Source organism: Labrus mixtus, chromosome 16 (genome assembly GCF_963584025.1).
Source record: "Labrus mixtus chromosome 16, fLabMix1.1, whole genome shotgun sequence".
Classification (NCBI taxonomy): domain Eukaryota; kingdom Metazoa; phylum Chordata; class Actinopteri; order Labriformes; family Labridae; genus Labrus; species Labrus mixtus.
In genome coordinates this window covers 7,972,369-8,094,700 of record NC_083627.1, presented here as the reverse complement: position 1 = coordinate 8,094,700, position 122,332 = coordinate 7,972,369, and the positions used below count along the sequence as shown (strand labels likewise).

Sequence of the window (122,332 nt, the reverse complement as noted above, 5' to 3'; positions counted from 1 at the left end):
ACAGGAGAAAGGATCTACCTAATGAAACGCTCTATGATTTGTACAGTTTGAACTGATTCTACAAACCTAGATGTTTTGCACACAACAATAAAAATATATAATATGCATGTGGTCAAAAATAAGAAAGAAAAGTCTGTAAATTAAGCAGCATCAGCGTAGATGAGATTTATTCTTTCCCAATTAAATTTTGCGCCGTGCAGCATTTAAATATTTACAGTACAGCAGATTATATAGCAAGCATAAACATGACTGGTTCCCACCAAACAGCTGTTTAAATCCGTACTTTACTGGCTGACTTTGTCCCTATAGGCTGAGCTACTGTCCAAGGGCCGACAGTTCTCTGTTTAGACTCTAACATTAGAGCTTCAGCAGAACGTAAACTAAAGCACGCGGTTGTAAATACTCCAATAAAGGAGTCCTTAACGTTCCCCCTGTCCTGCTTCAGACACAACTTTAGGTTCAAATGTGTAAATTTAGAAACGACAGGATCTTGCAGATTTCCTCTCCACTAACATGTTTACTCAAGTGTTTGTGTATTTCAGTCCCGGTCGGTCGTCCAGTCTTTGATCCCTCGCTCTCCTAAAGGGGTGGAAATGGACTTTGAAAGCTTTTGGGGGGGGGGGGGGGGGGGGGGGGGGGGGGGGGGGGGGGTGTTGTGGGTGTTGTTCAGGCTGATTGCATGAACAGTTAATCTGATGTCAGTGTGCCTGTGAAGGGTGTAAACGGTGTAAGAAGTGCTGTTGTCACAGCGGAGGACAGGATACGGTGATAAGGGAAGAGGGACCCCTCCCTGCCTGCCTCGGTTTCCTGAGAAGAGCCTGGATGTCTGCCACCAAAACCCCACCCCGAACCCAGCACCCCCACCCCAAACTCTGAACCACTGAGCAGAGAGATGATGGGAATTATTATTTTTTTTTTTTAAGAGTAGGCAGCTATTTTTTTTTTCAACTTCTACCAACTTCTGCAAAGTTTGTTGCTCCTTTCACTGACGTCATGCAAACAGGGACAGTTCCAGAAGATGAAGATGATGCTAAATGTAGAGTATTTTTTAATCTTTCGGAAAAAAATGGGGATTAAACGTCAATCTAGGGGTAAAAATTGGCCTCGGGTTTAGGTCATTTCTACTTCATATGTTCTTATTTTCCTATAAAACGTGTTTTATCTGTGCTCCATTCGTTGGCCTGTACAGTCATCCCTCTTACTCTGTATGTTTATGACTTCACATGACTCACTTGTGAGTAAGTTTATAGCTTCATATCTGCTGACCAGCTGTGTCATGACCCACGTGTTTGTTGTCAAGCTGGTTCTGATTCAGAAAGAGAGAGTCCGGAAATCTGGACTAATCCGGTTTCTCAAGCAGGATTGTGTTCTGGATTTACGTTTCTCGTCAGGAGTTTAAGAGAGCGGAGCTGTGACAGCGCCTGCAGACAAAAAAAGCAGGGCAACGCAACACCTCTTTTTGTGCAGAAGAAGGCAGCACGTTATCGTCATTTCACGATCAGCCTCCACATTTACAGAAGTCCTGTTTTTTCTGTCTGAAGCGGCACTTCAAAGAGATTCTATCAGTAATTAAACAGTATCAAACTCTCTCTGATGTCCTGCTATAATGACACAAAGAGCTGCCTGGAAATCAGCGGCAGAACAGACCGTAAAGGGCAAATCTTGTTTTCAGAGAGTCAAGGTCTCACGACATGATTTACCGTCCATATTTATCTTCTGTGTGTATTTTTAAAGACTCAACCAGGGCCGTTGTTGGGGAAGGTTTACATGGCAATAATGGATAAGTCAACAATAATATACCAAATTCAGCCACCTTAAAGGTAGAGGCATTAGCATTGTTTGTTGCAGCTTGTAAACACAACATTCAAACTACAAGCCCCTCCTCCTCCTCCTCCTCCTCCTGGGCTCACTGCAGCACCTAGTGTTTGCATGTACTGCGCGTACCTACACTGCAAGCTAACGCATGCTAGCACAAGCTAACCACTGGTGTTTGCCACCTGACTCTCCAACATCAAGCAGGCTAACGTCGCGGGTGAAAGCCAACACAATCCGTGTTTTGCCTCGCTGTGATTATGTTTGATCTTCTTTGCCGCTACGGCAATTATTAACTGTCATATTCGCTAGACAGCATCCAATCGCTGAGTTTAATCCACTCCTAAACTCAATTGCGCTGTCATTGGCTGGGGGAAACACGCCAGCTCCCCGCCGAGGAACGTCCCAAATCAACCAAAACATGAAAATCCAGTCAGAGGACATGTTCAAGTGCAGACACAGTCACCACCACACACATATGGAGGCCCAGAAGTGACGGTTGATCGACATTACTTTTGTATAAGTCTATATTCTATTTTTCAGGATAAAGCTATTTGACTGAATCTTTAAAATTGTAGTATTCACCTCAGTCTTAGTTTTTCTTCCTGCTTTTAATTCCTGCTTAAAGTGCATAATCTTACCTGACATTTAAAACATTATTCCCTGGCGTCCTCAGAGAGAGACCTGACAGGTTTTTTTTTTTTTTTTCAGATGAAGTTTTCAGAATTGTGTTCATTGTTGTTATTCAGCTCATTTAACTTCGCTCATGACAGCCATGACTAAGAGGTTAAAGAAGGAAACAGAATCATTTTATTTCTAGCCTGACACGAGCCCCCTCCGTCTGTTTGGTACCCTCTGTACACTTTTCCTTCCCTCCTCAATCCCCTTACACTCAACCTTACTCATGCACTCAGGATGATGATATTCTCTTTTATATACTTGAGTCTATTATATTTAAGTTAATTGACGGTAAGAGTACTGGTGCTTGAAAGCCTTTTTCATCTTTGACGTGATTTTTAACAGCCTGCAGGAGTTCATGAATAAACCTGAAATTAATACAAAGTCTTTGGTGTAAAAGTATGTTTTTCATGAGGAATCCTGGCACCAAAGAAGAAGAAAACAAGAACAGGCAGTATAAAACACAAGAGACACTTCTGGCAGAAGATTGTATTTTTTGCCTCAGAACATCTCTCTCAGGGTGAAACACTTCTTTTTTATTTTTATTTTATTTTAGAGCGAAGAGACTTGGAGAAGTTGGATGTACGCTCCTGCAGTCCAGGCTGCAAAGTGTCTTCATATGCTGGATTAAATAATTCAAACACACGTGCTTTAAATCACCCTGCACATTCTGTTTTTATTCTGTCTGTGCAGGCTGCTCGCCGCGGCCCTCGCCCTTGTTTTGCTAAACCTCGCTGTTCATTGAGGCGGAGACTAATTAGAAACAGCCCAATGAAATTCCAGCTGTCATTTCTACACTCATCCGTCCTCTTTCCAAAAGTGTTACGTAACCGGGGCCCGGTGCTCCAAACAGATGCTGGAGCTCGTTTCTGTCTTTGTCCCACTCATAGATCCGCCTCCCGTGTTTCCACCAATCCTTACATAAGCTTTGTTTATCCTCCGCCTGAATTTTTCAGCAGAAAACGACAGGTTGAAGAAGAAACACTCAGCTCCAAGTGCTGCTTAATGTTCCTCTTCCCTCCTAAAACGACGCTTCATCTCATGTCGCTGCCTGCAGCTGAAGTCTGCTCGGCAACAGAGCGGCGCTGCACGGTAACCAGGACAGATGTGCTATTTACTTCACTCTGAGATGACACACTTTTGAACTCACGGCTGACACACTGAGTGAAATTATTCATACACTGGATAGAGGATAAACGGCTGTATGTTGATGTGTGTTGTTGTGTGGAGGGGGGGGGCTAACAGCGGGCCCTCACTTGATGCTTCATTAACACCTCTGACTGACCTGCTGAGAGGGCCGGGAGATTAAATCCCCCTCGAGTCGGCTCCTGTTTAAACAGACTGATGTGTCCCCCGGCCCCTCTTTAAAGGAGGTGACAAATAAAACACACCTGGAGGAGCCCACACACACAACACACACAACACACACACACACACACACACACACTCGTGTTTGTTTGATGTGATCAGCTCTGACCCGTGACCTTTAGAACAAAGCACCCAGTTTGTTAAAAGGCTTAAATTCAAAGGTGAGACGTAACCTCTGATTAGGGCAGATCATCTTATCAGGAGTACTGAGGGTCACAGAGTTTAAAGATAACCTCATTATTTCTTCATTATTTCAATAAAAAACTCTTATGTAGATAACACACACTTAGTTCTGGTGTACTCCAAGCTGTCTGAACAGCTGCTCAGGTGACTCCATGCCAGAGAGGAGACAACAGTGATCTAAATCGTCTTGTCTGGAAAATTCCTGGAGTCAGTAGACCCTATTCAGACCGCCGTTTCAAGCCTCTGATTACATTAGCATTTTTGATGAGGCAGCACTTTTCAACCGGCACTCCAACCAGTTTATCATTAAAGTGCCGAGCTGACCGACGTCTCCTCTGGCTAATACATTATTGAAGTGCCTCATACAACACCACTTAAAAAATAGTTATAATCAGGGGTTGAAGTTGTACTATTGGAGTACATAACTTACATACTTACAAGTCACATTCATTCTATTCATCTTCATCATTCGTCAGTAAACCTGTTAAACCCCACTCAGTCAGTTTTAATTTTCCTCGCAGTAAAGTCAACTTTTGGAGGCTGATTTATGTTAAACTCGTCAGTCTCTGTGAGTCCCTCCAGAGGAAGCCCCTCTCCCCTGCTGTCAGAGTTTCTTCCTCTCCTGTAGGAGCTCCTCACTGATGTTCACGACCTCTGGGTGAGGAGAACAATGGATGGAGGGAGGGGTCGTTTCCTTTTGGAAAGAGTGAAGAGGACAACAGGAGGGCAGCGTAAAGTACAGAACGGCTTCTTTTACAGGATGGAATGATTCAACCTGGACTCACACAACGTGAGCTCAAAGATCAAGGTTTGTTTTTCTTCACCTGACTTTAGTTCTGCTGAAACTTCTTCCACACACTCATATCAATAGTTAGGACCAATCCTGACTTTAGCTGATAACAAGTTATCAGTGACTTATCCAGTCATGATTATAGACACTTTGTCACAGATTTGTCAGCCCTTGGTCTTTTAGGGCGCGGTCACACTGGTCATCTGTACCGTGCTGTACCCAAGCACGATTGCCTGCGGTCATACTGGCCAGGACTAACCTTGCTTAAGCACGATTACCTCTTGTACATAACGTCGTAATACAACACATGCACGCTTTATGTTTTAATGAAGCGTGCTCAGTTTACAAACAGGCAGACGAGAGAGAGAGAAAAAGAGAGGCGCAGTCGAGTCCGTGTCTGCACATCGGAGAACAACACAGAGAGCATGACAGCTAATTTACTGACTTTACAGCTTATTTTAAGCCATTTTAAGCAGACACAGCCATAAATAAATAAAAAAAAAAAAATAGACGCGCACATCGGAGAACAACAAAGAGAACATGACAGCTACTTTGTGGCTTATATTGTGTCATGTTAGTCAGATACAGCCATGAAACTCCGTATGAAGGCTGTCAGCGTTGTGTACCCGCGTGCTTGTGCTCGTGCATGAAGTGTACCGTGCCGAAGCACACCTCTCCAAAGTGTGCCAAAGCCAAGGAAGTGTACCGTGCCTGAGCACGATACGGAGCGGTCACACTGGTCAAACGACCTGGACTTTAGGGTTGAAGCGTGCTTGGGCACGGTACGGATAGCCAGTGTGACCGCGCCCTTAGTGGAAAAAGAAAAGAAGAGGCGGAGGAGACAAATAAGGAGAAACCACACTAATGGGTGAAAGCATGGAGACTACAGCGGCATGCTCAAGGGGCTTTCCTGAACCTGAGTCAAGAGCTGGAGAGAAATTAAACCTCCCAACAGCCAATCAGAGAGATTCCTCTCACCAACTGCATCGACAACAACCGATGCCGATTCAACATGTCCAATCAGCTGAAAAAAGGCAAAAAGAAGGATCGCTCACCGACGGTCCAGTTGGAATCGACGACCGAGCAGCCTGTGGTCTGAGATGAAGGGCGCCTAATATCAACAGTAGCACTTAGGTTTTAATGATTTTTTAAAAGGAGTTAAACACAGTCTGAAGCTACAAGTTGTTAGCTCTCAAAAGAGACCGTATCTGTTTAAGTTAGTCTAAAGGGTTCTAGAGCCTGGATATGTGGACAGGGTCTTTAAGGGGGTTTGAACAGCAAGCATATTTTTTCGGTCATCCTTATTAAATGTCTCAGATTGTGTGGATGTTCACTTTTAAAGCTGGACTGATTCATTCTTTGTGTGTTAACAGTGATTAAAATGATTCATGTGAAAATGGGATTCTAGTTGGAGACCAAACCAGACGTTTTAATTTAAAGTCGCCAATTCATCCAGTCGTTCATTTAGCAGATTTCTTCCTGTTTCTGTGTTCTGCAGAGGTCCTGACATCAGTCTGGGTTGAACCAGCTCGTTCATGTGAAGTCTCTACCGCAGGAAACAGATAAGAAAACACTGCGGACGCTGATAAGTCCGGAGACCTCTTTCTTCTGAAGTGTGTTCTTTTCTTTTTGCTGAACTGTGCCTCTGCGGTGACGTTCCCAGGACTCCGAGGCGGTTATGTAACGCAGGTTCAGGTTATGTACACAGAAGCCGATAGAAGAGGCCCAGTTATTGTCAGCTCTGTCATAACACGACTTCTTCAGCAGCAGATCCCCTCTCGGACATGCAACATCTCGATAGTTTTTATGACATGAGCACTTTTTCATGAGGGGGAATTCAGACAGGGACAGAGGCTTTACAATCAACAATCACTGGACGGGTTTTTATTAAGTACGCCTCACGTCTCCTCTCGTCTTGGCCAAAAAGTTGCACTTGAACACACCGCAAAGACTTCAGCCGGTGACCAACCACGACGTAAATTCTTCTCATGCGTGAGGGGAAATAACTCTCCATGCCAGCAGGGGGCGGTAGTCCGTTGTTATGATACAAGAGGACAATTTTCACACCGCTGTCGCTCACCACTCGTATTATAGGTAGCCTACTAATGGAGAATAACGTCTGATAAAAAGTAGAAAATGGCGCTGGTGTTGTCAGTCCTTGGTCTTTTAGTGGAAAAAGAAAAGAAGAGGCGGAGGAGACAAATAAGGAGAAACCGCACTAATGGGTGACAGCATGGATACTACAGCGACATGCTCAAGGGGCTTTCCTGAACCTGTGTCGAGAGCTGGAGACAAATGAAACCTCCCAACAGCCAATCAGAGAGATCCCTCTCACCGACGCCGATTCAATCGAAAAAAATGTCTGATAATGTTTTGCTTTGGTCACTTCCGTTTTTCTTCTTGAGCTCTGATTCGTTTAGCTGAACAGCCAATCAGAGTGATTTCTCTCACCAACCGCGCAGACGGACGCCGACTCAACATGTCGAATCGGCTGGAAAAAAGGCAGACGGGGGCCGGCGTGCAGCGACTGAGCTGGACACGCTGCTAAAAACCAGATCGACAATCGCTCACCTACGCTCCAACTGCGACCGACGGCCAACGATCTCCTCGGTGTGTCAGAGCCTTAATGACTGTTTATGCAGCATTTACTAAACCCTCCTCCTTCATTTCTACATCTTGTACTCTAACAGCCCGATCATGTTCTCCCACTGGGATCGTCATTTACACACGTGTACAAGATGCTCTGTTTAATTAGAACCTTATGTAACTCAGAAGGGCTTTAATGATCAGAATCACAGGAGGAATTCCCCGAGTTCAGACGAGACGCAGCAGAGAAGTTTATCAAAGTGATTCAGTAAACACAGGAGAACAGAGAACATCAAAGACTGAAATTAAACCGATAGAAATGTTTCACGTCGAACAGTGAACGCTGAAAATATAAAAGAAAAACTCTTTGAATGCCTCAAAATGTTCCTTTTACTTGATGCATTTTATTTCTACTGCAGCACAGAGCAACATATTCAAGTTTGAAAAAATACTGAAGTTTATTTATTTGTTTTAGTTTGAAAAGCTGCTCTGAAAGTTGCATCGAAAGCCTTTAAGTTTAATCACCTCATAAGATCTCAAACATATTTGTTTTGAAGTTGAGACATCTTTTTATGCTGCATTCAGGTGCTGCTCGGGTGGTCCAAGTTTCCGAGCTGGGAACTCGTTCTTCCGTGTTCATGTGATTTCAGTTTGGAAAGTCGGAATGTTGTATCAGCAGCGTTGATGCTACAGAGAAGATCTGTGGAAACTAACTGTTACAAGTTACATTTGAGCAACAAGTTGATGTGCAATACTCAGATTAATAAAAAGTGTGTTAACTTTGACAAACATATCAGGTGATGACGATTCTGACATCAAGTCGGGGAGTCAGGCACCTCAGAGTTGTTGTTCCGATGTTCCGACTTGAGCAGGTGTTCATGAGCATTTTTCAACTCAGAAACTTGTTTTTCCGATGTGTATGACACCACATGAATGCAGCATATACCCAAAGGCAGCTTGTCCTCTGAAGGCAGGCTTTGGGAGGAGAGGTGAAACGTCTTCAAAATCTTCAAACAGTCCAGTTTCCTGTTGGATCAAGCTTCTGATTTACCCTGACCCGAGTGACTGAGACCCTACACAGACATCTGCACACAACCCGTAAACTTCCCCAGGTCATGTTTCATTTCTACCCATATATTTAGTATTATTGTCCCTGACCCTTTACCCTGCTCCTCATGATCTCCTACCTTATCCCTCCCTGCCCTGATTGTGCTCACCTGTGTCTCGTTATCCCCTGATTGTCTGTGTATTTATTCCCTGTGTTTCCTCCCCAATGTTTCCAGTTTGCAGTGTGCTCCTTGTGCTGCCTCGTTCCAGCCTTTTCCTTCCAGTGAGCCTTCTAGTGTTTTTTGACCTTCCCTGCCTTCTTGTTTTTTTTTTATCTCTTGCCATGCAGATTTTGGATTTGTTTGCTGCTGTTTATGATCACCTGTGTACTGATCTGGACTGGATATTAAACTCTGAGCCTTTTATCTGTCTGCTTCTGTTACATCTTCCGAGATAAATATCATTCTCTCAAATTCATGTTCAACGTTCAGCTCCTTTAAACCTAAAACTATCTTTACTATAAATCATCCACAATCCATTAACGAGTCTGAAAACGGACTCAAAATTTGCAGAAACTGGGGCACTGGTGGCACAGTGGTTAGTGCGCGCGCCCCATGTATGGAGGCTTAAGTCCTCCAAGTACAAATCCAACCTGTGGCTCCTTTCCCGCACATCATTCCCCCACTCTCTCTCCCTGATTTCTGACTCTATCCACTTTCCTATCTCTACAATAAAGGCACAAAAAGCCCCCAAAAAATCAGAAACTGAGATTATAGATTGCACAATTTGCACACTTTTGTTTCCCATTTCACCGTCTCAACATCGTGCATAAATCTTTTCACATTTCTGCAATAACCTTATTGCCAATGTTGTCTCACTTCTACTTAGGATTTGTTATTTTTATTCTTTTTTGTTCTTCATTTCTCTTCGCCTCCTCTGAATTCCTCTGGCCTCCCACCAGGAGAGGTGCACCCTGACTTTTGTTCTAACACGCTCGTGAAGCTTTGACTCCCATCAAAAACTATAAATATGACCGTTATATAACTGTAAGACATTCAGCAGCTCATTGCTCATACTGAAAGAACGAGCGTGATAGCAGGGATGATGATTTAGCTCAGAGGGATCTGTGTCAGAGATGGGATCACCTTTAGATGTTAAAAATAACCTTTCCACTCACCACAAACTGGATAATGGCATAATGACTGTGTCTGAAACGAGCAGTCAAAGCTGCCTGTTGATGTGATCTGATGAACATTTTGTCCCGACTGTGTGATGATTGTGAGGGTTAAAAACACAGATTACAGCCTGACTGACATAAACACAGGCGTGTGTACACTCGGTTTAACAACATGAGGACAGAAAATCCTCTTAACAAGTTATTCAAAGAATGCACACTAAAATAATCTGCTGAACATTCGGCCCCAAAACATGTTCACAGATGCAAAAACAGAGCTATTTTTACCCACTGACCCCCGGAGCGTTGTCCTGTTCTGTGTGTGCTGTGTGTGCTGAATGTGCAGCTGAAGTCAGAGTCAGGATGACAGTTGAACCTCGTGGCCTAGGACAGAACTCTCTTCGGGTCTTTTTTTTGCAGTCATCTGCTCTCTGCTTCTCCTCCCTGAAGGCGCAGATTACACCTGGAATTCTACACGCGATATAGGTGATTTGACAGCTCAAATTACAGGTGTGAATGCACCCAAAAGGCAGAGCACATGAGACACATCCAAACATTTCTTGCACATGAGCTCCCTTTAGATCAGGGGCACCCGAAGTGCGGCCTGCGGGCCATTTGCGGCCCTTGAGGGGATTTTTCGCAGCCCGCAACTTCAATCGAAGAATCAGAAGAGGCCTCATTCAGATTGGCATATTTTTATTTTTTTATTTTTCATGTTAGCAAGGGCTGGATAATATTCCTAAAAAAATAAAAAAGGTTCAATGTGGCCGCGATTCTAACACGACAATTTTAGCCCGAAGTAAAAAAAAATTGGACACTACTGCTTTAGATAAATGTGTTTTTTGCAGCTTTTCACGTCGAGTCTTCAACCATACTTACATGCCTGAAAACTCATATTGCGTGACCATTCATATGCGTGTGCAATGTGCATGCAGGTGGTTACAGGGACACACAAAACATGACAAAGCCTCTCACCCAAAGCAATGAGGGACAGAAAATCAAAGTCTTTGTTGCTTCACAAAACTTCTTTCTTCAGAAATAAAAATTAATCTGAAGGTGAGTAACACTTATTTACTTTGTATGATCTCGTCAAGTGAGCCCTTGGTCCTAACACTGCATGGATTGGACGGACAGATTTACAGACATCCATCTTCCCTCAAGATCTGACCCAGCAGCTCCTCTGCCCAGCAACATTGTCCAGCTCCTCCTGGGGGATTTGGAGGTGTTGCCAGGCTAAATGGGATATGCTGTACAGTCCCCACAGCGAGCTCTGAGTCTACACTAGAGTCGCCGCCTAGTTGCCTGGAAAACCTCTGAAGGAATGCGGCCAGAAGTAATCTTAATGAGGACCTTGAACGGACCCCTTTTGATGTGAAAGGCAGCGGTTCAGGCCTGTGTCCACTAACGCAGATTTCTGCACTGGTAGCGCCCATTCTCAGCGTCATGAGCGCTAATACACCCTCAGCTTCAGTTATTTATTGTTGAGGTGCTCACAGGACTCTGAGTTGAAATAGTTTAACTTTTGGAACTCCATGCTCGTAAATATCACTTCCCCCTTATCGACCAATCGGATTCAAGACAGGCCAGAACTTCAGATATCAGAGGAGAAACTAAACTGATTTGTCTTTTCAAGGAAACAATTTAATCTGCTGAAACAGTGTGTAGAAATAAAGAATGGGAAAAGAGAACCATGTGTGAAGTTGTAGCAGGAAAATCTTTCTCTTGAATGATTTCTCCGGCTGTATCGAGGTGCTGAAGTGGTGAGACTTATTTTTAAACGTGTGTGTGTACAGTAATGTCCGTTCATATGTGGACGTCTGAGCAGTGGGTCAAAGTCTGGTCCAGTCTGAGTCGAGCTGAAATAGAAACTAGTGTGTGTCTGATTATGTGGGGGGGGGGGGGGGGCTTCTTGTATTTCCTGGTGGTATTTATATAAGAGCTGTTTTGAGTTCGACCGAGTGTCTTTTCTATATTTTGATTCTCCTTATCAGGCAGCTAACCCATAACAATCTTTTTTTAGCTCAAGGAAACGTAGGAACGCCACCTGATTGGCTGCTCAGAAAAGTCAACTAGTGCACAAGAAACTACCAGTGGTTCACAACATCAGAGCAATTTGCAACCTTTTATCAGAAATGTTCGGGAATGGAGTCAAGCGGCAATCACTGTTGTTAAAAAATAAAGCCAAAGCCTGCAGAAATAATCATGTTTACATTTTTGGTCTCTATAGCTCATTTCTCTGTTCATGACAAATACAATTTATATAGAGATGCATTTTTGAATCACACCTATTTAAACAATATCAAGAATTAAAGTCATAAATAATTAGGGGCGTGGTCTATTTGAGTGTCAGGTGTGAGCTGTCAGCTTTCTGCTTGGTGTCATCTCGGCTAATTGAGTCACTGAAGCCAACTTGTGGGTCTTGTTTGTGCAGTTGGGGGATTTAATCTTCAAAAATGACAAAAAAAAAAAATCTGTCTCTCCGTGTGGTTTATGGAATTACTTGACTTTTATTCATTGTTTATGATGGAAGCTTGATCCAAAGGCAGCTGGACTTAGTGGAAGATCTTGAAGATGTTTCACTTCTCATCTGAAAGGCTTCTCCAGTTCTTTTTTTTTTTTTTTTGGACATTTTTGCCTCCATTGGATAGGACAGCTAAAGAGAGACAGGGAGCGTTGGGAGGAGTTGACATGCAGCAAAGGGCTGAGGTCAGATTTGAACCCACAGCTGCTATGAAGAGGACTGTCAGGCCTTTGTACATGGGGCGCACAACATAACCGCTAGGCTATCCAGCACCCCAGCCTCTTCAGTTCTAAACTAACTTGAGCTAACAAAGCTAGAAATGTAAAGCTCTGTGGATCTTTACACAGGAGAGACGAGGTGTTATCAAATTGACTCATGAGTCAGTGTCGTGTTAAAAAGGGTTGGGAGATGCTGCCTAATCATAACATTTATTATACCACTAAATCTGGGTCATCATGTGACCCCTTTTGGAATGATCAAGACAGATTTCAGCCACCTGTTGCAGGGGCGTGTCCAGACTTTTTGGACAGGGGGAAGGACTTATGCAGGGGGGGGGGGGGCATAAAGTTTGTGTCTGCAAACCTGAAACTTCTAGCAGTCTGTTGTACCACAGCCAAATAGTTTATTTTAACCTAAGTCCCGCCTCTTACAAGGCAATAAGCCAATCATTTTTAAGGCTTTTGGGGTGGCACCTGGGATGGCCAATTAGATGTCGATGGGAGCCTGACCTGTTGTTATGGAGAATTATTTCATGTCATTCAGGTGCAGTATATACGTGCTGCTGTAGTTGGCCATTAAGACAAATACTTGACCTTGTGACATCATCTGTCTGCTTGGTTCTGCACTTTGGATTTGTTTCAGTATTCAGTTCGTGACAGGAAGACATTTCCATCAGCAGGCTAATTTAAGAAGTTGTGCTTGTCTCCTCAGCTATCTGCAGACCAACCACAGCGGATATAAACAGCAAACCCTCACTGTGACCTCATCCAAACACACTCTGTCAATATATCCCCCGTGAATGTCTCTAAGTTTAACACACTGTGTCAGACAAACTCCGTGACCACAGTTTCTCCTTCAATAATAATCTAATAATCTGTTGAGTTAAAAAAAAATCAGTAGAAGGTTTTCTTGTTTACCCTGAACCTCCACAGCCGCTCCTGAGGGACCTGAGCGGATGGACGCAGGAACATAATGGCCTGGCTGTTCACCAAAAATAAAAGAGTTTGAATGAAAGGAAAGAGGCTGTCGCAAAGACAGGAAACCAGTGAGTCTGGAGCGAACTCTGCAATGTTATGTCCTGGTATTTTACATAAACCCATGGAGACACTTGAACGTGATGTTTGTGTTTGTGTGTTTGATTGTTCTCCTTACAGTTTGTGTCTCTCAGGCACTGTGTCCAGATATCATGCAAATATACTGCAGAACAATGTACTGGCACATTATTATATAACATGAGAACAGTGTGTGACTGCATTTGATTTTATTACACTGTTTTGAATTTTAGAAAACAAACTTTCTCACTTCTTTTTTGGATTCCTTCTGGAGTCCAAAAAGAGAGACGTTGAGCCTCAGCTGTGCTGCCTTCACTAATAAACTTCACCCTGCTCATCTTCGAGGATTGCTTTTTTCTTATTTTTTTCTCAGTTTTTAAAAATGTTTTGTCTTCGTTTCCGCTTGGTCTTCGATTATGATCATTTTAACCTTTTTTTCTCGTCCTCCGACCTCACGTCTGGTGCGTTTTGAAGGTCCTGCACTCATTTTCTTATCCTGTTTTTGCAGGACTGTGAGGACGAGCTCAGAATGCTCCCAGTGGTTGTAAACACGCGGGGAAGAGGAAAGATGTTGCTGATGCTGTTTGGCGAGCTGTATTTTTTAAAAGTATTTTCTAAACAGAGGACATTCTGTCTTATACACACCGCCTCGCATGCCATGTTTGTTTACATCGATGTTGCTAAATTTAGTCCCTAACACCTCCACAGGTGGAGAAAGACAGCATGCTATATGATTGGTCGTTATACAAGATGTAGCCCAGCATGTTTCTGGACCAAGTCACGAGAAGAATTAATGACTCCTTAGTCCCCTAATCTGACACAGTGACCATCCTGACAGAGAAATATTGTGTAGTCTGAACATTAATAATGCATCAGCAGCTGTTTTCCTGTTCAGCCTGGGTGACATCGCCACACACAGCACAGCTCCACACAATCTCCGAGGGGGTTGGTTACACAACCAAACACAGCCACGGCCAAACCACCACTGCCTGGGGCTGACTGGAAAGTGTGTGTGAGTGTGTGTGTGTGTGTGTTTTAGGGGAAATGAGAGGCAGCAGGAGCATGCCAGCGTGCATGCCGCTGCAGCACTGGGGTAAGGAGAGGTGAGGAGAAACTCTGCAGAATCTAAAATCCTCTGCTGTCAAAACAAATAGTTGTTTCATGTTGTTGTCGGCTGACACAGCGCCGTCTCTAAGGGACCCTCCCAGTCTGAGATGCTGGTGAGAAGGCAGGACTAGATCTGCCCATGCTGAAGGTCAGGTAGAAGACAGCACCGGAGTATAAATCAGGTCAAAGCCTCCAGTCGCAGCCTGCAGGAGAGCGTGTGGTTAGAGGACGCAGCAGGCGGCAGGAGATGGGATTGGCGTCTCTCTGAGTGTGAAAACAAGCTCGAACATAAACCTGCAGCTCCTGAAACCGCGAACGAGGTCAAAACTCCTGTGCTTATAAAAAAAAAAGAAAATAGAAAAACGCTTGAGGTGTGTTCGAGTTTAATTTTAGTTTGAATGACATGTGAAGACCTTCATACATAACAACAGTTGTGTTTGTTTTAAAAGTAAGATGTCAGAGCTTGCTATAACTGTGTCCTTTCAGTTGGACTTTTGCCTTTTTTTTTAAGTCACAACGATCGCCAAGTGACTGAAATGTGCAGAAATAAGTCGGAGGAAAACTTCTCCTGTTATCTGGAGTTGTCAGGCTGTAGTTTGGGCAGATCTGTGCTGAGATGATATTCCTCATTCCTCTGATGCAGTGACAGGTGGGGTCGGGGTCTCTGATGGGGCGGGGGGGGGGGGGGGGGGGTGCAGAGACACAGTGCAGCGGGAGTGTTTGTTCCCCACTGTGTTCTCCTCCTCCTGCTATCCCGGGAGTCATCTCTGTTCAGCTGTTTCTCACCAGGTGAAGAGTAGAGGAAGCTCCACAATGCTGCTTAACCCCCCCCCCCAGCATAAATCCCCCAGGGGAGACACTACAAGTAGGTCAGATGTGTGTACATGCTCCACATGTTTAACACTGGAATATGAGAGGAGAAGAATGAGACAAATACAAACCATAAACTGTAAGAATAATACAAACAGGTACAGCCTCTGTTTTGTAGCCAGATGTTTTTCCTGTTTTAATGTTTTTATTTTTATTGAAGGAGAAGGCTCCTGTTGTGTTAGTGTGTCTTGCATGCCTGCGTCCATGAGGACTGAAAGTGCAGAATAGACTCAAAAGGCAGCCCAATATGGGATCATAAATATCAAATGTTTGACATTTATGATCCGAGATCTTGGAGGATGTGACTCGATCAGGAGCAGTAGAAAAATCGTATTGACACCGCACACTTGAGGGTTATTTGGACAATTAATTGGTAGCGACAAAAAATCCATTAAAACACAAAAGTCACAGTGACAACAACGAAAAGAGAAAGGCAGCGATAGACCAGCAACTCCCTCCTCCATGGGGGTAAAGTTATTGTTTTTGTAAATGGAGTATTGTGACTTTGAACTGAGCGATGTAACGTCTGTTTCTGGTTAAATTAAACGATCTTACTTCCTAAGTGTCTCATTTTTTGACTCATTTATAATATTTTACAGCATTTCATGAAGCTGTCTGTCCCAGATCTAAGCTTTGTGTCTGCGGGGCGCAGCAGCATGTGTGCTGCATCTCTGCAAACATTTCCTGTTAACTTATTATAGTAAAATCAAGCTGACAGTTTTTCTGGGTCGCCCTATTTTCCTCACTTGACTTTATTTCACTTAGATTTGAAGAGTTGCCTCCTCACTGAGCTTCACTCCACATTTCTTAGATTCTGCGATCACTTTGAAGGTCTCGGGCTGCCTGTGGGAAGAAGAGCAGCTGAGGACTGAACATGGATCTGGATCAGGATGGTGGGAGGCAACACGACGAGAGAGGAGAGACGGGGGGGGGGGGGAGAGATAGAATCTGGTACATATCTGGAAGAGTGAGAGAAGTTCTGATGTTTCTGCAGCAAAGGCAAATCGGAAAAAAAAGTGAATCAATATGAAATTCATCTTTTGAGCTTTGAGATCATGTTTGATCCTAAAACCTCGTCTGCATTTCTTCAACTTTTCTTATTTAAAGTCTTCTTCTTAGTCTTGCTACATGTTGTCTTTAATATTCTCTTCATGCAGCTTTGTGAAAACGTTTCCTGTGAGGTCTCCTTTAAGCAGTGGTTGGTTTTCTCCTAACATGTGTCTAAATATTTTAATTCTTCTTTTCTTTATTTGAAACTTTTTTGTCGCCTTGTTTGATTGTTTATCAGATGTTTAAACTAATAAAGTAAATCCCATTTTATGACACTCAACAAGTACATTTGGCTGATTTCTTTTTACTTATTATAAATATATTTTTTTTGTTTGTTTTTTTTACATCTTTTAAAAATATGTTTATCTGTCAGCTGAATGTGGCCATTTTCATACTTAGAACACATCCAGGGATTTCTCGCATACACAAAATTGCATGCTACGATTTCCTGTGATACTACACACTCCAGCTGACGTCACATTGAGTATGAAAGTATGCGGCCTCGGACACAGCGTCACATCGCTCCTCCACGTATGCTCACTGATTTTCTTGGAATCATCAGCTGTTCACATCACCTGCTCACATCTATCCAATAGAACGGCTCCACTCCCTCGTCGTCAGCCTATCAGTGAGTGAGCTTATATCATATTGCTGCTGTCTTTTTTCAAATATGCCGTTCTCCTTTCACTAGTTCATTCATGCCATCGTTACAAAGCGACCCTGCACCTCCCCTTCACCACCAAGCCTTCACAGTTTCATCACCTTCTTCCTCCCATCAGCCTCGAATCACAGCATCATCCATCGTCTGGTCAACCCCAGTCTTCACAGTTTAAGTAAGTAAGTCAAGTTTATTTATACAGCACCTTTCAAGAACAGACGTCACAAAGTGCTTCACAATAAAGGATTGATTAGAGGCGTTACAAACACAGTCACATCAAATCAAATACAGACGGATCAAACAGAGGCCGAACAGATGAGTCTTCAGCTGCTTTTTAAAAGTGTCCCCAGAGAGTTCACGGCTCACAGTTCCAAAAAGTAGGTGCCAAACCTCAAAGGCACAGTCTCTTATTGTCTTCAGCCTTGTGCGAGGAACAACCAGCAGACCCTGGTCAGAGGACCTCAGGGACCTGCTGGTGTTAAACAGCTTCTTCATCCCATCAGCCTCAGACGACATCATCAGCTAACACCTCGACCACCAGAGTCTGGACTCTACGGGGAGGGGGTAGATCTGGCTGCCGCTCAGGGCAGACATCTTTAATCACCCTGTCCCCCCTGTAGAGTTCAAGCCCCAAAGATTCTTTGGCAATCTTTCAATATCACATCAAATATTTATCTTTGATTCATTTAGTCTCTCCTGGTTTTTGCTGTGTATTTTCCTTAATTTGATACGGGTCAAATTTGACCCTACACGGAATTGAAGTGTTTGATACCTGTACAAGAGTGTGAAATTTAAAGAATAATTTGTCTCTGTGTATTAGGGGTCACTTTAAGAAAAGTTATAATAGGCTAAAATGATGACATATAGGGTGTTTTTGCTGCTGCCGAATTTAACCCGAACAGAATGTAAAGGCCCTGACACACCAAGCGGACGGCATAGAACTAGTGACGACTACCGCTCACCGACGGTCCAACTAGGACCGACGGCCAGCGATCTGCTTGGTGTGTCAGGGCCTTAAGGGTTAAATACCACAAACTGAGGATGGAGACATAAATGAGTTCACTCCATGCACATTAAGTGTCCACAATCTTCCACACCAAGAGAATCATTTCTGTGGTTTGCAGAGGTCTAAACTTCATCAGTTTCATCTGCCTGAGGTCTGAGAACGACCATCAGTGGGTCTTTAATCGTTTAGAAAACACATTCTGCTTTCAAAGTGTAAACTATGTAAACCGGAGGCAGCTGTGTTTATGGATCCGAGCGGAGATATGTTCTGTTCACAGCAGAGGACATTATCACAGTTGGCTGCAGTTGACCTGCTGGGAGCGAGGCCGGGTCAAAGGGCACGCTGCTGGTCTGAGGTCTTTGTAGAGTATGTTTGGCATCACTGTTATGTGACAAATATTCAGAAGATAAACACGACTGTGGTTTACATTCTCATACAAGGAGGGTTAAGCAGCAAGGGTAAACCATCCTACTGCCAAAACTACGCACTAGAGCTCCAAATGGGATTAATCCGCCACGGAAAATAGTCCCCAACAAACTCCTGTTTGAGGAATGTAAATGTGTTTTTGTCTTGTTGTTAAAGAGACGCCTGACCAGCTTGACTCTTCAAAGTGAGCAGGGTCCTCTTAATCAGGCCTTTTTATTGCAGATTATGTTTTATTTCAGACCTCCTCTGCAAGTCTATTTTTAAAACCTTACAATAGTTATTCAGAATTAGAAATACTTTTTTTATTAATCCTCGGGGGGGTATTCGGTTGTTACAGTTGCTCTTACACACGATATAGCAGTAGAAATGTGAATAAAATAAGGAATGTAAATAAGAGATAAAGCCCTGTACAAGACTTAGTGTTGGAGAAATACAGCTCGGGCAGAATTATGCATGAGACCAAACCCTCATCCTGAAGTAAATAATCCCATCCATACACACTCACGCGCAGATGAAACAGCGGGAGCAATTCTGGGTTAAGTGTCTTGCCCAAGGACACATCGGACAAGTGGCTGCAGGAGCTGGGGCTCGAACCCCCAACCTTCCGGTTAAGAGGCGACCAACTCTACCAACTGAGCCACCCCAAATTCATTTATTCAGCAAAAGTAAGAAAAAATAGAGTTTTAAGAATATTCATGATTTCATGTAATGCTATATTCTCTCAAACGCTGTCTGAACTGCTCCATCATTTTTCTTTTTACAGGTAAATTACATCCTTTTTGGAAACCCCGGCTCTTTTGTTTAAACGTCTTTCTGAGTCGACATGACTGAAGTTTTAAGTGGATGCTTTAGCTGGTGAAACAGGCTGTAATGGCAGGTAAGACGTAAGGTAAGAAACAGCTGTTACATCACTCTTTTCAAAGCGCACCACATTCCATTGACAGAACGACTATTTTTACTTTGCAGAAACCCAGAGCTGGTTGGTCTACAGCGGCCTTGATCAGTCACTTTGTTTGTCTGGTTTTGTAGCTTTGGTGTTTCGGATGGTTTACCCAGATCCTCCAAAATATTTGTTTGATGCCAAATATCAGAAAAACTCCCACATTCTGCAAGGTAGAATTCATGTTTTTGTTGATGGAGTCTGGCGTCTTTGAGGAGAGTGACGCAACATCTGTTTCTTGTAAAAAAAAAAAAAAAATCCATCTACCTCAAAAGCCTTTAGCAATCTCATGATTCAATTGCAGCCACACATGCGACACCGCTCGCATATTGTTGGGTACGACGCGCATGCACTCGTCATCAGTGTGCGTCAACCTGAACTGGGCTGCGGGCACCATGGCGGTCAGCAGAAGGCAAGCTCCTGCCATAGTGCGTCATGTGCATAGACAAAATAGAAAAAAAATGGAGGTATAGAAAGATGTTGACACAGAGGTGGTGGGGGGGATAGAGGCCAAATTGGGGTGCCAGTGTTGCAAAGAGAGCTTGAGATAATGGTTAGCTTTCAACAGCTGTGGTGCCTCTGTGGTTGCGCTAATTACGCTGCTGCATTTCTATTGGTTGTTTTAGTTGACATAGATCGTTGAAGCATTCACATTGTGAGATTCTGACACTGTCAGATATTTGTCACAGGGTATCTTTGGTAGCAAGATCGGTAGAGAGGTCATCTTTGATCCTCGCTAACAGTGCGATATAAGACCACCACTTTCGCAGCTAAGACCACAGATATAACCTCGATTGATCATCTTTCATCTGGGACTATACAGTCTGTACCGGGCTTTAAACAAAGGTGTGTATCTCTTTTAGAGGACAGATGGATGATGTGCATTTGCCTACTTTGCAGCTGCCTGCTGATGCAATCTCCTGGAGCAATTTGAAAGACCTTTTTTCATATGGATTCTAAGTTTTATTAAATAGTCCGAGGCTCAATGATAGCAGAATGTCCCTTTAAATATGCTGATGAACCCCTCAGAATTTCACAACATGCATCTGAATGCAGCGTTTGTGCTGACAGTGTGAGACAAACACATTCCTGAGAGAAACACTCACCTCCCGCAGGTTTTGGAAGTTCACACTGATTGTAAATCATCACATTTTTTTTGTACATTTGTGTCACTCTGAGCTGCACAGAGTCCACCATGTGTTTGGCCCTGAAAACACATCTGAATGTGGAAGTGTTGCAATGTCAGGGGAACGAGGAGTGAGTTTGTGGATGTGTGTTTTCCTGCGGCTTCTCGGGGAGGACAGAGTGTGATTATGCTTTCAGTAAGTGAAGACGTTTTATAGATGTATCTCGTCAAATTGCTCTGTGGTTGGTTTGACTGATTAAGGTTAGAAAAAAAGCCGCACTGTGCACTTGAAGATGTGATGGAAAGTATCACACACGAGCATCTTCTCAAAGGAGAGACATGTTACTGTATGTTGCAGATTTATAGTTTCTCTTTTTATCTGTACCACAGATCCACATTGGTTTCAGTAAAAGAAGAAGATGACACATTTTGAAATCGTCTGTCTCTGTCCTTGAACCTGTTGTTGTCTTCAGCCCACACACATCTCTCTGCAGCGCCGCTAAGATGATAATTCATACATTGTAGACTTCTGATTCCTGACTGGGAGCCAAACAGAGACGAGAGATGATACTCTTAATAAAGTGGTTTCAAAATATCACGGACTCAAACTACAAAAAATATTCTGCAGTGATGCCAAAACATTAAGAATCTCCAGCTATAATGTCAGTTTTATTTAAAGTGTAATTATTGTTTATTTTATCACAAAAAAAGAGCAAGTCATGAAACTTAAAGGGTTCTGGATTTGGGTAAGTGTTAAAACTCTGAAATAGATTTTGTATGAACAAAATCTACACAGTTAAGTTTTAAGAATTTGTAACATTTCTGCCTGTGTTCTGTGTGTCACGATCTTAGACTGTAACTATTAATGAACGAGGCCTGAGTGACGTCACCCATCTGTTAATGCAGGAGGCTCATCGGCATGCTGGGAATCCTGTCTCAGCCTAACTTTCAGTCAACCTACTGTAACGACAGGCTAACATTATGGCTCCACTGCTTCAGGAGAGGACGCTAGGGTGTGCATGTGACTTCCTGTGCTTCTGCAGCCAACCTCATGTGGACACTAGAGGAACTGCAGGATGTTGCACTTCCGCGTTGGCTTCGTTTTTCAACACCTGAGGTTGCCACTTGGTCATGATTTGTTCTTCTACAGTTTTGTATTTTGTTTATGTCAGTATAAGATTTGTTTTCCTGTTTTACGTCTTGTTCCTCCCTCGTGTTGCTTCATCCCTGTGTGTATTTTACTCTTCATAATCCTGGCTTAAGTTTTCAGTGTTTCCTGTTTTATTTTGTAGTTCTTGCCCCTGTGTATCATGTCTCGTGTTACCCTCTCTTTTTGATTACCTTCACCAGTTTCACCTGTGTCCAATCACTCCTAGTCTATTTAGTGTCCGTGTGCTTACTGTCCCCGGTCACTTCTTCATATGTTAGACCTTCTCCATGGCTCTTTGTGGATTTTTCTAAGCCCCAGTGTCTTTTTGTTTCTCCCCGTGTTTGGACTTTTACACTGGACCTTGTTATTTTTTGGCATTTGGACTTTGATATGCAAATTTTTTTTTTTTTTTTACTAGAACATTTCAGGCAGACTGCCCTTGACATCTTCCTGAGTTGTTCACACACACACACCTCAAACGAGGACCTATCCCTGTTGGACGGGTGGGGGTTGGGGTCTCAGGGGGCGTTGCATGATGGAAACAGAACATTGCGAGAGTAGCGGACGACTATACAAAGCTTTAATGAGAATGTTTGTGTTACGCACACTGAATTACGACAATGTGGCTTCCATAAGAAAGGTGTTTTTATTTACAGCATTCGTAACTGCAAACAGAATAGAAAGACAGTCTTGTATGAGAATCGGCATATAGTGCTGCTTTGCAGACTGTCTGATGCGATACAACTGTGCTTACTTCCTGCAATACACAGGGAACAGCTACAAATGACTGATTAAACAATATAACTTTGCTATCAGTCTCCAAACATAACAAACACTTGACCGCAAATATTAAATGTATAGTTTTGTCTTCACAAATAACTATTTCTGTGAACCAACAATGCATATGGTATCTTACAAACATTAAACCTGTGTACGAATCCTGCTTAACATAGCTAGCGCGCTTCACGTGTCAAAGGAGGCTACCGATGCTAGCGCTAGTTAGCTTTCCTGTTATTTGACATAAACAACATTTCTAACATGCAAACACATGTACTCAAACTAAATGTTTTTGCTGCTTGTGTACTTATCTCTCACCTGCAAACAGAACAGAAAGACAGTCTTGTATGAGAATCGGCATATAGTGCTGCTTTGCAGACAGTCTGATGCGATACAACTGTGCTTACGTCCTACAATACACAAGGAACAGCGCCAGTTGTTGACATATCAATGCTGCTACTGACACCTACTGGCCACAATGACTATTGCCCTGCAGGTACTTACAGCCTAAGCAGGTGAATCCCTCCTATTTTAAGTCACACAAATCATCTTAATGACATTTAACCAGAAAAATAATAGTTGGGGGCACCAATGTAATAATATAACTGATAACCAATAATCACAGGCATAGTCTTAGCTACTAAAATACCCAGGGTGCCACATTTGCCTCTGTGTTAATACCATGTGTAGTTTGACGCCATCACAATATCAACAAGAGTGCAGAAAAGAACATACTGGTGAAAGAAATAGTGAAGCCGTTTTGTTACATGCAGGGAGATTGAACCGTTCAAGTGCATACCACCTCTGATTGTGCACCGGTCGCAGGGAACAAATGTCTCCACCCCCTGCCTCTTGCTCACTGTGAATTTTCCTGAATATTACCAGTCCCGTTCTCACATCATTTCATCTCACATGCCGCTCACCCTCGAAAACTTCAGGAAGTGTAAAAGCAGCTTTCAGACGTAGGTGGTTTGCAGCATTCCTCTAAAAGCCGCAGACCTCAAGTGAGCAGCAAATATGTGCACCTTATGAAAACAAAGTGGAGAAAGTAGTATGTTCCATTTCCAAGGGAGAAGAGTCAAGTTAAGGCAGAACAGAGATGTTTTTTGTTTTGTTTTTTTGGGGCGGGGAACGCCATCACATGCTTTATGGTCCAACGAGCAAAACAGTAATCAGGGTTGATACTTGTGTCTGCTACCTCTGGGCTCAGACTGTCTGCTCTGCTCACCACTTACATAACTGTTTGTTTTACAGGCACACACACACACACACACACACACACACACACACACACACACACACACACACACACACTGGGATTCCTTCTCCCTAAAAGGCGATGAGTGCTCAGTGACAGATTTGAAATAACAGGCCTGAAGCTGCTGTCAGTGTCACACAGAAACTTGAGTAGCTTCTTTTTTCTCTCTTCACGGATAATTCGAGTTCATCCATTTCTTTTTTTATCAGCTGGATGATGTCAACACAAGAACTTTAAATGTCATTTTACTAACATATTTTTAAATGGCTCACAGCGTTTTCTAACCAGTGTACGTTAAATTGAACGTCGCTGTTTAAGTTTTTCTGCTAATTATTCCACTCAATACTGACAGTACCAAATATATACATCTAATACGATCAGGTTAAACTCTGCCAGGCTGACACGGTTCAAAAACAGTTCGCTCTCATTCAGACACCTGTCTGCTATCACCTGGACCCTTGGCTCAGCCCTAGTTTTTGCGGCGTGTCCAGCTCCGTCGCTACCCGTCAGCACCCGTCTTCCTTTTTTCGTCCGATTCTGGTGAGAGGGATCTCTCTGATTGGCCATTGGGAGGTTTCATTTATCTCCAGCTCTCGACACAGGTTCAGGAAAGCCCCTTGAGCATGCCGCTGTAGTATCCATGCTTTCACCCATTAGTGCGGTTTCTCCTTATTTGTCTCCTCCGCCTCTTCTTTTCTTTTTCCACTAAAAGACCAACGACTGACAACGCCAGCGTCATTTTCAACTTTTTATCAGACATTATTCTCCATTAGTAGACTACCTATAATACGAGTGGTTGGCGACAGCGGTGTGAAAATTGTCCTCTCGTATCATAACAACAGACTACCGCCGCCTGCTGGCATGGAGAGTTATTTCCTCTGACTGTAGAACGTACGTGGTGGTTGGCAGTCGGCTGTAGTCTTTGCGGTGTGTTCAAGTGCAACTTTTTGGCAGTGAGCAGCAGTAGTTCACCAGCACTGATGTAATTAACGCCTTACATTAATCATTGTCGTAGGAAGTCTAATCACAGAAACCTAATCTTATTAGTAATCTACTCTCATTAGATGTTTTTCTGTAACACATGTTTCTAGCTTCACTAATCCCATTACTGATCAAACTATTATCTTCTTACTGGTGTTACTTTGAAGGTGGAGTCAGGAGAAATGTTAGTCACAGTTTGTAAACACAACATTCAAACTGGGCCCCTCCTCCTGGGCTCATCGCCCCCCCCCCCCCCCCCCCGGCCCCCCAGCTCACACTTACTTCAGGATGAAGTGTGTACGTTTACTGCTTGTACCTACACTACATGCTACAGCACGCTAACACAAGCTAACCTCCGGTGTTTGTCACCTGCCCGTCCAACAGGAAGCAGACCAACTCCACGTCGGGGTTCAAGGTTCATCCTTGTTTTAGAACGAGCCCACTTCCCTCATATATGCCGGTTTTAATCGCGTCCAATAACTGAATTGCTATCCATTCCTGAACTCACCTGTGCGCTGTCATTGGCTGGAGGAAACACAGCAGCTCCCCGCCCAGAAACGTCCCAGGTCAACTAAAACAAACCAAAACAGTAAAATCCAGTCAGAGGACAGGGTCTCTGCAGACACAGTCACCACTACACATGTGAGGAGGCCCAGAGGGGACGATGGAGCAGCTTTTCTTTTGTAAAAGTCTATATTAGATTTTTTTAGGAAAAAGGTACTGACTCTATCTTTAAGTTATTAAATTCAATTTACACATTTGCAGAACAACAATAGCTCCATAGATTTACTCCATTACTGTAAATCTCTGTCTCTACTGTTTGTTTGAGAGCTGCAGCACATGAAGCATGCCGTGACCTGAGTGTTGCGATCTTTATAATACTCATATCCCTCTGTGGATGTTTTCAGAGCTGGCACCGAGTCTCTGATCCCGGTCGAGCCTCGAGGGGACGACAGATAATCAGAGAGCTGGCACGGAGTCCGACATGTGACCACAACAACCTACGACCAGATCCTCTGAAACTCATGTGATTCATTTCCTGTTTGGCAGCGCTGCATCTCGCTTGGCAGCCAATCCCAGCCTCACACGGACCCTACGCCTCTTCACAACTGTGAATGACGAGGAGGAAACGGTGGTCTCTGACCCCAGGAAGGACGAACACGTCAGGCCTCGGAGCAGGTGTAAAAAAACAACAGGCCTGGTACAGTAGGACTGGTTTTACACTCAGTACAGGCGGTCCAGTCTTTATTAGATCTTATCATGTTTAAGAGACTAACTTCATGATCCATCTTCTCACAGAGAAGCATCAGGTCAGAGGTCACCAGGTCAATGTTCCTTATGGTCTACCTTAAAGAGGTAGGATTCAGGTACTTTTAATCCTGGGCCAGATGTTTGTCAAATTTGTGATCACAACATGCAGATTTAACCCAAATTGTGTTATACACATTAACACAGGCAACCTAACTAATTCGAGGCAGCCGTAGGCCAGCAGCTCTCTTGTTCTGAGAGGAAAAATTACTGTTTTTGTCGAGGGAGTCTGGTGCATTTTAAGAGAGTGATGTAACAGCTGGTTAAAAAAAAAAGCGTCTTCCTCTTTAACAAAAAGAGTCTATCTCTGCGGGGATCATCTCTGTAATGTTGTCACACACTTAGAATAACAGCCTGAGCCTGTCACTGACAAAAACAAGAACTTGGAGTTTGATCCGTCGCAATTGCCCCAAAGGATTATTTTGCAGCTTCTGCTTTGAAGTTAAGGAAACCACTGAAGCAATTTCCGCGAACAATTTAAAAAAAAAGTGTTCAAATCTACCAGCGACTCCTTTTCAAGAAGCTCCAACTGCACTGAGGATTTAAAAATATTCAAAATGTAATGCTGATTGTGAAGACAATGGAAGAAAGCTTGTGTTTTAAGAAAGCAGTCTGACACTGTTTAAGAACAACTCTGAACAAGTTAATTTATACATCACCTTTTAGACACCAGGCAATTAAAGCGCCTCACACAGGAACAAAAAGCATTTCAAACATTTCAGAAAATATGTGTGAGTATAAGAAATACACAAGAATGCATACACGGACGTGCGCATGATCAAATGTGCAAGTACATGTACATACAAGCATACATGAAAATACATGAACATATGATTACAATATTTAAATGTTGTAAGAAAGCGTTGAAGGGTGAGGTAAAACAAATGCAGGTGAAAAGAAGATTTAGATAAAAAGAAGTTTAATGGGGCTGCTTGGTGGTACAGTCCTTCCTGGTTCAAACCCCCGTCAGACAGGCCCTCTCTGCATGTTCTCATCTTCAAAGTCTCCTCTTATTTAGTGTTCAGTAGCCGAGTATCACACTCAGTGTCCTTGTGTAATATGTTTTATTTGGTGCACTCAAAGTGTGAGGCGTCATCACTTGGTTTGAGGTTTGTTTGGGAGGAAAATGGAAGACGTGGGACTCGCCGTCAATGAAGCAGCCGGAGCCGCTTGGGGTTAATGCTGCATTCATGTGGTGTCGTACACATCGGAAAAAAACGAGATTCCAAGTTGTACCGCTAAAATGCACATGAACACCTGCACAAGTCGGAACAACAACTCGGAAAATAATTAGTTGCACGACTTCCCGACTTGACGTCAGAATCGTCATCAAATGGGCTGCAAAATATGTTTTGTATGTTAACATACTTTTTTATTAATTCACGTATTGCACATCAACTTTTTGCTCAAATATAACTTTTAACAGTCACATTCTTCGTAGCATCAACGCTGTTTTTTGCCGTTGTTGCAACATTCAGACTTTCCGAACTGAAATCACTTGAACACGCTAAAGTTGGAAGAACGACTTCCAAACTCGGAAATTTGGACCACCCGAGCAGCACATGAATGCAGCATATGTGTCTTGCCCAAGTTGACATCTGACATGTGGCTGCAGGAGATGGGGATCGAACCCCCCGACCTTCCTGTTGGGAGACTACCGAATCAACCAACTGAGCCACAGCCGCTTTAATACATAGTCATTGATTCAAAGAAGACAAAGCGGGCAAAGTGTCTCTTATAAAAGACATGGGAGTTTACTCAAGCCAGATTGTCGGTGTCTTTGTTCATTCCCTCACTTTGATTCTGTGACGTGGCTTTTCTAAGCATTGCAGCCTCAGGAGGGGACTGTATGGAGCTTCAGACTTCTCATCCAGTTGAACACACTTGAGCTTTATATTTAGCAGCAGCGTACAACATAAGAACAGTGACCCTGAGATGCAGAACAAAACAACTGTGGATAAGAGCAAAGAAGAGCTGAAGCTTACTGAAGCAGAAAACACACCACAAGGTCATAAAAACAACACAAACAACTCTCTCTCACTCTCCTGTCTCTAATTATCTCACAGCGATTGCTTTTTTTGTTTTTGTTGACTTTTAATTTGTTTCCTGCTTCAGGCATTTTGAGCAGATTTCTTTGTATAACGGTACAAAAACAGTGACACAGGGAAATAGGACACACCTTTTCTAAACATCATATGGGGCTTGTAAGGGGGAGAAAGGGGGGGTAAAGGGGGACGCTCTCTGGGGCCCAGTCACATGGGGAGGACGCATGGAGGTTAGCTAAGACAACATGATCCATCCTAATTTAAAGCAACAATGACCACATTTTATTTTACATCCAAACACTCACCATGACCTCCTAAAGCCAAAAAAAACAACACATTGTATTTATTGTAGCTGGAGTAAGATGTTACGACGTAAGCGAGCCCACAGGGAGCTAATGTTAGCCAGGAGGCTAGCGTTAACTCAACTGGCCAAATGTGCATGCGTTGATTTAAATCATGTCCTGGGAGGGCCCATTCACTGGGCTTTTCTGGGGTCAAGCCAAGTTCTGCGGGCGTGCCTGGTGACCTGCGTCTCCAGTGTGCGTTCGTGACATCACAAGCTCCGTCTTTTCATGCTTTGTAGAATCTGTTAGTGGGCAGAGGGCCGTCTATTAATTCCTTACAATCATCACCTTCTAAGTATAGTTCCTGTAGAAGCTAATTAGGTTACCTTTTACCTGATGTCATTAATTATTTTGAAAATGAAGAGGCTTCTAAATCCACTCTGAAATCAGATCTTGTCCCATTAATTCTTTCTTTCCTTTGTTTATTTATTTTTTGGCTTTATTTTACGTAGAGACAGGCTAGAGTCGGAAAAGAGAGAGAGAGAGAGAGAGAGAGAGAGAGAGAGAGAGAGAGAGAGAGAGCGAGTGGGGAATGATGTGCGGGAAAGAGGCCACAGGCCGGGCCGTCCCCTTCCAGGATAACAGCCGCTGTAAATGGGGTCAGCAAACTAACCACTAGGCCACCAGCGAAGAGCCGTCTGCCTGATGTTTAAAAAACCCATCACCAAAATCTTTGTTCAGTGTATGATGTAATCTAATTATTATTTCACTGTTACAACTGTTTGTCATTTTCCTCTCGGTACAGTATGTTTCGTTTTAACACCTTTTTTTTTATGGAACAAGTTGAAAGAGTCTGAGGAGGAAAGTGAAGACAGACTTGCAGCGATGTGACGGGAGGCGGTTTGCAGGTTGGGAGCAGATAAGAAATGCAAAGTGCAGAATGAAACCCAGATCAGATCAGAGGAGAGGAGAAAGCAGCCTCCTGCTTCCACTCAGCCCCCCTCGGCTCTGTCGATCTGTACTTTTCAAGGCTGTTTGACTCTTTTTTTTGTGTCACTGTACTCGTTCTGTAAATCTATTCTTAACACGTGGAAGAAGCATAGAAAGAGAGAGCAAACAGAGAGAGAGAAAAAGGGTGAAGGATTTAATCATCACATGTCAAAACAACGCAGACACTGCAGGTTCGGATGGAAACTTCTGTCAGATAATATTGTATATCCATAATCAGCATCCTTCATTTAACGTGGTTTGTTTGTGCCGAAGGTGACAATTTATCCCCCAAAGATGACTTTCAAATGTGAAAAGTTAGAACCTTTAACTCTGGATGTGTTCCTGAACAATCTAAGACTAAGACTAATAACGTCTAACCTAAAAACGATTGCAATGCCCTTTCTGTATTTATCTTAACATTGCATCCCCACTTAGTTGTTACCACGGTAACAACAATTCTTCCTGATTTCCAGACAAACGAAAAACAAGACAGAAAAACCCCACGATCAAAAATTCGACTGCTCCTCCTGGAAATATCCTGAGGTTTTCAGGAGATTTCTGCTAGTGTCATGAAAACAGATGGTGAAAACAATAGTTCACCTAATAGTATTTACTCCAGTTCAACATCGCCCTGAACGTGACAGTTCTCTGTAAAGCCTGGGATTTAGGCAGAGGTAACGTAAAGTACCCCATTAAGGCTCGTCTTGTGTCTGGTAATATTTGTGTATGTAAGCTGGGAGTGTAAGTACAGAAGTGTGTCAATAAACACTGCCTCGAGAGGGCCCATGGCCTAGCGGTTATGTCACGCGCCCCATGTATAAAGGCTACAGTCCTTGTCGCAGCTACGTGGGTTTGAATCCTTGGCCCTTTGCTGCATGTCGTCCCCTCACTCTCTCCTCCCAACATTTCCTGTCTCTCTTCAGCTGTCCAATCCAATAAAGGCAAAAGGGCTTTTTGTGGGTGCTGTGGCTTAGCTGGTCAAAACGCCTGTCTTATAACACAAGGTCCTGAGTTCAAATCCCAGCAGTGCCTGTTTAAATCTACCATGTAGCGTCTCCAGACTTCAGCCTAATGCACCCCTAATGAAACCATTATCACGACATGTTATCGTGATTATAAATCTCAGGTTTGTACCCCTTTGAAATTGAAAATGAACAGTGAGGTTGCAAACATTTGCCCATTTCCAAATACACTACGTTGTTAGCTGCAGCACTGTTCTTGGGTGTGAAAGAAATGCAGCAGTGAAAAAGTCTCTAATTTGTGTTTTGTTTACATTTTCTGAACCTGTTTGAACCCTCCGAAGGCCGCTTGTTTACCGTGTTTCTCTGCCAATAGAAGGTGTAGACTAAACCAACACTATCCGGGGTATCATGTCTATCAGAGCCTCAGTCCCACTGCCTCCACATGAGTGCTGATCCAGCTTGCATCAGGTTCCTCTGCGGCGCCTACATTTCCATCTCTTTCCTTTTCTTTCCCCGCTGCAGTCAAACATCTCTCCTGATGTGCCTCGGTCTCGACTGAAGCGTCGCCCCTTTGAGAATAGATCAAGTCATAAGCATGAATTCCCGGCACACGTGCAGAATCCGATACGGCCGACATCAAAGATAGAGGTGGTGTTTGCACGGAGGAGACGGAGGGCAGGATAAACGTATGGAAATCCCTGATGCTTATGTTTCCTCTTTAGACCCACTTGTGATGCCAATCACATCACCTTTTCTTTCAACCTGATGTGGAACTCCTGGAGTTACAATCTTGACTAACCTTGAGACACAGAGGGAAGGTGTGCTCATCTTAAGAGAGACTCGGGGATGAATTACATCAGTCAGGGGCCAACTATAGTCTCGACAGCTCGTGTTACCTGTAACTTCTTCCAAGGTAAAGATATTTGTAAAGCGCCTCTGAATGCATGCATCTGAAGGTTGGGTGAAAAAGGCTGGCCTTATTGATTCTCTTAAAGCACCTTCTTTTTAAGTCTCAATCATACAAATGGAGAAGAAGCCAAATACAGTCAGCCAGTCGCTCGTCAAGAATAATCATCTTTGTGCACTCGTTGCAATTGGACGGAAATATATTAACAAAAACAGAGACAGACAGAAGTTTAAGGTCCCCATGGATTCACAGATTAATGCACATGAAGCTCGGCTGTAAACATGTTTATTTATGCTGTAAAACGGCTTTTATGAATGGGTGTGTACGTGACTTCCTCTTCTTCTGCAGCCAGCCTCACGTGGACACTCGACGAACATGCAGGAAATTTACACTGCATCGGTTTCAGTGTTCAAGGCGGGCGGTTGCCGCTTGACTGGGAGTCATGTCAGTTGACATTTTCACAATCAGACAGGAGTCCGCCATTGTTGTTGGAGTCCACCTACTCGAGCATGCGGCTATTGTTTGGAAGCGTAATGCACATGTGTGAAATCTCGCTGCTTTGCGAGGAACTGCGCTACGATGAAGACGGTGTAGTTTTTCTAAAGTTTGCACTCTGAAACCCCTTCTCCAAACTTTGTGTTTTCAGTCACCCAAAGTTCAGTTGCAGCCAAAAGCAACAAACTGTTAAATCGTTGCCATGTCCACAGGGCCTTAAAGTTTCTACAATCCTGCTGCAGCTTCTATCCCTGAAGGAGAAACGCACCAGATTCATCTGACCTGTCCGGTGGTGACCTGATGTTTACCATCTCCCTCCTGTGTGTGATCTCTTCAGTCTCAGCCTTCATTCACCTCTCTATGAGCACAGAGTGAGTTTCCAGACTTCCCGCACATACTTGATATCCTGTTGTGATATTTCACACGTGTTCTCCATCAGTCAGGCGGGCTTCTGTAGAAATGGGAGGCTTAAGGAGGAGTAGACTCAGGTACAGAGGAGGGAGAGACACTAAAAGAACAGATAATCGCTCCCACATGCAGGCTGGCACAGAGCTGACTGATGCTCTGCCAGGGGAGGGAAAAAAAAAGAAAAGAGTTTGACGTTTGCTGGGAAAAACACAAAGATCACTTTCAGTAAGTCGGGTTCAAAGGTTACAGCTGTGGTGTGAAAACAGTGCGTTTGTGTGTAAGAGAAAGGAAAACAAACGACAAAAAAAAAGAGGTGAGGATGAGTCCTTTAAGGTCATCAACATGGCGGTGGAAACTGTGGAAACTAAACCGCATTACAGTATCTGTTGCTACTGGAAAGCCCATCACAAGTCCACAAAAGAAAAGAAAAACCCCAAGATCCTAGGAGTTACTTTGAGCATCACAATAGTTTTTTTTCTAAGGCTATTTATGCCTTAATTCTGAGAAACGTCAGTGGATAGAGTCAGAAATCAGGAGAGAGAGAGAGAGAGAGAGTGGGGAGTGACATGCAGGAAATGAGCCGCAGGTCGGATTCAAACCTGGACCGCCCGCCTGTGAGGACATCAGCCTCTGTACATGGGTGCACACCAACCACGAGGCTACCAGCGTTTTGTTGATCGGTTCTTTATACTCTTCAAATATTGTTTTTTTTTCGGTTTATTTTGAGGCTTTTTGTGCCTTTATGTAGCGATAGGAGAGTGGATAGAGTAGAAAACCCGGGAGAGAGAGAGTGGGGAAAGGAGCCACAGGTGGGACTCGAACCTGGGTCACCCACTTGGAGGACCATGGCCTCCATACATGGGGTGTGAACACTAACCACTGGGCTAGCAGCGCCCCATGTGAAATTTTTAAGGCCTATTACAATTGATATTGACTATGGGAATACCATCATCATTTTGTTCTATAGTTGTGTTTTATGTTTTCAGACATCAAATATTTAAAAAACACAACCTTGATCTCAAAATGACATAAAAAAAGTTTTCCTCACTTTGAGGCAGAATGTCTTCATCTAACCGTAAAACCTAAAGACCTGACATGTTGTACTTATTTTCCAAACTTCACAGCACACGTTTATTGTTCCCAGCCTGAACAGGAATTTGGGGTTGAAGCTCAAAGTATGAGAACACGGTATGTTTTAATTTCAAAGTGGACTTTAAGAAGTCATGCAACAGTAAATCCTCAGATGTGTCTCTCCTGTGAGCAGCGGCGCCTCGGGTCAGGTGAAGCTCTCAGACCTCTGCAGACGTTTCCGGTCCTCGGTACAGTCCTCACCTGAGGTGAAAGAAGCAGACAGCAGGATGAAGAGGGATAGGACGGGATGATCCCTCCGCTCTGTTTAAGGAAGCTCCTTTTATTTCCTGGTAATGAAAAGGCCGAACATAATGTCCCCTTTCACTGAGACACATAAAAGACGCACGAAGTGGACTGAACCTGAGGCTGCAGAGAGGAACGTCTTTGTGTGACCTGCAGAGGGAAAGTTATTGGGCTAGAAATGTGCGCTGGAGACGAGGATTAGAGCGGCCGCGGGCGGGGGCTTCATTTAATTCTCTCTGCTGAACAACAACAATCAGCTTTTATAACGCTTTAAAAAGAGACGGATGAAGAGAATAAAGTCCACAAGAAGAACAAGAAGCTCCCTGAGCGGTTATTCTAAGGAGGGAGGTGGAGCTTCAGTTTTCATTTAATATGACGATGTGCAGTGTTTGATACTCTACTGCACACCCTCATTCAGTGACTGATATAAAGTATTTAAAGGCACAGTACGTAGATTCCGCCGCCAGGGGGCTGCCAATGAATATCATTACAAAAAGATGATGTCGAGGCTAGCGGGGAATCATGGGAGTTCTCTCTGCTACTCCAATCCACCCATGAAAAAGGAGACGAACGGGGCGAAACCGACCTGAGGAAGAGAACATGTTTACAGACGTGCCAATGTATCCGAGTATAATCTACATGATGTTTTTATCACAGCAGCACATACGGCAACAGTACAGCAGCTTCCAGCAGCAAATCCCGCATCCTTATATGGAGCGGTCTTTGACGTAACATCCGCTGGTCCTGAGAACGTTTTTCCGACCGGCAACTGCAACTTTCCAATGGAACGCACCATATGGTCAGTAGTTGTGTTTGTGAGACGCAGGAACTGTGTTTAACTGTTTCATTCTAGTTGTAAACACTGGTAGATTTACTTCTGGGTGTTGTTTAGAAAGAATTCATTCACTGCTGTGATCATCTCTTTTAACGGGATGTCTGGGGAATGCGAGCCTCGAGGGTTTTTGTGCAGCTAGCACTCCTTTAAATCCCATCATAATTCAGTTGGAAGCAACAAACATTTGAATAAATAATTTGCTACAGTTTCCTCATTTCACCATCGATAGAACAAAATGACTTGGGGTGCATCTGAGATTAAAAGGGGTGCGGCTACAGCAATGAGGTAGGTGTTTTACGGGTCCATCATGTGGTCTCCGGTGAACAGACAGGTCATGGCACTGACCATCAGATCATGGATGTTTTAAACACGATCTGAGTCACTGTTGTCACTTGAAAGCCCTGATTACTTTATTTCTTTTGCATCCATTCAATTGAGGGTGCAGAAATTTAAAATGAGGGTGCAATGCATCCTTTTGCACCCTCATAGAACCGCGCCTGCTTCAGTTTTTGTACAAATAAAAAACATACTAACATGACAGATGTTACACATACACAGCATTCAAAATAAAAGGTACAGTGTGACTTTATGGTTTCTTTATATGCTGTTTTTTAACACGTTTAATACGTCACCTCGACTATCTGATGTGATTAGAAACAAAAGCTGCACTTGGTTTGTGAACTTTTGACTTTCCAGTTATTAAAGAATCTGACAGGAAGTAATGAATATTATTTTACCTGTGTATTATTGAGGCTACATTTGGTCGTGGTGCAGTTGAAATGAAGACATGTATTAATAATTATCTCGTGGGGTCTGAAGCCCCTCTCAGTATACTTTAATCCATTTCAACACAACTAACAACAACCTCAATAACAGAGATTAAATTTAATGTTTAACTTTATGACACTGTCAATCAAAACTGATCTTTAACGCAGAGGATTGAGGATCAGTTTGTTTTAAAGTCTTTACTGACACCTAGTGGTTAAACTCGGAACTGCTGGCAGCCAATAAAAAGCTTCTACATTGATATACTGTGCACGTTCATTTGCGCAGACCTAAATAAAATTAAGAGCTTAAATAAGTAATAATTAATTAATTATTGTTTTTTTGCATTAATTTGTACTTTATGCTTTTTTTTATTTTTTTTAAAATCTTTTTTGGGTGATTTTGCCTTCATTGGAAAGGACAGCTGAAGAGAGACAGGAAACATCAGGAGGAGAGCGTGGGGGATGACATGCAGCAAAGAGCAAAGATCGGATTCAAACCCACGACCACTGCGTTGAGGTATGCAGCCTCTGTACATGTGGTGCACGTCATAACCGCTAGGCTATTTGACACCCCTGTTATTAATACTTATCATTTGTTCCACTTTGGTCTGTATTGTTTATTTTTTTCTATTTTTAAGCCGACACTGTTCAGACTCTTTGTTGGGTGTTGGGAGAATGCAGAGTGTTTTTAGTGCACCAATCAATCCTGACACTAAATATGGTTCCTGATCCCTCATCAAAGTACGCTGAAGGGCTTTTTTTAGAAACTCCAGTGGATGAGACTGTTGCAGCAATCCGGTCTGGAGCTGATGAATGCAGGGTGAGGGTCTCAGCAGCTGAGAAGGAGAAGGAAAGACGGAGGCGTGCGATGTTTCTCAGATGGAAAAAGCCTGTTTTGGTTGGTGTGTTTGATGTGTTGGTTGAAGGAGAGGGTTTGATGGAAGATGACACTCATGACATATGATGACATTTATGAGTTTGGACAAACAGGTCTCTGGTTTCAGCAAATGTGTTTATGAAACAGTGAAATATATAATTCTGTTATCTTTTCACAGTCAAACGTCAAATGTTTATATCCTTTTTCTGATGTTCTAAGTTTCAAATGAAGCTGCTTTGATGTAATAAATGAATAAATCAGACCTTCTTGTAATATTAAGAGCTGTGAATACATTTAACAATCATTACACTTTGTCATCAAGAAAACATTTGAAGACAAATAACAAGATAACCAAGTATGTACTCAGGATTCTGTCTTTTTTCTATCTGTATTTTAAGTTATACCCCCCTTCAAACTTTAAATGTCAACCCTTATTGTAGTTTTTTTTCGCATTTCTCCTGTCAGGCCAGAGAAGTTAATGTGATGAAAAACCTTCCTCTCTCTCACCAGCAGGTGGAGCTGTTTATTCATATAAAAAATAATACCAAGTTCACATCTTCCCAACATCAACAGGTTTATTCATTTCTTGTTTTATTGATTTATCAGCAGAGTAATTGTGTCCTCCATCTGAAGTGAAGTCAAATACAGACGGTCATAAATCATTTTGGAGGGTATTGTCAATCAATTAATGATGTGAATCTGAGGAGATTTAGAAGTGGGTATACCCTATAATGGAGACTAAAAAAATAAGTAGGTATACTCCTTATACCCTACACTACACACTGGAGGAACTTTGTATTGCATCTACCACATTGCATTATGTTGTATCACATCGTATCATTAAATTCTATGTTATCTTATACATCGTGTATAATTGAATCAAATTGATCTTTTTGTATCGTGTTTTTTAAAATAAAAAATGATGACATTGTTATGGCATTTTATCATTTGTTATCGTATCGTATTGCATCATACTGTAACGTACTGTACATTACCATATCGTCTCTTATTGTATCATATCGTAACTAAAGTATCCTACATCATTAACCACATTTGGTCCATTTCCAGCTGCAGTATGAAAGCAGCCGCACAGTTGAACAGTAATCCTGAGAAGACACAGTCAAATACAGTTCCTCTTAAAGTTTCTAAAATGTGTTTTTACTCTCAGAGTGCTTCTACTTCATTCAGGCAGAACCCACATTTATATATTTTCTCTCCAACATTCAGAAATATTTTTTCCCATAGTTCATTCCTCTGCTGTCGATTCTCGTACCAAGAAAAACACAAAGCTTCAGAGAAGTGAAGCAGATGAAAACCCTGAATAGCTGAACGTCACAAAGTCAAGGCTCGTCTCTCCTGATGAAGAGCAGCGGTCCTTCCTGCAGTTTGTCACCGAGCTGCTGCAGCTGCCAGGATCACACCAGAGAGCGGGGCGAGTGTCTAAGAGAGTGTGTGTTTCTGTATGTGTGTGACAGTCTGGAAGTGTTTCAAGCACATTTTCTTGGCCGGTCCTTCAGTTTTCTCTCACAGAGGACGAGTGGAGGTGTGGTTTTAGGAGGGAGAGCAGCGCCTGAGGAGATGAAGACTGTGTCAAACAAATCCTTCACAATAAAATATCACAGCCAACAGTTCTCCTGTTTACTTCACCTCCACACTCAAGACTCAGCTGGATTTAAGTCTGCTAAAGACGGGAAATAAATCAGATTTATTGTCGTTTCTGCTCATATTTTAAACTAATACAAATCACAGTAAAGAATACATTGAAAGCTTTAACATCTTTAATATTTAAGTGTAGAAATTGATTCCCAGTGACAAGCCGTCATGGTATAGGCAAAGCAGAGTGAGTTTATTGCTTCACTCACACAAGACATTAAAACATCAAGACAAAGGGCAATAAAACACATTAAAAGAGGACATTTATAAATCATTAAGTAAACCTTAAAAATGAAAAAGAAGAAAAAATGTAAACTGCTAAAACAGAAGATCAAATATAAAAGGAGTAAGAGAAAAAGCTACAGTGAAGAGTCATACAGGGCTAGTTACAAAAACATATTTTAAAATAATAAAATGAATGTATTAAAATCGTTTAATGAAAGGCAGCTGTGAACAGGTGAGTCTTTAACCTCGATTTCAAAGAGCTGAGAGTTTCAGCAGACCTGCAGTTTTCTTGGAGTTTGGGCCTAGACCAGGGGTTACCAAACTATTTCTGCCGGGCCCCGCTTTGGGATGTGAAAATATTTTTAAGCCGACCCAGCCCTCACTATGAACATCAACATATGTCATCATGCACAAAGCGCTCTTTGCTGACAAATTCTCAAAATTTTTGTATTTATCTCAAATGTTGGCTGCAAAAAATACAGAATAACAGATCAGTGAGTGTCAACTAGTTAAAAACTAACTAGCAGCTTCTAAAGAGGAAGCAATTAAAAGTAAAACTTTAACATGAAACGTCCAATTTTAATTCATTTTATGCCTTGTGTTTACCAGGAAGTCCTCTTTCAAAATGTGCTATGCAGTGACAGTCCTGCCAGCTTTAATCGTTTGCATTGATTTCCTTAAATTATCTTATATTCTAATGAATTCCTCGTTTCATTGGCGTAATATTTTTAATACAAAATTTGAAATATCAGATCGTATGATCACAAAGGACAAAGTTACAAGGCATCACTTTAAAATTGTCGGACGAAAAACAGGGCATTTATTGCCAATTTATAAATTTAGCAGTTGGGGAGAGCGCATATTCTGCGCATGCGCACTTTGATATCGAAAAGCAGAACTCTTCTTTCAACGTAAACACGATATGAAAACATTAGCTTCCTTACCGTTTGTGCGCCATCGGATTTCAACATAGGCCTTTTATAGTCTGTGGATTTGAACGGCACAATGTAAACATTATAGACCCATTTCCCTGAAGCCAGCGCCCGCTGTCTGAAGCTAACTAAATCCGGTCGATGACATCCTGAAACGTATTTATTCAGTAGCCTTATAATTGATTTCAATGAGAAGAATTGTATTATATCAAGAGAGAAGACTGTCTCCGACTAAACCAATCTATCTACATAAACAAAGGGACAGAAAAACGTCCAGTGGATATGCTATGTTGCTATGCTAACGGTCCTGCAGGTGTTGTATCGCAAAGTGCTACCCATCGAGAGATGTGCCCACACCTGTATTCTCAACGAGCCACATTTTTAGGACGAACATGGCTACTGCGAGCTGAACAAGAACAACCCGTCCACAGATTTTAGATATGTATGAACAGTCATCATCACTCACCCAAAGTAGTCGGATAACGTTGGAAACCAAAGTAAACTGGAGTTGTGTGAGGTCGAACTTCTCTGTAACGTGTTGTTCACAAGGAGACATCGACGACGGATTTCATGAGAGTACATCTACAGACCGGTGAGCCAGTGAACTTTTTTAAACGTTAAGACTGAATTGTGTTGTTAATTTTTTGCTTCTTGGACGAAAAATGGGAAGATAATCGGTCGCCGTACCGTAGCCTATTTAGCCTAAATGAGAGGAGTATAAATAAAGGGACTCAAAATTTAGCCTTTTTTAATAAGGGATAAGAACTGGTTAAACTGTATTATATCCTTGTAGTACCAAATAGCGCCAGTGGGTGGTGCTGCTGCCGTGCTTTTAGTTCTCTGATAGACAAATGCTGCCATACAGAGCTCCCTGGAAATACCGTATTTCCCAGTTGTACCTTCGTAATGAAGACATAGATCCATTCAAGTGCTCTGGTCGGAAAAAAGAAGTAAGGTTTTTTCACCAAAAGCAACTAGCGTCGAGCTCCTTTGTGCTTCAGCGGCAAAATGCAGAACATAGAATGCACATCAGGTGTGTAGTTGATGTTATAATTCGATTTACAAGCTTGAATACAATTTAATTAGCTAATATGTGCTTAGCTAGCTAGCTAAGCAAATATCAATACTAAGCTGTATTGCTAAAATTAGGCTTATTAGCATATTGTGTGTGTTGTCCCTGTTCCTGTTGTTGTAATCATTGTACTCGCCTGACATGATTTGCTGTTAAAAAGAATAATAAATGCATACCAACCTTTGCAACTACTAAAACTAATCGATAGCTCTGCCTACAATGAAAACAAAATAACGAAATATATAGTTTTTGTACCTTTAAATTGTTTGCACTGTTGCCAAGCTTTCAACATTTTTTTATACACCACACAAACGTCACAACTCAGTTATATCAGAAATGTCCCAATTTTCCACTCGTTATCAGGACTTCGGAGGGCCGTTCATGTGCTCACAACTTGGAAATAAGGTAAATAAGATATTTCCGAGGGGCGCATGAAGGCAGCAAACGTTGTCACTCTCCATCAGCCATGTGTCTTGCGTGTAGGTAAGACTGTGAGAGGACTTCAGTGACCAGTTGGTGCAGGTTATGCCTGTATTTTCCTGCTCATGTATTGAATATAGCGCCGTGGAGACCTGGCATTGTAAGGTCGATGTTGAGTATTGTAGAATAAAAGAGCGGTGTGGAAATCCCCACTCTGTTGTCTGCCAACTGTCTGAGCTAACCCATTCCACTTACACAGAAAGAAAGCTCGTGAAGTTGAGTGTTATCTCACTGTTACATATCTGTGTGTGAATGATGCTGATGGACTCTTTTTTTTCCTTAAGGGAGCGAGCTGTGTGGCCTCTAGAGGCATTGTGGGATTGCAAGTCAATGTTTGACCGCCATATTTTTCTGTCTAAGTTCAAACTCCTCCTTTAGGGGGACAGATCTCGCCTCACACGTCATAAGTCATGAGTGGTTGTTTTCGTCATGTTTCATGTTGAGGTTTAATTCCCCCTTTGTAGAAAATAAACAGTTTGGAGTGATTGGATTGGATCAGCTGACATGTACTGCTGTCCTCCCTTTAGACACATGTGGGAAAAAGTCTGTGTAGCTCTACCAACAGTTACTGTATTTATGTAAAATGAACATCTTGCTGTATTGGAGAAGACATGAAACTAGAGACCATAAACTTGTTAGAAAATGTTTACTGAGGGAGAAGGCCAGTGGAGCCCCCTGCTGTTCATTGGAAACGGTTCAGGTCTAAGGCAGGTTACGCTCTACAAGTAAATTGGACCAATTTTGGGCCTGACACAGACTGTAAATATTAATGGACGAAGCCTGACGAATGGAGCTGTTTTTAAACAGTGTGTGTCAGTGATGACAATAACTAATCAGACTTATTTAGTTTTTTGTACCAGGCTGTAAACATGTTTATTTATGCTGTAAAAACTGGATTTTTTTGAATGTGGTATTTATGAGACTTCCGGTGTTCCCAGAGGGTCGCAGAGCACACACGGTGGACTGTCAACCAATGAAACGATATTAGCAAATTTTGGTCTCTACGACTTCACCCGTAGTTTTTTCTCTTGCTTTTCTCAACTTTAAGTAAAAAGAAGTCCACAAAATATCAGCACTTCTTCCTGCCCGTTGTCTGCCATGTTTGTCACGTTAAGTCATGTTAGACTGCAAAAGATTTCACAACATTCTCACATTTTCTACATCTGTAAAGATTCCAAAAACCTTTTTTCTTTAGGGGCAGGCTTACACATTTCTTCTCTTCATTTCAAACTGAAAAGCAGATTCACTTAATGTCACATTGACTCTGTGTATTTGGCACTTCTATTTAGCATTTTTTTTAACATATTTTCTAAGCTTATAAATGTAATTTTTTTTATTGTGACTGGGAATTTTACATTTTTGTACTAATATTTATGCAGTCGGTTCTTTTTAATCTATCTCCACCTGAACGTTTGATCATCAGGCCAGACAATTACGAGCTGAGAGACAAAAAGCTTGTGTTTGTGTCTGAGATGTGTGATGGGATTGAGATATAGGTTATTGTGATTCTTTCATTAAGTTATTTTTCAGATGTTTATTTTTTTTGTTTTGAAAGTGAAAACATTTTCCAGATCTGTGATAATGGGTTTGTGAACATAATTAACTGTAGATACGTTTGAAAAAGCACGGTCGAGAAGGGGTTAAACCAACTCAGAGCATCTGCACTCGTGACTGAAATGAAAATATTCCGGGTCGGAGCCTGTCAGGCCTCTGATGTACGATTTGTAACGGGATGTTTCCAAACCCTCCTGTCCGTACGGCTGCAGACACGCTCAGCAACACCCACCGCCTACAGAGAGGGACCCTCGCTGCTGCACATCTGGAGCACAGACCCTCAGAAACACACACATACAATCATGCTAACACACACACAGAACTTCAGTTATACAGTCACCTTCTACTATAAGATCCTCGTTACATCAGAAGGGCGTTGAAACTGTCGGTGCAGGCGGGATTTTGAGCAAGAATACGATTTAGGGATGAAGTTAAGATTGAAAATTGATGAAAACAAATCGAACCAGGGTTTGATTTCTTTGCAGCTACAGACACATTTCTTAGAGTCCATGTGGGTGTGAGAGGAGTACGTTGCAGAATCTGAGCTCCTTTGTGACCGGAAGTTACCGTGGAAACGAGCAGGAAGCCCCCATCATAACACCTCCAGCTCTCCCTTCTGCTCCAGAGAGAAATAAATCAACACGGACACACTCGACTCTCCATGACCACATCCTCTCAGCTTAATGGGCCCTCGCAGCAGGAGACGGTCCCCCCAACTCCACCGTAACTACTCCTGGAGAGCCGATGAGGGGAAACAACCAGAGGGTCTATGAGCACGTTGACAAGGGATCCATGGTGATATTCTGTTGCCATATAGTTGAAAAATTGCACCCACGAGGTAACCATTTACTGCAACAGTCAAATTCAAGCTGTGGTAAATTTGTGTCATATTCAGGGAGACACATTTTCATGCTCCAGGATTTGAAGGTTTATCTCTGAAATCAGCGTATTTATGAATTCAGAGTCTGCATAGAGGTATACACCTTTTGTTGGTGGACGCAATCTGGTGTGTGTGCCTGAAATGTCGAGCATAAACTCTGTTGTGAGTTAGAATATCTGGCTGTGGCTAAACTTATGCATAGCTGGTGCAACCCGGTGCTGGAGTTTTGTGCGTGTGTAAAAGTTCTACTGAATGAAATGATAAAGTGATCTTACTATATGATCAGACTTTAAGGAAACATGCTATGTTGAAGTGCTGGCTTCTCTGACAACAATGCAGCAGCCAGTATGTCCTCCTTCTAACTTTAGATTCTGGTCCTGAATGCTCTGGATTTGTTTGGACCAGAGAAGGTAGGCGGTTTTAAGGCACCCCCACCCGGCCGTTTTGGACGCCCCTCGGTTTGCCAGATATGAGAGCAGTTATCAGGTCAACAGGTGTTGCAGCGATGGAAGTGGGCAAGAGAACTGGTTCAGATAGAAGTGATTGTACCCGACCTAAAAAGCCTCTGCATGTTTCTAATAAGCTCCACGAGCAGAAACGTGCTCAAACTAGGATCAATATTGGAGATGCTTTTGAAAAATGGAGAGAGGTTAGAACGCAGAAAGGTTTACAGACCGATGCAGAGCTGGATAAACACTGAAGCTTAAGTGTCCACCACAAGGCAACCTGAGAGAGCATCGACTCTTGAGAGGAGGGGGCGGGGGGAGACAGCTCTCTACAATGTTTTGAATTAGGACTGCAGTACCCATTTTAAACACTAGGTGTTTGCAGCTTCATTGACTTAATCAAGATGAAAATATAAGAAAAGTTCTCCGAGGCATTAAGTCAGCAGTATTTAACGTCCCTCGCTGACCCAGAGTTAAACAGCCGTAAACACTCTGAGTCGACTGGTTCACACATGGCCAGAGCCCTGAGGGCATTACCTGAACGTTCTGCTCACTGAACTCACGTCCTCTCAGTAAAACCTGACACTTTTTTCCTGGAAAGAAAACCAGACGATTAAAGTTTTTAGATTTACAATTAAATGGTGATGATTTAAAACTTTCAGGAGAGTCGTACAGGGTCCAAAATGTAGACAAAAAGAAGAGAAACACAAGTTTAAGATTTCCACATACGGGTGAAATCCATCCATCAAACTGTGGGGTTGTTTACTATCAACCTTTAGGGTAAACATAAAGACGCTTGACTTCTGCATCAGTATGAGCGGTTAAGGGTCTTAACAAAGCGATTAGATTTGATCACCAAGAGCCCCGTTGTTTAAAAGTAATCCAACAGGATTAAAGCTGTCAAACAGGATAAAACCTTAAAATGGATTTAAAGAATAAAATGATTACGTAATCGGATAGGATCAAACAATCGTTTTGATCCAGATTAACCTTCCAGTTTGTGTTTAAACTTTTGAGTAGGATCAGGATTACTTTGATCTAAGAAGTCAGGATGATCCTGATCCCAGCAGAGGCTGAATTCAGTCTGGATTACAGGGAGAAATGCAAGAAAATAATTAAACTGCTCAATCAAAACAACATTTTTAGCAGATAGTTGATATTTTAAGATATGTTTTGAAATGGATTTTGCTCTATAACGCTGTTTTGCTTTAGTGACAAAATAGCTGAGGTACAAATTAGGGTTAATAGAATAGCAGCTGTGAATATCTTTTAGCTTGTGTGGATTTTGGCGCCCCCTGTGGACAAAGTATGTAGTGTGATGTCCCCTTTAAAGCACTGATAAACTGGATTTAGTATCCTTACAAATCAGTACCTGGATCAGGTTGATACCATTTTTTCTTTGAACAAATTAGATAAAAGTGAGCTGGGTATCGTGATCCTTTGGAGAAAAAAAAGTGATTTACCAAATCGATATCATTTGTAACCTTTTTAAACCTTTTGAATATTTGGATTGTGGTAATCCTTTACTCTGCTCTAAGTGATGTTGGATTAAAGCAAAGAGCTGTGTGTTGTTTAAATTGTGTGTAAAGCTGAAAACAAATACATTTGCCTATGCAATCATATACACAGTGTGTGTTATTCTAAAGATATTTAAGCAGCTTGGAAGCTTGTATGAGTTCTTGAAATGATTTAGAGAACCTCTTTATTGTTTCTTCTAATTTAAGAAAAATATTAAATGAATCTTTGCAACTGCAGAGTTTCAGTTCGTCACTGTGATATCCTAAAAGTCAGCTGCTTTTGCGCAGGAATGAAAACATTTATTCTCTTTATGATATTATTTGTGGCTGACATAAGCAGGCAGGTGGGTTTTTATTGGCTCAGCTCTTCACGGCAGTGATGACATCACGGGTTGGACTCAGCCAGACGCCATCAGCCTCATCGGGTAATTACTACAGGATGAGCTCTGCCATCACACCCAGCCAGGTGTTACATCACTGCAGACACACACACGCAACCTTAACCACAGTCCGAACCTCCTCATTCTCAGATCACATTATATTCATTTTGAGCATTTAAAGAGAAGCATAAAAGTGTTTAAGACGAGCATGTTCCAGCGCCGACTAATTATTCAAAACCTGAAGTCTGTCACAGTTTGGACGTTTCTCACCGCACATTTCCTGCAGCAGAGCGTTCTGTGGTTTACATTAAAGGCATGCTAATGTTAATGTACATGAAGCAGACTTACATTTGATGCATATAAGCATGAAATCATATCACCTCATACTCTAAAGTCTTTCAAAACTTTATTTCCCATATAGATTCTCTAGTTTCAGACTCCTGTCAGGTTTCAAACCTGGAGAGCAAACGAATGCTACGCGAGAATAATGATTAATTTAAAAACTCTAAAAATGGGGGTCTTTTTTAGTTAGTAACTTAAAGAGCCCATATTATGCCCTTTTTGGGGTTCGTATATTTAATCTATGTATCTACTTTTGTATGTTCACAATAGCTAAAGCCCGAAAAAAAGTGTCTGTTTTCATGTACTGTTCCTCCTTGCTCCCTCTACGCTCTGAGTCCGTCAGCTACACTCTGCTGAGCCCCCACTGTTAGACCCCACGTGGGCCAAGTCTGCTCTGATTGGTCTGCCGATCCGCTCTGTCGTTATTGGTCAGTTGCTCAGCACGCGTCTCGAAAATTTCAACATGAGCTGCTGGGCTTGCCACAACGAGCCAACGGGCTTAGATCAGTGATCTCACACTGACAATGACGTCGGACTGACATTTTTTTCTAGGGGGGCTAGAACCGAGCGTTACATGCGGCTAATGCTACAGCTAACAGGAGGACGTAGGAGAAGCCCTTTTTCCGCGGACTTTGAATTTTTGCACATAGATGTGCCTAAACATGCACAGGATACTTGGAAAACACACTAAAGAGCATATAAAACCAGAAAAAGCATAATATGGGACCTTTAAACTTATGGAGACAATCTCTGTGTTGTTTCGAAGGTTTCTCTTCTCCACCATTCTGCTGGGACTGAAATGATACAGTAATAATTCCAGGTATGTAGCATTTAATAATAATAAAATGACATCCAGTTTGGCCTCAACAGACAGGAAAGCATCGATATTAACCGCTAAAACTTCTAAAACGACCACAGGTATGATTCATATTAAGAATATCCTGCATGATACAAGTTCAGACGGTAACTCTGAACCAGCTCCTCGAGCCAAGAGACAAAGTAGAAAACCAGTTACAAACACCCACTTAAAGAAACAGTACACTCAACCTCTCTGTGCAACAAAAAGCCGCATTGTGTTCATGATATCAGACAGTTTAGACTCCCACCAGGTTCACTCGGGAGCGTTCACTTTCAGACCTCTTCTCCTCGTCCTTCCATTCAGGAAATGTCGGAAACTGGAGCTGTGGCATTAACACAGAGATTTATGAATGGATTTTTGGGCTCGTTGAATTTAAGATACCAAGAAACTGTTTGTTTTTTCGACTTTCTGCTGTATCCCATTGGCCTTGTTGCTGCTTTTAATGGACATGTGCAATTATCGTATGAATGAACTGTTCTTTTTACTGGAGCCCGACCGATATATCGGCCAGCTGATAATATCGGCCGATATGAGCATATCCAGTGACTATCAGTATCGGCTAATTTTATCACAGATATACGGCGATATTACTAGATATATATATATATATATATATATATATGTAGGTGGCAACTGGTTCCACAGTTTAGGAGCTTCAACTAAGAAGGCCCAGTCTCCCCTATGCTATCCGATGAAAAGTTTATCCAGTCTAATTTGATCTAATCTCAACATATAAATTACTAATGTTTCCAAAAATATTCAAATGTTTTTGGTGTTCTTCACCTCAAGGCAATAATTCAAATTGATTAATTTCCCAGCACTCGTCTAAATATGTAAAACGTCGACCTGGATTGAGGAGACGGATCGATGCTGTTTTAAATCCCTGGATTCTGACTGAGTTTCTGCACCCTGATTCAGACCACCCATCCATCTCTCTGCTGCAGCTCTGCCAGCCACAGATCCTCGCACTCACACACACACACACTCTCCCTCTCTCTCTCTCTATCTCACACACACAGAGCAGGTTATCTCGTCACCAGGCCACACACACCCCAGCCTGAGCTCTGTTTAAAGTCGTCAGTGATGCCAGCGTGTGTGATAATCAAAATAAAAGCTGAGTAGGTGCAGGATTTATGTGCATGTTGTAATTATTTCACTCCTCTGACAGGGTGTTTCAGTACCATGGGTTTCTGTGCCAAGTGAAATACACAGCGGAGCGCCTGCCAGCCCAACACAGCGGCCGCATGTGAGAGTATACGTGAAATATGTTTGCTGAGTGTTGTGTGAGTTGGCCGACTGAAGTGTTTTATGAGGCAGGAAAAGATCCCAACCTGCAGGGAGAGCATTGTCTTCAGTGGTTTATCATTTCTGTTACTGACGTGCTAACGACGTCTTTCCGCCATTAAATCCTGAGCTTCCATTAGGCCTGAATTCAGACTCAGGCTTTATTTTTCCAGCTCTTTTTATTATCACCGCTCCATCTCCATCTGTTGGGACTACTGGTTGGAAGTTTGGTAGCATTTTATTGAAGTCACATCCAGTTTTAAATCTTAGTTGTGTTGAAGTGGCATTGTTGTATTTTTTAAAGCAAGCGGCTAAATGACCAAAAGGTCCTGCAGCAGTGTAACAGGTTGTAATGGCTGCTACACAATCCCTGATAGATCAAAGTCTAGAGGAAGATGATTTTTTAAACCACAAACAGCTGTTACATCACTCTCTACAACCAGACTCCATTGAACTAAACTATAATTCTACCTCACAGATCATGGGGAGTTGCTGGTCTACTACTGCCTTGATTTATTAGTTTGTTCATTTTATTATGTATGACTTAAATACTGCGTTGTATCTAGAGAAGCACCGATCCACATTCTCCACATACAAACAGGAAGAAGCAACAACTGTGAGCTTTTCAAATTAAATCTGAAGTGTAAGAATTGTACTTTTGGATCATATAGAAGGAGCTGCTCCTTCTCGTCTGATCGTCGTCATGGAGACGATTTGTGGACACTTTACAGTTCAGTCTGAATGTCTTCAAAGCGAGACTGTGCGAGCTGAGAATGTTTGTTTGATCGGTGACGTGGATCTGCCAGTCAGTCCGATATCAGCGATGTAAATTATGTCAACATCGGACCCCGTACCGATTAAGAGTGGGGCTCTTCAAATCACTGACACTCGCTTTTCTCTCTTAACAGACGTTGTTAGGTTTTTTGTTTTTTTTTACAAAGTGGAGATAACGTTGCATAAATAAAACCGACATGCGTGATTGAAATGTGGTGCTTTGACTTGTGGGAAACTGAAATGCACAGAGCAGTGCGACGTGACATCTAACATTCACATGCTTTTAGAACGCATTGTGAGTCACCAACTCTTCAGCTTCAAACATCAGTGACTTAAAGTTTGAGTCATTTTAGATTAGATTCCCCTTCCTCTGCACATCCGGTGAGCGTTTTTTTCTCCTTACTCATCCTAATCGTTGACTTTTGTCCGATAATAAACAAACGCAGACAGTCGGAGCATGTAGGTGACAGACATGAAGGTTTCTCACTAATCATGCTTTCATGTGACCCTTCTGTAGTGGATTTGCAGTCTGCAGTTTAACTGGAATATCTGTCAGTCACGTCATCAATGAAGTGCGAGGGGTTTCTATATTTGGCACGTTGTAGTCTCTCAGGACGCCAAGTCAAACAGCAGCTTAGAGCTGGTCGGGACTGAGGACAAGCTTTCTCTGTCATCACAGTACTCGACACTTTCTCTGTCCAATGTTCCAACCCAACAATATATGATGTATGAAGGGGGGATTCCAGTGCTTTTGAAATGTCCCATTTTTAGATATTTAGGTATCCATTAACTAAAAGCTTTGGAGTTGCTCCAGTACTTTTCTTCAGCCATCAGCAGTGAAACGGGCTGTAATGACTCGCATCATTAGGGGGCTGATGACTGAAGTCCATCCTCTAAAAGTTCTTGATTTCACCGACAGGCTCTGTGTGTGTGACAACTGAAAGGATCTCCACACAGGTAGACCGAAGAGGAAGTTGTTTTTACACCACAAACATCTGTTACACCTCTCTCTCTTTAAAGCCACCAGACTCCAATTAGGTCTACCCCTGCCTTGATTGATTACTTTGTCTTTCTCAAAGTCTGTTACATATATCTGTGTGTTGTGTCTGAAGTTACCTCAAGGTCATGTATTATCCTCCTTTTTAACAATTGAAAAAACTTTTCTGCAAATTTTAGCTTTTGCTTTCACTTACCAAAACCGCACATTTATGTTTGCACAGTTCTTAATGGGTAGAAATAACCGTGTATTAATCTTGTGAAATGTTTCGAGGCTGTATGCTAGGCTAAAGAGATCCGGACTACGCCCCCTCTGTACTTGATCCTTCGGTACTCAAGTGAATCAGCATATTTCCTCAAACCCTAACTTTCATTATTGCATTATGCATTCTCCTTCCTAATTTTTCAGAGCGACCAAATTACTTTGTGAACTTGCTGTTCTTTGGCTCCGCCCTCTAAATTACGATGAGACCTGTAGGACTTAGATAGTTCGGTCTGATGCGGGCCTTCTTAACAATCCACAGGCGAGTCACACAGAGAGCAGCAAGCTTCATTTTTCTCACTGTGTCGTCCATGTCATCCTTACACCGCCCTCCTGACCCCCCCCCCACCCCCCTTTCCCGTGGCTGAGGTTGGTGTTGATGTTATTTCTCGCCCCCTCGGGTGCAGCTGCAGTGAAGTTTCCTGAACGTTTTGGTGCTTTTGTCTGCCCTCCAACCTGAGCAGGCAGGAACCTCACGTCTCAGAGAAGATTTATGAAACCCTCTCTGTTGGAGGTAAAGCTCGTGTGCAGCGGGAGAAATGTTTGTTCTTTAAATAAAAACACCCACAGAGAGCATCCATACACCGGTGTGTAGACCAGGACGTAGGTTAACCAGCAGTGCTGAGACCTGAGAGGAAGCTGCCCCACAGCTAGCAAGCAACAACGAATGGAGGTGTAGTTTCAGACACTACAGGTCGTGCAATGTGTGATGGTGGTGGCTGCACTCTCACTATTGATTGTATAATATTGCATTTATCATCATACCGGTATATTGGTCATAACGGTATACAGGACGCTGCCAGATTCTTAGATGAAAAAAATGTTCGTCCATACACCAAATTTAATGGTAAAATTAATGAGAAACAAAAAAAATGGAATATAATTTGCAAAAACAAGTGGAAGAAAAAAAACATCATATGTATTTACAATGAAATTCTCTATTTATTGACTGTAGTGGTTGATCAATTAAGAAGCTGTGAAATGCTAGAAATGTCTCTGATTACTAAAGTTTAGAGGTCACTTCGTTTACTTCTCGACCGGAGCAGAATGGCTGCTGTTTGAATCCTAATGGATAGCATGTCTCTTGATGTCTTTGGCACAGCTGTAGTCATAAAAGTGTCTTTAAAGCCTCGCTATGATCCCCTCATCCTAAAGTCCTGACCCTCTTTGTACTTTATTATCCTCTGTTGATCAGGGCTTTAGTACACACGCGTCACACTGAGAGTACAGCTTTGTATCTATCTCTCTTTAATCTCAGCTTTCTCTACCACCCATTTCTTCTTTGTTTAACTTCGGTCTCTGCACTGTATTCCTCTCCTCGTTTTGTGCCCAGCTCAACACATACCCGACCTCTTCTGAAAAGTGTTTTGGGGTAAAAAGAGAGGCAGCGATGAAAGACTGATTTAAACACGTGTCGGAGACAGCTGTTGGCACATGTGCTTCTTGCATACAGATCTATTTTCTGTTTGGTTTTTCAATATCAAAATCTGAAAGGAACAGTCTACGTTTATTTTACTATCAGCTCTGGCTCTTGACGATGGAGAACCAGCGGGGTGAGATGTTAACGTCTGGTTGGATTTGTATAAAACTTGTGGGAGATATTTTGAAGGCAAGATAAACGCAGACACGCAACGTAAGCACTCGGAGAACGGAGATTAGAAAGATGACATCTTGGAACTTTTGTTTAAATGCTTCAAGGAAAGACGTTGTTACATTTATTAGACTTCTTGTTTCTGTGTATAGAGCAGTCTTACGTTTTGGAAGGATAGCAGCAAATGTGCTAGTATTTTTCATGAACTGTCCATATTTTTAAAGCCTAATTTGCTTGCAAAAAAATGAGATTACTATATTTGTCACAGAATGTCAGAATCGTGCTGCTGCCTGTCTTGACTCCCCAGGACGCTGAAGGTCAGGATGAGGGTTTATCTGTCATCAACCTGCTCCCTCCTTCACCTCCCTCCTCTTCCTCCTCCAGCTTTATTTAGCCCCTGAGGAGCAGCCAGCTCCTCACCACAAGACTTTACCAAAAGCCTTTTATTTAGACTCTCTGTCTGCAGATCAACTTACTCTATGCCTTTTTCTTGAACGTTCAACGACTGAGATCCGCTCTGTTCGTTAGGTGCCATGCACCTTCACCATCAGAAGAAAGGGGAAAAAGGAGGAAATGTCCTCTTCCACACAGTCGGGGTTGTTTGTGGTTGTGAGGAACGACGGAGTGGAGCTTTAATGAAGGACTGCTGCGGCGTCGGGAGCCAGCGGTCGGAAAAAGCCGGCAGGGCAATGACAGCATGTGGCAGTGGGGCAGCGAGGAGACGGGATCAGCTGTGGTAAAACGTCCTGATGAGCGGAAAACAAAACTCTGGAAAAATGAACACACTGAGCTGAATAAAGGATGGAAGAGGGAAGACCCTGGAAATCCCCCGGAAAGCGAACAAAAAAAAAGAAAAAACAAAGAACAGCAAAGACACGTGCAGGAAAATGTGTCTGAGATGAGAGTTTTCTTTAAGAATGTCACAGTTCATTGAAATGATTCTCAGTTTACACTCAACTCAAGATGCTGCTTTTTAAACCATAAATACAGCTACCACTGAACCTTTTAAAACCAACCCTGATTCAAACAGCACATAGTTGTTTAAACAAACACAGCTTGTAGCATATTGATATGATAAAGTAAACAAACAGTGTGTTTGACTGACTCTAAAATATTCAACATGTTCACCTGCATTCTAAAAGTCCAGTTTTAGTCAGGCCATCACAATACATCAAATTTTTCTAACTACATGTGGCGTGCTGAGTGTCATAAGAAGTCCATATCAGAGTCCTGCATTCTCGAAAGTCCTCAGCTGGTGCAGTTGACTCACAGGAAGTCTGTTTAGTATAAAATGAGTCTTCGAGATGTCCAGGTGTAAAGGTACATCCTGAGTCCATGCAGCTGTTTCTTCTTGTACCACAAACAGTCCTCATGAACCTGCATGGGTCTGGCTCCAAATTTGCTGCAACTCTAAATGGGTAAAGCAGCTGTCAGTCAGGGTCCGCTGCCAGTTTATTGGAGAGTTTGTGGTTTCCTGAGTTTCGTCATTCAGTCTCATTCGGCCGCAATCTGCAGAATCTGAACAACTTCCTGCACGGGAAGATTCTTTGGCCCCGGATCGCTCTTTCCACTGTCACAGCGTGGTGTCAGACGCACAAAGGTTAGCAACACATTATTACACATTCACCAGGACTGAAGTAACACACATGTGGAAGACTTTTCAAGATCCAACATTCATTTTCTCTCCCATGAAGACACAATGAGATCCACAACCCTCCAGTGATGCTAATTATCTGAATAAACATGCAGCAGTTGTGGATTTTTCACAGATGGCCGTTTTTAATATTTCCCAGATGAACTTCATGGAAGAATCCCAAAGTGTCTGTACAAATCTGTGAGAAATCCAGTACAGACACATCCACGCTCACTGAGGAAAAACTGAGACTCTGATTTCAGCTTCAAGATTTGTTGAAGCATTCCCAAAGTTAGCGTGCAGCACCCATCAACACCCTGGCAGCGCTGTAAATCTCACTAAATCATTGAGTTGGAGAGCAGAGCAGACTCGGGGTGGACTGAGGGAAAGTCCTCGGCTGGCTCGGTGAATCTTGGCTCGTTGGACTGTGATGACAACAAGACTTCTTCCTGCTGGAGGAGATCTGCTCCCTCAGGGGTCAAGGTCCAAGCTTCACCAAGGATCAGGATTACACTGACCAGATACCTTGAGCATTTCATCCTCTGGTTAGGAAAAATACAAACCTGAATTCTCCTTTAGATGGAAATTAAACAGGAGCAGAACCCCTCTTGAACTTTTCTCACCAAGAGGATGGCCTGAAATCTTTATGCTTGCAGAAGAAAGGAGTTACCTTTTATTCAGGACCCTCAGGACTAAGTCAATGCTTCATATCCAGAAAAAACCCAGATGAGATTTATAGGAAGAAGCTGACGGATGCCTCCAACTGCCCCAGCTGCAGAAATGCGGACATTTCCGATTGATGGCAGAGCCTTCATATGGGTGTTGCCCCAAGAAGAACCCTGTTCTGGGCGCCAAATAAACTAGCGTTAGATCCCACACCCCATGTATTAATGCTATAGTTTCTCTTTGCAGTGGTCATGGGTTCAAATCTGACCTCGTCCCTTTGCCACGTCAGCCCCCATTTACAATTCCTGTCTCTTTGGCTTTCCTATCCAAAAAATGCAAAAAACAGACAAAAAGACTCTTCAATAATCGGCAATAACTAACGTGTTCAGTGTTCTGCTCTACGGTGGAGTTGTCTTCCATTTCAGATGAATGCAGACATAACACCCAATGACAAAAAGGACAAAAAGTCAAGAAGGGCATTGATTGCAAAGACACAGCAGAGAACAGGTTCATTAGAGGGACTACTTTGGAAACAGTTGTACTTGTTTAAAGCTTTGATTGTGAGTCAGTTCTGTATTATTCCCATCTGGGACAGAAGAAGCTTTTTCTTTGGCCAGATGAGACAAACCTCATGAATGAACATCCCTTATTCATTCCCTCTTTTTCCCGTGCGGGGAGCTGCTGTGTCGTGTACCGCCTCCATCAAACGGTGACACAAAGTACTGAAACACATGCACAGAGAGAAAACAGTGGGTACGACGAGCGACCACCAGGCAGCTCTGAGGGAACAGAAAGCCACAGAGCGACTGAAGGCCACTGAGTGAATCTGCAGCTGCTCATAGCCCAGACTTCACTGCATGGATTATAATGCACACTCACACACTGTAGACACACAGAAAAACACTCATCAATCAAGACAACATCTTCTCACAAGAGAGTATCCAGGAGAGGTTTAGTGATTCAAGGATTTCTGGACAAACTCAGGGTTAGTCGTTTGTAGCTTTTGTCTCTGAAAATGATGGAAGTATTCAGGGTAAAATGCTGGTAGTATTCAAAATCCTAAAAATGGAGCAAAAAGTTTCAGATTTCTTCAGCCTGCAGCAGTGAAACAAGCTGTGGTGAATGCAGTCAAAGTGTGACTGCGTTCTTCAAATTCCTGTTTCTGACACTGACAGGCTCACATTGATATTCTAAGTGTCTGATAACATTACAGAAAGGTTACTCAGACCTTTTGTAAAAAGGGGTAAATATTTGTATTTATTTGAGTTGACATCGCTGAAGATCAAAAGTTAGTCGCTAGTTAATGGCATTTTTAAAATGTAATTAGTTTGTATACAAAAACTTTCTTTTTTGTACCTTTTATTTAGCATCTTTTTACTTTCGGAAGCGAAGGCTTTTTCACTTCCTTTTTGGATCGAACCTGCTCTTATTTTGAAATAAAAAAGAACTCCCAGTAGTTCGAAGGGATCATCACTTATGGAAAGTTATTGAAGGTAATATAAGTTAAAACAGTCACATTATTATATTTTCTTTTTTTCTGATTTATTCAAACATTTTTTGCAAATGAAAGTTTGTCAACTTTAAATCAAGGTGAGAAGCAAATTAAGATGATAATAAAAACTCCATTTACATTATTTCATAATGTAAAAAATCACATGAGAAGGTTTGGATTGATAGAGGTTACAGCCTTTGACTGATAAATTATTGAAATTCAACAGAAGGAGTGCAGTCACTTCATTTCATTGTAGAAACATTTGGATGTTTAATTTGTTGTTGGAGAAGACATTAAAGGTCACAGTGCAAAAAGTCCTTTCTTCAATTTAAAGCATCTCTGGAATGATCTCTGAGTCACACTTTACAGTCTTTCCTCTCAGGAAGCTCTATATGTGTTTTTTTTTTTTTTTGCTTCTCACCGGTGTGTCTGTGGCGTCTGTCTTGTCCAGTAGCACCATTAACAGTCATAGCTGGAGCTGCTGGGAGCTCTGGTCGCTGTCCTGACTGTCCTCCTCGGTGGTCGTCCTCGGCGGGCTCGATGAGCGCTGCAACCCTATGATCCCCGAAAACTCAGACGGCAGTAACGTCCCTTTTTTTACATTCACCAGTTCTTTCTCCCGTGCTGCTGCCCCCTGCTGGCCTCCTTTTACACGCTTCCACTTCATCCTCCTGTTCTGGAACCAAACTTTTACCTGAGAGGAAACGCAAAAGACAAACACGATGATCAACCAGCAGTTCAAATGTTCTTCATCAAGGTTAAGATCTTTATTCAAGCCGCTAGCACACAGGTTGCCATGTCGCAGACACTGAAGCTTCAGTGTTTAGCCAGCTCTACATCGGTCTGTAAACCTTTCTGCGTTCTAACCTCTCTTCATTTTTCAAAAGCATCTCCAATATTGATCCTAGTTTGAGCACGTTTCTGCTCGTGGAGCTTATTAGAAACATGCAGAGGCTTTTTAGGTCGGGTACAATCACTTCTATCTGAATCAGTTCTCTTGTCCGCTTCCATCGCTGCAACACCTGTTGGTTTGACCTGATAACTGGTCTCATATCTGGTAAACCAAGGGGCGTCCAAAACGGCCGTGTGGGGGTGCCTTAAAACCGCCTACCTTCTCTGGTCCAAACAAATCCAGAGCATTCAGGAGCAGAATCTAAAGTTAGAAGGAGGACATACTGGCTGCTGCATTGTTGTCAGAGAAGCCAGCACTTCAACATATGCATGTTTCCTTAATGTCTGATCATATAGTAAGATCACTTTATCATTTCAGTCAGTAGATATCTTATTGTATTTATTTATCCTTTAAATTTGTTAGAAAATGTATTTCAGAAAAACTAGTGGCTAATTTGTCTTCAAAATTGCAGCATACGTTTCTGAGCTGAAGTAAGTGTGTCCTCGCAGTCAGAGTGCAGTATGCTGATGTCTTTTCTAGTTCATGTTGCTCTCTGGTTGTGAGCGTGATGTTTGGATGAGTGATGTTACAGTTAGTATCACAGGGTCGTACTGTATTTCATTATAAACATGTATTTGCTGATGCATGAGTCACAGCAGCCTGTTGGCTCGACCTCCTCTCGTATCGTGTTTATATCTCAGAGCGTTGAATAATCTGCTGCCTCAGACCGGGACATCCAATCTGGACTAATGATACACACAGCCAGTCCTCTACTGACGGCTTCTTCTGTCACAGCTCTCTTAAACCGCCTCACTGCAAACCCCCTCCACCACTGCCGCACAAATTTATACACCAGCAGTCTGAACATTTCAAACCCGAGCTCATATATGAAGAGAAATAAACACACATCTTTTAACTCTAGTGACTTAAAATAGTGACTTAAAATGTAAAATGAAATAAGATAAGTCAAGTCCTCTGGTGCAGGCTAAAACAATTTGAAATTCTCCAGTAAACTGGGGAGATTTGTGCAGCTTTAAGGCTCTATGATACAAATCGTAAAGCTGCAGAAAGGTCCCATTTCCAAACAACATGTTTAAATCTGTAACGGTAGGTTGAGAGCAGAAGCCTTAAGATGTCAGTAAAATCATTGACGATACAGAATGAACTGCTAGTTAACAGATTTATTGGACCTCTGTTGGCGACGTTTGGAAGCAGCCAATGTGAGGGGGAGTGATGAGGGACCCGAGTCCAGACAGGAAGAACTGAATCCTGGGTGAGTTGTCCAGGCTGCTGCCTGAGCCAAACACTGATCGTTCCGAGCCAACAGACCTCTGAGGTTGTCAGACAAAGACATTTACAGGAGAGTGTAAAGAGCTCTAAATATTTATACAACCTCTACTGTCTTTTTTATCACGCCAAACACCTGAAAAGAAGTGACAAATTTGGAGCTTCACACCTCTAAAATTGTGAACAGTTGCGGGGATATTTTAAAGCTCATCTCTCTCGTGTGTCCCGATTAAATCATTCTTAACATGTTTTTTAATCCCAGCATGTTTAAGGTTCACATCATGAACTCTATACGACATGATGGCTCTTCAAAAGTGAAGCCAAATCATTTGGAGCGCCCCCTACTGACTGGCTGCAGTATATGTCAAGCTCCGCCTCCTCCATGTTAACAGATGGGACACGGGTCAAGCTTTAAAAATGAAAATACACGTGGAATACATCTTTCTCAAACATGGTTTTTGTCATAGTTCTTACTACGCTGATTTATATGTGTTTAGTTTTAGTTATCTGATGCTCTAAAAAAAAGAATATATCGCCATGATTGACAGCTCTGTTGAGAAATGAGGCTCCTGCAGGGCTGTGTGCCTACAGGAGGAACAGTGAGAGGAAAACGTAATGAACACATACACAGAAGTAATTTAACTCTCCTGATACAGGAGTGTCTGCTTCAAACACAAGAATCAGTTCAGCTGGGGGCCGAAACCCACCCGAGGGATCCATGACGTTTTATCCGTAATTTGTGTGTGTTGTTGTTCTGGAAAGCGAAAGGGAGCAGGACCTCAGTACCGTTGCTCCACCTGCTGAACTCTACAGCACAGACTTCCCATGAATGAGTGCAAGTTGCGGGGGGGGTATTTTGACTTCACTTTTGTACAACAGGAGGAGGTGGAGACATGTCGTCCATCTTTATATGCAGTCAGTGACTTTTATTATTAAAGTTCAACACGTCACCTAACGACCACACACAAACACACAGTCAGAGCAGTTCTAGAAAATAAATGAATTAAAGAGTATCAAAATAACTGCAGATAATACAGAATGTACATTTTAATCAATAATCTAATTTTGCAGTGCATTCAAAATAGGTTTAGTCACAGCTGCCCAAGTATATTTCCAAACCTCTAATTTCTCATATATCGACATATTTTAAAGAATCTCTATTTTTTAGTGTCCCTATTCTAATTCCAGCTGTCATGACCTGGTGTGGTTTCCCTATTCACTTATATCGTTTTATTTATTCATCTTTTTATTCCCTCTTCTTTCCAGAAAGAGCCTGAAACAGTAATCCGTCATTTTCCACCATGACTGTCACACACAAACGTTTCACAGCCAAATCTGAACAGCAGCACACGCGGCACGCTAACTTCATACAAATGTTTCTCTGAGAGCCTTTAAGAAAACCATCTGGAGTGTGACACACTGCATCTCGGAGTCATTTCACACACACACATGCAGAGCTGCCCGCTCACGTTTCAAAGAGTCCGTGTGGTTTGGAATCGATTAGCCTCCGAGCATTAGCATGACATGTCCAACCGTTTGCTCTTGTCAAAACACAGACGCTTTCTTCTGCTGTGAACATTTTTATAATGAAAACCAAATTTCAGCTGAAGTGATTCACTGATGCATGATGTCACTGTGCATGAAGACTCTTTAAGAGCTCACAGACTACATAAAGAAGTAATTACTGCTAAGTCTTCGACTAGAAAAAATACCTTATTTAGCTTTACTCATTCGAGGGAGATGTCAGTCAAATGTCATTAGCCCATACAGACTGCATGGTTATCCATCCTTTAAGCTGAAATAGAGTAAAGCGGGTGTCCTGATAACTTTATTTAACCTACATCAGTTAAATTAAAGGGATACTGAAAATGCTTGTTAAAGCTCCTGTGAGTAAGGTTTGGTTTGTGTCAGTTTTGGCGCCCCCTTTGGACAGATGGTGCGTCTGATCTCTGCTGAAGTTTTCCTGCACATTTGTAAGTAATGTTTTCTGGAGATAAATACAGCTCTCTTCTTGCTTTCGTTAAGCTCTTTAACTTTTCTCTGATCAGAATGGAAAGGTTAAAGTCTGTTTCTGAAGCGTGCCGTTAATCTGCTTGTCTGTCACCTACCCCGCTGTCAGTGTTTACAGGCATAAAGAAAACAATGTAGAAATCATCCTTCTGCTGATATTCTGCTTGTTTGCTTTTGTTGCTCATAAAGAGGCATCAGTATTGATTCCAACTAATTTGCATGACCCTCAGAAATCTCCTCACAGGAGCTTTAAATTCCCTCAAATGGAAGGGATTGATCAATGGCCCTCAAAGCCTGAAAACAACGCTAACCTGTAAGCGGCTTTAGCTAGATCATCAACAAAACACTTGTTATCCTCTTCAGAGTGGTTTCTTTAAATTGTTGCAAAGCAGATGATTCAAAGCAACCTGAAAATGCACCTATTTCAGATTTTACTAAGGTTTTATTCTCTTACCTTCCTCTCTTCATCTGAACTGATAAAAAAAAAAAAACAGATGGAACTGGTATTGATTACTTCATCTGCCCATTAGTTTTCCAAATTGTAGGAATTATTTTACACTGATTGCGGATTTATGGCCAAAATCTAAACTTATTCTTGTTTTATTTAAAGGTTGAAAAGAAGAATTGAAGTTTTTTTCAGCGACATTGGAATCTTGACAGAAGCCTTCAGCTGATATGCATCAATGAATGTTTCATTTAACTCAGTTTTCCCGTCATAAAGAGTCCAATGTGGTTGTTTTCTTGAGATCCCAACCTATTTGTTTTGTCTCATTGGGATAACAACGCTGTTTTCTTTGGTGATAACAGACTTATTTCAGCGTTTTTTATCGAGATCTTGAACAATTAACCCGTTAAATGTGTGGATGTTTGTCCATTTAGGGCTTACGTAAATCTTAGAGTTTCTTAGTACGTCTTGCAGCATAATTTAGATTTTCTCATAAGACTGAAAGTGTTCGACTCTTAAGACAGAGAAGGACACCAGTGGTTCCCCTCCTGTGGTTCAGCGTGTTACCGTACTTGTCTTTCAGTGAGGTCGAGGTTGACGGCGATTTCGTAGCGTCTCAGTCGGGTCAGATAGTTGTGGTGAGCGAACTCCGACTCCAGCTCTCGGATCTGTTCTTTGGTGAAGGCCGTGCGATCCTTCCTCGGCTTGCTGTTCATGTCTGACTTATAGCTCCCGTCCAGGGACTCTGAAATGAAAAACAGAACTTTTTCCAGCCACAGCTGAGCCTCCAAAAAAAAAAAGAAAAGAAAGGGGGGGCAGAGGAAAAGACACGAGGGGCGTTTGATAAAGTGCAGGGCCTCTCTGAAACACAAATAATATGAGAGCACACGATTAGAGTGCCAATCAGATTTTACTGCAGCGCTTTGAGTGCTGAAGCGCCCGGAATCAGACCGAAGTTTACTCTTGAATGCCTCCATTTAATAATTTACAGTCAGAGAAGTATAAAACTAAATATGAATGAGACCACTGCTCTCATTTTTATTAAACAAAATACTGAATATTCAGAGCTCTTTCAGAGAACATGGACAGTAAAGAATAACTCCAGTTTGTTTGTCAAAGTTTAGATTGTTTTCAGAATAATTTCTGAGATCTTGAGTCAGTGGTTCCTGACCCTTTTGGGCTTTTTAACTTTACAAAACTCTGGCGACCCCAAACATTTAAAACACATACAGCTTTTTGGGCAAATTATTTTGTTTCAATCATGTTATAGTTTTTCTACTGTGTTGAAGTTGAACATTGTAGACCACATTTAGGTTTTTTCCTGAATATTATTGTGTACAGAGGAAGAAAGACTGGGAGGACATTTCTGCTCAACAGATGATAGACAGAGACTCTGCACAGTGGCTTGTGTTCACTATATTTTTTATTAATCAATAAATGCAAATTTACGGCGACCCCATTTGAATTCCATGCAACACCATGTGGGGTTGGGACCTCAAGGTTGGAAAAGCCTGTCTTAAAGGGGACATATAATGAAAAATCCACTTCTACAGTGTTTTTGAACATTTACTTGGGTAACCTGAGTGTCTACCGACCCACAAAATGTGAAATAAACCCATCCAGTTCTTTGTTTGTGGTCTGCATAAGTCTTACAACACAGAGAAAAATACTCTCTAAATCTGCTCTCCTTGTGATGTCACAGTGGGAAAAAGAAAAACCCTCCCCTCTCCTTATATCTCCACCCATGGACTCCACCCCCAGCCTAGATCAAAACTTTTGCGCACATCTGCCATTTTATTCTCGCTACAGAGGAGTGATGTCTACGGGGAAAACTCAGGGGGGGCTCATTGCATTTAAAGAGACACACACACCAAAACGGAGCGTTCTGAGAGAGCTGGTTTATACAGGGTCACAAACCTCCTCTGGTGCTTGATTCATGTTATATTTTGACCAAAGCACAGCACAGATGTTTCATTTAAACCACAGGGGGACTGTTTGAAAAGGTGGAGAAGGGGGATAATATGTCGTCTTTAAATAATCCGCTTAGACATTTAAGTAAACTCTAACTCTGTTGTTGAACACAGACTCAGAGGGCCGAACAAACACCTAGCTGTGGGAGTGTCACCCACCTGGGGGAGGGGTTACTGCCCTTTGTGATGTCATGAAGGGAAAATCGCCAAACGGCCTGTTTGAGCACACATTTTCTGAAAAGTGGAGCAGGCAAAAGACAGAGAGGATGGACTTTTCTCATCCCTTGGGGGTTTGTTGACAGACTAGAGACACGTATTAGTGTGAGAGAAACACGGTGAAGTGTAGTTCACAACATATGTGACCTTTAAGTCCAAAAAATGAGGTGTGAGGAATAAGAAGGTAAATAATGTATGCTTTGCTGAGTCATTCAATACAAAAGTTATTTTCTGGTGACAGACTTATAGCTGACTAAACTTCTATTATTATCATGAATGCTGGAAGAATGAGTCAAGTGGAATTATGAAGTAAAACTATAATTAATGTTTTTTAAAGGGGAAACGTTTTCAGGACTCAGTGAAGTGAGATGAAGCCACATGTTGTCCATAGAAACATTAATGGACCCTACTTAGTCCTACTTGACCGTTCGTGTTGCACATAAACACTCAGCGTTTCCCCCGATTGTTTTTCGAGCTTTCACAGTGAAATCATACTTTCCTCTCATATCGTCTGTCATGAAAGTCGTATTTCAAACATATTTAGTGTTTTTCGTGGTCGGTGGACGGTGACAATGGCCTGAGTAATCCTTCAAAGTGAATAATCATTTCTGCCGAGCTCGCTGCGTAAATCCAGCCGACATTTCATTAGTTGTGTAAATGTGCGACGTGCTGACAGACTGCAGCGTGCCAGGAAAACACACACCGTCTGAGCTGTAATGTGACACCACACACACACACACACACACACACACACACACCTATTACACAAACACTTTTAGCATTGCTATTTTTCTGTCATACAATCCGTCTGTTATGTTGTTTCATTTGCTGCTATTCATTCTTTGATGTGTTTTGTTTTCCATGAAGGTTTCTATTCAGGATGGTTGTATTTCCTGACAGACGGGACGTCACTTTTTTCGGCCTTACAGTCAATAAAACGTCTATTTTAAATATTTTTAGGACAGAAACTTTGTATATTTCATCATAACTCTTTTTATGTCCAGAAAAACTCAGAGTAATAAAAAAGTGCTGCGGCCGCTGCGAGTGCCAGTGAAGTTAGAGTTAGGAAATTGGATTGGGGTTTGGTCCCTGGCAGCTTCAGTGGCTCTTTTTCAAAGTGTTCAAACTGTCAGTCAAAGATCCGGATCTGCTGACCCCGGGACGTCGACTCGGGGTGGGTGAAGGGTGGGGTGGGGGGAATCGGAAAGTTCTGGACTTGGCGCACGTTCAAGCTGCTCAAAAATTGGTAAAGATATGGTTCCTGATTTTGAGTCTTGTGGGTTTATGTCTCCGATGATGTGCTCTGTTGAGTCCTTAATGGAAAGCGTGTGTGTGTGTGCGTGTGCGTGTGCGTGTGTTTGCCAGGAAGTAAAGTTTCATTCAGTCAAAGCTTAACCTGCACTTTCTCTTCACCTTTCACTTTACAAACCGTTTAGACGAATGTGTTCAAGGCCACAGCCGGGGTCATGACCTCTGTGTGTTGTTTGCTAGTTCCTGGTTTTTTAATAACCTGAAGGGAGGCTCCATTTTACACTAAAACCGTTGCATGATGGGGGATTTTAACAAAGTTTTTCCAACATTTATCTAAAAAAAAAAAAAAAAAAAAAAATACATGTTAAAATGAATAAATTAAAACTCACAATATCCATTTTTGGAGCTCTAGGTCATAGCACACATATAAGCTGCATATTAAGCTTTAAAAATTCCACTAAGGAACAATCTGTTGATTTATTTAAGGTTCACATAAATCATCAACTAGATGAATATTAGTAGCTTATATGTGGAATATTGACATATATATAAGTGACATTTATATAAATGCAGTTGATAAAAATATTATATTTCAGATTCTTTCATGATGATAATGAAAAGAGAGTGACGAGGAGCCTCATAGCACTTTGAGATCCTTCCTAAAGAAATTATTAATTAGCCGTTTTCAGACCGCAGGAACGTCTTCATAGTTCGAGGAACCGTTGTATGCATTTTTTTCTTTCTTCATTTTTTAGGTATTTTGATCATTTTAAAAACATTTGTATGATTATTTATGATAAACAAAAATGAACTGCTTCATTCAACTTCTCATTTTCTTTCTTTGGCTTCTTTTCAGGCCCTGGTAGATAAATCTAAGAGGTTGAATCTCACTGACTGAACACACCTCAGCGTCTCTTGATGATATTAAATATAACGTTGTAGATAAATAAGAACTATAGTGTCTTTCTGTGTGCTCACACACTTTCATCTGAAACTACAAGGAACATGTTTCTGTCAAGCAGCTCCTTTCATGGACCCAAATATCAAAACTGCAAATCTCCTATTAAATGTTCAGTAGAATACAAACTAGAGACACAAAACATTTCTCACATCACTCACTGTCATCTGTCGTCCGTTTTTTTCTTTCTGACGGAGATAAAAACATTCTCCCTCTAATGTCTAAACTGAAGACGCCATATGACTAAAGTTAATCTTTGAAAATGTCCGTAAAGATATCCGTTTTTTTTTCCTTAATGGTTCCAGAATTAACTGAAAGCTGATTGTTGTAATTTGTTTGATCTTTTTTTTTCCTTCTCCTTTTGATGGTTTCCAAAATGTTTGATAATGTTCATTTCTGAGTTCATAAAATTCTACTATTTAAAATCAGATGTTTAAATGAAAAGAAGATATGATCTTTGTTATTTTAAAGGTCGATAATATCAGAAAAGCACTGAAGCTTAAAAAAAAAGACGGACTTCATCATACTTTTAACTGAGAGAGAAAAAGAGAGGTCACTGTTTAAATGATAGAAACACTTTGGTAATTATTGACAATGTTGTTTTTTTTTACAATTGAGACAGTGTTCAGGATTTTTCCTGCATTTTTTGTTGAATTGAAAAACAATAAATGACTCAGTATTGGGTCAATAATACAGAGCAGTTCTTTCTTTAAGCAGCAGAGGGCGCTCTGTGATTGTGGCTTTCCTTACTCCTCATCAGTAGTTGAAGAAGAGAGGCCTGATTATGAGAAAAGTGATATTTAGGGTTTTTAATTAAAATCAAAGAATCATAATTATTCAGTAATTGACTGATTGAATTAAATGTTTTAACCAATATTAGAAGATCATAAAAAACCGTGATCAAGTTGCATTAAAGCCGACAATGAACAGAAAGTATCGTGAGTTGAGTGTATCGTTACATCCTTAGATTTAATCTGAATATTTTGAAATGAGACTGATTTTTTTTTCCAATCATTTATTTTTTATAACAATTTCTGAATAAAGTTATTTATTAATGAATGAATTAAATCTGAAAAAAAAAAAACCATTGGTCTCTAGATCGGTCTCGAGACTTTTTGAAGGTCTTGGAATCTAAAAGCATTTTTACTCGGTCTTGTCTCGGTCTCAGACTGGGCGGACTCCATATTTAAAATCAAGACCACCACTGAAAGGCTATATTTCCACATCGTTACTGATTAGCCTCTTTATAAAAGAACAAATAACTTGAATTCATTCCTAAATTAGATATAGTTACGGTTGCAACGTTCCCGGTGCTACGGTCAAAGTGAGTGTACACAGGAGGAGGATTTTTCACTGATATTTATGGTCTGGGTCTTTACTCGGCCTCGATCCCTAAATATCTTGGTCTTGTCTCGGCGTCGGGGCAATCTGGTCTCGGGTATGTCTTGGTCTGGGTCAGTGTGGATTAACTACAACACTAGTCTCAACCTTCCTTCATAATTAATTGTTTAAGCGATGAGAAAATATTCCTCTGAAGAAGTAACGACTTTGCTATCAAATATAAAAACATCTCCATGAGCTCTGCTGTCAGAATAATTTAAGATTTCTGCAAAATCAGTGTGCCGTTTCAGACGGTTATCTTCTCGTGGCATGGAAAAGTCACATGTGAAAGTTTAAAAATGTAATTTTCTCTTGATTATTTCTTTATAAAATGCAAAATGCACGTCTCTAAACTTTGATCTTACCTGTTATTTCACTCTGTCCTTTACTGCTCCTTCTCTCTGCGTCCTCAGAGGATAGACCCTCCTGTCCATAATCCACTGATACGCCCGTTTGGTCTCCACGGTCCAAACCTGGGTTTGTTCTGCACAGGTTTGAGCTTTCTGAGCAAAGTTCTGGGGCCGAGGCCTCGAGCGGAGGCAGACAGACGCTGTGTCGAGTGTTCTGTGAGGACATCTGCAGGGGGGCGGGCCAGCCTGGCGGGGGCTGCTGGGACAGGTGAGCTCGATGTGCTGGGGCGCTGAAGACTCCATTATCCTCACCTGGAGAGAAGCTGCAGGGCGGCGAGGAGCTGGGCAGGTCCAGGTAAGAGATGTGGTCGCTCCGGCCGTGCAGGGTCAAAGGTGAGGAGGTGATGGCGGGGTGCAGACCCTGAGGGGGGGCGTGGGGGCTGCGGAGGCAACCGAACAGAGAGTGATCCATGGTGAGGGGAGACCTCCAAACCCCCCACTTCTGCCTGAAAGATTCAAACCAAAACTAGAAAGAAAGAGAGGAGACAGATTCAGGGGAGAGGGCCGCCTCTCCTGGCTGTCCTCTGCAGCCCCTCTCAGCTCAGACCTCCAGGACCCCCGCCTAAATCCCAAAGAAAGTCAGCTGAAGAAGGCACAGCAGTTGGCATTAAAAGAAGAGGCCTGTGGTTCTCCTGCAGACAGACGGTGGCTGGGCGGGTAGAGGATAAACAGTGAGGGACAGAGGAGGATCTCTGATGACAGTGGAGGACCAGGACCAGTGTGGAGGGAGACGGAGCTTCAAGAGAAGTGGTGCTGGAAGGGGAGGTGGGGGGGGGGGGGGGGGCGGAGGGAGGCGGGTGTGGTGGGGTGGGGTGTTATATATAGGCTGTAACCTGAGAGGTAGGCTGGGTTCACTGCCTCTGACCACATGCATGTGATCATCCTCCAAAATGCAACGCACAATAAATGTGAACCGTTCTGCCGCTCCGCTCAGGAAAAAGAGGAAAATGTATTTCAGAGCCGAGATATTCGACCCCGCTCGAGCTTTTTCTAGGAACTGACTGCATCAGCTGCTCGTTTTCGGATGTGGAGCTGGAGACTCAGGAAACGTGGTCTGTTCCTCTGTGGACGTTTGGCCGTTTGTTAAAGAGAGATATTTACACTGAAACGTCTGTTTTGAGAAATAAATGCAACGCAGTGATTTGAACTTTTAAACACCAGCATTTTTGTGCACTGCAGTTGACATCGTTTACACATATCTGACCGTCACACATGGACGAAAACAAGTCACAGCAAAGATATGGACATTAAAAAGACTTAAAGAGTCACTATTATCCCTCTTCTCTACCTTTTCAAACAGTCCCCCTGTGGTCTAAATGAAACATCTGTGCTGTGCTTTGGTCAAAATATAACATGAATCAAGCACCAGAGGAGGTTTGTGACCCTGTATAAACCAGCTCTCTCAGAACGCACCGTTTTGGTGTGTGTGTCTCTTTAAATGCAATGAGCCCCCCCCCTGAGTTTTCCTGGTAGACATCACTTCTTCGCTAGCAAGAATAAAAATAGCAGACCAGCACAAAAGTTTTGCTCTAGGCTGGAGGTGGAGTCCATAGGTGGAGATACCAGAATCCCACTGTGACATCACAAGGAGAGCACATTTGAAACGGAGCATTTTTCTGGGTTGTATGACATACAGTACAGACCAAAAGTTTGGACACACCTTCTCATTCAAAGAGTTTTCTTTATTTTCATGACTATGAAAATTGTAGATTCACACTGAAGGCATCAAAACTATGAATTAACACATGTGGAATTATATACTTAACAAAAAAGTGTGAAACAACTGAAAATATGTCTTATATTCTAGGTTCTTCAAAGTAGCCACCTTTTGCTTTGATTACTGCTTTGCACACTCTTGGCATTCTCTTGATGAGCTTCAAGAGGTAGTCACCTGAAATGGTCTTCCAACAGTCTTGAAGGAGTTCCCAGAGATGCTTAGCACTTGTTGGCCCTTTTGCCTTCACTCTGCGGTCCAGCTCACCCCAAACCATCTCGATTGGGTTCAGGTCCGGTGACTGTGGAGGCCAGGTCATCTGGCGCAGCACCCCATCACTCTCCTTCTTGGTCAAATAGCCCTTACACAGCCTGGAGGTGTGTTTGGGGTCATTGTCCTGTTGAAAAATAAATGATGGTCCAACTAAACGCAAACCGGATGGAATAGCATGCCGCTGCAAGATGCTGTGGTAGCCATGCTGGTTCAGTATGCCTTCAATTTTGAATAAATCCCCAACAGTGTCACCAGCAAAGCACCCCCAAACCATCACACCTCCTCCTCCATGCTTCACGGTGGGAACCAGGCATGTAGAGTCCATCCGTTCACCTTTTCTGCGTCGCACAAAGACACGGTGGTTGGAACCAAAGATCTCAAATTTGGACTCATCAGACCAAAGCACAGATTTCCACTGGTCTAATGTCCATTCCTTGTGTTCTTTAGCCCAAACAAGTCTCTTCTGCTTGTTGCCTGTCCTTAGCAGTGGTTTCCTAGCAGCTATTCTACCATGAAGGCCTGATTCACACAGTCTCCTCTTAACAGTTGTTCTAGAGATGTGTCTGCTGCTAGAACTCTGTGTGGCATTGACCTGGTCTCTAATCTGAGCTGCTGTTAACCTGCGATTTCTGAGGCTGGTGACTCGGATGAACTTATCCTCCGCAGCAGAGGTGACTCTTGGTCTTCCTTTCCTGGGGCGGTCCTCATGTGAGCCAGTTTCTTTGTAGCGTTTGATGGTTTTTGCGACTGCACTTGGGGACACTTTCAAAGTTTCCCCAATTTTTCGGACTGACTGACCTTCATTTCTTAAAGTAATGATGGCCACTCGTTTTTCTTTACTTAGCTGCTTTTTTCTTGCCATAATACAAATTCTAACAGTCTATTCAGTGGGACTATCAGCTGTGTATCCACCTGACTTCTGCACAACACAACTGATGGTCCCAACCCCATTTATAAGGCAAGAAATCCCACTTATTGAACCTGACAGGGCACACCTGTGAAGTGAAAACCATTTCAGGTGACTACCTCTTGAAGCTCATCAAGAGAATGCAGAGTGTGTGCAAAGCAGTAATCAGAGCAAAAGGTGGCTACTTTGAAGAAACTAGAATATAAGGCGTATTTTCAGTTGTTTTACACTTTTTTGTTAAGTATATATTTCCACATGTGTTAATTCATAGTTTTGATGCCTTCAGTGTGAATCTACAATGTCAATAGTCATGAAAAGAAAGGACACTCATTGAATGAGAAGGTGTGTCCAAACTTTTGGTCTGTACTGTATGCAGACCACAAACAAAGGACTGGATGGGTTTATTTCACATTTTGTGGGTCGGTAGACACTCAGGTTACCCAAATATATGTTCAAAAATACTGTAGAAGTGGATTTTTCAAAATATTTCCCCTTTAAGTCACAAACACAATTATTGATAGCAACAAGTTCTTGACTGCTGACTCACTTTAGAAGCAGAGGAGTTTCTGGCTCACCAAAGTGCATGAAGAGTGAAAGGCTTAAAGAGGTCAAAAAGCTCCAGCAACACAAAGATCAACTTTATTAACAAATTAGACCGACGCGTTTCAGCTTGTGGCTTGTCTTCGTACTACAAGTGTTGCTGGAGCTTTTTGACCTCTGCTCACTTTACTCATTAAATGAAATAAATAAAACTTGAGACTTATGTCGGCTTAGACACTCGATTGGACCTTGTCTTTCTAGGAAACACAAGTTAACTGATTTTAGTACATTTTATACACTAAGCTCCTTTACAAACTTTGAGCTTTAAAATGGCATTTTTTTTCTTTCCACGATTAAAATAAAGTTTTCAGACGGATTGAAGGAACATCATGATCCCCAAACTCCTCCAACACGTTTCTTCTTTATGATTTTGTCCTCACACAAACAACAGTCTGACCTTTTAATGAAGAGAGAAATATTGTTTTTAGACTCTGCACCACAACAAAGGACACGTCACGTCTTTATTGTTCTTCTTTGTTCTTCTTTTGGCTTCTCGAACGTATTAAAGAAACTCACAGAAATAAAAAACAAACTAAAGAGCCGATTTATGAACTCGGAAATATTTTCATCAAAAAGTGGAGAGTCAGTAAAAAGTGAAACAAACCATAAACTGAACTTTTATAACATTGAGTATAAAAGAAGAAACTGTTTAATAATATGTTTATTGATAATTGTTCTTTCTTTAATTAAACTCAGAAACATAATAAAACATCTCATGTGCAGTTTTATATTCTTTAAATAAACGGCCTCTAATGGTCTCAACTTTTTAATTCTGAATTATTTAATGATATCAAAAAGGGCGGGAACATTTTGAGGGAGTCATCGAGAGGTTAAGATTGTCATCTTTTTAACAGAAATTATAAAACTTTTTCAAAATAAAAGCTCAGGGACCTATAAAGCCTTCTTCAGAGGCTGAGATCTAATCAACGTATAACGTGTGGAAGTGAAAGAAAATAATATAAATCTTGAATAAAATCAACAAAACACACACAAGCAGACGAACACGTGGCATTTTATCCATAAACATGCACGCCGGCCGTACAACTTGCACGTCTGATTATTTAAATAAAAGTCCAATGTGTATGCACGCACACGCGTTGTGTCAGTAGTGCACGCAGCCTGACTGATTTTTTTTTTTTTTTTTCATTGACTTCAGGCACTGGTTTCTGAATCGACAGGATTATTATTATTTATCTGGAAAAGTTGTTCAATTTAAGTTTTTATGTAAAGATACTGGAGCTGTTTTTTGCTTTGATTATCTGACTGGTTTGAGACACTGCTCTGTAAAGTTAACACAACATGTCAAGCTTTCTAAAAAAAAAAAAATATATATATATATATATATATATACACCTTCAGCACACACACACACACGTATGAGTGTTTTTAGTTTGAAGTCATTTGTTAAACACTTCCTGCGGTGGGAGCTTTTAAATTAGAGTTGGGTTGTTATTGGAGCCTCGGGATGCAGACACACACACCTCACAGAAACACACACACACCGCAGAAACACACACAAACATGCACACACTGCCCAGAAACACACATACATACACACACACAAGCGCAGGACAGAAACACACACACAGGGACACACTGAACGGTCGGTCTCCAGAGCTGCTAATGATCCTAATTGTTGGATAAACTTTGTGTTTGTGCTTCGAGACCTGAAACACGAGTCCCCTGGATGTGGTTCATGCTGGATCCTCGGCTGAGGCTTTGTGGTGGTTTGATGCCGAAATTCCTTCCAAATGTGCTCGACTTTAAAGCTAACTGCAGCTTTTATATATTTAAATCAGAACTGATGGATGGAGACACTTTCTACTGCATACATGGATTTCAATCTGAGGAGGAAAGGTTCCTGGAGCTGCTGTGGGGGCGACTTATTGCTGCACTAAAGCTCTCTGAGAACAACTTTCTCACTCACATTCACTGTTTCTGCTCCAGTTATGAGGCTGCTTTAAAATCCACCTCTCTCCTCTTCCCTCTCCTCTTCCTCTCTCCTCCTCCTCTCTCCTCCACCTCTCTCCTCCACCTCTCCTCCTCCTCCTCTCTCCTCCACCTCTCTCCTCCACCTGTCCTCCTCCACCTCTCTCCTCTTCCTCTCTCCTCCACCTCTCTCCTCTTCCTCTCTCCTCCTCCTCTCTCCTCCACATCTCTCCTCTTCCTCTCTCCTCCTCCACCTCTCTCCTCCACCTCTCCTCCTCTTCCTCTCTCCTCCACCTCTCTCCTCTTCCTCTCTCCTCCTCCACCTCTCCTCCTCTTCCTCTCTCCTCCACCTCTCTCCTCTTCCTCTCTCCTCCACCTCTCTCCTCTTCCTCTCTCCTCTTCCCCTCTCCTCCTCCTCTCTCCTCTTCCTCTCTCCTCTTCCTCTCTCCTCTTCCCCTCTCCTCCTCCACTCTCCTCCTCCATCTCTCTCCTCTTCCCCTCTCCTCCTCCACTCTCCTCCTCCATCTCTCTCCTCTTCCTCTCTCCTCGTCCTCTGTCCTCCACCTCTCTCTTCTTCCTCTCTCCTCCACCTCTCTCCTCCTCCACCTCTCTCTTCTTCCTCTGTCCTCCACCTCTCTCTTCTTCCTCTCTCCTCCACCTCTCTCTCACAGATGTCTGCCTCGCCCTGTATCGATAAGAATGTGAAACAAATCGATTGATAGCCCGATAAAAGTAATGACCCAGTTTTCCTGCATATTGTGCTAAGACGCTTCAACCTCGTGAGACTTGGAGATGACCTTGTATTTTTCACGATTTAATCCTTTTTTTGTCACATCTTTTATTTCTAAACGTTAATCGGTATCATTAAAAACAACTAAAATTTCTGGTTTTGAGTTGGACATCGGGGGAGAGAGAGTGTTGGGTTGCCTGCTCCTGTAAAAATGGTGTGCAAACTAAACACACTTTGAATGTTCATGTGTCTATTTAACATTTTCTATGTAGACTTGGTCTGCTATGAAAAACTGCTTTATTTTATTTTTGATCGACATGAAGGAGTTTATTAGTTCAATAATAAAAAATTCACGGACTCAAAGACACTAAAGTCCAAATCATTGGTTAAAGGTAATACTGCCCTCTGCTGACAGGCTGTAGGTAAAACATCAGTCTGACATGAGATGAACATCTGCAGCAGGTTATGAAGCTTCATCTTCTTGGACGTTTAAACATTCATCTTCAGTTTATCTTCCCAAAAGATTTTATGTTTCTCACTCAGGCAAACAGTCAAGGCTTGAGTTCAACATTTCAGTTTTTCTCCATGAGCAGGCCATGTCTAGTATCATATTTACATGATACTAGATGCTAATTTTCATGCACGAGAGGGACAATTACTTCAGAAAGTTTAATCTGGATCAAAATAATCTCGATTTGTCACGTTTTTGCGATCCAGGATCAGCTAATCCATTTCACTTTTGTACTTTTTAGTAGTTTAAAATTAAACCGGATTGTATCACCCTGCTCATATACAGATTTATAAAGATTACCTTTGCTTTTAAATTGGATGACATACTACAGAAAGTGTCCACAGGGGGCGCCAAATCCACACAAAATGAATAATACCCACAGATTTTTTTTTTTTTTTTACTTTAAATTTCCCTTTGACTGACTTGGAAATCAGTCAGCGGGGACATCCCTGAAAATTATAAGAGTGGAATATTTGTAATTCTTTGTAGGTTTACTTTTGGCCTTTTATGCCTTTATTTAGAGGTAGGACAGTGGGTAGAGTCAGAAATGGGAGAGAGAGAGAGAGTGGAGTATGACATGCAGGAAAGAAGCCACAGGTCAGATTTGAACCCGGGCCTCCCGCTTGAAGAACCAAAGCGTCTGTATATGGGGCGCCCGCACTCTGAGAGCAGCTGTTTTAGTGTTAGTTTAAGTGAAAGCAGTCAAATTTGAGGGTTTGATTCGGCCGTAAACACAAACCACATGTTGCTCTGTCGATCTGTAATCAACTCAGGGAGGAGGAGGAATAGAGAGGGGGATAAGGAGAGAGAGGGGAGGGAGAAGGAGGAGGATGGAGAGGAGTGAGAGGGAAAAAGAGAGATGAGTGAGAGAGGGGGCAGCGGAGGAGAGAGATAGGGAGGAGAGGGAGAGCAAAAGAGGACAAGAGGGAGAGAGAGAGAGAAGGAGAGAGAGGGAGGGAAGAGGAGGGAGAGAGAGAGAGGAGGAGAAGGAGATAGAGGGAGGGAAGAGGAGGGAGAGATGGACATCCTGTTGTCTTTCTAAATGAGCCGTGTTGCGTTAACATGAACCGACCTCTGTGAGAAATGTGACAGTATCAAAAGACTGATGACGTGTGCACGCCTGTTAAACCCCTGCTACAAACATCAGGAAACCCCTTTTTTTTAATATCATGAATCAAGTCAAAGAAATATTTTAACACATCCTCACCTCTGGATGTGTGAAGACGGTTTAAACAAGAGTGAGTGCACCCAACCCCGGAAAAAATGTAGATCTTCATACAGCGTTAAAGTGTTTTTTAACCAACAGTACACATTCCAGCCTCTAGGGGGAGACAAACAACTTCTGTGGCATTTAAGAATCATTCACAGTGATATGAGTCTACGCTACACTGATGCTGCTGAGCTACACACACACACACACACACACACACAGACTCGTACAAAGAGTGTTGACCTGTGGACACTTTGTTGTCTTTACAGGATATAAATGAGTTTTATTCTGCAAACTCAAGACCTGCAAATGTCAATGAGTCATGTGAATGTATACTTTTATTTCAGTTAATATCTGTAAGATGTTTATTAAGAGATATAAGTCTAAAATCCATGTTGATCTGAGGCTTTTTTTTTTTTACTTTTAACATCTCATAAATTAGGCCCAAACCAAATAATCTAAAAATAAACCTTGGTACCCCATGGCAACTCACCATACAACAACTGCAGAAATAAAAAAATGTAGCGCTCTCAGATTCTGTTCAGATCTTTATAGAAATTAGTGGAAGCTCTAAATATTATATTTTTGTTTAAATCATTGATATACAGAGGGTTTTTAAAATTAATATAAAGAGACCTGAGAGGAGTAAACTACTTGCCCACAAACAGATCTCTTTTAGTCTTGGGTTCCACATTTGTGTCTTGGTACCTAAATAGTAACTTCCCCCTTTCATACTCACCATACATCAGATTGTGTTTATGTAAGAGCTCAGTCAATAAACACTATAATTACTCTGAAGTGGGGAATCACAACTGTATTTATACTTTTGGCTGCCTGGGGCCTCAAAGCCGACCTCTTTTCACTTTGGGCCATTTTAAAATCTGACGTCTGCTTCTGCTACGTCCTCGAGGTTTGGTGCTTCATTCACTGATTGGACATCAGATCGCTGCAGCTGTTTGTCTGTTTCTTTGTTTAATGTCTATCAAAACTAAGAAGGGTTTAGACTTTGGATTCCAACAACAATGGCGAAGGAGAAACGAAACGCATACGCACGCACCACGACCCAGCGACAACGTCCACTGTTCGAAAATGAAGCCAATGCAGAAGTGAAAGAAAAAAAAAACTGCAGTACCATGAGTGTCCACTTGAGGCTTCAGCCACCATCATCAGGCTTCAAAACTCCAGATCCGAAGCTATTGATAGAAACCTTGGAAACCCTCAAAGAGATGACACACTTCAGCAATCAGAATGGATGGCTCAATTAGCAGAGTTGTTACCAATTAAATTCAGCAGCAAGAGACATCCATTCAGGTTCGAGAGGTGGGTATATTTTCTGATACTGTTGTTGTGAGAAGACCAATCAAGCAGACCTGATGCCTGCTGTGTTGCCATGGTGCTTTCCTACACTGATAGTTTGTGTTTGTGCAACCAGTAAAACAAGACCTGAAGTGTGTGTTGTTTGATCACTAAGCGAGCAGAAATTCAACAAAAATTTCAAATATATCAGAAAGTCGTGATTGGCCGTTGTGCCCCTCCCTGTACACTGCGGGGAAAATGACAGACGATCAGGCTGAAATATGGCCTGACTAAATTTCGGTCAGAATTGGCCTGAAATCACACGGTGTATTCACGGTTTAAGGCGCAGCCAGGAAAAAAGTCTGGGTAAGGTCAGGGTGAGAACTTGGACATTAGCGTTCACACATGCAGCTCCTCTTGTAAATTTAGGGACATTTTCAGGAGTTTGGTGAATGTTTGAAAAAACCCACAAGACTGTGTGCAAGGATCAGAGAAGTGTACTAACAAGTGTTCTAACAGAAGTTACATCCTTTCGAACTGGATTAAAGAACTATATTTTAGCCGGCCCTTGACCTTTTATCATTGCTACATTGTTTTTGAACAAAACGAAACATTCGTTTTTCAAGAACAACAGGATATATTCAGGAAAGTTAATCGCAAGCAAGCGGACGATGGTTATGACCTCTACATTATAAGAGTGATGCATCTAATGAAGCAGCTTCATACGTTTGTTGCCACTCTTTCAGTCAAAGTATGATTATGCAAAATCTCACATAGCATTGATTTAAAGGCAAAAACTGTCATTTTAGCATCTGAAGATGTTGCTTCGTCCGCCATTGTACATCGTACTTTTTGTGTCACGTCATTCCTCCTGAGACCCCCCCCCCCCCCCCTGTCAGTTTCCACTGTGAGGGTCGAGTGTGAATAAGAAAAATGGAACATTTCCAGGACAAGCTTTGCTGAAATCTTTGACATTTTCAGGAGTGCATGAGTGAAAAAGTCTACTGTCAGCTCCTTCGGCCCGGGTGTGAGCAGAGTGTCCGGCTCAGGCCACAGCTGGCCCATCGTGCAGGGGTGAGGGGTTGAGAGGGGGCAGGGAAGAGCGGCCGGCCGGCCAGCAGCTCTCTGTTTAGATGAATATCAATCTCCCAGGCCGAGCCGCCACCCCCCTCGTCACCCCTGGGCTGCCATTGGTCCAGAGGAGACCAACCTGCAGCGGCCGGTGAAAGCTGCTTCATCAGTGTCCGTCCTCTGACAACAATGAGTCTGAATCACTAATGAGCCCCGTCCAGGCCGAGGTGTCCCCCTCTTCTCTATTCTCTCAGTGGCTTTGGACGTGACCAGCAGCCTTCTGTGGTTCAACGCTGGACCAAGGAGGAATGAAACAGACATGATTTGATCAAATAAACACAAACTTTAGCTTTATCACCAAAGAAGATACAAAGCAGGAGGATACAGAGGGAAACGTTTTTTCTATTGGGATTAATTTTTGATTTGATTTTTTGAGAAGTCTAAAGGGGAAGAAGCTTTTGACGTCGAGGAGGCTGTGGAGTAAAAGAAACCAAAATGAAACCAAGAATCCTGCTCACCTGCCTGGCAGCTTTCTACTGTTTGAGTAAGTATCCCTTTAAATCCACTGGTTTATTATTTTGGTTCAGCGTTTTTTTTTTTAGAGAGTTCAATGTGACGGCTGGGGGAACTTTGCCAAGTCCAGAGAGCAGAGGATGCTCCTGCAGCTGCTGCAACTTTGACCTTAACTTCAAGTAAATACAACGTTCAATGTTTGGCATCAAAATCCTTCCAGTATGTACACTGATAACCTCCATCGTCTTATTTAAAGATCCATTGAAGCTTTCTGTAACGTTGGCAACATCTGTGTTCCAGCAGTTTTGGTTTATACTTCTATTACTTTATTTTAAGGTTCTTAAATTGTTTCTGCTTTGTCCTCATGTAAGTGTAGTATCATATAAGTAGTCCAGGTGTAACCAACATTGATTGATTGTCAATATCTAAATGCTTGTGAATCTATTTCCACTGAACCCCTGTGCACATATGACCAATATTCAAACTCAACGGGACTGTAAATATCAGACTTTAAACTTCAAGATCTACAAAAACACTGGATTTGATTGCAGATTTCAGAAATTTGATAGAAAAGCCTTTCAACCCTTTAAGCCAGATACTGTGGCTTCCTTCCTGTGGAAAGCTTCATGAACACTAAACTGATAAGAGTTAAGCATCAAACTGTTGTTTCCAGGGTCAAGAATACACCTTCATAGTCATGTTACATGAATGTTAAAATACCTCAGAGTCCATTTAAATCTATTTTTATTGAAATATTGAAGAACCTTTTTGCTTAACACATCGTAACACTTGATGCCTCCAAGTTAAGGATTGAATTTTCCAAAATAGGCCTTCTCAGTGTGCTTAACACGAACTGAGGTGTAATGTGAGGTATCTCTGAGAAATTGTCTTTGGCTCTGTTCTCATATTCCAATCCAGGTTTTAGCAACAGCAGGGATGTAATGACTACTAGAAGCTCCTGTCGATATCTGCATACACGTGAATCAATTTCCACTGATCCCCTGCATTAATATATGCACAATATGCAAACTCGGCGTGACTGAAAGTGTCAGGATGTAAACACAAACCAAGCACAGAGTCAACCAAATACTGTGATTCATGTATAGTTTGACAAAAATCTGATCCACAGCATCTTGAGGCCTTCATTGACTAAAGCACAGAAACATCAGGGGGAACTTCTGTTTAGAGTTCATCTTCAATATCAAAGATGAAGAACCTTGAATGTTGTGGAGATCATTGAAACATGCTGTACCTGTTAATCTGTTTAAGATCTTATTTGGAAAGTTGTTGGAGATGGTCTTTCCAAAGATTATGCAAATTCTGGAGCCATTGTGTCACTTTCTTCCCACCAAACAGAGAAAGCAGGAGGCCATGGACTGGACATGAATGTGGGGGATGGAGTGCAGGGGGGAGGGGGGGGGGGTCCTCAAAATAACTCCCAAAATATAATAACACCAAAAATAAGTGATAACTTTAAAAAATCAATTTTCATGAAACAACAAAAGATACAAAATCAAGTCCATCCAACTGTGACAATAACTCGTTCTTTAACTGAAATGTTTTCTCCAACTGAATAAACAACGGCAAAGATTGAAATATAAGTTACTAAAACATAATCCAGGGTCCGTGTGTAACCTCTTTCTGGAGGTTTTAGGAATCATAAATACTTCCCCATTTCCTAACTGGGGGGGGTTTTACCATTTTAAAGTTGCTAGAATACAAATGTTAGCATAAAGTCTTAAATGTGCTAACTTGTTTGTGCAATTTGCACGAGCACATTGCCTCCAATTTGTGGTCATGAAAACAAGAAATTACCCCGATAGTGTGTGTGCCAAGGACTCCAACTTTTGTTGCCATTGCTGGAAAGTTATCGATATTGTTTGATTTTCATTCAAATCTTAACCAAGGTTAAAATCCTGGTATAGTGAGAAATGTTAAGTAGACCTCGAGTTTATTGGTTTCAAGTTGAAGTTGATATTTCTGTTAAAATCAGGGAATATCTTTCCTCTTTTATTTTATTTTTTTTATTTGTTGGGACCCTAAAATTAATCCCTCTCCCCTCCTCCCTCTAATTAATTCAAATATTCAACATTAAGAGAAAGTGTTCTAGAGAATATTAACAACTTGAGCTCCAAGTAATTTCAACTTTTCGGTTGTTTGATTATCACAATATAAAGTTTAAATTTAAGACCTGAAGCTTTATTTGGGGGCAAACATATTTTATGAAAGAAATAAATGAAGCTTTTCTGCAATGGGGGAGGGAGGGGGGGGGGGTCAGCGCAGACGGCGTAGGCGGCTCCGTCTTTACCGCCGACTATACAGAGGGGTGAGAGTCACTGACCTCTGATCTCCAGGAGGGGGGAGGGCTGTGGTCAGTGCTGCAGTCTGTAGAGGGGGGAGGACAGAGACACAATAGACCCCCCCCCCCCCCCCCCCCCCCCCCCCCCCCATCCATCCTCAGCCTTCAGTGACCTGACCCTCACACCCTCATCTCCATAACACTGCCCCCGGTCTGCGCTCAGATTGAGACCTTATTAAAGATATGTGTGTAAGAGGTAATCCCCCCTGCAGCTGCCCATGACCGTGTCCTCACAGCCTCCCCTCCCCAACGCCGTGTCATGGCTCCTCACCCACTCCCACAGCAGAAACACCCCTCGGCTTAATCCACAGTGGGACACAATGGGGCCTGTGGTGGTCCAGGTTTCCTGCGGTGTGATAAAAAAGAGGCTAACATCTCAATCTGTGCAGAGTTTAGGCTAATGCTAACAGGATTTGAGCGTGTAAAGGTGCGATTAGGAGGCCAAATACCTTCATCCAATCACGAGCTGACGTTATGAGGCGTTCAGGTAGTCTGTGAGCTGAAGTCACTAGATTCAGTAAAGTAGAACGCCCTTTAAGGGGTCCATTATCGAGATTTAATGTACGACATTGAGGCCAGTAGCACCTTGTAACACCTGAAGGTTTGACTTGTACCTGAAACCATCCCAAAATGTTCTGATGCGTTCAAAACGAGGTTCACTACTCCTGCTAATACAGTGAACCAAGATAAGCTTAGCGATGCACACACACACTTTGTCAATTGTCAAGATTAATGAGAGACAACCTCTGGCCAATCAGAATCAAAGAAAGTTCAACCAGATGATGTCATAATCATAACCAAGTAGTTTCAAGAAGGTGATCCGGCTTGCGTCCAGCTTGACCAATAGGATATCGGTTCTTTACCTGTCAGAACATGTGGAGTCTAAGATAAAGGCACAAAGTAGCATCTGTTAAGGGTCTGTTTTTTGGTTCCCTTTGGCCTCTCTCTTAGTGGGACTTTGGATTACATTTCGAGGTACCCTTAAGCATCTACTTCTACTTTAGGCCTCAGTTGTAATGTCCCTTTGGTGTCTTATCAGGTAACCCCCTTTAGCATAATGCTCTATGGTATTTTTAACCTCTGTTTTAATGTTAAGGGTGTATCTGTTTCAAGGTACCTTTCACATCTGTCTTTGGTTTTAGGTTTCATTTTTTCCCTATCTTCTGTCTTCAGTTTTAAGAACCTTCAAGGTGCGTTTGTGGTAGCTTTAGCTTCTGTTTCAAGGTACCTTCAACATCTGTTTTAAGTTACTTGTGTTTTACTTCCGTGTTTCTTTTATGGTTCTTCAAAGGTAGTGATAGATAGAAACAGGTTTTCTGATTATGCATAATTTTATTCATACTGCGCCAATAACCAAATTGTTCATTTTAACATTTAGAGTCATTGCAACATGATTGAAAGCACACGTGACCTAATGGTAACTTTTAGTCACTTTCCTCTTCTACTACCTTTCTTCCATTAGTTTATAGTCTGATCAGTCCAGTAGGGCCTTCACTGATGGTGCACAGTGATGAGTCTCACCTGGCTGTTCCCTCCTCCACAGTGTGTTTGGTGAATCTGAGCATCCTGTCAGGTTTTTGTGTTTAATAAGATTTCTTTAATACGAGTATCTGCAGCCTCTCTGATTAAAGCTGCAGGACAAACAACGAGGCCTCCTCTCCATCACATTACAAATTATTGCTTATTGATCCACCTGGCTGGTGGGTGGGGACCTTTTTTAAATCTGCTCTGACCATTAGAGATCCAACTCCTCATGCATATGGCAGATCCTACAGGGGCCCATGACCCATGGGGACCAAATCAGTTGGTGCATGGGTAAGCATGTTATCGATAGATCAGGAGACTGAACAAAAAGGGCAAACCTGAGCCCACTTTAAATTCAAGCTCAATGCTCTTCACACCGTCTTATTTTCTGCTCTCTTTTAATGATCCAAATTGTTAAAAAAAAGTACCAAAGCTTTAACTTCAAAACTACAGATCTCCAGTCAAAAGCTGCAGTGAGCAAAACAGAGAGAGCGCTGTCAAAAGTGCACAAATCGACGGCCAAGTTTCTTCAGAATCTGCACCAAAACATTTCCAATGTATTTATACAATTCAGACAGTGCAGGAGTTTGCTTTTCCTAGAATAAGATAAAATATTTATTGATCCCCCATTGGAGGGAATGTGGTTGTTACAAAAGCTCAAAAAATCAGGAGTAGAATTTGCGAAAAATACAAAAAAAGTTGTAGAACTTGTTTCTTGGGGGAGGGAGGATTTGGCTTAGAAATCGATTCGACAACATTTTTACGAGAATTGTTTCGAAGTTTAAAAATCTGGTATCATGACCTTGTCCTGGTTTGAACAAAGCTGCTTCTGAGGCTCACATATTTAAACATTTGATCAAATATCTGATTTCCTAAATCTGTCTCAAAGAATCCACAGATCACTTTAAAAGTGTTGACTGAAAACAGGAAGTCAAATCAGTCGTAAAGTTTCAGTGACAGAGAAACAACCTTCAAACATGATGGACAAAACATGAAATATAAAGAATGCTCAAATCTGAAGACTACCTGGTAACAATGATGTCCTCTCAAATAAAATGTATTGAACATTTTAAAAGTCATTTCTGCAGAGTGTTGTAGATATGTAGAGAGGTTTATATTTCCCAAAGTAACATCAGTTTGGACTACATTGATCTTCATTAAACTTTTAAAACCAGCTGTCTTGAACTGTTTAAACTGCACATGGAGTCTTTTAAACAAACGTGAAGTAGCTGAAGATGATATGTGTTAAGACATTGAACTTGATACATGACACTTAGAAACTGACCAGCACTTAGCTTAAACAAAAGACCCCCCCCCTTACAGCCCCTGTTTGTGAAACTCGGCCACCTCAGAGAAAGGAGAGAGTTTTACTCCCATTAGGAGACAAAGGAGGAAGCCCCGGGGCGATGGGCTTTAATGCCTGCTCAGCCATTCCCATCTTCAACTGCACAATCACTGCTTTAACTGCTCCCTCCAATCAGATTATAGAGGGAGGACAACAAGGGGAAATTAGAGAGACAAGGACATATTATATTGCACATTTTGCAGCATTTGTAGCTTTTTTTGGTATGTCTACATAAATGTGAAAAAATGAAAAGTATCTCTCACTAGGTTTGTCATAATACCAGAAAATCCAACAATATTCATACTTGTTTTCACAACATGGCAGAAAAATGGAAGTCCTAGGCATCAAATATTGGGTCATTTCTTATTTTTAGTTCCTGACTTGCAGGCAAACTCTTGCACACGGTCCAAATTGCACAAAAAAAACGTTGGCAACATTTAAGGACTGATGCATTGCCAACATATTTGTGCAATTTTGACACTGAGCTCTCTCTTATTGTGAGCTTTTGAAGAAAATTTGACGGAAAATATTAAAGACTCGGGCACTTTTGGATACTATGGATCATATAAATAACAGAGATTGAACCTTAAACCTTAAGATGTGAGACTTTTCTTTGACCAAAGCCTTCAACCTTGCAAAGGATCAGAAATAAGAAATATTCTCATTTTCATTCTACTTGCAAATCCAAGCTTGCCTTTCACACGGAGATGTCTAAAGCGGGAGAGAGGATAAAGGAAAATAAATTGATGAAAGGATTTGTATATGGTGATCAGAACCCCCTTCTCTTTCTCCGTCTTTTTTATTGGGGGGTGGGCAGGAATCTGTGAAGTTCAGGGCCAGCAAACAATAGCAGTGAAGGGCTGGGAGAGGAGCTCCTACTGGACACAAGCAACCCCCACACACATCCATCCTCCTTACCCCTGACTCTCTCATGACCCCTGAGGGGCTCGGGGTGATAGTGGGGGGTTGCCGGACAACCCACCCTCTTCAAAAAATCTCATTATGGGCCGATCCCTATATTGAAAACGGTCCAATCTGGAATGCTATGCACTTAATCAAACCACATGCAGGTTCAGGGTGCAGGGAGAGCATCTGACTCCTCCAGTCTGCAGCTGCTTTAAACTCATTTTCTTACCTCCTTTCAGTCTCAAAACACATTTTTTTTTATCTGTATAGATACAGAGGGGATCCATGGATTTAAGATGTGAATTCTTAACAAGATGGGATTGATCCCTCTTCAGTTGCCAATACGTCAATGAGCAAACCTCAGAGGTTTAGATGGAAACTGCTTTAAGTTGCAGTTTAATTGGAGCACGGCTATAACATCTATAACAGTTCACCTTTTTGAATCCTCCATTTTTAACAGAGAATCATCTGTTACAATTTCTGTAGAGTTATACTGAGATACGATGCGATGTGATGTGATACGCTTTAAACGTTTGTAGACTCAATCACAGACTCTATAAAGTGGTGATAGGATGTTCAATTTTGGCTGCATCTTCTAGCACTAAAACCAACTTGTAAATCACAAAAAGGTTGTACAGCTTTTTAAAATCAGTTAAGCACCAACTTTAGTTTATATGCAGCTCAGTACATCATTGTATCATCTGCATAAAGTTGACATTTGCAATGGGAGTCACCACAAAACTGCCGATTCAGAACCTATAACCTACCAATTTACTATACCTACTAATGCCTTATAATCCATTACTTAACTTTGCCTCAATTTGTCTTGTATCAGGCTAGCTTTAGTTAGCTTATGTTAGCTTACATTGGGTTCTGTATTACTGCTGTATTGGGTCATATAATTGAGTATAGTATTTACTTTTTTTAGATTTGTTGTTGCCCAAGAATGAAACAAAGTGAAAAAGAGAGAGTCTGTTCTCAGTCTTGCACTTTCTAGTAGACACTATCTTTAGATTTGCCAATAGCAACCAGACAGGAATTTCAGCTATAATCTGCAGTACAGTGTTATGTAGGTGTGACATAACCATGTTTGTGTTGACCTGACTCTCTGTAGCTGCTGCCTCTCCTCCATCACTCTCATGTTTTCAGGCCCTTCAGGCCTCACAGGTTGCCACACCATGTGTTCAATAACCGTGGCCACAGAACGCAGCGCAAATCCCCCCATGGGAGCCCTGAATGTCATTACCAGGCCTGAGGGAGGGGAAGCTCAGGGGAGGGGGGCTTCAGGGCTCTATCAGCCTGTCCAGACGCAGCTGACCAGTGGACCCACAATTCTCTCTGCTGCTGCAATCTGCTGGTTGGGAGATCTCATTAGACGGAGGACAGATGCTCATTTCTTGATGTGACACATCAGTGCAGCCAATGGCAGAGATCATTAAGAGGAGGGGGGAGCTCAGCTCTATGTTCAGGATGTAGGTTAGATCCCTGGCTGTATTTTACAAATCTACCTATAATCTGAGTGGCCCCGATTACACCCTAGAACCATTTTATCCACTACACCAAATAGTCAGCAGAGGCATCAACCTGCACATACCCAAAGGAATATCAGCTGGATATTAAAATGTTGACTGTACAACATTGTGGTATTTGTATGTGCGGGGACATAATAATTAATGCAATGATCTTCCTCTAACAAAAATATCTTGATTTCACAAACTAGTTCTCTAAGTTTTGAGCTGAGCTTTTTATTACTACATATCTTGTTTTAGTAGGGACACATTTTGTTATGTCAATAGCTGTCTGGTTTCTGTTTGACTTGAAGTAATGATCAATACATTTTGAGCCTGTTTTGGTTGTATGAACGAGGAATAATTTGGCCAAAATGCAATCCTGGAACCAAAGGACTATCTTGAGATGCCAATTCAGTTTTAATTCGTCTCTATGAAGTGATATCTGCGCTCAAGGGAAGATATCAATCTGGGAGTAGTTCTCGTCCTTTAACTCCATTCTCAAGTTGATTATTCCCAGACTGCAAAAAAAAATAACCAGAGGACAGAAAAGGAAGTGTGTGAGGGTCAGTTTTTGAAACATCAGGAAGCCTTAAAATATTGAGGCTAAATTGTTTTCAACTAAAAGCAGTGGGTTCAAACATGGTTGAGGATACTCCTGCTCCAGTTTCTGACGATCACACTGATTTGAATGTGCAGTGGTACGACAAATATTGGAGGAACCAGACATTGTTATAAGGCCTTTAAGTGAAATTTCACAAATGTGTATTTTCTGACAGCTTGAAGAAACATTATTTAAAGATTAAACAGAAGAAGTTACAAATAAGTTAAGTTAACATTAATGTGCACTTAATACCAAAACCATGGCATTGTTAATGTTGAGTTTCTGGAGTAACTGGCACTCTTAAAAGACCAACTTCTTCCAGAACTTTTTGCTACTGTTTAAATGTTTTATCCGATATTTCCGTGCTATGCGCCCCACTAAGCATTGTAAAGTTATTGCATTGAGCTGAAAGCTGAAGTTTGAAATGGATCTTACCATTAGTGGTGTCACTTGTTACGTTTAGATATAATTGATAAGACATCTGAAGACATCATGGTTTATTTGTTCTTTAATAAGAGACAAATGTGTACTGATATTGATGTACCATTTTATTAAACATCTGCTGGCCTTCAGGTCGGGAAAGAACTTGAACAAAAAGCAACTTTAGACAATCCAAAGTCAAGTTCATCTGCATGCTGCTGTGTGTGGGGTGTGATGCCTGATGGCTGGTTGACAATACATGTTGCAGGAGTTTAAGTAAAGGCCGTATTGGACTGAACAGATGCCAGACTCTGCAGTGACACTGATAAGTCATGGTGCAGGTTCAAGTGCAGCTGCGATTGTTCCAGCCTCACAGCTGGGAAGGAGCGCGGCCATTGCTGGAGTTCAAGGTTCTTTCTTTGCATGTGAGGACATTAACACCAAAATAGATGCAGGAGACGGGAAGTGTCACCAAGGTCACGGCGGAGAGGGGACAAGGGCGACGAGGAGAGCTCTGGTGGCATGGGAAAGTCACCTCGGAGATGGATCTGAAAGGATGGGAAGAGATGGGAGGGGTGGAGGGGATGCATAAGAAGGGGCAGATGGTGCCCTTGGGTGCAGGGTGGCTGGGGGTGGATTTTTTTTTACAGAGGTTGCTGTGGGTTGGGTGCAAATAAGCATATTCACAACACTATTGTCACAATCGGCTCCGGCTACAATGGAGGCTCTCCTAATTTGACCCCTGCAACCCTGGCCTGTGTTCTTGTGTATTGTTGTGGCCCTCTCTGGCTGGATGGCTCGCTGGCATTCACTCGCCATTGTGGCTCGTCTTCAGTAAAAGCGTTATGGGCTGCAAAACCAAATGCACCATCAATCAAATCAAATGGTTTTTGGTGTTGACTGAGGGGTTTTGAGAATTTGGGTCAGGTTTCCTGAGGCTGGGTGTCCAACGGAGAAGCCTCCCCCTGGGCCATTGTCTCTGGAGCCATAGGATGTGCGATGTTGTGATGAAAAATGGTTGGATTTCTATGATCCACCATAAATTTAATATGTATGGATTCAGAAAACTCCTGCAGCGTGAGGTTGCTTTCCCACACACAAGTTACTGCATGTTTAAACATGAACTTATAGTGATTTTGTATGACAGGCTAACCAATTTAGCAATAACACTTATTCTTTAAGGGGTATTCCTAAACCTGGGCACTTTTTGTTTAAGATGTTTCACCAATAGGTCCAGCAGTTTTTAAATTTCTCCAGTAGATTTCTTCAGCCTGCAGTGGTGAAACTGTAATGGCTGTGATGCAATCCTTGATCAATCAAAGTGTGTCCACTAAAAGTTCTTGTTTTTGTCACTGACAGCCTCAGTTTGTTCTTCAATGTTAGAGAAAGCATCCCTACAGAGACAAACCTTTTTGTTCAAGGGGAAGATTTTAATAACCAGAGACAGCTGTTACATCACTCTCTTCAAAATCACCAGACTCCATTGATAAAAAAAGAGTCATACTACCTTGTAGATCACCTTGGGTGTTGCTGGTCTACCTTAAGGCATATATTGTGTCAGATCCCTTTTAGTGAACATACCAAATTCAAACAAGAACACAAACAAACCAGCTAAATCAGAGGTAAACCAGCAACTCCTGTGTTCTGGTACAAGGAGCAGAGGTTGAATTACAGTTTTCAATAAGGGAGGGTGATGTAATCGACTAAAAGGTCTGCTTCGTGGGGAGCCTTTCTGTAATGTTGTCAGAACTTAACCTAACCTGTCAGGGGTTAGAAATACGTTTTGAATCGAGGTCATTTGGACAGATTTGGACATGTTTGATCCACCAGTGTGCTGAGTGTAGAGCCTGTTTCCCCGCATCTGATACTCATGATCTCTGATGTGTCTATGACTTTACATTTTCACTCGTAAAAAAATGCAAAAAATCTTTGGTTTAGATTTCTTTAAAAACATTCAAGCTGATGTTTCGTCTATAAACACCTTTTCTGTTTTCTGTAGTTAGCTTTACAATCTCTTTCCCGGCCTTCAGGATGCTTTAAAGGGTTAATGTTTACACACCTGAGTGCACTCCTGTGTAAACAGATAAACCTTCAGACATTTCTCTCCCTGATTTAATGTTTTTTCTCCTCCTGTGTTCAGGTTGTTGTTTGGCCTCGGAGCTCTCCTTCCTGCTGGAGCCCAGCGACGTGATCGCCGTCAGGGATCGCCCGCTCATGCTGGACTGTCGGGTTCAGGGCGATGAGCCCATCATGGTTACTTGGCGTAAAAACGGGGTTCCTTTACCCACAAGTGAGCGGGTTCAGGTGCTGGCAAACGGGACGCTCTTCTTCCAGAGCTTTCAGAAACGCAAAGATGGGAGCGACGCAGATATGGGCGAGTACGACTGCGCCGCCCAAAACCGCTACGGCTTGCTGGTCAGCCGTAAGGCCAAAGTCCTCCTGGCATGTAAGTGTTTCAGGTTACACCAACTTCCTGACCTTCTTTGGATTAATTTTGTACGACACATGACACATGATTTCTCTCCTCCTGCTCAACTATCACTAAAGTAACCTTTAAATTCTTTGTTTGTCGACCTTCCTCCCTCTCGATACTGAACGCCAACCTCCGGTTCAAAAATGTATATTTTGTCATTTCTTCAGGCATTTGAATATCCATGACCGTACTATACCAACAGGTCTTAAACCTGCACACAGAGCAGAAGACGTCCCACAGGTCGTCTCTGCACGTCTCTCCTTCTCTGTCACAACATCCCATAGTCCCCGTTATAAATGATGCTCCACACGGTGAACACCTCGGCATCGAACTCAGCAACCAGAGCCCCCCTCGGACCTCTCAGACCCTTTGATGCTCTGTACGGCCCCTCGCCGAAAGCTTCTCATTATGAAACAGCCATAAATTACACAGCATGAACATTACTGTACACGGCAACATGTGCACACACACATACACCTGCACCACTTAAGAGTACAACCTTCCTTCCACCCCCACCTAACACTCCAACAAATAACACCAGGGGTTTATGGGTAATCCAGGAGAATTATGGCGATCTTGAGGAGGTCTTACTTCAATGCAATGAGTTACCATGGCGATGCTCTCTCATTTGCAGAGCCCTCCTCCTCGGTATACACCCCTATTGATTATTGGCACCAGGTTATTAGGAAGCTTGCACGTGTGAAGGTCCGGGACACGCAAAGCCTTTGGAATAAGAAGAAAAATATGATGAGCAGGAATGTGCACTCAAAGAATATTTATAATTTGCAGTCAGAAAAGATCTTAAAATAGATCTCAAACAAGCTCAAATGACTCAAATCCAACGTTAAACTCTGCACCGTGTACCTCTGCACAACACTAAGCTATAACATAAAGATTCAGATTCATTAACAATAGCTGCCTCATCATTTTCATTTCTGTCTGATATTTGTTGCTGCTCTCTCTTGAGATGGAAAGAAATATATCAATGTGCACATCGTTCTGCACAGATTGCTGAATGTGCATAAGGATTAGTTCATTCGATTGCTGTTTACATCTCTGTTTTTAAAGTTCTTATCAGACAAAGAAAATGTTTTTCTGGAACAGCTTGGAGAGCTTTGAAATCAGAACGATTCATGAAACAGCAGATGGTGTGATCCATGTTTGTCCTTTTTCTTAAGATGTTTAAAAAAATCATCTCGGAAGAGCTCTGATTTATTTTATTTGACAGAGAAAAAAAGAGTCTGAAAATCAAAGGTGCATAAATATTATACGGTATAAAGATCGAGCTCCATAACCTCTGGACTGCATCATCAATAAATAATAAATATGATACAGGTAGCATCTTTTGTTTCCCTGTCTGCTAAAGAATCAAGTCTTTAAATTGCCAAAGCAATCCTTATTTGAAGATGGAGACCGACCAGTAAACAGCTGAACCCCACGTGTCACATGGAGGAGTCTGACGTTTGGTTTTGTGTTTTTGTTTCTCAGCTCTTCCAAAGTTTCACACACACCCGGCCTCCATGGCCGTGGACGAGGGGGGCGTCGCTCGCTTCCAGTGTCAGATCAACGGAGTACCTGAGGCCAACATCACCTGGGAGAGGGACAGAGTGATGCTCAACACCTCCGACAACAGGTAACACATATTTACAGCAGGTCTGTGTACTGAACAGGACGGAGCTACTTCAGCTCTCTATGAGCATGAAAGTCTGCAGAATGCATACAGTTTTCTTAGTTTTTAGATGTGAAAACTGAAAGCTTCAAAGACAGATAACAATTTAAATCACTGCAGCTCAGTTTAGATCCCCTCTGCCCCTCTCTACGAATAGTTATGGGACTTTCCCACCCGCACAAAACAAAAGTGAGTGTGTGGAGCAGCCGAGAGAACAGCAGGAAATATTCAGGAAAATTCCCTGCTGGAGATGATGACGTTTATATCCTCTCTCTCTCTCTCTCTCTCTCTCTCTCCCTCTCTCTCTCTCTCCCTCCCTCTCTCTCTCCCTCCCTCTCTCTCTCTCTTGCTCTCTCTCCCTCTCTCCCTCTCTCTCTGTCTCTCTCCCTCTCTCCCTCTCCCTCGCTCTCTCTCTCTCTCGCTCTCTCTCTCCCTCTCTCTCCCTCGCTCCCTCTCTCTCTCTCTCTCTCTCTCTCCCTCTCTCTCCCTCGCTCCCTCTCTCCCTCTCTCTCCCTCGCTCCCTCTCTCTCTCTCTCTCTCTCTCTCTCTCTCTCTCCCTCGCTCCCTCTCTCTCTCTCTCTCTCTCTCTCCCTCTCTCCCTCTCCCTCGCTCTCTCTCTCTCTCGCTCTCTCTCTCCCTCTCTCTCCCTCGCTCCCTCTCTCTCTCTCTCTCTCTCTCTCCCTCTCTCTCTCTCTCTCTCTCTCTCCCTCTCTCTCCCTCGCTCCCTCTCTCTCTCTCTCTCTCTCTCTCTCTCTCTCTCTCTCTCTCCCTCTCCCTCCCTCTCTCTCCCTCTCTCTCTCTCTCTCTCTCTCTCTCTCCCTCCCTCTCCCTCCCTCTCTCTCTCTCTCCCTCTCTCTCTCTCTCTCTCTCTCCCTCTCCCTCCCTCCCTCTCTCTCTCTCTTTCTCACTCTCTCTCTCTCCAGGTACACCCTCCTGCCGAAGGGAGTCCTCCAGGTGACCGGTGTGAGGCAGAAGGACGCCGGAGTGTTCCGCTGTGTCGCCACCAACATCGCTAACATTCGCTACAGCCACGACGCCATCCTCAACATCACAGGTAGGTGGATGTATTCAAAACAAAAGCGTTACAGCCGGGGTCTGTTATTACTCCATCTTCTTGATCTCATCCGCTTTCTTCTATTGTCTTTCTTCCTCCCCTCCAGGTGGAGCTTCGAGGACCTACAAGGAGCCGGTCATCCTGTCCGGTCCTCAGAATTTGACCCTCACAGTCCACCAGACGGCCATCTTGGAATGCATCGCCACAGGAAACCCCCGGCCCATCGTCTCCTGGAGCAGGCTCGGTACACTCGGCTAACTCTTGTAGAGTTTTTAATCACGGGAAGAAAAGTTGTTCCAGTTTTAACCGTCTTTGTTTGTTTGTGTCCTTCAGACGGACGCTCCATCGGGGTGGAGGGGATCCAGGTTCTGGGGACGGGGAATCTGATGATCTCAGATGTTTCTCTGCAGCACTCGGGTGTTTACGTGTGCGCTGCAAACCGACCGGGTACCAGGATGAGACGTACGGCGCTCGGGCGACTCGTGGTACAAGGTAAGGCCACAAACAGGGACTCACTTAGGGGACCAGTACAGTCGGGCTGGTATGGAGTGACTTATTGGTGGTGTAGACGCACTCTTTGACCCCCAGAAACACGTTTGTAAGAGCACTTATTTGCTCACACGGGGTCAACATTTGAACTTAATTTCCCTCAGCGACTTCCCTCTCAGAAAATGTTTGACTAGCAGGTGAAAAATGTCTGCAAATGTCTTCGATATAAAACTATCATGATAGGCTGAGCGACACTTCTCCGTCTTAAAGAGCAGAAAACTTAGCCAAAAACTTTCTCTCAGCATTGAAGCTGGTGAACTGATGCGCTGCTTTTAAATTAACATTTGCTGCTGACAAGAATTAAGTAATGAAATTATAAAAACAACAACATCAACAAAGTGGCACAAAAGCGAATGAACAGTAAGGTGGAGGGGGCGCCAGTAGCTTAGTGGTTATTGCGTGCACACTGTGTACAGGGGCAAAATTTATGCAGCAAATTCAGAAATGATGCAAATTGAAAAACAGTGGAAAAGTATTGACGGGTGACAGTCAGGGCGGCGAGGAAGTGAATTTAATCGATTAGAAAGTTGCATAGTTTGAAGATAAATGTAAGCGTCTAGGACATTTGCTGCACCGGTTTCTTAATGTTGACCATTTCAGACGTTGCAGATTGTTTGCCCTTCTCAGCCACCGTAGTTCAGCCTTGTTTACGGTGTTTATGCTAATCTAAAATAAGATAAAGATATTCTGGTCGTTTTTTTGGAAGAGGTGAACACAGAGATGAAACCGAGAGGAAAAGAAGCTTTACTCTAAAACGCTGGACTTTAAGTTTATTTTATCATCACATAAGAGCAGAGGAGAGATTATTCATTAGCATCATTCTGTTCTCATTGTTCTTAAAACTGGACACCTCACACATCGTCTCCTGCAGCCTTTCCTTAATCACTTCTCTACCTCACCTCCATGAGAAGAGGGGGGAGGTGAGGGGGGGAAGGAGGGGGTCAATATCAGGCGCTGCACTCCTTCTTCTCACCTTTGGCCTTGACTGTTTGATGGGGGTGGGAGGTGGGCTGTATGCTGACACAATTGGTGAGCGAGGCCCCCCCCCCCCCCCACACACACACACACATCCATATGCACACACTGTCCACTTCCTCACTAACAATTAAGCACTGACACCCATGTGTGTGTGTGTGTGTGTGTGTGTGATGCGGGTGAGGGGGGTCTATGTGACGAGGTCTCATCCATCATCACCCTGCCACACACACACACACACACACACACACACACACACACACACACACTGTTATTTCTACCTGTCATTAGCTGAGGTTTAATTGGCCGTCTTGAGGCCGGATCAATTAGCATCCTCACCTTCTCACAGTCAGAGGGCGCACACACACACACACACACACACACACACACACACACCACAAAGGAAGAGACAGAAAGTGTACAAATGTTTCCTCTTTTAATGAGCAGAACTTCTGACGATGACGATGTAGGAATCTGATCTGCAGAAAAGCACTGAAACTCTTTAAACACATCCGGACAATAAAACTTTATTTACTCCTCTTCAGTGCTCAAACGACCATAAAGCTCAACATATTACCTAGCTAAAGGATTCATTTATATAATCTATAACTTAATTTATGGATTATAAACTGCAAAAACTTACATCCATTTGTCTAATTCCTAGTCAGAAATATCTCTATAAATATAATTGTAATCCATATTTATCAGAAAAGTCAAAACAAACGTCTTACTTCAAGATATGAGAACAAAAAGGCGAGCCTTAATTGCTTTTAATAAGCAAAATAAATTGACCAATGAGACAAGAACAACTCACTTGAGTGTCTTGGAACAGGATGTGATTTGTCAATCCCATTCACATTTATTTACAGAGTTTATTGTTGAAGTGGAGCTCCGCAAAAGGGGGACAGGGAGCCCAGAGAATGTCCCTGTCTTACGGGCTTGTCTTTTTCGGGCGTGCATGCCGTAGTGTGGCAACTTGTAACTTAGATAAAGACATTTTAAGACGCTCGACAAGTGAAATGATCAAGGTTAAGGTTAAGAGAGAAACTCAAACCTACATCCTCATCTTTGAAGGTGAAATGATCGCCTGCTTCTGTTGCTGCACTGTTTCCATGTTCATCCAACAGTGTTCCTAATCTTCTGCAGTGATGTGACTGAAGTGACCGTTCTGCATGACGCTGTTAGAATTGGAAAATGAGCCGAGTGACTGCAGTGATTCAGCATCATTTAAGGCCTCATTAAAGATTTATACGATCGTATTCTGACCTCAAACTAAACTGGGCTCTGACTCTGCTGCAGATCATCTGAACAGTTTAACTCTCTGGATTCTTTGTCCTGTGTGTGTGTTCATGTTGTCAGATAAAAGCTCTTTGTTCTCTCTTAACACCAAACAGAGAAAAACTGATCAATAAATTAATGCATATATTAAAGATCAGCCCCCCTCCCCTCCCCCCCCCCTGCATCACCAGAGGCCCTGCCAATCACAGAGAGAGAGTGACAGAGAGAAGTATTGATTGATCCGCTCAAAGAGTCGGACACAACAGAAGCAGAAGGGCGGAGAGAAGGCTGAATTATTTGAATTCAGATGTTTGTGCTTTCAGGCTTTATGTCTTTCTACAACACCACCTCACCTGACAAGAAACACAAGAACTCAACCCAACTCCCTCAATGAACCAGAAACAGGAGAAAAGAAAATGACAGTTCACCCCCGACTGCTTCTTAAACTTGAGATTTACCCACCTCAGAAAAAAAACTAAATCTGGAGATTTGATGAGAAACTGTAGAGAAATAGTGAATCGAACGTGAACACAAGTGGCAGTTTAGCGAAGCGACAGCAGACACATTGAAGATACAATGCACGCTCCTGCTTTGTGTTTTAATGTGAAGTTACAGATGAGTGGATCAAGAGCAACAGGCAGAGGTGAATGTGTATAAGATGAGACAAGATGAGACAGACACCGTTACAGGGTTTGAAATGTTCAACAGATAATTGATGCAAGAATTAAAATAAAATAAGAGAATATTCTGCGTCAAAGGTTCGCTCCGTCTCCATGACTCATGTCCTCAATAACAGCTGGAGCGGCTCAGGGTTCAAGTGTGCAGAGACAATGTGACGACTCGTAGTGAAGCTGTTTGAATTGTTATTGTGAAGTCAAGTTCACAGTGAATGTGTGTGTGTGTGTTTGTGTGTGTGTGTGTGTGTGGAGGTTAGCAGAGGTCTGAACTTTCACACAGTCTGTCTGAGAGTCCACGGTCAGGTTCAGGACAGAGGGACAATAAGAGGAGAGACAAAAAGATGAGGATGGGGGGGGGGGGGGGCAGACGGGATGCAAGGTGCATGACGGGGGTGGTGGATGACCCTCACCCCTGACCTCAGACCCCCTGACCCCGACAGAAGGATCCAGGCTCAGTGAAAACGGTCAAAGTGAGGGAGGAGGAGGAGGTGGAGGAGGAGTAGGGGGGCGGAGTCAGGATGGACACACAGGGAGGTGTATTGGGAAAGGGGGCGTGGACTCAGGGTTATTAAAGGAGGTGCCGGATGATGGATAGCATCCCAGCGGAGGGGTGAGGGCAACCCGGGTGTCATCCTGTAGGGGGAGACACAAAGGATGGGCGGGCCATGTTGGAAAAGAGTGTGTTGAATACGGTGACCTCTCCCTCGCGTTTAGACGAGAGGAGCTGCAGAGGTTTCATCCGTGCACATCAAATGTTCTCACATTTTATACTTCACACTTTGTTTTAGAAAGTGTAGCGTACAAAATGTTGATACCAGGGGTGTGTGGACAGATTGGATTTCAAATCGATCACACTAATTGACAATTCATTCAACATAAAACAGTTTGATTTGATCGGTATAGGACGCCAGTGAGCACGATTTTGTGTTAAAATGTGAAAAAATGAAAACAGTAAAAAGTAAAAAACAGTTTTTTCCTCTCATAATCGCTCTGTGATCGTCACAGATTGCACATGATGGTCTGGCGTCATTATTGGCGCTGACTCTGCATCCTGTTATTAAACTGATATCCACCTCGGTGAGATGCTGTCTGCTTGATATCTCGTAACAAGAGGTGTCACAATACTACATTTTTAAACTTCAATACGATACTAGTAAATATCAAAAGACATCCAAACCAGTTTCTGATAAACCAACAACAAAGAAAGACGTCCTAGACACCAGGTGTTTCTTGTTTTTAATCAACCACACATTTTAGGCAAACTCCTGCAGGTTATCTAAATTGCACAAATACATTGGCAACATTTTGGTTCCAAACATGAATGTGCTTTTCTATTTAATCCCTTAAACTATATAACCTAAAAACCAAAAACTCCCTCATATAAATCACACACAGACACCCACACACACACACACACACACACACACACACACACACACAAACAAAAGGGAGCAGACGTAATAAGACGAGGTGAAACTCAAGGTCAACAGAATCAGTGATCGATACAGAGTATGGATCAGCTGATGACTCTCTCTGACAGCAGGAGAGGGGACAGATGAAGGGGAGGACAGAGACGAGCTCTGATGGATAATGACCATACACACACACACACACACACACACACACACAAAGAGAGCGAGAGAGACTGATAGCCTAAAATGTATGTAACAACGTTTACGATCCAAACTGTGTTTTTAAGCTGGTTTGTTTTGGTATTTTTGCACATTTCAAAGGGTAATGTCGTTGTTTTTTTTTTTACTAAATTAAACGTGGGGACTATTTTTAAATATTTAAAGCTCTAAATGACTTAAAACAATAAAAGGTTTTGGATTTCTCCAAGTGATTGTTTTAGCTCGAGTGCAGTGAAACAGGCTGTAATGTCTGCAGGTTAGATCTCAATCCATCAAAGAGCGTCCACTCAAACTTCTTGTTTTTGTCCCTTACAGGCTCAGGTTGTTATTCAAAGTGTCCGACAGCATTGCAGAAAGTTTCCCTTCAGAGATAAGACCTTTCTGTTGAAGAGGAAGATGTTATTTTAGATCATGAACAGCTGTTGCATCACTCTCCTCAAACACACCATTGCCATTCTAACATGCCAAACAGGGTCGTTGCTAGGTTACTGCAGCCTCGTTTGATATTCTGGGACTTTCTCTTAATAGGTTACTTCAGATGCAACACAATCATTTTGCAACACAAACAAAGTAGCCCTAACAAAGCAGCCTTACACCAGCAACACCTGCGTTCAGTGAGGTAAAAAGACACATGTATACGTTTTTTTTTTTATAATAAAGGAGATGACCTGCGTATTCAATATATTTAGAGGTACAAACACGTCTTTCATGTGTTGTGTTTTCGCATAAAAATATTTTTTAAAAGTCCCTGAACCTCCAGAGCTGGTGTGTTGACCCCCGGCAGCTGACGTGATGAATGCGTTCTTATTGAAATGGTCATTTTGGGGCGACACCCTTTGGATCATAGAGGATGGATGGAGGGTGCAGTGTGGGGGGGGTCACAGCGGGTGTTTAGGTCAGTAGATCAATGAGATGCTGAGCGTGGTGTGTGTGTGTGTGTGTGTGTGTGTGTGTGTGGAGGGGGGGTTGTTAAGGCTTAAGACCCTGCGCTGCCGTTCTCCAATCTTATATATGCATGTGTGTATTGTTCCTGTGATATTGAACGTGGTGTCAGAAGGAGCAGTGAACCCTGCATCTGTGAGGGGGAGGGCAATCCGGACCGGGTGGGGGCCAGCAGTGTGTGTGTGTGTGTGTGTGTGTGTGTGTGTGTGTGTGTGTGTGTGTGTGTGTGTGTGTGTGTGTGTGTGTGTGTGTGTGTGTGTGTGTGTGTGTGTGTGTGTGTGTGTGTGTGTGTGTGTGTGTGTGTGTGTGTGTGTGTGTGTGTGTGTGTGTGTGTGTGTGTGTGTGTGTGTGTGTGTGTGTGTGTGTGTGTGTGTGTGTGTGTGTGTGTGTGTGTGTGTGTGTGTGTGTTTCGTCTGGGGTGTGAAGAGACACTCCAGATGAGAAAGTTCAATCACAGATAAAAATATTTTTTTGCTTGATGTTAATTCTTGTCAAATCGTGAAGCCTCTGAAAAATCATCCAGACCTTTTTACCTTTTATTAATTATTTAAAAAAAGACTTTGATGTCTTGAGCGGTTAGCAGCTGTCGTTAGCTTCATTTTAAAGACGAATTTGTAAAAGTAAAATGTCCGTCAGTCTTCTGTATGAGTTAGGGTTAACACTGCACATGTACCTATTTATAAATGTGAATATAATTCTCCACGGCTGATACATCTGAGTGTTTTTGCTCAAGGCCTCTCAATCGGCTGTCTGTGCACACATGACTTTGACGCTATGACCTCCTCAGTTCACGCCATCAAGTGACCAGCGAGGCCGGGCTGATGAAAATAAGCTCAGGTCACCTGTGAGCCTGAGCTCAGGGCAAACAAACCCTCGACTCAGAGGTCTGGTTTGTGGATGTAGCACAGCAGAGGTGTTGCAGAAGTTGTGTAAACGGACAGCCGATTGAGAGGCCCGCCTCAGTTATACCTCATGACTTGTGTGTACTTTCAGCTCTTCAGCTGTTAATTATTCTGATCTGCAGCTTTGTGGATCCATATCTCAGCGTGTGACTCACAGTCAAAACAAAACATGCAGTTTTGCAACGATAATAGGCCCATAGCCTGCTGCTCAATCCGATACTCTCCAAACCATTTCAGCAGCACCCGTGGGTGTTACTGCTACTTCTCTGCTCCTTGATGTGTTTCTCGATGGTCTTCTGACTCATCGCTCCGTCGTTTCGACACTCAGAACTCCTCAGTGCCATAATTACTATCTAATGAAGATCAAACAGACTGACACACATCAGCTCTGTGTTTCTTGAGCATGTGACCTCCTCTCACTTCCCTCCTCTCTGCTGCTGCTCCTCCTCCTCAGCTCCTCCTGAGTTCCTGCAGTGGCCGCAGTCCGTGTCCAAACCAGCAGGGGGCAGTGCCGTGTTCACCTGTGTGGCTCAGGGCGTCCCCGAGCCGCACCTGATCTGGCTGAAGAACGGAAAGGTGCTGATGCCGGGACACAACGTGAAGCTGACCAACAACAACAGGTGAGTGATTTCTGAGGCCACAGCGGACGCCGGATCACAATCAAGAATCAGGCATAAGAAATCATTTATCCCCCGTGGAAATTCAGTCATTACAGTTACCATTATACACAATATCGCAGTAAGCAAGTAATGTAGGAATATAAACAGATATTGCGATAATTCAAAAATGTAATTAATGACAAACATTAAGTACAAAAAGTGCAGAATCGGACAGTCAAGTTATTGCACATTAAGGCCCAATTAAAAAATATTTTACTTGAAAAAACAGAATTCATTCAGAAATAATGAGTTGCTTTTGCAGCATTTAACATTTTGATAAATGAAAATTGACTCTATAAAAATATCTAACATTTAGAGAATATGTGATGAAGCTCGAGTTGGTAGTATTTTTGATGCATGGAGGGATTGTGCACACGCTGCCTCTTTTCCTTCATGTCTCTCCTTCCGACTTCGGGCCGACGTGATGTGTGTATAAAAACCTTCATTTACAATGCCAGCAGGTTACTTCACAGGTTTATGCAGCTGCACATCCATACGTGGAAAGATTTCCTTTAGCAGCAGCAGGAGTCCTATCAGATGCAGGTTGTGATTTTCTGTGAGATCTCAGTCTGTGTTGTTCCCTCTCATGTAAAGAGGAGCCTCTTTTTTTTGGAGCGATGCAGTTCCCAGTTGCACCACACGATGGCAGCACTGCACAGAGAGATTGCAGGAGCGGGTGCTGATGGAGCCTTAAAGATCAGTGTGACTGTGGTTAATCCATTTGATTATGATCTACACTTTACTGTATTTAAGGTATTAAATACAGTAAAGTGTAGATCATGTATTTAATGTATTTATTTCATTCATACATTCACTGTGACACATCTTTACGCTGGTTTTGTTAACTTAACTTTTGTTCAGGATGGGAGGAGAGTCATTACTCACTACTAAGAAAACCTCAAAACAGTTCAGCTGCATGACTACATTTAGTGAATAAAGTGAACATGCATATTCTCTGTGCATCATAGTTATTTGTTGTTTGAACAGGAACAAGATCCAAGCTCCAAGCATCATTAGACGACATGCTGGCGGTTTAATTGGTCGCGGCTGTACGTTAGGAGCTGTAGGGTCACATCTCTGTGATCCTACAGCCTTCCTCACACTCTCTTTTAATAGTGTGTACTAGGTGTGTGTGAACCTAAAGTGCAAGCTTGAGATCACACCCTGTAGCACACCCCACCCCCCGTGATGAAACACATCGTGTACACTCCATTTCGCAAGAATGAGCCACCTCAGGTCCGAACAGGTGGCTCTTTCTACTCTCCCTTTCTGGGATGAGTAAAGTATTGGATTCAAGAGTCATCACGTTTTCATAAAGATCAATCCAGGGTCTCTTGTGGCCCCTGATGAGAGCGGGAGAATTGGCCCGGTTTCCCAGAAGTGTGAGATCAACTGTATTTAAATGAACAGAAGAGATGCACCCATTGTGAAAACCAGAGCCGATACTTATAGCGGTGTTTTAAATAACAATTTGGCCAATTGCCGATTCCGATGTTTTTCATGACTTCTTTTGGTGTTAGGGTGGTTTCACATTAGGGACCCGGTCCGAATTGAGTTCACTTGGCCCCAAAGTATATCATAACCACACAGCACGGGCCTGTTTTATCTTCTGAGCTACACAGTGGATGTGGAAGTAGGAAGAGGGTTGTTGTTGGCGTCAGTCTGCGAGTAGTGTGATGTCATGATATGTGTCCAATTACTCTTTTTTTTTAAACCCTCTCAAGCCCTCGTAGACCCGTGCACTCAAGCCCGGCAGACCTGACGCCATTAGAGTCCGTGAGGGATCAGTGGTTAGGCGTTCTGGTAGATGTGACTGACAGTGAACTGATTTATCCGTCTCTCCGTGCAGCACTCTGGCTCTGACCCGCATCAGCTCCGAGGACGAGGCCATCTACCAGTGCATCGCCGAGAACAGCGCAGGCACCAACCAGGCCAGCGCCCGCCTGGCCGTGGCCCAGGCCAAAGACCTGCCCGCGGCCCCCGAGGGCCTCACGGCCGGCGCCCTGTCCACCAGCGCCCTGCAGATCACCTGGACCGAGCCGCCCCCCAACGTCACAGAGGGCATCATCGGCTACGTGCTGCACATCCGCAAGATCGGAGGTGAGCGACGTCATGCGAACGGTTCGAGTCTGCAGCGGGAAATATTTCAGATGATAGAAGAAATAAACGTAAATGACGTTTTTTGATTCAGAGCCGGACGGTCTGGAGCTGCAGGAGGCCATCAGTAAAGGAACCTTCCAACACGATGTGGCCAACCTGGAGCCGGCCACCACCTACTCCCTCTACCTGAAGGCATACTCACCTCTGGGAGCCAGCCAGCAGTCCCGCACTGTGGTGGCTACAACACTAGGGGGCGGTAAGACCACTAAACAACTAATGGAAACATGTGTATTCACAACGATTCAACTGTGTGATTTATGGCATGTTTACTTGATTTAGACTGATTCAAAACACCTGGCACATCATTCTTCAAACATGTTTCCTGATGTTTTATTTAAATTATCTTTATCTCCTTATTTGGTTGACATAAATATTGTGTTAAAAAAAAGTCACAGTGCAGAGCTGCAGATCATGAACTCTTGATTGAGTGTCGAGTCAAAGACTCTCTCTGCATGCACGGATAAAATCAGCCTCTTTTTTTTATTGTTTGAAAAAAAAAAACACATTAAAATCAGAACAAAAAAACATGAAGGGTGCAGCAGTCCTGCTTGTTTGCAGGTTAAATGAATCCTGACAACGTGTGCTTGCTTTAGAAAATTCTTGCTCTTCTTGTGCATCGAATCAATCTGTCATTTATAAACAGTAGTGGTGTAAAAATATGTAACAAAACCAACAGTTGAACTCTTTCATGAATTCCAGCTAACTTTTTAGGAGCAAACTTTGTAATGAGAGGAGCAATAAAGAGCAGCCTTTTTATGAGGATGTAAAACGAGAATATCAAGATTATGACTTTTTTATATATTTATATCTCTTCATGCAATAAACGTCCTCAGCTGTGAAATTACTTCGGTATGAAATTAGAAATTATATTCTTTAAGGTCCTTTTTATGAGATGTATGGTATCCAAAGTTTCATTGTCTTAACGTTCATCTATTTATTGTGTTCTGTTGTCTTTCCTGTTTCTACCTGTCAGCCTTTAAACCTGTTTCTGTCTCCTCTGAGGAAACCTCAAAGTGCTTCTCTGTCTGACGTCGTCGTCATTATTTCTTCCCTCAGTGCCGACCGCCCCGACCTTCTTCACCAAGGTGATGAACACCAGCGCCGTGCAGGTCCTCTGGGAGCTCCCCAGCAAGGCGGGCAAGGCCGAGGGCTTCAGACTGTCCTACCGCAGGGTCCCGCACGCCGACTTCCAGGGGCAGATAGAGCTGCCCTGTCACATTAATGCCCACACCGTCACTAAGCTGGGTGAGTCTGAGGTTTGAGGGTAAAATCCTCCAGAAATATAACAAAGACCGAGGGCGACAAAGTCCAACCACCAGAACCTCCAATTAACATCTAATGGCAATTTATCACCACATGCGACGATTCAGACCCTCGCCCTTCATCAGACACGAACGAGTGAGGAGAAACACAATCTTCCCTCAGTGCGGTCTCTCAGGCTGTGAACACATACGGCCTGCTTCACTGCAGCTGAACATAAAAACAACATTTCTGGTTTGGCTGTCTAAAGTTACAGAGGTCGATTTTCAGGGATGCTCTGCAGACACAAACACGAACACAAACAGACTTAGTGAATATGTACAAATGCATAACAAGTTACATATGCATTAATAGGATGAATGAATACACTCTAAAACACACACCCCCCCCCCCCCCCCACCCCTCGTATATCATAGAGTATAAATGAGCACCAGAGTTTCCGATGGAAATGAAAATTTTAATATTTCCACCTATAGCTCACTTTCACCCTGAATGGCATCGCCTGTTTCTCCACCATGTTTGTTTACATAGTGGCCCCACCAGGCTCACTACCTGTTACCATGACAACGCACTTAATCCTGGTCACAAAAGGGCCTCAGCTGCCACACAGCCGACTCATATATATTATCAATCTACTTGGATGAGAAGAAAATGTAAAAACTTCGCTGACAGTCAGAGTGAGCAGAGACGTCACAGTTCTATCCCGTAGATCTCTTCATTGTCAGAGGATGATATTTTAAAGGTCAGTCACTCTCTCTGACGATCCATCAGTCAGTTTTTCTCTGTTGTGTCAGAAATGGATTAAATCAGCTGCAGCTCCTTCGAGGCTCCCTCAGCTCTCTTCATTTTAGACGAAGCTGTCAACCATCGCTTACAATCCACGGAGCGTTCAACACTCTCAGTGTTTTCCAGTGTGACCCACAGACTCTTTGGAGTTTGAATCAACTTCCAGAAAAACTGTAGGAAAACTGCAGGCGTCTAAAATACAGTAGTGCCACTTATTTCCTATGACACCCCAATATATATGGAATAGAATAAAAACAGGAAAAAAGCCATATTGTCATTAAACTGTATTAAAAAAAAAGACAAAAAGATGATTCGCCTTTTACTGCACATGTGCAATGTGCATGTAAGCAGAAAACTGTAATCAATCTCACAGCAGACGGAGTATTACACAGTGGAAAAGTAACCTGCACTTAGACATTGCACAGGTAGAAAAATGTATTTAGTACTTCAGTAAGTGATTCTTACACAAAGAGAGAGGTTGGGGGTTAGGAGAGAGGAGGATGAACTCCACACTGAGTGTGTGAGTGTTGTTGGGGTGGGGTCTGTTCATGTTCGGGTTTCAGTGTGACCATAGGTTGTAAACTTTGACCGTGTTGAGAAGTTTTAGGCTAGTGGTGGAGGGGGCAGCCATTCCAAAATTAAGGTCGCTAATTTTCATGCAAAGAGCGGTTTATTCTCTGAGATCCAAGGCGCACCTTCAGGAGAAAATAACCGAGATGTTACCTCGTATTTAAAGTGGCAAACTGGACAAACAGAAAGTGAACTGGCATGCATGGTAGAGTCAGACATTAGCAGGGGAAAATCTCAGAGACTGATGGTGTGCTGCCCGGGGGGGCGCAGCATTTCCAAGTTTGAGGATAAATGTGTGTTGTTTTTTCTCTGTGAACCTTCAAGAGAAAACAACTTGCATACATGCTCTGAGAATAAATGGATGCATTTCTGGAAGAAGGAAACAACCCTACAGTTAACAAGAAGTGACTCAAACATTTAGTCCGAGATTTTAGAGTCCTAAATTTGCATGAAAAAAAAAGCGTCGAGAGGAAGGAAAACACAGAAATAACCAGATTGAAACATGGAAGACGCTCTGTGCTTTTTCTTCTAGTCTTAAAAACGTCTTCATAAATCATCTCCCCCTCTCTGTGAAAATGCTTCTCCCTGCCAGGCTGAGGTGTGAACACAGGATGAAGAGCGGCAGGTTATTGACAGGTGTTCCAGAATGACTCGGTCTATTATCCTCCAACCTGTGATGTCACTGTGTGCGGATCCTCTGAACACATATTGATCTGATCAATAATAATCATGTCTGAAGCGGCAGTGTGCCGCATGACAATTACTTTGTCAGTTTATCAGCTAACAGCGCCGTTAGCATTCGTCGAGACGCTCTCAGCAGCAGACAAGTTTCAAAGAAGAAGACGATTCTGTGAAACAGGTCGCTGCCACTTATTGATTGAGTTGAATTGACGGCGTGAAATACGATCAGCATCAACCAGAAACGGTTATTTGGTTTCATAGGAGATGATTCATAAGTCCAGAAAGAAGATATTTATCACAGGAATGAGTCAAGACACGGGGAGGTTCTGTTACTTAATGATCAATGCACAAAGTCAAAGTTGTTCGCTAATCGTCTTATTCCAAGTAAACTCATTTTCTCTCTCATTTTTAGGATCTGCACTTTCATTCAACCAAAACATCTAAAGCAGATTTTTAGTTTTTTGTGCATGAAGGAGAAATCAATCCTCTGCAGACACGATGTTTTTTAAAGTCTGTGTGCCTCTGTTTCAGACGTTGGTGCCGTGTATGAAGTCAAACTGGTGGCCTACAATGGAAACGGGGAGAGCGACCTTTCCAAGAGACTGGTGTCACTGGCGGAGGAAGGTGTGAGCGACCCGGCTGCAGGTGAGCGGTTTTTGAACATGTTTTTTATCACCACTGTGAATGCAAAGTGGGATCTTTTTAATTAGTAACTAAATATATCCATCCATTATATGTACTGGTTTTCCCGTTCGGGGTCGCGGGGGGCTGGAACCGATCCTAGCTGTGGTAGTTGTTGCTCAACATCTTCCTCTTTAACCAAAAGGTCTATCTCTGGAGGGATTCCTTCTCTAATCCTGTCAGACACTTAGAACAGCCATCAGATGAATTTTTTAAATAGAAAACTATGAAAACATAGATTTTTTTTTTTTTTTTTTTAAGGAGCCTTTTATCAAATCTGGCCAGGGACAACAGATGAAAATGAGCCTTTTGGCTAACTCTGGCTTATTTACCGAAATGTTTATTAATATGCAACGTCCCTGTAAAATAAAAAAGAAAGAAAGAAAATTTGATCGAATTGAAATACAGGAAGTTAGTGCACGATGCATTCAAGAAGAAGATAGATTAAACCACAAAAACGCTTTCACAGGTAGCGCCGGTAGCCTAGTGGTTAGTGTGCACGCCCCTTGTAGGGAGGCGGTAGTCCTCAAAGCGGGCGGCCCGGGTTCAAATCCAACATGTGGTTCCTTTCCTGCCTGTCCTAACTCTCCAATAAAAGCTTAAAAATTAAATCCCAAAAAATTCAATAAGAACATGCTTCGACGTTCTCCAGCATTTTCAATTTGTAAAAGGAAAAAAGAAGGACGCCCTAAATGTCAGACCAGATCTAACCGCTCTATCTCTAGTCAGAGTTATGAACATAATCTGATCATTTGTGTCTCCAAAATAAATATTCAGAGGCATTCAAGGTGCTTTGCTAGAGTTTGACGATATTCTTTGCATTATTCAAAAAATGTGTAAAAATCGATCGATGCTCTTCGTCGTGTTATTCCTGTTCAAACACCTTAGAAACACTTCCTCTGAAAGGTTCTATCTTTAGACGGACCTCCACACAAGGACCACCGCCGCGCTGCTTCTGTCTGTGGGATGGATTGTACAGAGTGTGTGACCTTGTTGTGTGTGTGTGTGTGTGTGTGTGTGTGTCTGCAGGAGGGAACAGTCTGTGTCAGTGCAGGGACGGAGAGGCCTCACTGGGCAGCATCGTCATCGGCATCCACATCGGCACCGCCTGCATCATCTTCTGTGTGCTCTTCCTCATGTTCGGATACAGACGGAGGTGAGTCCCCAATAAAAACCCTCCATCCTCTCTGCGTCTACACATCAGCAGTTCTTCTGGTTACCTTGGTTACCTCTGGTTATCCTCATTATTGTCCTGATATAGAAAACTGGAGAAAGGCTAGTTCCATGTACTTCCATGTTTGGTTCTTTTAGAGTGTGTACTCACAGCTGGCGACTGTCTTCAGTTTGTTTTGCAGTAAAGGGACTCAGGATAACTGGACCGTACCGAGGGACAACACGGGACATAACGGGGTTCCTAAAGACGGAGCAAATCGGCCCAGGATGGAGTCAGTGCCTCAGGTAGTCCTGCCCTAACATTTCAGCTTCATTCAACCCTTTTACTTCGTACATTTCTAAACCTTCTCAGATGTTTGCATCATGTTTGGACTTGATACAGACTGCGCTACCAAACTGTAGTATACGACGGGATTCTGTGCCGCTGGACAGGTTGTAGAAAATCTAACATCTTGATTCTTTGTTTCTCAGGTCTGTCCGTCACAGTGCCAAGTTGTCATCGAGCAACACATTTCAGGTTTGCCTGGCACGGTAACTGGCTAACACTGGTCAATAATATCAACGCCTAACATCCCCCTACCCTCCAATATTCCCCTGCTCATTTAGAAACCCAACCCCCCCCCCCCCCCCAATCAGGGAGCACCTTCTGCTCTTTATGGGGATCAATCGTAGCTCCAGTCTCCCTAAAAACCTTGCTGCTAACAGCCTGAAAGTAGGGTCCAAAAAAAAATGTCAACAGAATGCTTTAAAGGTGTGGGAGTCCTTTGCCTCCCCGCCCACCCCCACACCTCCATGTCTACCTCAAACCAAAGCGTATTGCCTTTATTGCCTGTGCGCGTGCACATGTGCATGTGGAAAAAGTCTTCAACATTGCCTCTCCAGATTCAAGCCCTGTGACATCCTCTCCATGTCGCCTCCCACTGGAGACTGCTCTATAACCAAAATATTTTATTCCTCAGATCTCCTCTGGTGAGCGGGCATGTGGAGATGTGCACAGTGGTCTTAGAAAACCAAAACGAAGCCAAATATCGTCGCTTGACTGGGACGTACCCGTGAGTCTGTAGTGACAGAACTCATTGCCTTCAGTTCCTCTGCAATAAGAAAAGGAAGAAACATAGCGGCCTTTTTGCGAAAGCCTTACGGAGGTGAGAGGTGGGTTAGAAATGATTGTCTTTAGCCATAAATGCCATTTAGAAGAACTCCTTTGATGGACGTTCTTCACTTAACTCTTTTCACCCTTACAAGCTGCACACCTCCAAAGAAAGCTACCTCAGTCTGACCAGGATGTTTGAGCCATAGTTGGGGCCGATGTTAGCCTGATGACGCTGCTTTTCTGCTACTCTACCTCAACCAAAAAGATTCCCTGTAAAGCTTTCCCTTCAGCAAATACTTTCCCAAAACCCAGTGCCAGTGCCAGTGTACCGTGCCAGCCGCCAACCAGGCCAGTTCAAAGAGTGCTCACCAGGACGACTACCATGGAGAGTGTAACCATGGCAGCGCCTGACTCCCACTGACACAACCCAAGCCTTAGAGACCGACAGGAGCCTTGTTCAAGTCTCGCTCCAGCCAGGTCACCTTCTGTTCCCATCGCGTTTAGGTGGAAATCTTCAACGTCTTGTCTTGTTATCCGTGGCGTCCAAATATCCCAGGTGTCCAACTCCAAAGACATGACCGTGCGGAGGATGATGCGCGTAGAAAAGATGGACCTCAAAGAGTGCTCTGCAAACCTTTTTAAAGCTAACACTCGAATTCTTTCTATGAAGTCTTAATTATTTCATCCGCACGGACCTCGTGGCATCCTGAAGATAAGCCAAAATATGACTGAGGCTAACGCTGCTAAGTTAGCTCTCCAGATGCCAAATTGGTCGACCTGGGACCTCGACGACTCTGAGTTGGCGGCTGCGGAAGTTTTGACGTGATGCACGGACGACGAGGCGTGTTTCACCTTGTCAGCATATCCAAAAAAAAACAAAAAGTGCTATGAAAACCAAGCTGAAAGATCCCCAAAGATGTGAACATTTCATTTGATGGTTTTCTTTCTTTTCCTTTTGAAGAGTTATTTTAACAGAGATTTACTTAACTCGCTTGTTTCTGTTTGAAGGGGTCGCCTGCGTGCTAAGTGCTTTAACTGAACCCAAGCCAAAAAAAAAAAAAAAACCTTTTCCTCATGATTTCATTTCCATTTTTTTGAAACAATATATTTCATGTTTGTTCGTTTGGTCGTCATTGCAGGCGCACCCCTTCAACACAGAACTCTTCTTTTGTTGATTCGTACGTTTATCCTTTTTTCAAAGTGACCAAATGAAGATGTCAGATATTTTCAAAGACTTTAAAGATGGATACTATGAGAAATACTTTCTTCCTTTTTCTAAAGTAGTTGAATTCTTGCCAAATATTAAGATATTGTAAAGATATATGTTACCAAATACCTCTACATTTTTAACATTCATACTCCTTTACACTTTGTCATAACCAAAGCACAGAAACATGCGAGAGAGCGTGACAGGATACATGTGTGAACGAAATAACTTGAGGTGAACCTTGAGGGCTTCAGCTTTAAGATGGGACCACAAATCCAGACGAAGTATTTCAATTCAACACCTTGCTTGTACACGCCACTAACCTTAAAGTCCAGCTGAGATTGGCCCCCCCAAAAAACGAGAAATGTATTCTTTCTGTTTTTGGTTTCCTGGTGGTTGGCTGCTTTTTAATTCCCTTCATGAAATCAATCAAGAATTGTATCTATAGAATGGTTTCATAATGCCACAAATATAATACCAAAACAATATTCAGTAATCTTAAAAAATGTGGTTTTAAAGGAAGAATGTGTGACTTTTTGATCCAGTCGATGTCGACGTTGAGCACCAGCATGAAACCAAAACAAACTGCTGTTTGGTGACAACTCCGCTATTCTGAAGCCTCAACTCTCCTGCAGCGACACACCTCCAAAATGTTGCACATTCTTCCTTTAAGCAAATCGCCAAGTACCTGCTGCAGTCATTTTTAAAAAGTCTTACCGCTTAATGTCATTTCTGATGGACTTTTAAAAGGTTCCCGTTCCTCAAACATAAAAAAATGTAATCAGGGTTGAACAGTATGGATCTGAATTGTGTGTTTCCTCAAGTTTTAATGGTCCTCAAGGTTCACCGTGTCCCTTTATGAGTGTTAGATGAAAACTCAAAGACAGAGCAATATAAAACAAAAGGGTTATTCTTCCCCATCCTTTCTCTCCTACACGACGAAAACCTGCTGAACCAATGCGATACCAAAAAGTGTATTTGAAATGGAAGAGCCAGAAAGTGGATGTGTTTTGTTAGTGTGAAGTGTGTAGATGTTGAAGTAGTTTTTTGAAATGGAAAGCATCCGTTGCTTCTGTTTGATTCATTTCTTGGCCTCTTTTCATTCGAGTCTTTCGTTCTTCCTGCTGTGCTCAGGACAAGGTGCCAAAACAAATGTTCCCTTTTGTTGGAAAGTTTATTATTGTTATTATAATTATTATTAGCCCTGATAACATTGATTATGTTGATTTAAAAAAAAATTCCTTTTATTTTGAGATGTGTAAGGGAGAGAGACGATTGTTAGGATTATTTTGTGATGGTCTTCTTTCAGCAGCTGATGTGAGTTTTCCAGAGACGGTAAGATTAACTCACATTCTGACCTGAAGAGCCAGCGACTAGAAGATAAAGAACTACAAAAATTTTGAAAAAAAATGTAGGAATGTGTAGGCTGGCTGCTAGTACCAAGGAGAAACAAATGCTTTAATGATTTAATGCTTCTCTAAGCTTTCCACGTGTTCTGTAGCCGACTGAAAACTTAAAGCTTTAACCTGTTGTGACCGAGGTCTGTCCTCGGTCTTTGGCCAAAATGAAAAAGTTTTGAGGTTGAAGACAGACCGCCGAGGAGATGCAGACGACCAGAGACCAAGCTGGGCTTACAGTGAATTTATTTTACATGTTAATGTCAAACATTTGCAAAAAAAAACAAGTCTTTTTAATGGTGTCAGTTCATGCAAGTGACAAAAAAATCTCAAGTTAGGGTTCATTTCAGTTTGTTTCCTGTAGATTTAAGATTATATTTTATATCTTTAACATTTTATTGCAAATTAATCCGTAAATCATAAAACACTTTGCTTAATTCAGAATATGCATCGGTGTGTTTGGACCAAGAAGATTCCTGGGACTTTTTTAAGAGGAGCTATCCACTAGGGAGTTCCCAGAGAACTTTACACACCATAGGGACTTTGGTTTTTTTGTCTGCATTCGCACCGCCATGGTGCTGAGAGAGTACCTGCTCTGAAGCAGGAGCTAAAAAAGTTCCTCTAAACAAACCTGTAGGAATTAAATAGTTCATAGTTCTTGCGGTGCGGAGTCAGTAAAAAAGGGCTAGGAGTTCCAACAGTTCCTAGCACAGACCATGTGGCCTTATGTTACACTAAAGTCCTGTTTCCACTAAAAAGCAGGGTGGACCTTTAGTTCCTGGTATCATTTAGCAAAGACCCATTTTCTACAACTTCCAACCAGTCTATTATAGCAGGAACATTTTTGGGGTTCAAAATGAAGTCCCCTAAACTTCATTCAGACCCTGGACCATGATCCCCCAAAGGTTCCTGGTTCAAATGGAACATTCCTGTAGTTAAGGGCTGCTTACTGTCAGCTGGAACTTTTTATCCAATAATAATAATAAACAGGAAAGCCAAACCAATTTTAGCAAATGTTAGCGTCTCATTTTAAAGAAACAAAACAAAACTGTGTATTTTTTGTGATTTGATTGGACTGACCCTTTAACGTTATTTATTTATTTATTTAGCCTGAGACAACACCAGCACTTTGCCACGGAAAAGGTGGCGCTAATTGGACAAAGTCTCCCCCAAAATGTTTGTTTCACCCAAAATATTCATTTTGGGTAAATTCAGTTAGAAATATTTCTAAAGAATACAAAAGAACAATAATTTAAGATTTGAAAAATATGGATTGATAACAGTATAAATTAAGGATTGATTAAGAGAAACGTTCTGCTTTCTCTCTTATTGCTTCCGAACAGCTTGGTCTCTGTGTGACTGCAGATCTGAACGTCTGGATCGACCTCGACTTTTCTCCTTATTGAACACATTCCAGTATGCCTAAAACCAAATAAATAAATTTTGTTTAATTAATGGATCTCTCTGTCTACTTTTTTCTTGTTAGCATTAGTTTAGCCCAATAATTTCCTGGAAACCCCCATGTCTCAGTTTATGAGAAAAGTCCATCCTCTCCGTCTTTTGCCTGCTCCACTTTTCAGAAAATGTGTGCTCAAACAGGCTGTTTGGAGATTTTCCCTTCCATGACATCACAAAGGGCAGTAGCCCCTCCCCCAGGTGGGTGACACTCCCACAGCTAGGTGTTTGTTCTGCCTTCTGAGATTGCCTTCCCACCGTAAACAATAGGACATGGAGCGAGAAAGCCTGAGACACCCAAGCCCTTCCAGAGAGGGGGCGGGGTCAGACACAGCTCATTTACATTTAAAGGTACAGACACAGAAACAGCCTGTTCTGAGCAGGGCTAAAATAGAGGGGTTTATAGGCATGATCACATACAGGATCAGAGTGGATTTAGAACAAGAAACTTCAAAGACTTGTTTTGGTGAGCCTTATTTAAACTGGTTGAAAAAGATAATAATATGTGACCTTTAATAAGTGGCATGAGCCCCTTATATAGAGAGATCCTGCAATTTAGCAGAGAAAGACCATGACTATAATTTCCTTTACAGTCAATGAAATTCCTGCTGCCCAGGTGTATGATTTTGGACAAAGAGACTATACTGACTCAATTTATATTCAGCTGACAATTTTTAAATACCACATTACACCTGTGATTCTGTGTATTTAAGTCATCTCTACGTTCACAGTAGATGTGACAGTGCAAGGCCTCTCTTCAGCTCTTTTTGGTTACAGTAAAACACGTTGACATTCATTGATATTGAAATTTGCAGCAGACTTTATTGAGCATATATTAGACTCTGATACTTCACACCATCTTGCACTTAAGAGAATATAATTGTGGTGCACTCACGTTCATTGTTACATATAATTAACATAAATTGTACATTTGATGATGATATAGTGTTGCATACATTACTAGTCAAATTTTGCTATTACAAATATTTTGGTAAATAATGACATCCTTTTATATTTCCATAAAATCTCTCTAGAGGCTAGGATACAAACTACCGTTCAGAGTAGTTTTTACAATCATGCAGGAGGTGTTGATTATCCAGATGGCAGAGGTAGTGTTGAAACAGACTGTATGGATGTGCTTAGTGTTGGGAAGAACCAAGTTCAATCACACTTCAGTGGAGAACAAAGTGAGTAAAATAGGTGGAAGGTTTGCCAGGCAGAAGATTACCAGGAGAGTAAAAACAGGGTGTAATGTGACAGACTAGTGTTGAAGTCAATACCACACTAACTGAGACCAGAGTGCTCCGAGACCAAGACAAGACCAAGACATTTAGGGATCGAGACCGAGTCAAGACCAAGACATTTAGGGCTCGAGACCGAGTCAAGACCAAGACCAAGACCAAGGCTAGGTACTATTAACAACTCTTTTACAGTTCACTTTCTTTTATTCAAACCATGATGAGATCTGTATTTAAGTAACCTTTTGCCATTCATCTGTTTTCAGGTCCAGTAGCTGGGGCTTCTAGGTATGCTGGCATCTCTTTCAAGGTACCTTTAGCTTCTGTTTCAAAGTCTGTTTTCTTCCTTACTAAATGGCCATTGGGTCTGTTTCCAGATGGACTCAAGTGGTTGTTTCAGTGTACAATTTAATGTCTTTTTGTAGTTGGTTTAGTGTCTGTTCTATGTTCATTTGTCTTCCTTCTAACACATGGTTAAGTCCGCTCTGAGGTTCCCAAATTTCCATCATCTATCAAGGATTTCTTGGGTAAAGGGCCAACATTTTGGGGCTTCTGGTGCAGCTATCTGCTATCTGACTTACAACTTGAGACAAAATTTAGTTGGAGATGGGAGTAGAGGAAAAATTCCCACCTGAAAGGTTGTGGGTCGATTCTTCTTGGACTTCAAATGTAAACAAGAGCGCTCCAGACACCAAAATTCTTGTTGCATATTAATTTTGTACTCATATGTAGATTTCTGAGAATAGCATGGAGGTTCCTGCTGCGAGGGAAGCCATATTAGTAGTAGAGTATTGGCACACATGGGTCTTGCAGCACATTTGTTCTCTTTGTGATATCAACAGTCCATCGAGAACAAGGGCCTACCATCAGACACTGCAATAAACGAAAGTTGGTGCAGACTTAGAGTCTCTAAGAGCATGAAAACCAAAGTAGCTCACCATGCAGTCATGTGCTCTTGGATTTCTCTGAGCTTGAAATTGCTGACATCTTTATTTTAGACATTAAGTTCATCGTAGCAGTGTCAAAGTCCGTTTAGCTTGGGTTCCCACTGTGCGGGTTTGAGCTCAAATCAGACTCCATCTCCACACCGCCTCCGTGACATCGCCCGGAGAGGCGGTCCACAGAGCGAGGCGAGGCATTGTTGGCTCGACGACCTCTGCAGCACGCCAACACGTCGGCGAGGTCGGCTCTGAAGGACGGGGTGAAGAAGCTGTAGATGACCGGGTCGCAGCACGTGTTCAGGTTCCCAAACACAAACAGTATGTGGTGCACATACTCGGGTGTGTGCTTGATCATGGCTGGCTGAAACCAGTACCAGATCCCCAGGAGGTAGTAGGGGGTCCAACAGATGACGAAGGAGCTGACGATGACGATGGTCATCTTCAGGGTCTTCATCCGAGCTTTGGGTATCATGTCGGTTCCACTGCGTCTCAGACAGTGTTCACCCTCTGCTGAAACACAGAAAAGAATCAGCAAATCAACAGCCCACATTGTCTGCTTGTAAAACCAAACCAACACTTCCAATTGGAAGCCAAATGAGTTGCATTTTTACGATTGGAGATACCCATCTTGGGCCCAACCATTGTTGTCCGTACCCAGTTTCCATATAAGGCTCTTATGGGTCAGCCCAGATGGGTATATGATGCTCCTTGAATGGCTCCATTAGGGCTCATAATGTATAAATGTAACCCACTTCTAACCCATTTAGTATCCATTTGAAACCCATGTATCATCTCTTTGGATGCACATGTGGACCCAAACAGCAACCTCTTCAAAGTCCACCCTGAGACCAGTTTAAGCTTACCTAACCCGGGTAAGACCCATTTTATTGTCTTTCAGATTTGATTTTAGAAAAATAAATGAAAAGTCATCAGAGTAACCAGAACATTTATAAAAATGTAGTGGACTCAAAAGTACCATATTTGTCTTTCAAATGTGGTGGGGTATAATTTTCCCCAAAAAATTATAATCCAGTAAAGTATAGATACTCCAAAATGGACTTAAGGAACTCAAGTAAATGTATTTAGTTACTGTTCACCACTGGTCACTCTTACATCTTACGAGAAGCGTGAAGCTTTGAATCAGAAACAGCTGCTCAGATTTGTGACGTTAACATGATTTAAACCGTGAGTATACCAGTAAGACAGTAAGTATACCAATAAAAAACAAAACTTAGTAAGACCCAAGTTATTATATTTTGTAAATCATCAGCAGCTTTGTGCAATGCTGGGTGCAAAAATGTCCCTTCAAGCCCTCCGTAGAGTCACACACCTTTGCTCTTGTGCATCTGCCCATTGATCTTGGTGAGGATGCGGGTGTAGCAGAAAGTCATGACAAGCAGGGGGAAGACATACAGCGTCACAAAGTGAAACATGTTGTATGCCGTCTCCTGCCACAGATACTGGAAACTTCCGTGGGTCACACACTGAGTGAAGTCCACTCCATCTGCTTTAATGGCCCGGAAGATGAAGAGCTGAGGGTGAAGAGAGATGAGGGATGAGTTTCATGCTGTCACAGAAGAACACAACTGAAGTTTGTTTTTTTTATATGAAACAAACTTTATATTAAACAAAGTAGACAAAGAATCTTCCACCTGAGATGCCTCTTTGTCTCCATGTTGTGCATTAAAGTCATTTTAATGCACATAGTAAACATCGAAACACTTGTTCTGGAGGTTGATGAAGCTGTTTGTTAACTGTGCCTTTTCTGCAGAATGGAGCTGCATGTGTTATTAAGTTTAAGCCGACATTACATTTACAACTGTGGTTAAATTTACGCTAAACTACTGAGCATTGAATGTTTGGTAATGACAGTAATGCAGAAGCTTTAAGTAGAATAATTCAGTTTTTACACACGGTTCAGTCCTAAACACACGCACGTCCTGCTGCCTTAAACAGCGCTAAAGCAACACATATGGATTCATCCGCCGTGGAAAATAGTCCTCAAAAAGACAAACTTATTTCTCCTGCTCCGGGAAATGTGCATCCTCAGTAGGAACCGAAGAACTTCTCTGGGTGAAGTCAGAGTGAAAATTTCAGTTTTTCAGGAGATTTCTGCAAATGTGAAAGCCCCATGTAGTTGTGTTTGTTTCAGCGTTCAGGTTTAATTTCCTGTTTTGATTTGACATTCATCCCTGTGTTCTTGTGTTTCTTGCGTGTTCCCGTGTGTTGCTTTAAGCCTTTAAGCACTTATTGCAGATTATTGCTGCATTTAATAGCAAACCCAACCCAGCAGAAAAAGAACAACACCAACACAACAACAAACAAAGGTGTGTGCCGATTTTTTTTTTTCCGGGAGAGATTGTTGAGGTTCTTGCGTGTTCTGAGTGAGTGTTGCACTGATACAGAATACTGATAATACTGCCTTTAAAAAAAAAACAGTTCTTCTTTTCTGTATGTGCAGCCTGCACGCTCTCCTGCAGGTGATCCTTATTGGATTAGGAGTGTATGTCAAGGTTGGCCTTTTCATGCCTGCCTCTCGCCTAATGCATGCTGGGAAACAGCCTTGACAGTGGGGTAACCTTACAGGAATACAGAATGGAGCAGACGGTATGAAGGGTCAGTAATCTGTCCACAAACACACCAGTTATCAGTTCGGTCTGACACACAGGTTCGCAGCTTCTGGCCTGCAGGTTTATCAGTGACAGATCAGTTTCAGGCTTGGCTATTTTTGGCTCGTCCTCACAGAAAGGGCTGCAGTCTGAAAGATGCAGTTTAAGGACTCGTGTGATGAAACAAGAAACCCTCAGGAGGCGCGTTTCATCCAGTTAGCCCTGTAAAAGAAGAGCCTCTCCATTCATGGGTAACTCTGGTATTTGTAAACCTTAGCTTTTTAATACTTTGGCTCTAAAACACGCTGTAAGGCATCAACAATATTCTTGATGGAAGTGTGTCTTTTGTTTTGTCACTGACAGAATCAAGCCCTCTTCAGACTGCCGTTTCAAGCCGTGATAATAACCCCCCCTGTGTCGTTTCTCCTTTCATCTGACTGTCCTGGAGGCGTAATGGGGAGGGACTAACTGATCCCCCCTCTGTACCACCGTCTTCAGAGGTAGTAAAAGAGGCATAACAGAGGCGAGACGTTTCGGCAAAGCCAGCGGAAGAGGGCCATTCTGTGTGTGTTTATGTGACGCTCCCGCTGTGCTGTGCTTCCAAAATGCAAAAACACAATGTAAACTCACAGACTGGGACAACATTATTACGCCATCACAGAGTCAATATGAATGTACAAAGACGTGATGACGGCTGAGCTTAGTTACAGCACTTTTGCAAAACAAAGCAGTCGGAAAAGGGCTTCAGATTGTGTCTGAGAACTTTACGAAAAAAGACCCCTAAAAACACAAACCTTTTTGTTAAACAAGGAAGATGATTTTTTTTTTTTTATCCAGCAGCGATCTTTCTCTCTTTACACTCACCAGACTCCATGAACAAAAACAATGCTCGAACCTAACTGTACATGCGGGCCTCACAGATCTACCGCGTCCTGTAACTGTTCGGTTGTTTGTGATACTCTGTCACACAAATGTTTTCAAGCTAACCCTCTCTATCACCAAAGTAACACATTGACGTATATACCAATAAAAAGAGGCAGCGGTAGACGAGCAGCTCCTGTGTTAGGTGAGGCAAAATCATTTTCTTATCGTCAATGGGGTCTAGACTCATTTTATAAAAAATCATCTCTCTCCCCAACAAAAATCTGCACTTCTGCAGGGATTCTTCCTCTAATGTTGTCAGCCAAATTCTAAGCATACCTAAAAATCATCTATACATTTAGCTTTTTGATATGACTAGAAACAGCTGTTACATCCCTCTCTTTAAAACCACCAGGCTCCATTAACTAACAGAGATTTCACCTCAGAGGACACGGAGTCTACTCATTCCATAAAGTGTTTTTTTTACTTGATGGATCTGAACTAACTGTTGATAATACCAAAGCAGCAGACCAGCATCTTCGTTGTTCTTTCATCTCTTTCAATGGAGTCACGGTGGCTTAGAAGAGAGAGACGTAACAGAATAACAATCTGAGTCTGTCAGTGACAACTGACAACTTTTTAGTGGACACACTTTGATCCTTTAGGATTATGTGGCAGTCATCACAGACGGTTTCACTGCTGCAGGATGAAGAATTCTGGACACAACCTTTGTACATTTCATACATTTAGACTGCAAAATATGCTTTGAAAAAATGGACTAAAAATACTGGTGTCACTACCCGCCTTGACCTGAAGTCAGCTTGTAGATTTGACCTTTGTGTACCTGTGGAGAGGCGAGCAGCAGACTGAGGGTCCAGGCCACCAGCAGCATGCGTCTGTTCCTCAGTCCAGCATCCAGAGAGTCCAGAGGGTGGAGGATGGCCCGGTACCGGTCCAGACTCACCACCACCAGTATGAACGCCGCAGAGTGCATGGCGAACAGCTTCAGGAAGCACAGCAGCTTACACATGATGTCCCCGGCGTACCACTGCACGGTGATGTTCCACACGGCGTCCAGCGGCATCACCACGAACGTCATCATCAAGTCAGCCAACGCCAGGCTGGCGATGAGCGGGCGCAGGTGTGCAGCCAGGCGGTATCCCCGCCCCCAGCACACGCTGATCAGGACGGACAGGTTACTGCCGGCGGCGAACACAAACAGCACCAGGGTGGCTGCTACACGACACTGAGCCGCCACGGTGAAGGTGGGCGCCTTCCAGGGGGGAAGAGAGGGGGGCGAGGAGGAGTTCATCAGGACGGAGACGTTCAGAGGATCATCAGACGGGGAGACCCACAGAGACAGGTTCACTGACATCCTGAGGGAGATCATTAGAGCGTTAGATAAAACAGAACATAACAATATAATAATAAAATCACGAAGAAACTTCAGTTCTGTCTTTTTTAGATTTACATTTATTTGTCCAAGTGAGAGATTTGTCAGCTGAACATGGAGAGACAAAGATCTACACGTAGCAGCACTCAGATTAAATCAAAACAAACCAACATTCAAACATAAAACATTGTGAGTGAGGCTGCAGAGGAGAGAAAGCTCCTGCTGCAGAGAGCTCTCCTCCTCTCCGTTCATGTTGGAGGGTAAATGTTTAAAAGATGTGACTTATAACAGGTTTAAATATCTTCCATCATAACTAACACACGACAAGTTATATCCCGCACAGGTTCCTGATTTCATTACAGACACTGTGATATCACACATCCAGGCCTTTCATTCTGCAGTATCATGGTGCCTCGGCGTTACAGGTTTACATGCGATACTCTCTGCAGTCCGCATCATTCATATTTTATGTCTGTATTTTTGGTTTCTAGGTATTTTCGGTTAATGGATGTTTTTCAGTGCAGTGAAGGAGAAAGATGAGGAGAAAGTGAGTCAGAGTCGGAGGGAACGTTTTCTTCTACTCAGTAAGAATCTGGCTTTTTCTGTGAGATTTGCTGTATCCTAATCCTAAATGAAAATAAACTTAAATTAAAACATAAAATACAAAAGGCGGAAAGTAGTGGTCAAAGGTGCACAGTCAATGAAAAGATGACATGAATTCAAAGTCAGACCCCAAAAATCAGCTTTGAGAAGTGAGTTAAAAGATGAAACTTGGGTTGCTGGTGGCGCAGTGGTTAGTGCGTGCACCCCATGTATGGAGGCCGTGGTCCTCAAAGCAAGCAGTGTGGGTTCAAATCCGACCTGTGGATCCTTTCCCGCATGTCACTCCTCACTTTCTCTCTCCCCGAGGTGATTGGGCTCACAGGTGTGAATGCAGGGACACCAAATAACCCCCAACACATGCAAAAACAGAAAGAAAGAGAACTAAAGAGGCGGACAAATGTACACATGAAGATACACGACTACATGAGAAGGAAACAACAACGTAAAGGGCAAAAGAAAACAGATCATACGACGACTCCTCTGCTCCACTCTCGTGTGGACTCAGTTCTAGGCTCTCTCTTCTTCTCTCTCTATTTGCTCACCGCTCGGTCCAATACTTAGGAAGCATGGCATTTCATTCCACTGTTATGCAGACGACAGTCAGATTTATGTGCCTCTTAAAAAGAACAATGAATACTCTCTTCGACTGTTAATTGAGTGAGTGACAACATAAAGGCCTGGCGGGTTCTGAACTTTTTAAATTTTATTGATAAAAAGACAGAAGTGATGTTTTTTTGGGGTCAGGACAATGGCGGACATAATGGTGAAGAACACTGGTTGGAGGGCCTCCCAATTGATTTTTGCCTTGGACCCCACCAGACCCTCAGATCACCACTGATCGTAAGGGAGACACCGTAATGTTTCACCAAGATTCAAACAGGACAAATGAATCCCCCCAGGCACGTCGTTCCAAAGCTGAGGCGCCTTGGGTTGAAAAATGGCACTCCATTGGGCCTTTAATGTCAGAATCAGAGTCAGGTTTATCCCCAAAAAAGGAATCAGTCTTGGTTTTATTGATGCATCATGATGAATAAATAAAAAATGAGTAAAGAGAAACCAAAGTGGGCAGTAGTTCTGTCAAGAAACTACCGTGCTGAACTAGTTTGTTATGTATTTTATTTATATTTGATGGTTCAGTTTAGTTTTATTTTTCCATTTTTAGCCCCACCCTTAATGTCCTCATGCACCTGTTTCCTTGGTCTTATTTTAGAAAGCAGGGTTACTGAAAGTTCTGAACGAGGGAAACTCTGGATTGTCCATTTCAGAGAGGGAGGTCAGTCAAGCCCGGGGAAGCGGGGTAGGCTAACTCAAGCCCATTAAAGTACGGGGACCTCGTTTTGTCACCTGTTGCCATGGTGAATCGTAGCATCGGGGCTCCATTTATGTTGGCTGTTTATAGCCGTGGTTCATGCGTTGGACTCTGACTGAAGAAAATCAGAGTTCATTAAACAAACTCACATCGGCTGTTATGGAACCAGAAGCTGAGACTGTCCCAGATCAGGCTCAATTAACTCAATGCAGATTTGAGCCTCATATCTGAAATCCGGCCCTGATGTCTCACCTGTCCCTGAATACCCACACTTTGTTTAGTCCTTGTCCTATTTTGTCTCTAAGTTTGTCAAAACAACCATATTTTCTAGTTTAAACTTTGTTTGGACTCCATGGCTTTTCTCTGTTTTAAGTTCTGGACCTTATGCTTCTTCAGAGTTCCCGTCTCTCACTCCTTGTTCGGGTGTTCGCCCCGCTGGCTCTACCTGTGTTGTCATCTTTTCTGATGGATCTTGTCCTTTTCTCTTTGATATCGATTCCCCTCGACTTTATAACATTAAGCCCTTTGTTTCGGTCAGCTCTGGGATGCTCCCGCTTAACAAATGTGACAGAACTTATACAGAATTAAAAACAGAAAGTAAAGAATATGAAGTCTGTTGTGTGTGTGTAGTATGCACACACACAACAGACTCAGTGTGCGGAATGTTAATTTATGAACGATAGACAAAGAGTGCATTATGCAATGTATAAATGTATGAATTAGGCACAATTGGGACCCCTCCAGTACCCATCTAAACTCTCTTCATGGTTTAACATTTGCCCCAACAGCAAAGCCCACCCTGAGCCGAGTCAGAGCCCGTCTACTGTAACCCAGGTAAGGCCCCATGTGGACTCCACTCTGTCACTTGTGTTGAACTGTTATAATGTACAAAAAGCTAATGACTGAAGAAAACATATCATTTCAGTTCAATTGCAATTCAAATCAAACAGCATGCTTTGCGCGTTGTAACCGGCGTCCTCCTGCAGAAAACGCTGGTGTTATTCAGATTTAAAACGGTGCAGCAGCGCCCTCTGCCGGCTGCACGCTGCACCTCTTCATCTGTTGTTGCACCAAAGACCCCGGTGTGAGTCTTTCAGCAACATGATGATTCATTTCCACTCAATAAAATCAAACAGCCTCCTCATAAATCCTCTGCCCGCTTTATAAAAACGCTCTGAGAGTATTAATTCTCCTCTTTCTGTTACTTTCTCATCATCCTCAGCTCCTCTCACACACTGCATCACTTCTACATATTTCACAAGAGGAGGTGGGGGGGCGCGCCCTCGTCCCCCACCGACCTGAACACACACTAACACACACTTAAAACAGTAAATGTAAAACCACACTTTCTTTGATTCTGTGCAACAACAGAGAAATAAATCTGGTGTTACCTGAGGAAGGTCTGCTCGGGTCTATCGGTGCTCCGGTGGAGATAAAACCTGCAGGATTCCGTTCCCGGATCGGAGCTGTCCAACGTGCTGAAGCATCACTTCTCCCGGTGTCTGCCCTCCGGCGCTTTCACCCTCCCACACACACACACACACACACACACACACACACACACTTTTTTTTATCACCTATAAATCATCGATTTAACTCGATCAGTGATTCTGTGTAACGCATACACCCCCTCCGAGCTCTCTGCCCTCCACGATGAAAATCTCCTGCATGAACGCCGCGAGGATCGATGCCGATTGGTTAATTAAGGCGGGTGACGTGCGGGGTGTCGCAGCGGTAGACTGCACCTTTGTGATGACAGACATCCTGGGGAATTTTCGAGTATGAGCGGCGTGAAGATCTCTTTGTGAGAAGAAGCTGAAACAACAGATCTGATGTTATTCTCAGAGACATGATTTCATTTCATACTCGATATTTGAATCGTCACTTATTCTGTCATCTTGTGTTTTCAGTTTATGCACAGCCAAGATTTACAAAGCCTCTTAAATTATCTGCAATGTGTCCTTTTCATTTATTTATTTAAAAAATGTATTATGAGCCACAACTGTACCAGAGTAGAAACCGTTCAGGCTAACATGAAATAATAATAAGATTCTTAAAATCCAAAGCTGAAGAAAAGGAGAGAAAAATAAATAAGTATAACTGTTACAATGGAAAATCGATTGCAAAGACGATTTTCAAATAACTTACAACAAAAATAATCATCAGAGTGACTTTCTAAACTAGGGTTGGAAACGGCAGAGTAAATCACGACATGACAGGGATACGATACCAAACGATAGTGTTGTAGTCAAGAGCACACAAACCGAGATCAATACACGAGACCAGAGTGCTCAGAGATGAAAATCATCATCTTGTGTGCAGGGAGCGTGTCACTCACTTAGACCAGTGGTTCTCAACTGGTGGGTCGGGACCCAAAAGAGGGTCGCGGAGCTGTTGTCAGTGGGTCACGAATGTGTGCCTGAAAGAAAAATGCTGTGAAAAAGTCTTTGAGGTGCTTTTTTTAAAACAAGTTTGTTACATTCAGTTTCTTCGTTCTATCACGTTTTGAACCGTCTGAGGTCTAAATTGAAAAAATGTTTCTTAGATAAAACTGATTGATTGAAGAATATAAGACATTTGGGTCGCGATTTGTCAATGAAGGAGTAGTTGGTGCGTCCTGAGGCGCGACCAATTAAGAAACACTGACTGGGGGTGAAGTCCATGGGTGGAGATATCAGGGGAGGGTATTTTATTTTAACCAGAATCCCACTGTGACATCACAAGGAGAGCACATTTGAAACAGAGAATTTTTCTCTGTGTTGTAAGACTTATGCAGACCACAAACAAAGGACTGGATG

The 122,332-nt window shown here is 42.5% G+C and overlaps 3 protein-coding genes across 3 annotated transcripts; 1 reads left to right on the top strand and 2 right to left on the bottom strand.

Moving 5' to 3' along the window:
• Positions 1-55,165: 55,165 nt before the first annotated feature.
• Positions 55,166-66,628, bottom strand: LOC132991492 (homeobox protein MOX-2-like). Its single transcript, XM_061060276.1, has 3 exons — positions 65,844-66,628; positions 60,276-60,448; positions 55,166-55,763 (listed from the first exon to the last, which is right to left on the bottom strand). Exons 1-3 carry the CDS (start codon positions 66,298-66,300, stop codon positions 55,536-55,538), a joined length of 858 nt encoding a protein of 285 aa, XP_060916259.1. The 5' UTR covers positions 66,301-66,628; the 3' UTR covers positions 55,166-55,535.
• Positions 66,629-85,757: 19,129 nt separating this feature from the next.
• On the top strand, positions 85,758-105,971 carry si:ch211-57n23.4 (immunoglobulin superfamily DCC subclass member 3). Its single transcript, XM_061060258.1, has 14 exons — positions 85,758-85,923; positions 87,449-87,754; positions 89,270-89,414; positions 90,374-90,504; positions 90,611-90,748; positions 90,838-90,996; positions 97,913-98,078; positions 99,967-100,217; positions 100,309-100,473; positions 101,334-101,522; positions 104,106-104,219; positions 105,285-105,411; positions 105,599-105,713; positions 105,900-105,971. The coding sequence occupies exons 1-14, from the start codon at positions 85,758-85,760 to the stop codon at positions 105,969-105,971; spliced, it is 2,244 nt and encodes a 747-aa protein (XP_060916241.1).
• Positions 105,972-111,991: 6,020 nt separating this feature from the next.
• LOC132991485 (gonadotropin-releasing hormone II receptor-like) lies at positions 111,992-121,204 on the bottom strand. Its single transcript, XM_061060272.1, has 4 exons — positions 120,926-121,204; positions 117,074-117,605; positions 114,090-114,291; positions 111,992-113,266 (listed from the first exon to the last, which is right to left on the bottom strand). The coding sequence occupies exons 2-4, from the start codon at positions 117,602-117,604 to the stop codon at positions 112,851-112,853; spliced, it is 1,149 nt and encodes a 382-aa protein (XP_060916255.1). The 5' UTR covers position 117,605; positions 120,926-121,204; the 3' UTR covers positions 111,992-112,850.
• Positions 121,205-122,332: the final 1,128 nt, after the last annotated feature.

What these genes read in the sequence shown, in the direction of transcription:
- LOC132991492 (XM_061060276.1), bottom strand. Translation starts at nt 66,300, where the DNA reads ATGGATCACTCTCTGTTCGGTTGCCTCCGCAGCCCCCACGCCCCCCCT. An exon ending in AGGACAGAGTGAAATAACAG is followed by an intron (nt 60,449 to 65,843) that starts GTAAGATCAAAG and finishes TTTTCATTTCAG; the next exon opens with AGTCCCTGGACGGGAGCTAT. An exon ending in TCGACCTCACTGAAAGACAA is followed by an intron (nt 55,764 to 60,275) that starts GTACGGTAACAC and finishes GTTTCCTCTCAG; the next exon opens with GTAAAAGTTTGGTTCCAGAA.
- si:ch211-57n23.4 (XM_061060258.1), top strand. Translation starts at nt 85,758, where the DNA reads ATGCAGGAGACGGGAAGTGTCACCAAGGTCACGGCGGAGAGGGGACAA. An exon ending in CGCCATCCTCAACATCACAG is followed by an intron (nt 90,505 to 90,610) that starts GTAGGTGGATGT and finishes CCTCCCCTCCAG; the next exon opens with GTGGAGCTTCGAGGACCTAC. An exon ending in CGTCTCCTGGAGCAGGCTCG is followed by an intron (nt 90,749 to 90,837) that starts GTACACTCGGCT and finishes TGTGTCCTTCAG; the next exon opens with ACGGACGCTCCATCGGGGTG.
- LOC132991485 (XM_061060272.1), bottom strand. Translation starts at nt 117,604, where the DNA reads ATGTCAGTGAACCTGTCTCTGTGGGTCTCCCCGTCTGATGATCCTCTG. An exon ending in TGCTGCTCGCCTCTCCACAG is followed by an intron (nt 114,292 to 117,073) that starts GTACACAAAGGT and finishes CTTCACCCTCAG; the next exon opens with CTCTTCATCTTCCGGGCCAT. An exon ending in GCAGATGCACAAGAGCAAAG is followed by an intron (nt 113,267 to 114,089) that starts GTGTGTGACTCT and finishes GTGTTTCAGCAG; the next exon opens with AGGGTGAACACTGTCTGAGA.